The sequence below is a fragment of the Tursiops truncatus genome, chromosome 4 (genome assembly GCF_011762595.2).
Source record: "Tursiops truncatus isolate mTurTru1 chromosome 4, mTurTru1.mat.Y, whole genome shotgun sequence".
Lineage (NCBI taxonomy): Eukaryota > Metazoa > Chordata > Mammalia > Artiodactyla > Delphinidae > Tursiops > Tursiops truncatus.
The window spans coordinates 32,472,444-32,578,639 of record NC_047037.1 but is presented as its reverse complement, the minus strand read 5'-3'; the positions used below and the strand labels follow the sequence as shown (position 1 = coordinate 32,578,639).

Sequence of the window (106,196 nt, the reverse complement as noted above, 5' to 3'; positions counted from 1 at the left end):
AGAAAGATCACGCTCTTGGCCTGCTTGTGACAGAGCACGTATCATGTGAGCTATTTTCCCAGATGTGCTGCTGATTCATAAAGCTCCTTTAAGAACAGCAAAAGCCTCCAACTGCTACGCATTCTCTCCTATGTACCTGTGAGAATGGGAGCAGAGGCAGGCACATGCATGCCTAGCTATTTAAGAGGTCCATTCAACTCTGCCTTAGGCCAACTCTAGCCAAGTATAAATATATACATACCCTGAATTTAACGGCTCTGGAGAAAAGTTTCAGTGCTGTAATACTTCCTTGTAATAATAATCTCAACTTTTTATTAGAACCTGGAGGCTGAGCAGAGTCAGCTGCACTCGTGTTAGGGCTTGGGAGTCTGAGTGAGACACCCATGAAATGAAACAGGGCTATCTAGCTGTTGTGTGTTCAAAGACTTACCAGACACAACCAATCATTCATTATGAACAATATTTTCAATACTGTCATAATATAAAACAAATCCTTTAATTTCTCAGGTGTTTTTAAAAAACCATTTTATACTTAAGCCAGCCTTGAAGACAGGTACAAAATCTACCTGTTTACATTTTTTTACTCAAAACAACTCAAGCACCCATTCTGTGCATGGCACTATTCTAGGTGCAATAAAAGGAATTCCTAACCTTAGAAACAAGATTTCACTTTCTGGAATTGTGTTATCTCCTTTTCCAGAGAGTAAAAATAAATAAGATCGCCACTGTTCACTACTGACCTGTCCCAAACCCACTTCTGGCTCACAGAAATGCTAGGTTCTGCCAAAATTAAGATGTTTCAATGAACTCAGCTCCTACTTCCCCCAAAATAAGAAAGGAGAACTCCTTTTCATTAAAAAAATAAAGAACAATTCTCCATGGAAGGGCAGTTTCTAATAAGTATTTTTCTCTTTTTTTCCCCTCTAGCTTTTCTTTCAGTGTTCCTCCTCCAATATTGCCTTTTCCTGTACAAGGCAAACCGACATCTTTTTCTGTTTTTCTTTTCCTAAGAAAAAGTACTGCATCTTGAAGACAAACCATTCCCAAGACTAGTGATAAATATTAAAACAAACAAACAAAAAACTTTAAAGGTGAATCACCTACATTACCTTGATGAAGTAAAAAAAATAAAAAGCAGTTGCACTAAGGTAGCTATTCCAAATACCTGTGTTTAAACAATTTTAAAAACTGTTTATTTATTTTGTAAGAATGTACCCCTAGTCCAAAGTTAACTATGTTTAAAAAAATTTTTGGCCAAAAAATTTACAAAAACATTTTCAGTTCAACCTAATGAAAGTGATATCTAGAAAATATTTGACATCATTAAGTCTGCCTTAGATAGTTCCGATTCTAAAGCATTCCTAAGGCACGGTGCTCTGGAAGACAAATGTGCTTCTGCGGCGTTGTGTGGCGTATGCGGCATCCGTGACCGGCTGCAAGTGAGCCCTGGCAGGCTCCTTCCTCCTGACGCTGGCGGACTGTGAGAGGAGTCAGACGTAGGCCCCCAGGGCTGCATGGAACTCTGTGAGACACTGGACCAGCTGCTGGAACTTGGGCCTCTCCTCCGGATCTAAGGCCCAGCAACAAGCCATCACAGCAAATCTGCAGAGTGACAAGACCAGAAAATTTGGCTAGTGATGATATAGTACTCCTAACCTTTTGGTCAATATGATACCAGTTATGTTGTCTATCTAAATGTGGGCGTGGAGAGGACGATATATTAAAAAAATCAATCAATATTACTATCTGTTGGCAGAGCTAAAATGAATTATCTGGATGATATCTGTGGATTTCAATTCTGCAACATGTCAAAATATATCAGGAAATAGAGATTGTATATAACTACCTAAAACATAGTCAAAATAATAACCTGTGTTATCCTGTACAGTTGACTCTTAAGCAACACAGGGGTGAGGGGTGCCGACTCTCTGCATAAAAATCTGTGCATAACTTATAGTTTAGCCCTCCGTATCCCCAGTTCCCCCTCATCTGCATATTCAACCAACCATGGACCATGTAGTACTGTAGTATTTATCACTGAAAAAAATCCACACGTAAGTGAACCCACATTGTTCAAGGGTCAACTGTATTTGAGTTCTGAAAGAAAGAACTTGGAAGAAGAGGAACCTTTAACTAAACTGTAAGAATTCTGGATCTACAGTAAAATCTGTGCAAAAGCTGCCACCTTGCCACAGTATAAAAACCTTCAGGGGGGCTTCCCTGGTGGCGCAGTGGTTGCGAGTCCGCCTGCCAATGCAGGGGACACGGGTTTGTGCCCCGGTCCGGGAAGATCCCACATGCCGCGGAGCGGCTGGGCCCGTGAGCCATGGCCGCTGAGCCTGCGCGTCCGGAGCCTGTGCTCCGCAACGGGAGAGGCCACAACAGTGAGAGGCCCGCATACTGCAAAAAAAAAAAAAAAAAAAAAAACCTTCAGGGGATACTGGAACTGAGACTCAATCACCCCTGAACAGCCTCCTGCCCACTCCGATCCCATTATATGGGAAGACTAGCTATGTGATAAAAGCAGGAAACAGGAACTATCCCACTCACCAGACCAGAACATCTTCCTTATACGTATATCAGTTCACACCAGCTGGCAAGGCACAACAGCAATGAGAAAGGCTCTTTATAACTAAGGATGTCCTTAAGGCTCATCCTTAAGAAAGGCTTAAGGCTCCTGTGCAGGTCCTCACTCTACACAGGAAAACTGACAGTGTTCAGTGTTTTCTCACTATGTACATAAGTCTCTTGGATTAGATTAATCACTACAAATATGAGATGCAAAAAGTCCTAATGTCAAATGCTTTAAAAAGAATGAATGAGTCTGGCTGACTTTGTAGTTTCTCTACAGGAGTATAATTCAAGTCCAAAGAGGCATTATTCTCAAAAGGGAAGTCTCTGTACAAGTATGGACACCTGTTCTTTTTCTTTTATCCAAACGTCGTAAATGGAGTGAAATCCATGTCTTCAAGCTCAGAAAAAACTTACAGTTCATCAGGACAGTTGATCGGCTGGGCTATTCGGTAACCGTCTTTCAGGTACGCAGCCATCTCAAACGGGTCGATGTCCACATAGGGTGTTTGGCCCAGAGTCATGAGCTCCCACAGCGTCACTCCAAAGGCCCACTGAGAAGAAGAACGGCAACACCGTGAGGGGATATTTAAAACAGCTGTCAGAGTGCTGCTGCCTGTGGCCAGGAGGGGATATTTAAAACAGCTGTCAGAGTGCTGCTGCCTGTGGCCAGGTAGGGACCAAAAATAGCAGATTGATCAACTTTTTTTGTGTGTGTGGCATGTGGGATCTTAGGCGTGGCATGTGGGATCTTAGTTCCCTGACCAGGGATCGAACCTGCACCCCCTGCATTGGAAGTGTGGAGTCCTAACCACTGGACCACCAGGGAAGTCCCAGCAGATCTATTAACTCTTAATGAAAGCAAAATGTTATTTATAAAAAGAAGTCTACCATACCCAGTTAGATTCTCTTGTTGGACAGAAAGGAACATTTTAATGAATGCATTCTTTAATGTGAATATCATTATTGTATATTCTAAGGTAATTAGAGCCATGGGAAAGAATTATTTTTACTGTTGATTACAAGCCCCACCACCCAAAACTGTTAATTATGTCTAAAATTTTCCTAATATGTAAATGTGTTAAATACCATAGCTGGTCAGCAGAGCTGAAAAGTGGAAAATGCAAATCATGTAAAATATAATGTCATGGATTTTTACTATGTTCAGATAATTTAAATTAACAGATGAAAGTATACTGGAAGAATATCTTCCAACCTTGCTTGGGTAAAACATGAGATTTATTTAAAATCAACATGTAAACTATTGGTAGGAGCAGAAATCATAAGCAGTGGCAACAGTGCTCAGTCATGGTCCAGCCAGGGCTCCTCAGTTTGCCTGTGGCTTCTGGACAGTGTGTGGACGGCAGGAGTATGTCTCCACAAAGCTGCTGCCATGAGGCAGGACAAGACTCAGACTGGGGGCTCCCACTGATCTGCTGCCACGCGTGGGCCTTGAGGTCAGGAGAGCTGAAGGTGGATGAGGAGGAAGATACCTGTGTACCATGCTATCATGTTTATGAATACCTTCAAGTTGTAGACATTTGGTTTTCATTTTTCTTTCTTTTTCTCTTTTAACTTTCACAACGAACCTATGAGAATCACTGGTAGCCCAATTTTACAGATGAGGAAACAGAGAAATAACCTGCCCCAAAAAACACTTTTTATAAGTGAAGGGGGGGAAAAAGGAAAGGGAAAAAGAGGAAAAAAACACAACAGGTCTGTTTATAAAATCTAAGCACAGTGCATCAAATTTTAAGTTATTTTGTTCAATAATAATGAAATACTATTCTAAAGTATACAGATTTTTTAAAGCCTTATATTTGTAAACAATAGTTTTATTTCTTATTATAATCTAGGCAAATAAGGAAACAGTGGAATGATATCTTAGAATATTTTTTAAAACTGTCAATGGAGAATTCTATACTAAGCCAAAATGTACTTGAAAAATGAAGACAAAATACAGTTTTTCAAACAAAAGCTGAGAGACTATGTCACTGGCAGACATACACTTCAAGACACGTTAGAGCAGTTCTTCATGTGGAAAGAAAAAACACCAATGGGAATTTGGATCTATACAAAAAATGAAGAGTGCTAAAAATATATGAACAACAACTAGGTATTTTTTCCTCATTTAAAAATTTCCTTAGGGCTTCCCTGGTGGCGCAGTGGTTGAGAATCTGCCTGCCAATGCAGGGGATGCGGGTTCGAGCCCTGGTGTGGGAAGATCCCACATGCCGCGGAACAACTAGGCCCGTGAGCCACAAGTACTGAGCCTGCGCGTCCGGAGCCTGTGCTCCGCAACAAGAGAGGCCACGATAGTGAGAGGCCCGCGCACCGCGATGAAGAGTGGCCCCCGCTCACCGCAACTGGAGAAAGCCCTCACACAGAAACAAAGACCCAACACAGCCAAAAATAAAATATAAATTAATTAATTAAAAAAAAAATTTCCTTAATAGACTGTTTAAAGCAAAATCCCATGCACTGTGGGGTTTATAATATAAATGGAAGTAAAATGTATGCCCATAATAGCATAAAGGATGGAAGGGGATGAGTGGAAATACTGTATTGGAAGCTGCTTATATTAAACATGAAGTGGCATAATATTCGAAAGTAGAAGGTGTACACTGTAAGCCCTAGAACAGGTTTCCCAACTTCAGCACTAGTGACACTGTGGACTGGATGAGTCTCTGTTGTGAGAGGCTGTCTTGTGCATGGCAGGATGTTTAGTTCAGCAGCATCCCTGGCCTCCACCCACTGGATGCCCCAAGTTGTAATAACTGAAAATGTCTCCAGATATTGCCAAATGCCCCACACCCCCAGGAGGGAGGGTGCAAAACTGCCCCCAGTTGAGAAACCCTAAGCCAGACTGATGAAAGAAAATAAAAAGACACAAATAACCAATACGAGGAAGAAAAGAGGAAACATAATTACAGATCCTACAGACATCAAAAAATATTATAAGCAACTCAACTTTATGCCAATAAATTCAATAACTTAGATGAAATGAACAAATTCCTTGATATTTATGTTACCAAAATAGATACAAGAACAAACAGAAAATCTATACAGCCCAATATTTCTTAGAGAAATTGAATTCAAAATTTAAAATCTTCCCACAAAGAAAACTCTGCATCCAATTTCACTGGATGAATTCTATCAAACTTGAAAGAAAAAAATACAGTATTAGTTTCCTAATACAATGTTAGTTTCCTAGGGCTGCCATAACAAAGTACCACAAACTAGGTGACTGTTTAAACAACAGAATTTGCCTCACAGCTCTGGAGGCTAGAAGTCCAAAATCAGGGTGTTGGCAGGGCTACACTCACTCTGAAACCCACAGGGGAGAATCCTTCCTTGCCTAATCCTACCTTCTGGTGCTTTGCCAGCAATCCTTGGTGTTCCTTGGTTTGCAGCTGTAGTACTTCAATCTCTGCCTCTGTTTTCACACAACATTCTCCCCTTGCATGCCAGTGTCTCTTCTTATAATGATATCAGTCATACTGGATTACGGTCTACCTTAATTATGACTTCATCTTAACATTATATCTCTAATGACCCTGTTTCCAAAGGTCACATTCTGAGGTATAGGGGTTAGAACTTCAACCTATCTTTTGGGGGAACACAATTCAAACCACAGTACAATCCTACACAAACTCTTTCAGAAAACAGGGGAGGATGGAACACTTCTCGACTCATTTTTAGGCCAGCATTATCCTAAATACCAAAACCAAAGCGTTTAGCTTTTTGGAACTTAATATCTTTTTTATTAATTGTTACCATTAAGGTAGAACAACAGCCATCCTTGAGGTCTGTGCTTTGGGAGGAGGGAAGAGACAGGGCTCAGATGCAGACGGATGTATATTTTTAAAATCTTCATAGGTTTAAGGGGAATCTTCTGTTCTGCTTAAAAATGGAAAAACGATTTCAAATTAATAAAAGTTAAAGGAAGGTGCCTGCTGACATACAGGTGTTTGTCTTTAAACTTTATATGAACTTTTAATAATGACAGTAATTAGTCATTGTAACGCTTAATTTTTAAAATAGTGTTCAGGGCGTCCCTGGTGGTGCAGAGGTTAAGAATCCGCCTGCCAATGCAGGGGACACGGGTTCGAGCCCTGGTCCAGGAAGATCCCACGTGACGCAGAGCAACTAAGCATGTGCGCCACAACTACTGAGCCTGCGCTCTAGAGCCTGAGAGCCACAACTACTGAAGCCCACCTGCCTAGAGCCCATTCTCCACAACAAGAGCAGACACTGCAATGAGGAGGCTGCGCACCTCAATAAAGAGTAGCCCCGCTGGCCGCAACTAGAGAAAGCCCGCGTGCAGCAACGAAGAATAAATAAAATCTTTATTTATTTATAAAGCACCAAAAAAATAAATTAATTAAATTAAAAATTTTTAAAAATAAATAAATAAAATAGTGTCCAATTGCCACAGGGAAGGTAGTTCACTACACAGATGGAACAGAGCCCAAAGAAGTGAAGCTAGTTGGAAGGGTGTTCCTACCCCTTATTTACAAGATAAGATGGGTCTGTTCCTATTCACTGATTGCGGTAGCAGCTTCGGGGAAGGAATAATCAATCCAAACTAGATTTTGGAGGAAGAAACAATAAGAACTGGTAAGAAGTGGATACTGCCACTTGATGAGTAACCCCATCCACTGACAAGGGATGTTCTAACAACTTCTGACTGTAAGACTTTCATAGTAATGCTGGTGGTATCTGAGACCTGGAGTGTACACAGGGACCATAACAGTACAAAATATATAAGATGACTTAAAAAAAATACTTCTTTCACATTGTTGTATCCACATTACCACTAAGCACCCATCTAAGTTTCTTATGTTACATACTGCAGCACTAAGAAACACCAAAAAAAGAACAATAAACCCAAAGGGAAAGTTCCAGTTTCATTTCCTTACAAGCCAACAACCAAAAAAAGTGATTAATTACATGTTGGCTCACCAACCCTCTAAAAAAAATCAAGACCAAACAGCACAAGGATAATTTGTGGAAAACTTGCTCTCTAAAGTCTTCTGATAACTGAACCATTTAAAATTTAGACAGACTTATTCTATAATTTCCTCTTGTTTGACGTCTTTGGAAAGGGGGCAATGAGAAGGTCAGCCTGTTTTTTCCAGAGTTTTATAAAACTTTTATAAAAGGCTCTTGCTACATCCATTTAAAGAACATGTAGAGAATAACAGTGTTCTTCTATTCATCTTATTTCTCTTCTCCCAACTTGTGTTATTTTACAGCTTCTTAATATATAGGATACAAAATTTTTTCTTCACTAACAACATATACAGATGTGACTTGTCAAAAAGTATATAATACTCGGGACTACCCTGGTGGTGCAGTGGTTAAGAATCCACCTGCCAATGCAGGGGACACGGGTTCGATCCCTGGTCTGGGAAGATCCCACATGCTGCGGAGCAGCTAAGCCTGTGTACAACTACTGAGCCTGTGCTCTAGAGCCTGCATGCCACAACTACTGAGCCTGTGCACCGAGAGCCCCCCTGCTCTGCAGCAAGAGAAGCCACCACAATGAGAAGCCCGCACACCACAACCAAGAGTAGTCCCCCACTCGCCACAACTACAGAAAGCCCGTGCATGGCAATGAAAGACTCAACGCAGCCAAAAATAAATGAATGAAAAATTTATTTATTTTTTAAAAAGTATATAGATCACAGTGATGTGAGGTGAGAACTCCACCAACCCTAAAAGGTCTCTCCCCTAGAATCTCCAGAAAGGAACATAGCCCCGCTAGTACCTTGGATTTAGCCCAGGAAAAGTCCAAGCTACAGAAAGCCATGTGGATGAAAGTCTCTTGGTGCTCCAGCCAGGAGTCAGGGCTCTGCCTCTGAGGTAGGAGAGCCAACTTCAGGACACTGGTCAACAAGAGACCTCCCAGCTCCACATAATATCAAACGGTGAAAATCTCCCACAGACCTCCATCTTAACACCAGCACCCAGCTTCACTCAACGACCAGCAAGCCACAGTGCTGGACAACCTATGCCAAACAACTAGCAAAACAGGAACACAACCCCACCCATTAGCAGAGAGGCTGCCTAAAATCATAATAAGGCCACAGACACCCCAAAACACACCACCAGACGTGAACCTGCCCACTACAGAGACACGATCCAGCCTCATCCACCACAACACAGGCACTAGTCCCCTACACCAGGAAGCCTACACAACACACTGAACCAACCTTAGCCACTGGAGACAGACATCAAAAACAGCAGGAACTACGAACCTGCAGTCTGCAAAAAGGAGACCCCAAACACAGTAAGATAAGCAAAATGAGAAGACAGAAAAACACACAGCAGATAAAGGAGCAAGATAAAAATGTACCAGACCTAACAAATGAAGAGGAAATAGGCAGTCTACCTGAAAAAGAATTCAGAATAATGATAGTAAGGATGATCCGAAATCTTGGAAATAGAATGGACAAAATGCAAGAAACAGTTAACAAGGACCTAGAAGAAATAAAGATGAAACAAGCAACAATGAACAACACAATAAATGAAATTAAAAGTACTCTAGATGGGATCAATAGCAGAATAACTGAGGCAGAAGAACGGATAAGTGATCTGGAAGATAAAATAGTGGAAATAACTACTGCAGAGCAGAATAAAGAAAAAAGAATGAAAAGAACTGAGGACAGTCTCAGAGACCTCTGGGACAACATTAAACGCACCAACATTCGAATTATAGGGGTTCCAGAAGAAGAAGAGAAAAAGAAAGGGACTGAGAAAATATTTGAAGAGATTATAGTTGAAAACTTCCCTAATATGGGAAAGGAAATAGTTAATCAAGTCCAGGAAGCACAGAGAGTCCCATACAAGATAAATACAAGGAGAAATACACCAAGACACATATTAATCAAACTGTCAAAAATTAAATACAAAGAAAGCATATTAAAAGCAGCAAGGGAAAAACAATGAATAACACACAAGGGAATCCCCATAAGGTTAACAGCTGATCTCTCAGCAGAAATCCTACAATCCAGAAGGGAGTGACAGGACATAGTGAAAGTCATGAAGGAGAAAAACCTGCAGCCAAGACTACTCTACCCAGCAAGGATCTCATTCAGATTTGATGGAGAAGTTAAAACCTTTACAGACAAGCAAAAGCTGAGAGAGTTCAGCACCACCAAACCAGCTTTACAACAAATGCTAAAGGAACTTCTCTAGACAAGAAACACGAGAGAAGGAAAAGACCTATAATAACGAACCCAAAACAATTTAGAAAATGGGAATAGGAACATACATATCGATAATTACCTTAAATGCAAATGGACTAAATGCTCCCACCAAAAGACACAGATTGGCTGAATGGATACAAAAACAAGACCCTTATATATGCTGTCTACAAGAGACCCACTTCAGACCTAGAGACATATACAGACTGAAAGTAAGGGGATGGAAAAAGATATTCCATGCAAATGGAAACCAAAAGAAAGCTGGAGTAGCAATTCTCGTATCAGACAAAATAGACTTTAAAATAAGGACTATTAAAAGAGACAAAGAAGGACACTACATAATGATCAAGGGATCGATCCAAGAAGAAGATATAACAACTGTAAATATTTATGCACCCAACCTAGGAGCACCTCAATACATAAGGCAAATACTAACAGCCATAAAAGGGGAAATTGACAGTAACACATTCATAGTAGGGGACTTAAACACCCCACTTTCACCCATGGACAGATCATCCAAAATGAAAATAAATAAGGAAACACAAGCTTTAAATGATACATTAAAAAAGATGGACTTAATTGATATTTATAGGACACTCCATCCAAAAACAACAGAATACACATTTTTCTCAAGTGTTCATGGAACATTCTCCAGGATAGATCATATCTTGGGTCACATATCAAGCCTTGGTAAATTTAAGAAAATTGAAATTGTATCAAGTATCTTTTCTGACCACAACACCATGAGACTAGATATCAATTACAGGAAAAGATCTGTAAAAAATACAAATACATGGAAGCTAAACAATACACTACTTAATAATGAAGTGATCACTGAAGAAATCAAAGAGGAAATAAAAAAATACCTAGAAACAAATGACAATGGAGACACAATGACCCAAAACCTATGGGATGCAGCAAAAGCAGTTCTAAGGGGGAAGTTTATAGCAATACAAGCCCACCTTAAGAAGCAGGAAACATCTCGAATAAACAACCTAACCTTGCACCTCAAGCAATTAGAGAAAGAAGAACAAAAAACCCCAAAGTTAGCAGAAGGAAAGAAATCATAAAAATCAGATCAGAAATAAATGAAAAAGAAATGAAGGAAACAATAGCAAAGATCAATAAAACTAAAAGCTGGTTCTTTGAGAAGATAAACAAAATAGATAAACCACTAGCCAGACTCATCAAGAAAAAAAGAGAGAAGACTCAAATCAACAGAATTAGAAATGAAAAAGGAGAAGTAACAACTGACACTGCAGAAATACAAAAGATCATGAGAGATTACTACAAGCAACTTTATGCCAATAAAATGGACAATCTGGAAGAAACGGACAAATTCTTAGAAATGCACAACCTGCCAAGACTGAAGCAGGAAGAAATAGAAAATATGAACAGACCAATCACAAGCACTGAAATTGAAACTGTGATTAAAAATCTTCCAACAAACAAAAGCCCAGGACCAGATGGCTTCACAGGCGAATTCTATCAAACATTTAGAGAAGAGCTAACACCTATCCTTCTCAAACTCTTCCAAAATATAGCAGAGGGAGGAACACTCCCAAATTCCTTCTACGAGGCCACCATCACCTTGATACCAAAACCAGACAAGGATGGCACAAAGAAAGAAAACTACAGGCCAATATCACTGATGAACATAGATGCAAAAATCCTCAACAAAATACTAGCAAACAGAATCCAAGAACACATTAAAAGGATCATACACCATGATCAAGTGGGGTTTACTCCAGGAATGCAAGGATTCTTCAATATACGCAAATCTATCAATGTGATAAACATATTAACAAATTGAAGGAGAAAAACCATATGATCATCTCAATAGATGCAGAGAAAGCTTTTGACAAAATTCAACACCCATTTATGATAAAAACCCTGCAGAAAGTAGGCATAGAGGGAACTTTCCTCAACATAATAAAGGCCATATAGGACAAGCCCACAGCAAACATCATCCTCAATGGTGAAAAACTGAAAGCATTTCCACTAAGATCAGGAACAAGACAAGGTTGCCCACTCTCACCACTCTTATTCAACATAGTTTTGGAAGTTTTAGCCACAGCAATCAGAGAAGAAAAGGAAATAAAAGGAATCGAAATTGGAAAAGAAGAAGTAAAGCTGTCACTGTTTGCAGATGACATGATACTATACATAGAGAATCCTAAAGATGCTACCAGAAAACTACTAGAGCTGATCAATGAATTTGGTAAAGTAGCAGGATACAAAATTAATGCACAGAAATCTCTGGCATTCCTATATACTAATGATGAAAAATCTGAAAGTGAAATCAAGAAAACACTCCCATTTACCACTGCAACCAAAAGAATAAAATATCTAGGAATAAACCTACCTAAGGAGACAAAAGACCTGTATGCAGAAAATTATAAGACACTGATGAAATAAATTAAAGATGATACAAATAGATGGAGAGATATACCATGTTCTTGGATAGGAAGAATCAACATTGTGAAAATGACTCTACTACCCAAAGCAATCTATAGATTCAATGCAATCCCTATCAAACTACCACTGGCATTTTTCACAGAACTAGAACAAAAAATTTCGCAATTTGTATGGAAACACAAAAGACCCCGAATAGCCAAAGCAATCTTGAGAACGAAAAAAGGAGCTGGAGGAATCAGGCTCCCTGACTTCAGACTATACTACAAAGCTACAGTAATCAAGACAGTATGGTACTGACACAAAAACAGAAAGATAGATCAATGGAACAGGATACAAAGCCCAGAGATAAACCCACGCACATATGGACACCTTATCTTTGATAAAGGTGGCAGGAATGTACAGTGGAGAAAGGACAGCCTCTTCAATAAGTGGTGCTGGGAAAACTGGACAGGTACATGTAAAAGTATGAGATTAGATCACTCCCTAACACCATACACAAAAATAAGCTCAAAATGGATTAAAGACCTAAATGTAAGGCCAGAAACTATCAAACTCTTAGAGGAAAACATAGGCAGAACACTCTATGACATAAATCACAGAAAGATCCTTTCTGACCCACCTCCTAGAGTAATGGAAATAAAAACAAAAATAAACAAATGGGACCTAATGAAACTTCAAAGCTTTTGCACAGCAAAGGTACCATAAACAAGACCAAAAGACAACCCTCAGAATGGGAGAAAATATTTGCAAATGAAGCAACCGACAAAGGATTAAATCTCCAAAATTTACAAGCAGCTCATGCAGCTCAATAACAAAAAAACAAACAACCCAATCCAAAAATGGGCAGAAGACCTAAATAGACATTTCTCCAAAGAAGATATACAGACTGCCAACAAACACATGAAAGAATGCTCAACATCATTAATCATTAGAGAAATGCAAATCAAAACTACAATGAGATATCATCTCACACCAGTCAGAATGGCCATGATCAAAAAATCTAGAAACAATAAATGTTGGAGAGGGTGTGGAGAAAAGGGAACACTCTTGCACTGCTGGTGGGAATGTGAATTGGTTCAGCCACTATGGAGAACAGTATGGAGGTTCCTTAAAAAACTACAAATAGAACTACCATATGACCCAGCAATCCCACTACTGGGCATATACCCTGAGAAAACCAAAATTCAAAAAGAGTCACGTACCAAAATGTTCATTGCAGCTCTATTTACAATAGCCCGGAGATGGAAACAACCTAAGTGCCCATCATTGGATGAATGGATAAAGAAGATGTGGTACATATATACAATGGAATATTACTCAGCCATAAAAAGAAACGAAATTGAGCTATTTGTAATGAGGTGGATAGACCTAGAGTCTGTCATACAGAGTGAAGTAAGTCAGAAAGAAAAAGACAAATACCGTATGCTAACACATATATATGGAATTTAAGGAAAGAAAATGTCATGAAGAACCTAGGGGTAAGACAGGAATAAAGACGCAGACCTACTGGAGAACGGACTTGAGGTTATGGGGAGGGGGAAGGGTGAGCTGTGACAGGGCGAGAGAGAGTCATGGACATATACACACTAACAAACGTAGTAAGGTAGATAGCCAGTGGGAAGCAGCCGCATGGCACAGGGATATTGGCTCGGTGCTTTGTGACAGCCTGGAGGGGTGGGATAGGGAAGGTGGGAGGGAGGGAGACGCAAGAGGGAAGACATATGGGAACATATGTATATGTATAACTGATTCACTTTGTTATAAAGCAGAAACTAACACACTATTGTAAAACAATTATACCTCAATAAAGATGTTAAAAAAAAGAAATAAAAAAAGGGAAAGAGAAAAAAAAAGTATATAATAATTCTTTTTTACTCTTTGATGTAATATTCACTAATGTTGGGACTATTCAGAGATTTCCATTCTGTTACTTCAGGCTGACCTCAATATATTACATATGATGAAAAAAAATTTTGTTCAATTCTAAATGATCTCATCTGACCATAGCAAAAGCATAATCAAGTGTTTTATGGCTAGGCCTTTCTGTTAACACTGGAAACCTAACATCCCTTTCTCATATATGGAAATAGGTTCAGATGACCAAAGTGGAATTAACTTAATGTGGGACAAGTGCTTTCCAAGCTTGAGTAATAAGAAAAATCACCTGGAGTGTTTGTTAAAGTTACAGATTCCTTAGCCCCATCCTAGTAATTCTGAGGCCTGGAACTCAATATTTTTAAGAGTCCTAGCTGGGTCCTAAGATCCTGCAAACTTAGGAACTAGTCTTAGATGTGTTAGCAGTGGTGGTCAGACAGCAAAGACAGAAGACAGTTTTTATGTATTTTTATTGTAGTATGGCCAACATACAATAAACTGTTCAATTTGATATATTCTCACATATGTACACACCTCTGAAACAACTGCCACAATCAAGATAATGAACATATCACATATCCATCACTTCCCAAAGATTCTTACAGCTCTAATCCCTTCCTCCCAGTCCCCACTATCTCCAAATAACCATTAATCTGCTCTCTGCCACTAACATTAGTTTGCATTTTCTAGAATTTCACATAAATGGAATTATTAAAACTGTACATTTTGTCTAGCTTCTTTCACTCAGAATAACGATTCTGAGATTCATCCATGATATATTGACAGTTCATCCCTTTTCACTGCTGAACAGTAGTTCACTGTATGAATACAGCAGTTTACCCACTTACCTGTTGATGGACATTGAATTATTTCCAGGTTTAGCTACTAAAAATAAGGCTGCTATGAACATCTATGCCCAAGTATTGGTAAGGACATATGCTTTCATTTACCTAGGAGCAAAATGACTGGATATGGTATGTACATGTTTAACGTTTTAAGAAACTGCCACACTGGGAATTGTCCCTGGTGGTCCAGTGGTTAGGAATCTGCTTTCCAATGCAGGGGATGCAGGTTCGATTCCTGGTCAGGGAACACAGGCCATGGGGGAAATAAGCCCACATGCCCCAACTGCTGAGCCCACAGGCCTCAACTAGACAGCCCACACACCACAACTTCAGAGCCCACGTGCTGCAGTGAAGAGCCCTCGTGCCACAACTAGAGAGAAGCCCATGGGCCACAATGAAGATCCTGTGTGCCACAACTAAGACCCAACGCAGCCAAAAATAAATAAATTAAAAAAAATTTATTAAGGATAAAATATCTCATACTTAAAAAAAAAAAGAAAGAAAGAAACTGCAAAACTGTTTTCCGAAGTGTATGTACCATATTACATTACCATCAGCGGTATAAGAGAGCTACCGTTCTTCCATATCCTTGCAAAGACTTCAGTCTTCAATTTTAGCCATAGTAATGGGTGGGGAATGGTATTTTGTTGTGGTTTTAGTTTGCGTTTTCCTAATGATTAATGATGTTAATCATATTTTCATGTGCTTATTTTCCATTTATATATCTTCACTGGTGAAGTGTCTGTTGAAATATTTTGCCCATTTTTATATTGGGTTGCTTTTTTATTACAGCTTTTTTATTTACCCTGCTATCTGAAAGTAGAGCATTCCTATGAAACCTTTTGTAAACAGAAATGCCATAAAGTGAGGCAGCAATTACTTTAGAACACATCTTACTAACACATGCACAATATAAATCGAGATAAATCACAGATGCTCACAAGCACAGTTCAAAGCCATGGTGGCTTGATACTGAGATGCTGAGTGTAGTGTCTGGGGAAGGAGCTTGGTGGGGCCACTCTCACTGCCTGGGGTGCAAGATGCCTCTATAATGGCTGCTACAAAACAAACACTTGAATGCTGTTTTTGCTTTTCACCTTTTTTTTTGTAAAACCAAAAATCTTCTTTCGATTTCTCTTGGTTTGTGAAAACAGGTACTAACATACGTCTTTCGTAAAAGCGAAGTGGCATAAAGCAAACTTTTGAAAAGTGGGGAATACCTGTACTGAATTTTTAGAGTTCTTTATATATTCTGCAAATATGTCCTTTACCAGATATATGACTTGCAAATATATCCTCTGAGTGTGACTTGTCTTCTCATTCTCTTAACACTATTTCAAAAAGTACAAGCTTCAAATTTTGATAAAGTCTAATTTGTTCTTTTACAGATCTTGAGTTGGTGTCTTGTCTAAGAAATCTTTGCTTATGGCAAAGCTCCAAAGATTTTCTTCTATTATTGTCTTCCAGAAGTTTTATAGTTTTAGGTCATGCACTTAGGTCTGTGACTTATTTTGAGTTAATTTTTGTACATGGAGCAAGGTATAAATTGAAGTTCATTTGTTTTGTAGCTGGATATCTAGTTGCTCCAGGACCATTTGTTTAAAAGAGAATCCTTTCTCCATTGACTTGCCTTTGCACTTTTGTTGCAAATTAGTTGTCCATACATATGTGGGTCAAATTTTACATACTCTATTCTGTTCCACTGATCTACCTATCTACCTTAATCCCAATACCACAACTATCTTGATTACTGTAATTTGAAATCAGACCCATAACTTTCTTTTTTCAAAGCTGTTTTGGCTATGGTTCTTTGCCTTTCCATATCAATTTTATCAATCTGTCAACTTCTACAAAAAAATAAAAATTAAAAGCCTGCAAAGATTTTCTTCGGAAATGTGTTGAATCTATAGGTCAACTTGGAGAGAACTAACATCTCAATATTGAGTTTTCTGGCCAACAAACAAGGTACACCACTCCACTTATGTAGGACTTTAATTTCTCTCAACAGTGTTTCATAGCGTTTTCATCATATAGGTCTTTCACAATTTTTGTCATATTTATTCCTAAGAATTTCATATTTTATGATGCTTTTATGTTTTTAAAAAACTTTTAATTTCTGATTTTTATTAGTATGTAGAAATACAACTTACTTTTGTACATTGATCTTATATCCTGTAATCTTTCTAAACTCATTTATTAGTTCTAGTAGCTATTTTGTATATCACATTGGATTTTCTTCATAGACGATCAAGTTGCCCACAAATAAAGAGTTACTTTTTCCTATGCAATATTTTCTTACCTTTTATTTCCTTTTCTTGCCTTAGTGCACTGGCTAGAACCTTGAAAACAATACTGATGAGAGTGGGTGCCCTTGTCTTGTTACTGTTATTAGGTAAAAAGAATTCAGCCTTTTAGCATTAAGTATGATAACAGCTATAGGGTTTTGTTTTTGTTTTTGTAGATGCCCTTTATCAGACTGCTAGGAATTTTTACTAGAAATGAATTTTGGATTTTTTTCTAATACTTTTTCTGCATCTACTGAGATGATCATATGGTTTTTATTTTTTAATATGTAATACAGTAAACTGCACTGCTTGACTTTTCAAATGACTGAAAAAGCTTGTATTCTTGGGATAAAGCCTATGTGGTCATAATATTATTTTTAAATATATTCATGGGTTCTAAACTTCTGTTTAATTTTTGCATCTGTGATCATGAGTGATAATGATCTGTAGATCAGTTTCAAGGTAATGTTGACTTCACAGAATGAGTTAGAAAGTATTCTCTCCTCAACTTTCTGAAACTGTATAGAATTTTTATTATTTCTTCCTTAAATGTTTGAAGGCATTCGGCAGTGCCCTAGAGTTTAATCTAGGCCTAAAATTTTCTTTTGGGGCAGGTTTTTAACTAAATATTAAATTTTGGGGGAATTACCTGGCAGTCCAGTGGTTAGGACTCCACACTCTCACTGCTGAGGGCCTGGCTTTAATCCCTGGTTGGGGAACTAAGATCCCACAAGCCACGCAGCAAGGCCAAGAAAACACAAAAATTCAATTTTTATATGGCTATTCAGATTATCTACTCCTTGAGTGAGCTTTGAAAATTCTTATCTTCCAAAGAATTTGTCCATTTCACCTGTGTCTAAATTTATTGGGAAAAAGTTCATAATATTCTCTTACTATTAATACCTGTGAGAATCTTTAATGATATCACCTCTCTCATTCATTATATCGTTAATTTGCAACTTCTTTTTTTCCTGATTAGTCTGGCAAAAGATTCATCATTAATGATATTCTCAGAGTTAAGCACTGGTTTCACTTGATTTTTCTCCACTGTTTTTTTCTGTTTCATATTTCACTGACTTCCATCTAATCTTTATTATTTCCTTTCACCTACTTACTTGGGAGTTAAACTGCTCTTCTTCTAGTTTGTTAAGGTGAAAACTAAGGTCACTAATTTGAGACTTTTCTTCTTTTCTAATATTGATGTTTAATAGTATACATGTCGCCCTTGAGCAGCATCCCCCAAATTTTGAAATGTGTCTTTACTTTCATTCAATTCTAAGTACTTTATAATTTCCCTTTTGATTACTTCCTTGACACATGGGTTACTTGAATGTGTATTATTTAGTTTCTAAATATTTGAGGATTTTCTAGATTCCTTTTTGTTGTTGTTGTTTTAATTTATTTTTATTTTTGAGTGCATTGGGTCTTTGCTGCTGCTCGCGGGCTTTCTCTAGTTGTGGTGAGTGGGGGCTACTCTTCATGGCGGTGCGCGGACTTCTCGCTGTGGTGGCTTCTCTTGTTGCAGAGCACGGGCTTCAGTAGTTGTGGCTCATGGGCTCTAGAGCACAGGCTCAGTAGTTGTGGCACACGGGCTTAGTTGCTCCGTGGCATGTGGGATCTTCCCGGACCAGAGATTGAACCTGTGTCCCCTGCATTGGCAGGCGGATTCTTAACCACTATGCCAGCAGGGAAGTCCTAGATTCCTATTTTTGATTTCTAATTTAATTCCACTGTGTTCACAAAACCCTACTTTGTGTGAATTAAATCCTTTTAAATTTATTGACTTGATCATGATCCAGAATGTGGTCTACCTTAGTAAATATTCCATGTGAACCTGCAGATATGCATTCTGCTGTTGTTGAATGGTGTGTTCTATAACTGTTAACTAGATCAAGTTGGTTGGTACTGTCATTGAAATCTATATCCTTACTGATTTGCTGTCTATTTTACCAATTACTACACAAGGCACATAAAAATATGTTCAATTATCTTTTTAAACGATTTAAGTAATGAGAAAAAAAACCTGTATACATTTACCCATGCAGTTACCATTTCTGGTATTCTCCGTTCCTTCGTCAGACCCGTATTTCCATCTGGCTGGTTCCTAAAGGACTTCCTTTAACATTTCTTATAGTGCGCATCTGCTAGTTATGAATTCTTTCAGCTTTTCTATTTCTGGAAAAGTCTTTATTTCCCCTTCAGTTTTTGAAAGATATTTTATCTGGATATAAAATTCTACATAAGTTTTTTCTTACAGTAGATGTTCAAGATGTTTAAAGATGTTGCTTCACTGTCTTCTCCCTTGCATGGCTTCCAGTGAGAAATTTTCCTGGTTCCTCTGTATATTAACATTCTTTTTTTTATGGCTGCTTTTAAGATTTTCTCTTTATCGCTAGTTTTGCGCAATTTGATTATAATGTGTAACGCATTAGTTTCTTCGTGCTTATTTTGTTTGGGGTTTGTTGAGCTCTTAGATCTGTGGATTTATAGTTTTAATCAAATTTGGAAACATTTCAGTTATTTCTTCATTATTCTTTTAGTCCCCCACTGCCCTGCATCTCCAATGCATGCTTTTGTGGACCCCGATTACAACTATATTCAGCAACTGAAGTTGTCCCATAGGTCAATGAGAGATCCTTCTTCAAGAATTTTCTGTACCTTCTCTCTCCCATCTCTTGCTTTATTCCCATCTCAGACAAGAGGTATACCTCCTCCTATGCCAAACTATACCTTTACATGGGCTTCTGAGCCCGTTCACCTATCATCTCTTGGACCTCCCCTCCAATAATCACAAGTCCATCTCTTTCTCCCCATTGCTTCCCTGCCTAAAAGCCACACCAAACAAACCCAGTAAAATAAAACACAACATTAACACAATAAAACCTCTCTTGATCCTGCCAACCCATCAAGCTACAATCCTTCTACTCCTTTTCATAGCTAAACTTCTTCAAAGTGTAATCTATTTATTGTCTCCACTTTCTCACCTCCCACAGAGCCCTTAACAACCATATCCATCTTTAATGATTTACTAAACCTGCCTGTTCAAAAGCCCTCAAAGATTTCCTCATCCTTTCTGACTACTGCAGATATGTTTAGAGACTAGACTCTCCTTGAAACTATTTCCTTCCTTGGTTTCTAAGACACAGCATTCTCTGGATTCTCTTCTTACCTTTCTGTTTGATTCATTGTTCATCTTTCCTTTCTCACTAACTAAAGTAAATATTCCCTACATTTTCTCTTGGCTTTCTTCTCTCTTTATATTCGCCACCTCTGAGCTCAACAAACTCTCTTGTTTATTCTATCACACACTTTTACGAAGCTGATGTACAATTTCTAATATCCTGCTTCTATGTCTGTCCAGAATTCCAGACCTACATTCCACCCATCAGTATCCTGAACTTAACATGCCCCATAGCAAATCAATCATGTTTTCCCCTCAAACCAGACAGTCTACCTGTTGTCCTCAATTGTGTTGCATCTTTACAGTGCAAAGATTGCACTTACATTTTCAGAAACATGGGCCCTGGGCACAAAAGCAGAGTAGGTATCTATGCAATATATCTAATACTTAAGAGGGAGACCTTAGGCCACAAATGTCAATTAATAAATCATTTACTCATAAATAACAACTGTAGTCAAAAGAACACATGGGATCTCTGAATTGAAGTCTGTAGGAGTGAGACAAGGAGAAAAATGAGGATTCAACATGGAAACAGAGGGTAGAAGAGGACAGTGTGAGGCCCTCCAAGATTCTTTTACACAGTCACGTACACAGCTCTCTAAGGATAAGATTAACACTGCTACGTGCACACACACACACACACACACACACAACTTTAATTCTGTAAATATGGAAAACCTTCTAAAGGAAAATAATTAAGTCAGAGTTCCCCACTGCCTGTTCTGGGAAAAATGACTTGTGCCAGAAAATATAAGGCAGCGTGTGATAGGTGCCATTATTAGGTAGATAAAGAATTCTTTATGGGTGTCATTAAGTAGATACAATTCTCTGGGATCCAAAGATGATCAAATTAAATGGCACAGAAGCACCTGGCGAGTTTGGACTCAGCAGGAATTTCGGATTGGCTTAAATGCAGAATATAAAGAAACGTACAGTAGAAAATATAAAACTGAAACATGAAGATAAGGAACAGAAGTTCTGAAAACCAAGGCGAAGGAGTTTGGATTTCTCTTTACCAATTCCTTTAACTAAGAGTTCACTCTGAAGATCAAAATATCATAGAGTAACATTCCAAGCAGTGGAAGCTTGAGTTTAATCGACTTTCATTAACATTAACTAAACAATTTTCACAAGTTTCCAAAACTAACACTATGCCGTACTCGAGGTACAGGCTTTATTAGTATATACCCCTTTCTGAATATCCAATTTTTGAAGCTATACTATTCTACGAATTTTCATTTTTCAGACACGTATTTTCCAGGCCTTTCCAATAACCACAGTGGAAATATGTATCTATAGAATTATGCTACTTTAAAAAAGCTTTACTGGATGCACAGTGGTGGGCCAAGCCCCTGGCACACTGAGTGGAGTCAAGGGCCAGGGGCCAGGATCCAATTAATAAATTCACACAAGTGACCTTTAAAGGGTTCTTTTTAACAATTCTTCAGTGTAAACTATCACCTAAAAATCTTAATAATCCTTTATACTTATCACTGTGGCTAATACTTTTCTATTCCAGCTAAACAAATGTACCCAAGTGTACAATGACTATATAGAAAGTGCATTTTGACTGCATCAGGTATCGAATTTAGTACATGCCTGCTAACTCAACTTCAAAAATCTGCAAACTTTAGGCACAGAGTGTCCTACGTGACTGAAAAGAGACCAAATCTGTCCTAGGATCTAATACTGGATGCCTACCAAGCCATCACACATATCTGCTATATATGGTACTTTCCTCCACTGTATCAGATGCTTAGACATTGCTCTATCAGAACACTGGGGCTATTTGAAGGGGATATTAAATAGAATGATAAGGACAAGGCAGGAAAGGAAAGGAAGGGTATGTTCACAAGATCTCTTAAGGAAAATATCTATTCTCAAGGAGAGCCAAATACAGAAAATAAATTGAGTGCAACTACTTGATCACAAGACAGGAACTGTTCACTCTGAAAATATATTAACTGTTCCTAAAGTAAATCCATTTATTCCGCATTCCCAGGAAATATTAGGACTATTTCATAAAACTAAACAATATTTTCTTAATGTTAATAAAATTAAACTTTAAATCTTTATTTCCTAAAGTAATGTCTGAATGATTTTTTCACCTCTCCAGCTTTTTTCTAATGTCTTTTAATCAATTCATCTTAACATGAATATTTAAATAGTAAGTCTAAGATTGTTGATGTGTAAAATGTGCAACCATAATGGAAACAAATTAAATAATGGGACTCTAAGTATTATTCTAAAATTAATAATGAAGAAATGGAATAAAATAGAAAGTTTTCTATTCTTTTAAAAGTAATAAGCATTCTCTGAAAACTATAGCTCTCTCTGATACCACAGTAGTTCAGAAGACCACTCTTCATGGGCATATTATGAATGTGAGTTTCTCCTGCACAAGTCTTTTCAGGGTTGTGGCAGTGACTTTCCATGGCACTGGGCAAAGAGGAGCAATAAGAAGCACTCTGCAGCAAACAGAGTATCTGCATAACTACGGATTTCTCTCCTTCTTCTGGAGATAATCTCTAATGTTCACAAAAGAAATGTCAAGGAACACACTTTCATATGCCACGCACCCTAAAAACTGTTTGAATGCCTTAAAGGATCTCCTCATTGCCATAAACCACACTGATAAGACTAACATGGAAATCATTTCCTTGACTTGTTTTTGTCCCAAGAAAATGCTTTGTAAACACAATGTAATACCATAAAGGCAAGAAAACCACCAAGAAAAAACTCTTAATTGTGTATTCCTGATTGCATTCAGTCTCTTAATAGAAGGTAGCCTCTTACAGAATTATGTTAGCTACTATAACTAGCTAAATAATTCAAAGAAGACATAAATCAAGAAATCTATTTTCAAATAAAGGAAAAGGAAGTCACCAAAAAAGATCTATGGCAGTACCACATCTGATGAAAGCAGAGTAAAAACAATATCCAGAAATTCTTAATAATGGCTATGATGATGTCATATCTTAGAATAATATTAGAGATTTATAACTAGTCAAATCTGGTTGTGCATATTTCCTAAGTTCAACAGTTAAAAGCTGATATTAACATTATAACAATCTTGACATAGTAAAATATTGAATCCTTCCAGTAAAAACTGTTAAAACACAACCCAGAAATGCAATGTATTATTTTTAAGACAGAAAACATTAATGTATTTCCAAATAAATCAGGGAGAATTTTTAACTATAAAGGAATGCAAAAATGTTAAGGGTCTTTTAAGGGCAGAGAAAATTTCCCTCCAAGGCAGTAATATCATTTGTTAGATGCTACATTAATAGCTAAAATATGTATTTTACATGTGTAGATATTCTGGGGGGAATGGGGTTACATTACTTATTTTGCATTTGACTCTGAATGAAGTTTTATAGCCCGAAAGTACAATATTAAATGTAACTTTTTAAAACCCCAATTTAATCCATAAAGGAAAAGTAGAAGCACAGCATAACGATTATGTATACACAATTCAATACAAATGTTAAAAAGCAATTTAACGTGTGCTTCAACACAAGAATTCAAAAAATACTCAATCCCACAAAACAGAAAGGCAGGATTTTTACACTAAATAGCCCCATCACAGTCATAGGAAACAGAACAGTATTCCCATTCCTTTCAATCTCAATTATCCAAGGCAAAAGATATTTAGGGGAAAAATACATTTTAAAGGAAATGAATTTATAAGAATCTAAAGAAGAAAAATCTGAACATTTTAGGAGTTGACCATGTTAAACGTAAATCAATGTGGGTATTCTCACCATCACATTCTAAGTACAGCTCAGAAGAACTTGGGTCACACAGACACTTCAAGTAAGTTTATGCCGAGACATGCTAAAAGTGGTGATGATTTTAAAGTAATTCTCCTGTTAAGGCAAGTTCTTACACAAAATATGTGAACTGTTGCAAAATTTGTAAAATATCATAATTGTAAGAATAACTAATTCTAAGTATGATTTTGAAATATTTGCTTAACCAAGCCATATATCCTCTATATGGAATTTACCAGCTAATACAGCACAGTGTACCCAGCTGAAGAGATGCAGATCACATTGCTTAGAAATGTATTATTAACTATAGTCTCATTAGTTGAAGTGTATCATCTAATTTTCACTCTGGAGTTCCTGTGAAATATGTGATCATAAGTGTTATAAAAAATAATTCCTAAAAAAAATTTCCTATTACTGCTTAAATATACAATGGAATACTTATATAGAAATAAGCAAATACATTAGGTTAAGCATGCATATTTTGGGGGCTTCCACTGTGCAAGCTAACAGTACTACTGGCCATCTTGCATACCCCTCTGAAATATTACTTATCAATATTCCTTTTTCTAAGAGAATAATCAAACAATTCCCAATCTCCTTGAATTTACATGGCATCTTTGTATTATAGACTGCCATCTAAGAAACATCTTCTATTTCCTGCCCATTAGACTAGTTTTGGGTTCACCACAACTGCCACCTCATTTCTGTTAAGGCAACTGTGCTATATTTCAATGAGTAATAAAACCATAAAATTTTAAAATCAACCATTAAAAAGAATATTAACATCCCAAAGAGATGAGTGAATTAATCTTTTAAATCAAATATGGAATGATATTTTCAAAGAAGATGTGAGGAAAATTTCTTCTACTTTTCTGCATTCAAAAATGTTCAGATGCAGGCTTTTCTACTAAAGGGGTGGATTTGAAAACCATGTAGCTCTAATTCAACTGATATTATGTTTTTGAACTATGTTCTAAAACCAAAGTTAAACTCAATTTTTTTCCTCATGAAAATGGCTTTGCTTAATGTAGAAACTGGTAAAGAATCCCACCTACAATTCAGAACTTCTGAATAAAGATTTGGCAACCTGAAAAACAAGCATCTGAGTATAACTGGTCCTTACTGTCATTCAATACAGCAGCTGTTTGCTAGCCTAAATCAAGCTCTGTTTTCCTTTTTTTTAAACATCATTTGAGAAAAATAAACATCAAAAACAAAAAAAGCAACCCCTCCTTCCCCCCAAAAGAAGTCCAGGTTCTCTTTAAATAACTATGAGAACTATGTAAGTTGCTTGGCGTATTTGTATTGCTTTACTTGGAATTTTAACTTCTTGACATTAATGTTAGAGAAATTTTATTTTATTATCACAGCTCTGGAAGAACAGACTAGGCCTAGTTTCCCACTGCTATACAAGCTGAACCCTCAGGGCTCTGTGTCTAAGAATCAGGATTTATTCCTCCCACCTCCACCCATTCTCCAAAAGGCCCCATGACTCTGGCTGGGAAAGACTGTGGCAACAAGTTTCCATCCACTATTAACTTTTGCAGCTGCTCCATGAAGCAGAAAACATCCTTCGCATCATCACTCATATCTATTCTGCCCATCTCACAAGCGGCAGATAAGCTTTTCTTTTTTCTTTTCAGAGAGTAGTTGATTTTAAATTAAGTTAAAACAAAGTATTTTGAAGATATGCATAATGAAAGACCTTCACTTACATGAAAAAAGGTTAAAAACTATATATGTAACTTGCTCATTCACATCAAGTGAGCACATTTCATCAAAACACGTGGTATGCAGAAAGGCACAATATATCAAATAGCTAACCTAGCTCCTGAAAAAGAAAAAAAAAAATAAATTAAAAGACTATAGGGCTTCCCTGGTGGCGCAGTGGTTGAGAGTCCGCCTGCTGATGCAGGGGACACGGGTTCGTGCCCCAGTCCGGGAGGATCCCACATGCCGCAGAGCGGCTGCGCCCGTGGGCCATGGCCACTAAGCCTGCACGTCCGGAGCCTGTTGCTCCACAACGGGAGAGCCCACAACAGTAAGAGGCCCGCGTACCGCAAAAAAAAAGACTATAATAACAAGAGAGGGTTCCTCCCTTAACAAATCATTTCAAGGATTTTAAATTGGAAGATTAGTTTTTCAATAAGGAAATCTTAGGTAATTTCAATTACTGAGTATAGTGGATTGAATGGTGGCCCCAAAGATATGTCTACATTCTAATCCCCGAAACCTATAGATATTACCTTATATGACAAAAGATGTGATTAAGTTAAGGACCTTGAGAGTAGAAACATATCCTGGATTATGAGATAAATCCTAAATGCAATCATATGTATCACTGTAAGAGAGAGGTAGAGGGAGTTTCGAGAGACAGACACATGGAGGATAAGGTGGTATGAACATGGAGCAGAGAGATGCAGCCACAAGCCAAGGAGTGCCAAGAGCCACCAGAAGCTGGGAGAGGCAAGGATGGTTTCTCCCTTAAGGTCTCTGGAGGGAGCACGGCCCTGCCTACACCCTGATTTCAAACATGTGGCTTCCAGAATTCAACTGTGAGAGAATGAGCCTCTGCTGTTTTACCACCAAGGTTGCTGCAATCTGTTACAGCAGCCACAGGACACTAATACACTGAGGGAAATTGGTATTAAAAGAGTAGTCCTTAACCCACACAAAGTTAGTAAAAGGGAAACCCTATATTATAAATAAAATATATCACTGAGACACAAGATATAATGATATGGTAAGCCCAATTTTTATAGCTGAAACTTTGAAGCAAATTACTCTAAAATTTTACATGTAACACTAACAGATATTGAGTGATACAGGGGGACCTTATAAGCAGAAGTTTTACCTAATCTCTAAATATTCAGCTATAATAATAAAGTGCATTAAGCAAGAGATAGGGAAATAAATTAATTTTCCAAATCAAACTAAAAAGTGGCAGAAATTAAAAACAATTAAAATGCCTACAAAATACACACGAGTAACTGTGGCTTCTGAAACTATACATCACTAAGTTGAAAGGATCCCACTATATGATCTGCTTGAATAGACAGAACCACCCAGAAACTGACAAAAAGGAAGAGAGTGACATCTGGGGAACTGTAAGTTACACAGGCCATAAAACTTGGAAGAGGTCATTTGAAAAAAAGAAAACAATAAATCTTTACTATCTGACAGCCACCTGGTCATTCTGAGACTTAAAAAACCTAACTTCAGGGCTTCCCTGGCAGCGCAGTGGTTGAGAGTCTGCCTGCCTATGCAGGGGACACGGGTTCGTGCCCCGGTCCGGGAAGATCCCACATGCCGCGGAGCGGCTGGGCCCGTGACCCATGGCCGCTGAGCCTGCGCATCCGGAGCCTGTGCTCCGCAATAGGAGAGGCCACAACAGTGAGAGGCCCGTGTACTGCAAAAAAAAAAAAAAAAAAAAAAACCTAACTTCAATATCATCACCTTTAAAACTGGGATAGTGTCTACCTATCTCATTACACACAGTGATGGGCCATGGTTTGGGTCACAGCTTATCTCCACAAACTAGCTGACAGTTAGAAAGCTAACTATACTTGCTTTCTGAATAAAAAACTTCGGGGAACAGTTATCATATTAAAAAAATTGAAAAACGTTTTCAAAGCATTTGGAGCCTCCTCCATTCTGCTGATATCTGGGGGTCCCAGTACTTACCACATCACTAGCACTGGAGAATTCGTTATTAACCAGACTTTCAAGAGCCATCCACCGAACCGGCCTGTTTTCGTTGTCTCCCAGACAATGATAGTCCATAGGGAACAAGTCTCTGGAGAGGGCATTGTCTGTGATCTTAACTTGAAGTGTGTCATCAATGCTGAAAAGTAGATATGAACATCAAATACAATTGAATACTGAAAAAATATGGACCACAATCACTCATAAATACAACACAGTTCCCACTGTGACTCCTGGAGAGAACCCAAATTCAGGGAACACTAAATATCAAATGACAGTGACAAGCTCATGGCACCTACACACAGTTCCTAGCAGCCAGGTCTTTGTGGATGACTTCCCTTCTGGCCAGATAGCTCATTCCACAGGCAATCTGAATAGCCATGTGGACCAGGTCTTGTTGAGAAATTGCCTGTGGTAACAGAAAATGACAATGTCTGCAGTTAGCACAAAAACTTTGATGGTAGTTATTTTATTCCACAATCTTACTCCATCCCAAAATACACCTACACACTAAGTTTTAAAAAGCTACTTCTTGACCAAGAACATGTTCCCATAGCTTCCTATACTTATACCTACTACAGTCCTTATCATTCTGTACTGTAATTTACCATTTACTTCACTCTCATCTGTTAGGTGTATCTCCCCAACATCCAGCATATACAGTAGCAGCTAAATAAACATCTGTTCAATGAATGCTGAATTCTAAGGGTAATATTTCAAATGTTTATTATTCAATAACTTGTTCTTTTCTTTTACAATATTAAGCTTTTATTAGGAGGTTATCCCCCGGAGACCATTTTCAAACTAATGCTAGTTTACAGCTCTCTCTGATGTGCTCCTCTAGAGCTAATGTGCCAGGACTGTAGGTTGAGGAATGAAATTCTTCTCCAGGTGATGCTGGTGGGCTATGGCTGCCAACCACTTGCTGGAAACCCTGGCTACCAAATTATCACCGACAATCTACACCTCCAGCTACCACCAGCTTTTTTTTTGTTTTTTTTTTTTGTACAACATGGACCAAATGGCTCTGTAAGGTCTATATCCATTCCTAGAAGGGAGATCTGGTACAAGTACCTTCAAAGAGTTATAAGGAAAATGACTGAGATGGTGTCACAGAGGGTTTGAGGTGATTATGAATAATACACAATGGTTATACATGGAAAACCTTCAGCATCAGCAGAGTGTAAGCCTCAAGACAGGAATCACAAACCATCTCTCTCTAAATCAATAGGTTAGCAATATCTTCTGGTTCAACCTTGAGTTTCTTTTTACAGACTTCTAAACAGTTTATATACAAGAATGTTAACATCTACCTTCAAAGATATTAGAAGCTACTGGTAAATAATTGGTATGTGGGCAAATATTTCTCACCTGTGGATTATTGGCCTCTACTAATTTGCACTGCCGTAAAAACAATTTAAGATTCCCCCAATTCATGTAAGGCAATATCACCATGGGCTTTTCTCCTTCTTCTATACAGACATGGGTAATAGGAAGAAGATTTCTATAAAATAATAAAAAATCAGGAGAAACACAAGTGAAATCTGAAACTTCAGGGGGTTATTTTTAACAAAAAGTAATAAAATAAAGATAACCTAAAACAAAACAAGAAAATCTCAAACTTACTTAAAAACATATAACCATTAAAAATGTAAAATTATAAATGCTCTTTTAGACTGGACTTTAATGTTTTCCACATACCCACTTTCTTGATAGGGAAAAATTATAAACTCAGAAGTTGTTTCCTGTGGACTACATTCTCTTAAGACACACTCTAGCCACACTAAATCTCTACTCTAAAGGGTAATCAAAGGGACCTAAAAAATGAGTTGACCATGAGCATATGATAACAGCTGATTTGGTTCATTATCACGCTTAAAAAAGAAAAAAAAAAAGGGGGCCCCAACGCAAGTCTGCAGAAAAGAATATGATAATCAAGAGCTTGAAACTGTCACAAAAAGCCAAGAAGTTCTTAGCAGGTCACATGGGATTTCTAAATCCTAAATTTACCATTTACTGTCTGTGTGACCATCTCTCTTGGCCTTAGTTTCCATACCTCTAACATGGGGATCCCACCAGCCATACAATGTTGCGGTGATATACAAATAAGGCCAAGCATGCAGTAAAAAAAAATCTTGTTCCTTTTAAAATCTCCATGGCACACATACTTTCATCCTATTGCCTAATGACACCTCTTCCATTGGTACCTGGAAATAACTGTTAATTTTTCCCAAGGCTATGTAACTTTTTACATAATTACCTCATTTCCCCCACTAAGCTGAAAATTCCTAGATGGCAAAAACTAAAGTGAACTCCTTTTTTACACCCAATGCTTTGTATTCTGTGCCACAGAAATAAGCATTTAATAAATATTTGGTAAGTAACACCAAACAACAAGCTGAAAAACATTCCTCCTCCTTAACTTGGAAAATTCTGCCTCTAAGGATATTAATAAGGAAATATTATTAAACATATGAAAACTATATGAACAAGGATAGTTAATGCAGTCTTAATAGTAAAAGCTGCAAACAACAAGACTGTCCAAAAGTAAGGAAGTACAGCCAAATAATAGGATGGTATATAACAATTAAATAGTCACAAAGGGATGTTACAAGAATATGAGTAAAAGCTTACTTATAGGAAAGCAAGATACAAAATTCACATATGCTTGCAGGATAATTACAAGTATGGGGGCAAATACAACTCTGCACAGAAGTATGCCAAGAGTTGTTGTTTTTGAGTTGCGAGACTTTAGATCATTTCTACCTTGCTTTTCTGTATTTCCTAAATTGTCTCAATTGAGTATGTATCTCTTTTAAAACCACAGTCACACGATTCTGGCCTAACAGTGCAGAAGTGAAAGCTGTGGGGCACCCCTCCTGCTGTGCAGGAGTTACTAACAGGGAAAGCACTGACCCTGAGGAGCCGGGAAAATGAGGACTCAGAGGTCAGTAAACCTGTATGCGGCAACTTCTCTGTAAGGCTTCTGCTTGCCTTACAGCCCAAGAGTGGCAGTGATGATTAGTCCCACTTTACAGGCGAGGGAATCCATGAAGGTGGTAAGGGGTGAGGTAATTTGCCAAGGACAAACAGCCAGCACATAGTGGAAAAAATTCAAATCTTCATCTGATTCTAAAAACCTTATGTTTTCCACTGGATCACTGGACATTCCCTCCCAGGGCAGCAAGACAGAGTCTCTTTTCACACCGAGACCCACACATACTAAAATGACTACAGCAGGAGGATGGAGGGAGGGGGAACTGGAGGAAGGCAGTCAAAGGTACAAACTTCCAATTATAAATAAGTACTAGGGATGTACTGTACAACCTGACAACTATAGCTAACACTGCTGTGTGATATACAGGACAGTGGGTAAGAGAGTAAATCCTAAGAGCTCTCATCACAAGGAGAAAATTTTCTTTCTTCTTTCTTTCCCTTTTATTGTATCTATATGAGAACATGGATGTTAGCTGAACCTACTATGGTAATCATTTCACAATATATGTAAATCAAATCATCATGCTGTATGTTTTAAACTTATACACTGAGGTATGTCAATTATTTCTCAATAAAAGTGGGAAAAAATGACTACAGCAGGTGTGCACTCAGGTTTAACTGCCTACCATGATTTCAGGAGTAATATGAAGAGCTGCCCAATCTCTTTAACCCTCCCAAAATTATTTCTCTGCACCTTTCCTCATGACTGAAATTCACTGAGCAAAGTTAAAGGAATCTGACCCAAACACAGGAAGTTTGCTGGATGAGATCAAATCACTTATTCTATCACCAGAGGATTAAAAGCCCTCCGGGAGAAGTAACAAGCTGCATGAAAATATTTCAAAGAATAAATGGCTGCTCTTCATTCTGCCCAGTTTATAAAGGAAAGGAAGATAAAGAGGAAGATATGGGATCCATAAGAAGAGCAGATGAGGCAGAAGCAGGTGCTATAGAGGAAAGGCAGGTTCTGCAGGGACTTGAGGCAAGAACTGGTCCAGTTCTCAGTCTTGCCGAGCGTGCCTGCAGAGTGAGAGCCATGAGGCATTCAGCAAAGTGCCCATCATCAGGCACCCTTGGGCCAATGGAGAGTCAAACTACAAGCAGAAATAGCTTGAGTACTTTTTATAAAGCATGTCTGATGAAATTTAAATAGATCAACAGCTATCTTTTATTTATACAGCTATTTTAACTTATAATAAAAATTATTCTAAAAAATTCCAGTGGAAAAAGGAATGAAAAGAAAGAATTTCAAGATGCTTTAAAATATTTCAACACTTTAAAACTCTTAATCACGGAATGTTAAAACAGGAAGTAAACATGATGAATTACATACCAAAACTAGTTTTTTAAAAAAGGTAAAATCAGAAACTAGGTGTCATTTCTTGCTGAGTGTATTGAGTTTGCTTGATAAATTCTATAATATGATCACTGAAGATCATTATTTCTTTTTTAATTTTTTTTGCAGTACGCGCGCGCCTCTCACTGTTGTGGCCTCTCCCGTTGCGGAGCACAGGCTCCGGACGCTCAGGCTCAATGGCCATGGGTCACGGGACGAGCTGCTCCGCGGCATGTGGGATCTTCCCGGACCGGGGCACAAACCTGTGTCCCCTGCATCGGCAGGCGGACTCCCAACCACTGCGCCACCAGGTAAGCCCATTATTTCATTTTTAACCCTCATGCCTAGCAGTGTTCCAAGTGCAAAATGGGCACTTAATGAATGAGAACGTATGCATACACAGAGCCATGAACAGTCTAGACATCAGGGGTCAAAAGAAATGTGTTATAGGCCCTAGTCCCCTTAAAAATGAAATAAATTGCTACAGTGAGTAGAAAGAACCATACACTTTCTACACATTGATAATGTGTTTTGCTCATTAAAAACCAGGAGTCCTGGTATCACTTTATGATGAGGAAGAACAATTAACCAGGATCAAACCATAACTTGCCTTTAGAAGACATTCCCTAATCACTGAACGTACAGTAACAAATAACCCTAATTCAGTATAAGTCATCCCATTCCACCACCTAAGTGTATCCTGGGGCTACTAATTCATCCTAGTTGGATGCTGGAAAATCCTATAGCTTAAAGCTGCCTAAGAAAATGCTGCAACTGCTTGCTCTGAACATTTTTCAGCCAAAGCACCTTTGGGCTACTGTGGATATAAAACTGCTTCTTGAGAAAATCCTGGCTTTGTCTATATCCCTGCCACCCACTTCTGTGCTGATGTGGTACAGACCTTTAATCAAGGTAAGAATACTAGCTAAGTACGTAAGTACTAGGTTAACATTACATACTAGTATTAAACACTCTGGTTCTTCCCGCTAGGGTCAGCATAATAAATCAAGTACTCCAAACATTGTCAAAAAGGACATTCCCAATTGATCATTACCCAGTTCTTGCTTTGTTACTCAGAGGAAACAAAATGTGTGTGTGTGTTTTTTTTTTTAGAAAATATAGTCTAAAGGGTCAGTTATCTATCCATTCCTCTGCAAATGACTTCTATTCTTGGAATGAATCAGTGAATCAGGTCAATGGAAGGTAACATTCTTAAATCACATGACTTTAACCCTTCAAAAGGACATCTTTAGTCCCTCATTACTGTGTGGTCAATTTTTTTCAAAGGTCTCTGGCTTTTTTATTTTCAATGAAACTAAAAAGTATATCTGTTCATTATCTTAATCAATGTCCCAAGTGTATGATAAAGCTAATGACATCTGTCCCAGAATGTGAAACCAGAAAAAGTTTTCTCCCCAAGAAACATGTACATTTCCTTCCCTTCTGATACTGAGATGTATCAAACTTTGTTTCCTTCAGCCTTGCTTGCCCAGAAGCTAAGAGTTGTTTTATGTTCAATCACAGTAAAAATAATTGTCTCCTTAATGTTGGCTTATTTGTCTTCTTTTCCACCATCACAATGCCAAAAAACTCAAGTTCATTTTCATTACCATTTTATTGATCTTACTATAGCTGCCTTCTTTTTAGGTTCTCAAATTCTTTTGACTATGAACCAAAGTATAAATAAAATTCAAAAATAAAACTCTGCACAGTCATCTTATTTTTTGGCAGAACTCAAGTAACTGCTCAAAGTACACAGAAATTACAATGCATAATGCCTTTTGCACACATCACTTTCTTTTTTTTCCAGAAGTCCATAAATATCTTCCAACAATGATGGTCACCATTCCATTTTTTAAACATATGTGATCAAATTTTCAGTAGGCACACAAATTAAGCTGACTCTGTATAGTGCTTTAAAACAACAACAACAAAAACCTTGCCCAAATATTGATACTGTACATTGTGATACTATAATTATGCCCTTTTTGGCTCAGAAGATAGAATCTCTTATTATAGCTCTGTGAAAAGGACTGATATAAAGCTTTTAAAAAAAGTTCTTCATATACAGAACTGTAAGTATTTTTTAAAAATCATACTGCAAACTAATGATAAGAGACTGGTTAAATAAAATGTGGTGCATCCATTCAATCAACTACTATGTAGTCTTTTTAAATGTGGATGTGAATTTATAGTTACTTACATGAAAAGTTAGATACATTGTTTTGCCATATATCAAGAAGTGTGTTAACCTTGTTAAAGATAATGGTATTGTGATTATATAGAAAAATGTCCTCAACTTTTTGGAAAATGCATGCTGGAAATGCATTGAAAGTGCTAAGATATCCAATTTAGTTTAAAATATTTCCACACTTGCAAATATCTATCTATATCTAACTAAATAGTTGATAGATACATAAACATGCACAGCAAAAATGGCAAATGTTAACCACCAATGTATTCAGGAGGTGGGCTTACTGGTGTTTATTATTCTTTTCTTTGGTACTCTACATGTTCAACATTTCATAACAAATATTTTTTAGCATATGTATATCATTATCCTACTTTTTAAAGGGAAAGATGCACATAAATATAAACTCTTTCCTGAAAGCTCAGCTATAATTATCCAGATGTGGGCTTACATACTCTTCTTTATATTTTACTGTGTTTTAAAATTTTGTGCAATGAGCATGCATTTCACTTTTATATTCAGGAAAAAAACAAATTAAGCTATTCCAGAAATGCTTTCTATTAACAGCACATTACAACATTCTTAAAAATGTAGCATACAATGCTACCATGCTTAACACAATGCTGGGTGGCTTCTCCTCTCACCTGTGATGAAGACCTCGTAGCTTACAACTTTCAGTGAGCATCATTGTCACCTGAATTTCAGAAGCTTGATCTACATAAAGAAAAAGACACTGTCATATATAGTATGATAATATTATACATACGACATCAATATTTTCTGGTATTAGTAAGTAACTATCTCTAACTGTATGGTAAATTTCATCAAAAGTTACAGGCAAATCTAAATAGGTCTAGCCTAAAATTCTATTGTAGTAGGTAGAGTCTCATTGACAAGGTCAACATTTACAGATGCCATTAAGGATAAGTTTGACTACGTAAAAATCAGAAACTAAGTAAGGTTCCAGAAACAAAGCAGACAAAGTAATAACAGACTGGAAAAATATCTGTAACACATAAGGCATATAAAGGGCTGATTTCGTCTTTTCCCCCCCTTCTTTAAAGAACTCACACGATAAGAAAAAATCTGAAAAAGAGGCAAAGGATATAAACATATAGTTTACTAAAAAAACAACACAAATGACCAACAAAATTAAAAAAACAACTTTCTGCTTCATTCCTCAGTAAAGAAATGCAAATTAAACAAGGAGATGCCATTTTCCTCATCAGATTGGAAGAGACAAAAAAGTCAGCTACCTGTCAGTTTGGGCAAGAGTGTGAGGAAACAGGCTCATCCACAGTATCTTGGGTAGGTGGGGGAAACAACAGCTAACAAAATTTTTAATACCTTTTACCATCATCAATCCCACTGCTAAGAGTCTACTCATAAAAGCTCATCTATATATAACGTAACAAGAATACTGTTCAATTATAACAACAAAAAAACTCAAAACAACCAAAGACCAAAGTGCCCATCACAGAGAACTAGTTAAATTAGCACGTAAGAATAATATGCAGCTACCTTAAGAAAAAAAAGTCAGATTTACATGTACTGACAGAGGAAAATCTGCAAGACATATTAAATTTTAAAAGCAAGATGAAAAACTGTGTTTGTGCGATCAGTTATATTTCAAAATCAAATTTATTTGGAAAATTAGATATATTTGGCTGTGTTTTTCTTCTTACTCACAGAGGGAATCATAGGAAATTGTTTACGGTGGTTACTTTTAGAGATGCGAGAATTTACATTTTGCACCTTTCTGTCCTGTTTAAATTTTCTAACCTTACAAACATAGAATTAGAAAAAAGTGACCACAGGAGTTCTGACTGGAGATTGTGGTGCATTTTATTGTTTGCTTCTTCTTACCTCTATGTGGTTAAACAAACAAAAAGAACTACTATTATATTGGTAGAAAAAGATTTAATTTTCATATAATAGCCCAAATTAGCATGATTATTCCATTTTATTTTTAGCTTCTGAACTCATGGTTTTTGGTCCAGGTAACAAACAGAACTAAAATTGGCTTTTAGTTCAATGTTTTTGAAATAAAACATGATAATGCAATTTACCAATATCTTTAGTGTGCACCTTCAAAAGAATTTGAAGCCATTAAATATTTGCACAAATCTACAAGCATGCCTTCTCTTATAGGGACCACTATTTTAATAAGTATAGAAGATTTTCTCCCCTGTCTGAAAAGAACATTTCCATTAAGTGAATAGTATATTTTCATTATAAAATTGAAAATGAGTTTTAATTTTTTTAATGGTTTTTAAATATCAAAAACAAAATTAACAGTATACCCTTAAAAATACTTTCAAAGAAGCCAATAATAGATTTGTATGCCAACAATTTAAAAAATAGTAATAATAATTTATAGATCTTCTGATCAATGCAGTACGAGGGAGAAGAAGATAGAAAGATGGGCAAAGCCAAGATCCACCTCCCAGCCCTACCTAGTAAAATGCTAAACCAACAGAAAAATCCAGACCTCTAAACTCAGGCACCATGATTATACACTCAATCCTTAAAAGTGGAGCTGTCAAAGCTGAGAAATAGTCAATTTCATTTACTTCCAAGACTAACCCGTGGAATCACTCCCTCTCTCATTACGTGATATTAGTGTTCCCTTTCCAGACCGCTTCACTTAGTTAAAACTTTTGTAGGAATACAAAATGGGTAGACAAAAAGCCAAGGACTTGGAATACTTGCTACTTCTTTGAAAAAGCACTTTACCTCAATGTCTGCTGAAATAAACTCTAGTTGTTTAAAAACTGCTTAAAATTTAGGAACATTTAGTAAATGGCAGAATATGCCTTTTTACTCTTTCTGTAATCTAAATAAGTGTTAATAAAATTATGGCCAGAACTATTTGGGGACTGGAAGGATTTTTTTTTTTTTTTTTTTTTTTTTTTTTTGCGGTACGCAGGCCTCTCACTGCTGTGGCCTCTCCCGTTGCAGAGCACAGGCTCTGGACGCAGAGGCTCAGTGGCCATGGCTCACGGGCCCAGCTGCTCCACGGCACGTGGGATCTTCCCGGACCGGGGCACGAACCCGCGTCCCCTGCATCGGCAGGCGGACTCTCAACCACTGCGCCACCAGGGAAGCCCTGGAAGGATCTTTTTAGAACTGAAAACTAGTAATAGTTGGAGGTCTGTACCCATTTGGTAAGAGTTTACCTTCTTGTCAACTGGTACAGAGATCCAAGTAAAATGAAAGGTAATTTCAGGATGTGTCATTTTTTGCATAATTTTTTAAGTTTTTAACTTTGATAAGCATGTTCTATTAAGCCAGGGACACTTGAGCTGGATAATGAGCTAAGGAAACTTTGGAGAAAAAATAATTTTATACATTTAGTAAGAAAAAATCATTTTCCTGGATACCTTACCCAGTCTGGTCCTAGTCTTATAATTTTAAATACTGAAAGGTCTATCTTTAAGATGTATACGTTTGAAAAGAATACTATACAATAATTTATATTCTAAAAGTTACAAGAACAAAATGATTTTTACAAAACCCTACTTATTTCTAATTTGTAAAAAATTAGAAGCTATAAAAGAAAACAAGAACTTAATACAAATAACCTCAAATTAATTCATTTATTTCATGGAATTCAATTTCACAATATTCACTGTGTGAAATTCAGATTCCTAATTTCAATCTCTGGAAATTTATATTGGGATATCCGTTAAGTCTCTGTGAAAAATGATAACTTTTAAGAAGCCAAACTCCAATTTCCTGCTTATGCCTAAAGGCAAAGGTAGGGACTTCCCTAGTGGTGCAGTGGTTAAGACTCCACGCTCCCAATGCAGGGGGCCCGGGTTCGATTCCCATCAGGGAACTAGATCCCACATGCATGCCACAACTAAGAGTTCACATGCTGTAACTTAGAGTTCACATGCCGCAACTGAGGAGGTGGCGAGCTGCAACTAAGGAGCAGGTGAGCCACAACTAAGGAGCCCACCTGCTGCAACTAAGACCTGGTGCAACCAAATAAATAAATAAAATAAATATAAAAATAAATAAGTTAAAAAATAAAGGTAAAGTAACTGATCTTTTAAAAAATTTTTGCATTTTTAGCTCTACTTCTAATTGTATAGCATGTAACAAAGCATACATATTTGTGAAAGAACTTTGTCAACTCTATGTAGCTTCAATTAAAAAATAACATTCCAAAAGAATAAATCTCAAAGACACTCAATCATGTGGAGTTATCTAACAATTTTAAAGCAAATACCGTGGTCAGTACACTTCCTCTGTGTTTCCCACGCAAATCATGACCACATCTTGGCTAAGGACTCACTATGCTTTCTCTTGTTTCCGTCTAGCTCAGAGAGAACATTATAATTACAGTGGTAAGACAGAGAAACAAGCAAGTGACTACAATTCAAAGGTACATGGAAAGAGAAATCTTATCTTGTGAAACAGTCCCAGTATCTGCATTGTGTTTTCTTATCACTATTATTTCCTTTCCCCCCATTTCCAATCCTAAATCAACCCAATTCTATACAGAAACCTCTTTTGTTAATTCAACATTCCTTCAGAACAAATTAATAATATCCCGGTTCTAAATTATCCATAGAATATTTACAAACCCCAGAAGAAATATTAGAATTAAGGGGGAATGTTTCCTTTAAAAAATGGAGAAACTGTAACAAAAGGCAGACATTATTAAACTTAGGGCTCAAATTTTACATCTACCAAGAGTAATATGTAAAGTATCCTTCAAAACTAGTCAGAAAACCTAGTGGGACCAAACCTAAAATTCAATCTTTAGAAGTGTTTTGGGGTTAGGAGAAGTGAATGAATAAATTCATTTCATTAACTGTTAACTTACTTAACAGTAAGTTAAACCATCTGTTTAGAAAGAAGAAAGTGTGTGTTTATAGCATCCTTAAACAAGCAATTTTGCTAAATTAAAAGAAATCAAATTCCAAAGTTTTTTTGTTAGATTAGTACAACCCAACTTTTTAGAAACAATAAACACAAACCTTTCATGCTTCCTAAGAATTCCTTTAACTAAATTTAGAAACATAAGTTCTTATAAATTAACTTTGTGAGCTTCACAAAATTGTCACCTCCTACTCATAAAACTGAATTTAATTTTGCCCTCAATTTCTGCATTTGGAATGCTAAATTTGTTTTTCCAAAATTAATAACTCGTTATTTCAACTTACATCAGACACTGTCAGACATTAAGCACTCTTTAAATTACATTTTCTCTCTTAAAATGAGCAAATAGACTTACCTAAGAATTATTGAAGCTTTTACAAAGCTTAAATATACAAATCAGTTATAAATCATTAAAATTCTAATATTATAAAAGGACTTGCTAATTTACCAGTATTAGGCAATAAGCCATATAAAAACATTCTAGTATATGTTGATAGGGAATCTCTAACTGAAAATTTTATATAAATCAGTAAGTGAAATCAGTAAGTGAAAAATTAAGCATCACATTTCTCCAAAAGGAGAATATGTGAAAATAGGTATTCTGTTCATGAAAATATAAACTATCACTACCTTTTAGAAAACAATCTGGCAACAACTATCAATATTTTAAATGTAAATACCTCGTGGGGCAGCAATTCCAACTACAGCTATACCTGCAAAACTCTACCAAGAAATAATACACACACACAGCAAAAAAAAAGGGAGGAGAGGGAGTGAGAGAAAGGCAAATAGCACCTATTCACATAAGGTTCAGTGGGTCTGGGGGTCATTTTTTTTCTTTATAAGTCCTCAGTATTGGGGGTGGAGGGGTGCTGAGATGGAGGGAAAACTACTATCAATGTTTTTTAAGAAGGAAAAACCAAAGAATTTTAACCTAGGAAAAACATAATATTAGATATAGCAAAAATGAAGTCAAGTGGATGCAGTTTATTTAGAAGCCTGAGTAATATCTAATAAATATATAATGTCTTAATTTATTAGCTTCTATGTTCTATACCTTAATGAAAACAACACAAATCTCCTATAAGTTTAGATTGTATGAGCTAAATTAACATGGACTGATTAATGATTAAGGTCTGGCACACACTGAAAATCTGAAACAATTTTGCTGACATAAGCCACCTTAGACAGAAAAGCAGTATGGAAACGGAATGGGATAAAATCCTACCTTTAACTGTTTTTACAAATGCTTGTTTTTCCTTATTTGGATCTTTTTCATCTACTAAAATCCCATGGAAAATACGCCCAAAAGTACCTAAAAGGAAAAATAATTATTGAGATCATATGATAACGTTCATAAAACTATAAGTACAAAACTTTCTGGCACAATACAACTTAAACGTAACAAGGGAAAATGTGATCAACATTACTCCAGCCCTAGCATAAAAAGACTCAAATCTTTGTTTTTTAATGACTGTTAAAGGCTCTTTTTAACTACAAAATATCTTAACTTGCCTTTTGAAATACCAAATTTAAACTATATATGAGAATTCATTCTGAAATATCCTAAATAAACTAATGATATAGACAGGAGCACTGGAGCTCAGTAATGGGGTATCCGTAGAGACATTTATGAGTTTCTAGGCTTAGCCTCAGAGCAACGACAAAGGAGAAAAATGGACTCTCCTCATACATTCAAAAACACCAAAAAAATCTGCTTCCATTAATTACTATTTGCCACTGGAGACAGTTCAAGCCCCTCCCTTGGCTGTGACTGACCTACAAGTATCTCAACCAAACAGATGAATTCAGAATGACTCACATGCATCCAAAACATTCCAAACTGAGTTATGGAAGGGGGGAAAAAGTAATTCTCTATTTAACAACTTGAGGAGCTCAATAAAGTATTTTATTATTAATTTCTGTCTTCTTCTTTCAGCATTCTCCCCAATCAATACCTTGAAACTCAAAAAAGAAAGCAAGGACCAGCAAGAGGGGGAAGGGCAGGGTCCTATCTCTCAAACACCTATCATGTGTTAGTTCATTTAATGAACATCAGTTCATCTAATCTTCATAACTGTCTAAGAGTAGACAACGGAGTCCAAATTTAGAGAAGAGGAAACTGGACATGGAAAACAGGAAATGATTTCCCCAAGGTCACATAGGTAATAAATTGTGGGACTGGGATTGGAAGTTGGGCATAACTCCAATCCCCATGCATGTGCCTTCTGCTAGAACCCATACACTTTCCATCACAGAGAGAATTACTTAGAATGCTTCAAAGAGTCCTGCTAGGTAGTGATCACCTTCAGACAAGAACTAAACAGAAAATATACTTTAAAGGTGACAAACACTAATAATCATGCCTTAATATACTTGAAAATCAACAATTGCACCAAAGCTGTCCATATTAAGGCAAATTGAAAATCTAAAGAAAGGGAAAATAAAAATCAGTGTTATAGAGGAAACAAATTGTGCACTGCTTTCTAGCCTTAAACTCAAAATGAGATGAAATTCTTAAATTCTGAAACAAAAAAATTTTTATACTACTAACATTTCTTCCTTGAAAACCTGATTTTGAGATAATAGATACCTTCTTGGAGTACATCTTTTAGAGTTATCCTCTCCCTGGATATTGCGATATCCTTCACCTTAGCTTTGGCCTCCAAAAGAGTGACACTTCTCAGGTCATTCTTCTCTATCCGCAAGGTAGGATAACCTGAGGAGCCAACAAAGCCAAACCAAGAAATATAAATACCCTTATTATGGCATCAGGGTCAACTAGTTCAGTTAGAACCTCAGGACTCAAGTCACAGGAATGAATGAATGTAAGAATCATAAATGGAAAAAGGCACACACATGAACAGGGAGAATTACTTATGAAGGCCATACTAAATTTTAAAGAAACACTTTCCCACCTATCCCAAAATCTTAAAATGCAGAATTAAAACAAGAAACACTAAAAATAATATTATATTACCACCACTTCAACTGCTTTTCAGCCAAATGAAACAAGCTTTGATTCATGGAATTTAATGTAATCCCTCATATGGACTGCTTTTCTCTCCAAAGATTTTCTAATACAGTCTCCTAACAAAAAAAAAAACCTTTTCAAATGAAGACATGTTTGTAAAAATATCTTTTCTAAAAAAACATATAATTGATTTAATCATTCTGGCATCCATACAGCCTAGTCATACCACTGTGAGATTCATATTTGTTTTTCGGTTCCCTAATTCCCATTCATTCTTAATATGATGATGGCAAAACAAAATTTCTGGCCATCAATTAAAATTCTCATTGCACAAAAAAAAAGTCAGAATAAAAGTTAGTGTTAGCAAGCAGAAATTGGAATGGTATCCCCATTGGAATAGTATTTTGGGGAAGAAAAATCCGTAAAGAATGGGTGGACTTGGACAACGGTCATCAGTGGCTGCTAGAAGAACTACATGAAAGGCTTTGGAAACCTTTATAATGGATGGATTAGGCTGACAGAACTTGATTCCACTGATCAGCACTTTGACCATGATATGTCTAGGTGTGTGTGCATATGTGAGCATTTATGAGTGCATTTATGAGTGTTTAATCCTTCCTGGAGTTCTCTGAGTTTCTTGCATCTGTGGACTGTTGTGTTTTGTTATTTTGGAAAACTCTTGGCTATTTTGTCTTCAAGTAATTTTTCCGCTCCTTTCTCCTTTTATTTATAGACAAATATATTTCCATTGGGTTTTCTTAAAAGCACTATTTGTTTTTATCATACATAAGAAATGAAGTATCTATCTCCTTAAGGTAATGTCTACAAAACAAACTTCTTATTGGTGGTAAATAAAAAAATTTGTCAACAAATAAATGTATTTCCACTGACTTTTTAAAATGCATTTTGCTTTTAGCATATATAATAAATTACTATCTACCTCTTTAAGGTTATATGCACCATCAAGAATTGACTCTAATGAGCAAATCTTGACAGATAGACATTAAAAGCAATGATGTGTTTCTTATAAATAGTTTGGACTACTCTCACATCTATCATTATATTTCCTGAGGAACTTATGTCTTTCTTTCCTTGGTGGAGATGTTAACTGCTGTTATGATTTCTCTTAGATTTCTTTTAAGCTAGAGTGCCCCCTCCTTCCCTTTCGTTTTTCTTGCCACATCTTATTAAAGAAACTGCGTCAATTATCCTGGAGAATGTCCAGCATCTGCCTCTTCTAGTGTCATCTAACTTGTTTCCCTATCCCTGTATTTCTTGTAAACTGCAAGTCAGTTTTACAGCCTTGATTAGATCCAGGTTAACTCTTGGAGGGGGAGGGGAGACAAGAATACTCCATCTGGGAGCACAAAATACTAGCTGTCCTACTTTTAATGATGCTAAGTTTCAGTAGTGGATTCAGGCAGTGAAACTCTGATCCCTCAAATGGTAAAGTTCCCTACTTCCCTTTGTTTGTATAGTTTAAAATACTAACGAACTTTTCCTGAATCAAATATTTTATTAGGGGATGCAAGTATGATTTTCTAATTCTACCATTCCTTCCACATTTATTAGCTGGGATTTTTCTGTAAAAAAACATTTTCCTTCATAAACCAGCACTATCTGGTTACTGTGAAATAGTTCAGGTAGCCAGTTGTCAGAGTAAGGCATAATAATGTCTTAGTTAACTTGGTGCCTTAGTTAACTCCCATAATGACTGATTTTTCTAAAAAGTATCATTACGAACTTGTGGATTTTTACACATTTTTACATTTCACATTTACATCACTTCATCAATCCACTGCAGTCATTATTCTTTCTGATGCTCAATGGTCCCATTTTGGGGAGCTCTTGTCTTTAGTAGCTTCCTGGATTTTTGGCTCAGCAAATGTCCCAGGTTTATCTTACACATTCCCGACCCAGTCCTGGAATCATCCGTTTCTCCAAAGAATCCTGGTACTTCTTAATGAGAAACAGTACTGAAAGACCACAAGAGGGCACTGGGTGAAGAACAGATACTCCTTAATTTTAGTTTGCTAGAGAGTAAATGTCAGCCCAGGGGAGATAATAGTTAATTGCCTACAAGAACCTCATTAATCAATGGCACCATTGAGTTGAGCCCTGACTTGTAGTCCACTGTCTATCCTGATGATTGTGTAGTTTCTTATTTGTATGGTGACTGAGTCCTCATTATGTCTAAATTATACTCTAAGAATGATTATTTTCCCCCAAACATCTACATGTTACAGTATAAAAACTTTCATCAAAATCCTTTTCAAAAAAAGGAAATCAGACCCCATTCTCAACTCTAATGGCAACTAGTTTCCCATCATGATCAGAAGACAATGTAACGTCCTAACCACAGCCCATGAGACCATCAAATAATTCATTAAAATCCAAGTCTCTGCCTTCATAGAGATCAGTGGCTTATTCTATCTAACTACCTGAAAATCCTCCTTCTGAATTTGTATAGAGATGGTTCAGCAGCCCTCTTAATATAATCTATAGAAACCTCCCCAAAACTAATTCTAGCCATTAAACCTAAAATTTTAATACTCCAATTTTGGAATGTTTCATTCAATGCTCTAGAAAGCAAAAGTTAAAGCCTAATTCTGTACATGTTAGATACTATGTACACAGCATGGCACACGTAACTAACCACACAGGACCAAGGAAAGACAGAACATAGACAATTTTAGTAAACCATCTTTAGAATTAAATTAACTCTTACTGGTGATAGGAGTTGCATTGTTGGGTGTGTCGGCTCTCAGATACTGAGTCGTCTGGGTAGATGGCTGAGACAGCCCTTGGGAACTACTGCTGGCACTGATGCTGCAAACAATTTTTAAGAGAGAAATACTTGGCAAGTCAGCTTCAATGAGAAATTTCCTTTTTCCATACATACAAAATGCATGTAGCCATTATAACCAGCTTAAAACCCTAACGGAGATCACAATAACGCATGGATCTCTATCACAAATGTTCCATATTGAAATTTTAATCTGCCTCATAACGTAGAGCTCTATTTTTTCCTTCCTTTCTATCTCCACAACCACCAGGCAAGTTCATCATATCATAGTCATTCACAAATGTGGTATTCCTCAGACACCATAGATAGCAGTCCTGAGCCTCACAAAATGTTATGCTAGGGAACCATCTCTTAGGAAAAGAGCTCATGCCGCTCAATTAGATTGCTTTTAAGAAAAGGAGCATAAAGACAGGCCTCTTTTAATGATGGTCCAAAATTAAATGGCCTACAGATGATGGAGTATGAAAGCAAATCAAACGTGCCAACGTGCTCAAAGCTTGGGAAGGGAGTTCCTACCTGGTTCAAATCTGTTTAATCATATACATTTTGCTGCTTCTACTTCCCCAATTCCACCTTTTTAGAATTTACAGAACTTATTAGAAATCTCTAGCACGTGAAGCATTCTATTATGCCATATTCTTTAAGTAATGAGGAGACCCAGAAAATGGTAGGCTCAAATAAATGTGAACCCCATACTCAAGATTACTACAGATTAATGTCCTTTTGTCTTGTCAGTGGACGACGACCTTATCCCAGGGTCACCCTTGCACACATTCCAATTTCACTGCCTCAGCCCTTGTATTTTTGCAGCAGTGGAGAAGTGAAGCATAGAAATTCAGCATGAAGAGTGAAATCACAGGCAGGATGTCATCCCCTCAGGAGGAAGGTCTACTTTCCATGCCTCCCTTAGCTATAGAATCGGCAGAGTCCCATAAGAGGCTCCCAAATTTCCTAAATATGAAAATTGTTTAAATCACCACACTCCACAAAATAGTTCTGTATTTTCATAACCTAATGATTTAAAAAACACATAATGATAAAAAGCTGCTACTCAAAAATTGATCTATATAGGTCTACACATATAGTGGGTATGGGACAGTACAGTGAAGAGACGTAGAGCATAACCTTGAAATCAAAACTGCCAGCACCACCATTTATTAACTAGCTGTATGACCTTAGGCAAAATGCTTCTGGAGCCTCAAATTCCTCGTGGATAAAATAACCATAATACTACCTCCTGAAAAGGTTGCTAAAAGGATTACATGAAAAATATAATCCTTTTAGGGCAATGCCCTGCCCTCAAACATACACTTACAAGTTATTATTACTAATTATGCATATTATTACCAATATTATACATCCTTAATTCCTGGAACCACCAGGCACCTGTTTTTGGAGTTCTGAGTACATACTACTCAAAGACCACGTCGGAAATCAAATCTGTTAAAAGTCCAGGATTCAATAATGGGGAGAGGAGAGAAGCATCATCATCCCCAAAGAGGGGGGAAGTAATAGAATACAATTTACTTACCCATAAAATGGGACTAAGAAAACCTACCTCCCAGGATTTTTGTGAGGCTCAAGTTGTATAATGTATGTGAAAGTATAATTCAAATATTACCTGCAACCAATGTACAGGTTGAATAAATATGCACAGACCCCAAATTATTTACTATTGTGTTTCTCTTCAGCAGCTCAACAGTAGGTGGCACTCTTGTACCACCTCAGAATTCCTGAAAAGCCTGGGCATACAAAGATGTTATGCGCTCATCCATACTTAGTGGTCCCTACAATAAGCACAGCACTAATATTAAGCGATCAGAACACACCTTTGAAAGCCCAGACTTACTGTTATGAGAGAAGCACGGAGCAGTTGGGGATCGACCCCTGATACCTATTAAATTCAATATCTACATAGCTACATCACATGAGGTAAAAAATGAAATAAAAATGTACACTTGCTAGCACTTAATAGTTTAACACCAGTCTAAATAAATTATCTCATTTGACTTTCATAAGCAAGTAAGCTTAGTTATGAAGACATTAACCTTGCTTTAGCGTTGAAGTTAGAACTTAGGGCAAAGATCATCATTTTCCTTCAGAGCGCTTATTATGATTTATATTTCTCTATTTTTCTGTGTAATTCATTTATGTAATTATTCATTCAAAAACTATCTACTACGTGTATACTAGATGCTAGATACTGTGCCAGGTGCTGGGGATACAGCAGTGAACATAAGAAACAAAGATCCCTACCCTCATGAAGCCTACATTCTAGCAGGGATTTTTGGTTTAATATCTATCTTGCCCAAGCAGACTGTAAACTCCACGAGGGCAGGAAAAGTACCTATTTGTTCACTCCTCCCTTCCCAGCACTTAAGCCAGGGCCTGGCACAAGAGGCCTCAAGTGGGCCCAACTCTTAGTGAGAGCGCAATTAACACTTACTGAATCAATCAATCCATAAACAGAGAAAAACACCCTTCCTTGGAATAGAAAGCTATAAACCACACAGAAGAGTTGCTGCTGACATGAGCTATTGATATATACTGAAAGAGGGAAAGAATTATTGCTCTAACAGAATGGTTTCCTGTCTCTCTCTACTCATTCCTCATTCAACAAATTCTTCATGCAACATTCATTCAGTGATACCTGTTAGACACTGAATAAGGGGAATACAGAAATGAATAGGGGGAAATAAAAGGGACCCTGTCACCAGTAATGGCAAGGGTGATGGGGCAATGCAGATAATGGAAAATGAAGATATTGCCAAATAACAAGTTCATGTATCCCACAAAGGAGTGAACTCTCCTATAGTTGCAAGCTAACAGGGAAAGACTACAGTATAGACAGGGTACAGATCAATCCCTCTGTGGAAGGACTTTACAAAAGCTCTGCATCTCCAGAATACACTCATCTGGCACAACACAGAGACTGAGAAGATGAGCTTATAGTGTCAGGAGAGGGAAAGTCACACACTTGGGCTCCAACTGCCCCTGGCATGAGCACACCTCAGGCAGTTTTATTCTCTGCCTCTAAATAAGCTCTGTGTATAAGAGGACTCTGGCTCCTGAGTGTCAGGAATGGAAGAACTCTGTACCATCCCTGTGCAAGCAATTCCATGGAGCCATGGGTCCCATCAAACCTCACAGGGCTGCTGTGAGGATTAAGAGGATTAATGGATGTAAAAGCACATGGAACAGTGCCTGGCATATAACAAGTGATTTATACAATTACAGTACTGAGTTATTACAATACAGCTATTACAACAATAATGAGTCCCTTCTGTTGCTCGGCCCTGGTCCTAGAAGTGCAACCCTGAAAAAGTTATTTAATCTCTTCCAGCCTGTTTCTTTATCTTTAAAACAAGGACAGTACCATACCCATAAGTGGCTGTGAGTGTCAAATAAGATAATACATGTAAAGTGCTTGGTACAGTACTGGTAAATAGCACTCAATGAAATGGTAGCCATTGTTAACTCAGTGGCCCCAGCACAGAGGGAAGAAGCAGTGTCTCTTAAATGCTATTAGATCACTGGATGGGAACTTTCTAGTCACCACTATTAGCTTGCCTGGCATGTAATAAATAACAGCTAGTAGAACAGGAAAGAGATGAAGAAGAAATTAGTCCATCACTACCAACACACTGCAACTTTCTGAAAAGAAAAATCATAATAATGGCAATTACTATATGCCAGGCTTGTTCTAAGAGTTTACACTTTTATTTCACTAAAACTTCCCAACATGCCTACAAAGTATGTGCCATGATCATCTCTGCTTTAGAGATGAGGAAAACTGAGACATAAAGCAGCTACAAAACTTCCTCTGTCTGGGCCTGTAGCACAGACAGAATTCAGAGACGTGCTGGCTCCAGTCCATGCTCTTAACCACTAGGCTGTACTCTGAAAACAAGTGATGATGAAAGCTGCTTCTATTCAGTCAATGTCTGGGAACATCTGCCTGAAAACTAGAGAACTGGAACACCAATTCATGGGTGGTAACAAATTATTTCAGCAGCAAAGGTATAAGCCCCATGGATTCTGAAGTTCTTGCACAACTCTGATCTCTGTGGGTTCAGAGCCCCCCCCCCCCACCGCCCACAAGCAAGCATTCAAGGAGAATGTGTTTATCAAGACAGACCACTAAATGCCATGCCTTCCAGTGACCTCTAACTCTGCCATATCCTCTCTAAGTCCCATCAAAATGTTCCTGTTACTTCACTTCCCCCTCAGTACTTTCTCTACAAAACCTGATTATAAGTAACACAACCATATATACAAAACATACTCTGAAACACCCCACCCGTGAATTTCCCTTCTCACTCTGACCTCCTCCCTCTTCTTTCTCTACTCAGATAAAGAAAGGGTAACAGAGGGGACAGAGAGTAGTTAGGGGCAGGAATTAATCCAACCAGGATCCCCATCCCCTTGTGCTTTTGTTTCTGCCACACATATGCTTACCCGCTGTACGTATGGCACCATGTAGGACTGGGAAGTCAGCAGTAAGATACACTGCTCCCTAACTGGGAAAAGCTTACATTCCAGCAGGAGAGACAAGTACACAAAAACTGATTTTAGAAGGAAAAAGTAAAATAATTGCTACCAAAAAGAGAGAGAGACAGAGAAACGGAGAGGGAAGGAGAGAGAGACAAAGAGAGGAGGGAGAAATTGATGGTTGGGAGGCTTAAAAAAGAGTTCATAGAAGAGACGGCAATGGAGTTGAAATGTTAAGAATGGTTTGAACCAGTGGAAAATGCAGGGAGCCCTGTGGGCAAAGGAAAGCATGAACAAAAGTCCTGGAGGGCAAAGTGTAGGGCAAAAGTGAGGAAAAAATAATCATTTAACTGGAGCGTGAAGTTAAGGATGAGAGACAAGGCAGGCTCATCTCCAGACTGTAAAGGAGGGTGCCTTGAAAGCCAAGTCATGAAGCTGAGAATGTCTTCAGTCAGCAACTGGGAATCACTGAGGAGGGAAACGAGAACTGTGCACTAGGAAAATAAACCTGTCTATGATTCCATCTTTACCTCTCACCCTATCCTGGCTATAACGTCTTCCTGGTCATCTTGACTCACCCAGGCTGGGACGGGCACTTGTTTTATTCCCACACTATAATACACATACCACAATCATCAAATTTACAAACTTTTATAATGTGGGTTAATGTCAAAGATTAAATACTTGAAGCCATGAAGTATATCATTACTTTTTTTTTATTCCTAGCACTTAGCATAACATCTAATCCAGTGTATCTCAAAGCCTACACATTAGACTCATCCAGAAAGCTCTAAGAAAAATACTGACGCTCAAACACCACCCTAGACCAATGACATCAGAATTTCTGGAAGGGGGTACCTAAGTTCTGATGTATTTTAAAAGCTTACCCATGACTCTAATGTGTGACCACGTTGAGAACTAATGATTTAAATCATAGCAGGTTCTCAATAAATGTTAATAAATTGGATGGATGGATGGATGGATAGAAGGATGGATAGTGATGGAGGGACAAACTAGGAGGAAGAAACAGGGCTATTTCAAAAAGGTACTAAGAGTCTAGAAGAGAGTCATGTCAAAGGGGATAGGGAAAAAATTGATCTCTACTACTTCTCCACCAACTAATAAATTAATTTCTGACTTCACAGATTTTTAAAAATAAAATTAGAGAAACACAAAGACAGTATTTTTTCAAGTATTTTTTCCCTTGGCTAGGGAAAGCCTCCCATCCTTCTTCCTCTGCACCACTGTGCACCAGTGGGCATGGGCGTGTGTGGGCTCCCATGTAAATGCAAACAACTGCTTTTATTTTTTTCCTTTCCCAAAATATATACGATACCTGTCATCCAGTTCAATCCTTTTCATACTATGAAGGTGCAAAACAGCTAATATTATTGCTACAAGAAATATTACTGCACAGCAAACCCCTACGCTGATATAAAATACACGTGTAGAAGTGGTTGGAGCTGCATGTACAGGATCATCTGAAATAAAAATGAACAGCACATTAAGCTTTTTAAACAAATACCATCAATGGCTTTGTGACCTAATATACACAATGAGTACCCTGTTCTTTGTAAAAGATTTTCATTTCATGTGTCCATTCTTTGATAAGATCAGTTACCAATAGCATGTTGATGTAAATTCACACAATTTAAAAAGTGTTTTTGTTGTAGTAAAAGAGGGATTTTAAATAGAACTTTTGGTTAATGAGTAAAATTTACAAGTGGTATACATATAATAAAACATCTATAGAAGTGCTGTCCAATAGGGGAATGCTCTATGGGGTGCATTCCAATACAGCAGCCACTGGCCACCTGTGGCTATTAAGCACTTGAAATGTAGCTAGTACAATGGAAGAACTGAAGTTTTAATTTTATTTCATTTCAATTAATTTAATGTTAAACAGCCACACGTGGCTAGTAATTACCATACTGGACAGCAAGCTCTACAGACCCTTCCTCAACAGTGACACCTGGTATGGAGAGATCAGACATCTTTGTTGCCGATGACCACTAACTCACAGGGGGAGGGATATACAGTAGAGCGACCCACAGGTAAAACAAACAAACAAACCTTTCATCTTTTTCACTTTTGAGAGTAACAGAAATTATTTTGCTTATCTGTTTTTAAAGATAAAAGCAGGAAAACAAGACTATACTCATGAAATAAAATAACAGTCACCTTAATACTATTCAAAAAGAAAGAAAGCCTCAGCAATAGGGGAAATCATTCAAAGACACAGAGACACGTGTATATACATACACACAGAAACAACTGAGAAAGAGACACAGAAACAAAGATCCGCATGATAAGAGCAAGCAGAATGGAAGACAGAGAAATAGAAACAGAACTGGTGTAACTGGAGATTCATGTAAGTTTTGATGAGTACTCACATCAGAATTCTAGTGAAGAATTTGGATTTTATCCTAAATGATATAGGAAGTCACTGCAAGGCTTCAACCAAAGGAATGATACACATGATCATACTTGAAAATAAAAGAAACAAAGATGACTCTGCATGCTGTATAAAGAATACTGTGGGGAGGAGCAAAAGCAGAAGCAGGAACAAATCAGGTTACTACAGCAGTCCAAGAAAGAGAGAGCAGTGGCTTGGACAAGAGTGTTATGGTGAAGGTGAGAAGTTCACGGATTGGGAAGCAGAGTCAACAGAGTTTGCTAATGGATTGAACCGGGGTAGAAAGAAAAAGAGGAAGCAAAGCTTTGGCTTAAAGAATTGGGTGGATAAGGTACCTTTACAAGCAGAAAAAAGAAGCAGGTTGGGGAAACAGAGAATCAAGAGTTTTGTTTTGTCCAAGAGTACCTAGTACACATCTACATGGAGATGTCAAATTGACAGAAATACAAATGTGGAGTTATGGGGATAGGTCAGGACAAAAGATAAAAGTCATAGCTTTCAAAAATTTAAAAATAAGATTGCTTTCTAAAAGTTAAACTTTGAATCAACAAATAATAAACCAGAACAGATCAATGCAGAGAGACCGAATGGCTTCTAGGGCAGCTAGACTTGACAGTAGCCTGAATGAAGGTATGACTTTCCTTAAGAATGCCACAGGCCGTTCAACCTTGAAGCGGTGGGAAAGGAAGGTCCCAAAGGCTGATGTTGGCAGTATCCATCTCAGCACACTCCAAGGCAGAGGTGAGGGTACCGCTCTGCTGGGCAGGTCCCCAAATGCGCCCCGCCTGACTACCTCCAAATTCCAAGGCTTGTGTATGCACTGTTCCCATTCCCTCACTTTGACATTTCACCTGCCACCACCTAGTCACCCTTCAGGTCTCAGACGAGATGCCACCCTCCTCAGGAAGCTCACCCTCATTCCCAGAGGAGGTTACTTGCCCCTCTCCTCAGGATTTCCAAAGCCCCTTGTGCTGGCCTCGTCACAGCCTGCCACAAGATACTGTTGTCACTGGTACTGCAACTCCATTTCCTCTGCTACATTAGAAACCCATGGGGGCTTATAGAGTCTGCTTTGTTCAGTTTAATCCTCTGCCTCAATCATACCACCTGGCACATCATAGCCTCTCAGTAAACGTTAGATGGATGAATACACAGAAAGGGAGCGGAGGAGAGAGGGAGCAACGAAGAGGCAGACAGAGACCAAGGATACGCAATACTGTATTCTGCTTGTCAGAAATAATAACCCTACTAGCATAAAAGAAACAGATAAAATCATCAGAATTTTACAAGTGAAGTTGGAGAGCAGCAATATTTTAAAAAATAGTTTTATTTTCTTCTCAAAGACAAATCCAAATGAAATATTTCTAAAAGGCAGACAAATCTCATATTATTTTACCTTCAAAAATGGTCTACTTTGAGACAACCAGATGCTTTGTGTCTCCTGAGGCGATAAAAAAGATAAAATAGGAAGCACATACTACCATCTATGAATTATTCTAGCCAAAAGAGTTGGTTCTCAACCTAACGAAGTACAAAATCTAACTACCAGTTTAGAAGAGAGAAAAACATGTTAAATGACACCACAAAAATGCAGATGTGGAAAATTCTATGAGACAAATGACTCAATTTCTTCAACAAATAAATGACATTGAAGGGAAGGGGGTGGTTTCTGATTAATATAAAATACATGTCAACCAAATACAGTGTGTGTAGGCTTCATTTGGATCCTGATTCAGGGAAAAAACTATACAAAGACAATTTTGAGACAATCAGGTTAATTTGAACATGGACTAGCTATCAGAAGATATTAAGGAGTTAATTTTGTTACATGTGATAAATCAAATACAAGTGAATAGGTGTTGGGTGATTGTGGCTTTTTTGATGGCCTTTTAAAAAGTTACCTACCCTGAAACATTTATGGGGTGAAATGATATGATGCCTAGGATGTGCTTTAAAGTACTACTCTATCCTTCCCCACCCACGCACCCAACTGAAAAAGGAGGAAGGAATCAACGGTACAGGACTGGCAAATGTTGATCATTACTGAAGCAGGGTGATGGTCACATGGGGGTTCATCAAAACATTCTCTTGACTTCTGCATACTTGAAATTCCCTCCCCCGATTTTGTTTTAGTTTACTTCCATAAAAAGAAATCTAGTAACATTTTAAGATACTGCTATTAAATTCAGGAAGAGTAAGAGTTAATAATGTATTCATGTCAGAAAAGGAAAAAGAAGTCTAAGTTATACTACCTTACACAACCATTATCAAAAAATAAAAATCTCCTTCAAGTTTCTCCTCTGTAGGTTTAAACAATGTGGATATTTAAGCCTGTATTTTCACCTGGATGAAACTAGCTGAGGGTTACCCAGGCCATGAATTAGATTTTCTATCCTTCTGTTAAACAGATGAAGATCTTACACATATTTCACGTTCGTACTTTAATTATGACCATTTGAAATGATGATATAAATTCTTGCTTATAAAAGTTTTTTAGATCACATGAAATATGTATGAATTTTGCTTTACAAAATTTTCAATATTCTAATAGTTTCATCTGAACATACCAATCTACAAAACATCAGTGAAATAAGCAGCATGGCGTCATTTAATCTTTTGACAAACTGGAAACCACAAAACATCCAAGCTACACAAAACCATGTTCATTTGCAATCCATCATTTTTCATCCCTAATGATGGAAAAAGATAATACAGTAACACTTACAAATAGTTCTGCTAGTGTTTTTGTCCAAGGATGAAGTTTTTACTTCTTCAAGTTCTGAATTAAAAAGGAGATAAAAGATGCTTTAGAAATTCTTTCTTTTCCATGAAAATCCTTAAATACCAAATTATATTTTCTGAATTTTTTCTCACATAGCTTTATGTTCTAACAGAAGTCCCTGAACTAAGTAACAAGGTATTTGTTGCAAGATAATAAACATATAGGTAGCTAGTGGGAAGAAGCTGCATAGCGCAGGGAGACCAGATCAGTGCTTTGTGACCACCTAGAGAGGTGGGATAGGGAGGGTGGGAGGGAGATGCAAGAGGGAGGGGATATGGGGATATATGTATACATACAGCTGATTCAGCTTGTTATACATCAGAAACTAACACAACATTGTAAAGCAATTATACTCCAATAAAGATGTTAAAAAATATATATATAATAAATGCTACATTACTATTCTGATAATCATCACTGTATTCATCAATCAATAGTCTATGCCTATATTAGCCAATGGGTATTACTTACAGATAGATGCTCAATGAAAAAGGGTTTTTGTGGTCAAGAAGTCTGGGGAAAGCTACATACTATAACCTCTGTGGAGGTTCACAGTGCACATTAGCAGAGTGCAAAGGCTCTGAGGAGTCTGAGAGTAACAAAACCTGTCTGATCCAATAATTTACACCCTCATAAAGGAACATTTTCTTCCCAGTAACACCCATTAACATATACAGTACATGTATGTTTTCTGTGGCAGACAGTTTTCAAAATGTAGTAAGCTGGAAAATCATATAAATATATTAGGATCACATATTAAACAGTCATGAATGTAAACTGGATGATTAGGGTGGCCAGAAGTATGACCACCAAATAAAAAGGGTGGTACTATATTAAACTTAAGTCTAAAACAGAATAGAAAATTACATCAACTGTTAATTTTCATGTACATATTAAAGAAAATGGAGAAGGTATGGGATTATTCTGAATATCGGCTAATCATTAACCTTAGTGGGCTCCACAGATCCCATCACACTTGACCAACATTCTGCCTTTAAGCACTAACAGCTGAAGCGCCGTGGTACAGGCAGCGCCACCTCCCTAGGGGCCAGGAACCACCTATTCTGCATTCCTCACTGACTGCCTGTGCACGCTTAGGTGACCACTCCAGGTCCCAGTCTCCTCATATTATATAACGACTAGGTTGAACTAGTGTCTCTGAAGTCTTCTTTGGCTTTAAAATTACATGAAGGTATAACTGGATATGTAAGAACTGACAAATGTATCAAAACACCAAAGCTAACATGGGACTAACTTTTCATTTTAAAAATGTCCATTCTGACGAGATCACGCATCCAGGGTGGTGTGGCCATAGACTAAAAATGTCCATTCTGCATAAAGAAGTGCTGAAAATACATGTGCATGCGCACACACACACACACACACACACACACACACACATACACACACGCACACACACACCACACACATAATGGAACACCATTTAGCCATAAAAAATAAGGAACTCCTGCCATTTGCAACAACATGCATAGACTTTGAGGGTCTTATACTAAGTGAAATAAGTCAGACAGAGAAAGACTATGAGATATTCTATGATCTCACTTATATGTATATAGAATCTAAAGAATCAATTTTTTTTTTAATCGTAAGAAAAGAGATCAGATTTGTTATTATCAGAGGCAGGAGGGAGGAGGAACTGGAGGAGGTAGTCAAAAGGTACAAACTTCCAGTTATAAGATAAACACTAGGGATATAACGTACAGCACGGTGTACTTTATATGTTATTTAACACAATATGTTAACTGTATGATATATGTGAGAGTTGTTAAGAAAGTAAATCCTAAGAGGTCTCATCACAAGGAAAAAATTTTTTTATTTTTTTGCTCTCTCTTTCTATTGTATCCATATGAAATGATGGATGCTAAGTAAATTTACTGTGATAATCATTTCACAATGTATGTAAATCAAACCATTATGCTGTACACCTTAAACTTATACAGTGATGTATGTTAATTATATCTCAATAAAACTGGGAAAAATATACATGGAGAGTAACTGTTTACTTTATATTTACTCTAATTAAAAGATTAAATTAGAGCTTAAAAAATGCCCATTCTAATGCAGTACAGCTTTTTTACTGGCATGTTATCTGGACATTACCCATTATAACTCATGTGCTGGCCTCAGGCGTTCTCATAACACTCAGCACTAACTTTGACTAGGAAATGTGTTAAGAGACAGTTTGCCAAAGAAGCCAAAGAAGCAAGAGCACGGGTTTGCAACCCAGCTCCACCACTTAGCTGTCCGGCCTTGGCAAGTTGGTTGGATTCTCTGAGCCTCAGCTTGCTCCTCAGAAAATGGAGATAATGAGAGAACCTACTGCCTAGGGCTGCTATAAGCATTAAATGGGTTTAATGTGTGTAAAGCACTTGGAACACAGTAAGCACTCAGCAAGTTTAGAGGGGTTTTCTTTAGCTTTTTTTTTTTCCTATCTTAGATACTAACCAGCTCTACCAATGTGACTTTGTAAATTCAGGTCACTTTAATCTCTCTGGAACTTAAAGTGAGTGGGTTGGACTAGATAACCTTTAAGGAGAATTCTAAAATTCTTTGATCTATGACCTAGCATGCTGAAGCTCTTTCATATCCACTGTAATTTCCTGAGCAACAGATTATTCAAAACCAAAAACTACCAACATGTATTAAGTACCCACATATGGTATTCTAAGTTTCAGGTGATTAGCTTCAATTAATCTAAAATCAACCAACCAACCAATCTCTTGAAACAGGTTATTATGCCACTTTACAGATGAAAAAAACTGAGACTTAGGTTAAGAAACCTGTTCCAATTATCCTGTCAAGAGCAGAGCTGTAATTCTAACGCAGGTCTTTCTGGCCCCAGGGCAATTCTTCTACATAATGGTAATTCATAAAGGAAACATAGTTAACACCCCATTACTCAGGGGTATCTATCAAAATTACCTGATTTCTTTACCTCTTCAGCCACTAGTGCTATTTCACATTCCTAAAGGAAAACGTCCTTAGCAATTCTGATCAAAATTTTGAGAAAGCAGGAAGTAAGTGGGGCCTGAATGAGATTCCTGGCTACAAGCTATCTAGGTGATTATTTTGGAATTTCATCAGTTAGTGCTCTCTTTTCTCACTTGCAACTATAATCAAGATTTGATCACAAATCTGTAAAAAGATGACAAAATCTATTTTTGACCTTCTCACATCTATATAAAACACATACTTTGGTAAATAAATTCCTTACTTTTGTAGCACATTTTCCTTCGCTTAAAATTTAAGACTGTAAAGTTTTTTGAAGAATTTACTGTCAAGTTGAGCTGCATTAGTATCATAACCTCAGAATCTACTTTGCCAGTACAGGAAAGCTCGACCCGAAACACTGTTTAAAAAAGAAAAAATATTTTAATTTTCTAAAAATCAACATTAATGCCCATTGAATAATTTAGAATTTTTTTTCAATAAAACTACAAATAATACATTTACATAACATACTAAGCAGAAACTTTCAGAGAACTTATCTTTAGACTACACGGCTTTGGACATTAAGTACTTCATTCATTACAGATATAAAAGTTAGCATTAAAGAACAAACCAAGACATAAAGGAAGAGAATTATTTTCAAATTTGCTCATGATTTTTAATATATCAATTTGTCTCATAAGTTCTCTTATTATAATAAAGCTACAGAATCATAAGGCAAACCCTACTACCTCATCAGTCACAATCAACAGTAATAACAAAAATTACTTGATAAAAAAGGAAAGACAATTCACCACCAAAATGCAATTATGTATTATTCTTAATGAAGAGATTAAAAATAAACCTGTAAATGAAACTGATAAATTCTCAACTATGAACTAAAAAGAAAAAAAAAACCTTTCTAATCAGAAACTGGCTTTTAATCAATTAATGTAAGCAAGGGGATTAACAGACTTTGGTGCACTTTTTTTTTTTTTTTCAATCTTTCAGTTTAAGACTCTTTTTCTACAAATTTAGAATACATCATTCTACCATCTACATCAGCATATGAACAATATGGGCATTTTTAAATTTCTTTACTGGCCCATAAATATTAACCAGCCTTCCCATGTTTTCTTAAAGCTTGGATTAATGAATGTCACTAATAACAGTGAGTAAGACTGTCAAAAAATTTCCATAACACTGGGGCTTATACTGTCAAGTTTAAAAATTTTTCGTTTTCTTTAAATCTCACATCTTCAGAAGCCTCTCTCAAAAGGCTGGCTCAAAAGTAGTTAAATTGGTGTAAATATAACACTTAAATGATTTACTCAGACATGTCCTGAGTGCCTATCCTGTTCCAGATGTTATGCTAGGCACCCAGGGTAGATAGCTGAAAAAGACAGCTCCTGCCCTCAGGGTGGCACAGGCTAGAGGGAGAAAGAAAGAATTACAAGATAATGTGATCAGTTCAAAACAGCTAAATACAGAAGAGTTAACAAATGGAGGGAGAGGAGGCAGGAAAAGGAGAGTACAGATTTTGAGTCTTGCAGAATATTTAGTATGAATAGAAATTCACAAGCAGGAAAGATGAAAAAATGGTTCCAAATACAGAGACAAGCTTGTGCAAAGGCATGGCTCTGAGAACTACATGTAGCATGGCACTGCTGGAACACTGGGGCAAATGCAGCAATAAGGTTTAGACAGGCAGGCAGGGGCAGATGTAAACACAGCACACTGGCTGGGGAGTGTGCAATGTACTCAGCTGACTGGGGTGGGGGCACTGAGGGGCTTGATATCACATGGTCAGAAGTGAGTGTTCGGCAGTTATCAGGGCTGCAGTGTGGGAACTAACGGAAGAGAAACAAGACCAGACAAAGGGACCCAGCTGTGGGCCAACAATGCATATAAGGAGATAGAGAAGAGCTGAGTGCAGACAGTTCTGGAAGGGTTGGAAAAGAGGAAATGGTTTAAACAAGTCCAAATAACCCCTATTTAAAAAAATTACTTTTCAAAGTACTTATGCGTCTGATACCTACGTGTGTGCGTAGAATACTACATTATCAGTAGTTTAACTGTTCTTTGAGAGTACATGGGACACAGTTAAAAACAGTATGTTAAACTCTGTCACTGAGACTCACCTGATAAAGTGCGTGGAACTTCCCCCTGAGCAGAAATGTTGACCTGGGGCATGTCCATAGCCACAAAATTGTCTACTTGGAATCCCAGCTTATATTCAACCTGTAAAATGGAGAAATAAACACACTGGATCCATCATAACAGAAAAGGCACCAACAGCTTGACCTCACTGATTTAGGTCATTAACTAATGAATGCATGAGCCTTTCGTAAGAACAAATAATCTAGCTATTTTTTAAAAAGTCCAAATTGTCAGAAACAGTGCTAGGAATGTTCCTTTTGTTTTAAACAGTTGGAAGAAACCAAGCCAGGGAAGTTGAATATATGCAAAGTAGCTAGAGTGGGAATCCAGCTCAGCTGCGTCTGATTCTAAGACTTTTCCCCACCAGACTGCATTGCCTCTTACATGACCCATTAGATTACTGTCTTGGGGTGTGTTTATTTTTTTCTTCCAGTTTTATTGAGATATAATTGACATATATCACTATATAAGTTTAAAACGGTTACAGCATAATGATTTGACTTACATACATAATGAAATGCTTATCACCATAAGTTTAGGGAACATCTATCATCTCATATAGATACAAAATTAAAGAAATAGAAAAAAATTTTTCCTTGTGATAAGAACTCTTAGAATTTACTCTCTTAACAATGTTCATATATAACATACAGCATTGTTAATTCTATTTATAAGGTTGTACATTATATCCCTAGCACTTACTTATCTTATAACTGGAAGTTTGTAGTACCTTTTCATTGCCTTCATCCAATTCCCCCTGCCCACCTCCTCTGGTAACCACAAATCTGATCTCTTTTTCTATGTGTTTCTTTGTATGTTTGTTTGTTTTTGAAGTATAAGTGACCTACAACGCTATATTAGTTCCATTTATGCAACAGTGATTTTTCTATACATTTCAAAATGATCACCAAAATAAGTCTAGTTACAATACATCACCACAAACATATTGTTTAGTTATTGACTATACTGCCCACACTGTAAATTTCATATCCTTGACTCTTATTTTGCAACTGGAAGTCTGCACCTCTTAATCTCCCTCATCTATCTCTTTCGTCCCCCTCTACCCTAACTCCTCTGGTAACCATCTGCTTGTTCTCTGTATTTATGACTCAGTTTCTGTCTTGTTATGTTTGTGCATTTGTTCCTAGGAATTTTCAATTGGATAAAAATTCAATCCAGTAAGCCACCCTCTATTTCATGCTCAGAACAGTACCCCCACCCTCCTGTACAATCTGCCATCTAGGATTCAGAAATTCTGCTGAGGACTACAGCCACTGACAGAGAAGCGCTGGAGAGGCAGATAGATATGAAGAGCCAAGGGGCTGAGATGTATAATTTACAGACCATGACTAGTCACCAATGACTTCTCTATTTGATAAAAGCCAAGCTCTGAGGGCCTGCATATGACTGGGATGAAGGTCTATTCTACAGACCCACTCACCTCACAAGCAGATTCCAAGGTACAAATTTCTCATAGAATATCTAAGCCACATTCTCTAGTCCAGCTTTCACCACTGAGAAAGTTTATGTTTGGATGCCCATCTAACCTCTGGATCTATTTCTCAAGTGATTCAGAATCAGGAAAGGAAGAGGGGTGACTAGGAAGATGTCCTGGGAACACCAATATTCTCTATCAATACCTGGCCTACACAGGTGGCTCAATAGAACCAATCAGCATCAATCAATAAATATATCCTGTTGCTAGAGAGATGTTCATGAAAGAAAGAGTTCAAAGTGCAAAGCAATAGGTGAAATTCAGAATGGCTGCCGCCTTCAAGACCTTCAGTGAGGCCTTATATTTCACACTACTCTTTGTCCTGCCCTTGGGGACTCAATAAGAATGGTACCCCTCTCCCATTCAGTGGTCACAAGAGCTTTTTGGTGGAGGCTGGGACTGGCAGAAGCCAAAGGGCAGTGGGTTAGGAAAACAGTAGTAGAAAAGAGGTCCAAGAAACCGTTCTTCAAGAAACTTAACTAGGAAGAATGTAATCAGGTAATGGTGGGGAGCAGGGCTGGGGATGGGTGGTGGGGTAGATTTCAAAGCCCTTCTTTCTTCTTTTTTCAATGGAAGATACTCAAACATGTTTATATGCTAATGAAAAAAAGCCAACAAAAAAAGACTTAACAAAGAGGAAACGGAAAGAGTAATCTTCCAGATTATAAAAGAAAGGATGGACACCTGAGTATTAACTGGGTCAGGAGGTGTTTAAACCATGGATAAGAAGGGCTCAATCCAATGACTGTAACTCCCCCTCTGGGTTTCTCTTTTCACACACTACTTGAAAGTCCCAGAACGCTGTAGGGAGTATGCAAATATTAAAGTATTGCTTTACAGTTAAGATAGGTATACAAACAATTGTTGAAGGCTGTATTCGGTAAGTGCCACGTTCACAACAAAGGGAATGTTCTTGCTGCTGCACATCAGTGACTTAGTGGCACCTTGGCTAGAAGTGTTCCCTCTCATCTTAGCAGGCCAAAATACCATCACTGCCACTAGGGGGTGAGAGAGAGCTGCAGCCCAGAAAGTCTGGGCCCAGAATGGGCAGGCTTTCCCAGCAACGCTCATTGACTAACATTAAGAGAATGCATTGACTATATCCCTATATCCATGCTACCTCTAAACAGGGCAATACATGAAGGGCAAGTGCATGAAAAAAAAATTAAGCACAGTCAGCAAGAACTGGATTAGAACCATGAGACTGTGTGACCATTAGGTAAATTACTAACTTTTCCGAGTTTCAGTTTTTATAAAATGAGGCTAGTATAACCATGTTATGAGGATCAAATAAAATAATTAAGATGACACACCTGTCAGTCTGGCACAGGTCCCCTTTAATAAACGCAGATCCCAGTGGCATCAGCAATCATTCCAGAGTAGCTACCCTAGGCCCTGCTGCACTTCTCCGTAAGCACCAGCCTACTGACCCCAGAGATTCTGACACAAGCTTTCCTATGCCCTGCCAAGAACAATACTGCTGCCCTTCTGTTTTGTCCCCCATCTTGGGAACGCCACTATTCTAAACAGCCTCCCATACTCTCAGCCTCTTCACAAGTGTCTTCCCCACCTTCTCCCCCAGACTGGCTTTCCTAACCCTCAACCCTCAGGGCCTAGACAGTAGGGTCAGCTTTCTTTCAGAATCATTAGGTCCTACACACCCCTTCCTCATGCAAAACCCCCTATACTCTGAATCTCCCAACTTCTACTCATAACGGCTATTTCTCACGCCAACATCATCAGTGACACACAGGGACTCTGCAGAGGCCTGGGCGCTTGGCTCACTCTGTCTCCTGCCATCTTCCTGATGGCTTCAATATTAACATTCAGTATTCCTATGTACTGAAGAATTGCCCCATAACCAAAACAAATGCAAAAATCCCACTCTATCAAAGATCCCATCATAACATCTGATTCCTATAAAACCGGTTCTTTGTCTCCAACACTCTGATTCAACCAACATTTATGAAGCACATTTGTAAGCCAAGGGCTATGCTCATAGTTGGGATGCAATAGCCAGTAAAGCTATTTCCATCCTCTCCAGCCTAGCTAGTGACCTGGTTTCACTTTCCCACAGACTGTGCCCCAAAGAAGACTAGTTACCGACACAGTCGTATTGCCATCAGGACTCTGACCACCTCTTACTCTACTTCTGCTGCCCAGCACTGCTGGGGGAAATCACACCTGGAAGAGAAAGTTGCTACGACACAAAGATGATCCCCAGCTTCAGGGTAGGCCGTTAATTCTGCTCAGCAATCCCTTCCCCACTCACCCCTCTCTCCCTAGTCTTCTCACTCCAAATCTCACAGGATCCACAGCTTCACCACCTGCTGCCCTCCCCACTTCCCTTCTCTCGGACAATGCTCTTGTCCCCTGCGGCTGGCACACAGGAACCCCCTTTCTGCCTTTCTTTTCAGCTCCAGGCAGATCTGTTTAGAACACTCAACCTTTGCGCACCAGTCCCAAGGAGAGATCTGTTCTCCTCTCCAAATGATAAACCCTTCTCTCCTAGTATACTAGTTCTAGCCCACTTCACCACTGATGGGATTTTGTATCATCAACTCATCTCTCTCACTCTCCTATATCTTCATTTTCTCCCATATGCCCAATTACCTACTAGACATATCTACCTAATAATCTTACAGCTCTCAAATGTGGCAGATTCAAAACCAAACTTATTATGCTTCCCCACACTTGCTGTCTCCTTTATTCTAGGTCTCAGTTATTGCAAGCAGAGGCACAGCTAGTCAGGGACCAGAACCCCTGGGGCAGCAGATAAAGCCAGCGGCAAACAGGGTCAAAGGCCTTATCTGCAGTGCTAAGGGCGGGAACAAGACTAGCTCTGGAGAGTCTCAGTGCAGCCACGGGTTGGGGGCGGAGAAGGGCAGGAGGGAGAGAAGTAAGCTTGTGAGTGGAGCTGGGTAGAGTCAGGGGCATGGAGAGAGGTGGTGAACGGGCTGAGTAAGATTTCTGAAAAGCCCAAGAGCTTTGGCCAAGAGCAGCCTGGAACACTAAGAAGTGTGAAAGCATCATGCCTGTCCTTTGCTTCCTCCCTTTTTGATGCTCTCTGCCTAAACGTGAAAGGCATTCCAAAGCAGTTCTCTTCTCCCTCTGGAACCTTCAGAATATAAAATTTTAAATTGCAGTTTCTGGGGTTAGAAACTGCCCATTATTAAAGGCCAGTTTTTTCCTATTTTGGCATGTATCGCTCTATATCGAATCTCACTTGCCAATGATCCTTTGAAGAAACAGATCTGCTCTAAAGCTAACATTTATAATCTACTGGAACAAAGGAAATCTGAACAGCAGTTGTTTATCAGAAAAAAGAATGAGCCAAAATACTTCAGAAAAGAAACTAGAGAAAATATAAATATTTGAATAAGCTAAGAAATAAACATTTTTGGTAATCTTCCCTTACTTGGAAACAAATGGCAATTGCAAAGAGGCAGCTGCTGAGTAAAGCCACTTCCTTTTGGAACACAGTACAGATTTAAAGTGAATACACTTGCCTACAGCCAAATAGGCTTTTAATTCCTCTGAAATTACCAGAAGTGCTGCATTTCTCATAGAAACCCCACTCTGCAGGCGATACAGCAGGCTGAGCCCCAGGGCTGCTGTAGGAACTCTGGACAAGTTCCCTGCAGACCCTCCTGACAATGATGAATTCCTGAAACCAGATATCAGCTATGGGATGGGAGTGAGTGGGGATTGTATTCTGCTACATTTTGGTATATTTTTGCCTTTCAGCTATCTAAAATATCTACTGACACTTAACAGATGCAGTTGCATGTTTTTTTCTGGATATTGGAGAATGTTCTGGAATACAGAAGAAACTAATTATTTCTTAAAGCCACCAGTAGTCTTTTTTTTTTTTTCTTTTTGAGTGTGTGGCCTTGTGAAAGACAAGCAACACCAGAGTTCTCATCCCATCTGGAAATGCAATTAACCCATCACATTTACCAACCACTCACTAAGGCAGTGTGACACAATGTCATGAATAAGACACAGCTCCAGTCTCTGAGAAGACCACAACCTGTTTGGCAAGATAAAACAGAATCACGTATACACTGGAGAACACTATTATCAAAAGCTCTGATGTGTTAAAACTAACGTTAAAATATCTACAATGTGAAGTGAAATACCAAGAAGCCTGGAGATCTCTGGAAGCAAATACCTCATCTTCTGGCAATTCTTAAAAAGCAAGAACTACAAAGTGCTGGAGCCTGGGAGCCATGGCCTTCCTTCTGAAAGTTCCTGATTGCATCCCAGAGCCAACATGATCAGGTGAAGAACTCTCCAACATGTCTCTCCTAGCCCCTTGCATGATTTTCCCATTTCAAAAAAATACACACACACACACCTAGATGCTTATCTATGCACAGACTATCTTTAGAAGGGGAGACTAGAATCAGGTAACAGTGGTTGCCAATGGAAGGGGAACTGGGTGGCTAGATTGCTTGGGGATGGTACTAGGAAGGTGTAGGGGATTTATTTTTCACTGTATACCCCTATGCCTTTTGCATTTTGTACCATATGCATAAATGAAATACTCAAAAGATTAACTTTTAGGGCTTCCCTGGTGGCGCAGTGGTTGAGTCTGCCTGCCGATGCAGGGGACACGGGTTAGTGCCCCGGTCCGGGAAGATCCCACATGCCGCGAGCGGCTGCGCCCGTGAGCCATGGCCGCTGAGACTGCGCATCCGGAGCCTGTGCTCCACAACGGGAGAGGCCACAACAGTGAGAGGCCCGCGTACGGCAAAAACAAAAACAAAAAAAAGATTAACTTTTAAAATAGACAAACTTCAATTAAACAACCGTGCTAGAATCACCGAAGAGATTATGACCTAAAACTGGAATTAGGAGCTGCAATGGAAGCCGAACCTAAATTAGATTTAACGTACACACGTTCCTTAGTTTTTTACTATAAAACATTTTAAGATATAACATGATTAGCACTTTCCTCTAAATTCTTACACCTGCTACAGATGAACTGTGAGATAAGTTTAGCTATATATTCAAACTATGAATTCCATTCATTTTTCCAAATTTACAACTTTATTCAGAGTGAAATATCTGGAAAATCCCAGGTGTGCAACTAGTTTGTCAACTAGCTTGTCAAGTGTACCCAACCTATGTTTTCACATTTCTAGATACAGGAATCCACCACTCCTAAAGCAGCACATTCTAACTTTGAAAAGCTCTAACTGTTCAGAAGTTCCCCATTTGTCGAGCTGTGCCCTGTGGCTTCTACCTGTGCATCTCTTCCATAGTCAGTTAAGGAATACCTGTAACTAACTACCAGGTGCTACACCAGGCACAAGGGACACAGAAAAGGACAAAAGAGGTTCCTACCCTTAACATGCTCAGCACCTTGGAAGGAGACAGACAAGAAAATCAACTACTAAAATATTCTTAGAGTATGATAAGGGCTATGAGGGAGGAAAGAGAAGGTCACTGTGGGTACAGAAAAGGGCACCTGACATAGATGAAACAGAGGTGACACCAAGTGTAAGTTTTGAGATAAAAAGAGTTAATGAGGTAGAGAATGAGGAAAGGGCATTTCTAGCAGAGCAAACAGCAGCAATGTAACAGGGTACAGGGCATTCCAGAAATTGCCAGACCCCTCCCCCCAAAAAATGGCAGTAAACAATTAGCAGGAGGGCAGGCAGAAAAAGAAAAGGCAGGGATGAGATCATGAAGGCTCCCTAAGAAATAGAACTTTATTCTGATGGCAACCGAGAGCCCTAGGACAGCTTTGCGGGGGGTACAGCAAGAGGTCAGTCCAGAGGCAAGACCAGTTAGAAGACTATTTCTGTATCTAGTTAAGAAACAATGAAAGCCCAAACTAAGGATGAGGCATTAGTTTCGAGAGAGACAGGAAACGAATTTAAGGTGTAATTATGAGCGAGAATAATCTGGACTGGGAAGGTAAAGGAGGAGTCTAGGATCCCTTCTAGGCTTCTGGCCTCGACGTGTAAATAAATGTGATGGCCTCCAACAAGTCAGGGAGCTTCTGCCTTACGAGGACTATCATACCAGCAAGAGCAGTCCAAATGTGCATTAATGATGGTATTTAATACCCGCCACAGAAGTAGTTTAGAAATGATGCTCTGCAAGATAATGTGAAGAACATGAAAGTACAAAAGAGCTATACCAAGGCTCCTGCTAATCCAAAATGTACCCACGCCAACACTGCTTCCCGTTCAAACATATATATTCATCTGAGCCCCTTCTTCTATCTGCTCTCCTCCACTCCAATTTCCTCCTTGTGACAGGCTCCTAAAACTCCTCAGGCACCCACTATCAGCAGTCAGACCCCTGAAACTCACTCCAAATGAAAAAAAAAAAAATTAGTGTATATTTTTAAAAATGAATGAAAATAGAATGTTTAATTCTGTTCAATTCTAACTGCCACATCCCACACTGCCTTTTTATTCATAAGTCACTACTCATGCACTTGCCCAGAAAATATTCTCATGGTATATCAGCATTTTTTTCCCCAAGTGGGCCCAGAAACAATCACATCCTATTCAAAGTCAGCAGCTTACCCAGAATAGAATCTCTACTATTTCATTAGATTTTTCACTATTTTAAAATATATGTATTTTTTGTTTTCGTATTCATCAACATTAAAGATAGGAAAAGTAACAAAGGAGTAACCATCAATTTTTTGAAGAATATAAAAAGCTTCTCTGCCTGAAAGATTCACAGAAACGATGGATCTCAGAGTTGCAAAGGAACTTAAATTTTAAGACTGCCACTCCACAATGTTTAAATTCCTTCTACAGCACTACCACCAAATGGCTACCCAGTGCAGATCACCTCTTCCAGTGAGAGGAAACAATCACACTGGCTAAAAGTGAAACCTAGTTCTAAACACAGGTGCAAAAATTAGTGGTTGAAAGTGTGTTGCGTTATGGGATTTTAATATATAATTTCAAATTATTTCCCCACGATTACCTGTTCATTATAAAGGAGAGAACTTTACAGTGGAGAAACCTGGTGAACTGTGTGATCACAGTTAACATCAACAGTAAGGGGACAAATTGACATCGTGTGCACTGTGGAGGACAGCAATGCTGTAGTGTTACCACCAAGGAGACATTCCGGAATCTAACCGTAAGGAAACCTCAGACAACTCAAAATAAGGGACAGTCCACTAGCCTGTATGTTCCTAAATGTCAAAGTCAAGAAACACAAAGAAAGGCCACAGGAGAAAAAAGGGCTATAAAGAACATGATTGGGATAACTGATGAAATGAGTTCTGTAGATTAGATAATAGTATTGTTTTAATATTAAGTTCCTAACCCTGTTCTTAGAAAATATACACTGATATATTTAGGAGTAAAGGGACACAATGCATGCAATTCACTTGCACACAGTTCAACGGAAAAAAGTATGTGTGCATGAGTGTGGGGAGAATGAGCGAATGAATGATAAAGTAAGTAAATGGAGCAAACCAGTAACAATTAGTGAACCTGGGTAAAGGATACTCTTTGAGAATTCTTTGTACTGTTCTTATAATTTTCTCTATGTTTGAAATTATATCAAAATTAAAAGTTACCCGCCCCAAATAATAATGTCACACAATGTTATATAAGAATACTGAAAAATGTGATAGCTGTTTCATTGAAGAGTCCAGGTGTCTACCCATTCAAACTAACAGACCTTAGATTAAAATGTCTCAGGTGAACCTTTTCTGAATTACCTATATGATTTATGCTGGCACTTCAGTATATCCAAGTTACCATCTACCATATGTTCTTAGTTCACATGAAATTTCTCTCTCTGTTTTTGTAGATTTCACCCTAAAGAGATCTATCCACTCCTAAAAGAACACCCCCCTATTTGGATACCCCAAGGCAATAATGTTGGACAGTTGAGGTGCTCTAGACAGCAAGGCACATATGCTTTACCCAGGATCCAAGCTAATTCAACTTTAATCACAGCATTCCTGCAGCTACATTTTAATGCATGTATGTGTATGTGTGTACGTTTCTCTAATGTACATGTGAGTATATATAATAATGTGGATATATGCATATTTATATAATCATTTTTACTTATCTGACTGGCAAACAAATATACTTAAATATTTAGCATTAAATGGTGAACTGAAAGAAGCACTCTTATTCACTTTGTAAGGAATGTTGGCTTATTGGTACCACCTTAAGAGAGGGAAGGGAGAACGAATTTGGCAATATCAATCAAAATTTTAATCGTGCACAGTCTCTGACCCAGTCATTTCACTTCCTGGTCACAACGTACTACTCAGAAATAATGCCAAAAGTACACAAAAATTTCTTAACAAATTAAGATGTTCTTAATGTATACATACATACTCATAAACATTCACACACATACATATTTTTTGTTTCTATATTCATCAATAATAAAGTTAGAAACAGCAACAAAAGATGAACTACCAATTGTTTTTACCATGGATTTTGCCTGCCAAATGAAGTGAAGAAACTATTTGTAATAGTGAAAGGAAATATTGTTTGAAACAGTAAAATGCTATTAAAAGTCCATGCATCGGGCTTCCCTGGTGGCGCAGTGGTTGAGAGTCTGCCTGCCGATGCAGGGGACATGGGTTTGTGCCCCGGTCCGGAAAGATCCCACATGCCGCAGAACAGCTGGGCCCGTGAGCCATGGCCACTGAGCCTGTGTGTCGGAGCCTGTGCTCCGCAACGGGAGAGGCCACAACAGTGAGAGGCCCGCGTACCGCAAAAAAAAAAAAAAAAAATCCATGCATCAATGAGGCACTTAACAAATAACAATACATCGTACATCCATATGATATCATATTATAAAGCCATTAAAGAGACTGCGTTAAATCTGAAAGTAGAGAAATGGAAAGATGCCAAGACATAGTATCAGGTAGGGGGGAAACACTGAACAACACATGTGTTAGAAAATCCCCTTTTTGTTTAAAAAGGAAAAAGAAATGAGCTTTGAAGTATACCAAATTATAAACAATGATTACTTCTTGGTACAGAGGTACAAAGTCTTAACAGTTCTTAAAACAATTCTATAATATTTGAATTTTCCCAATAACTATTATTGTTTTCTAAGTAGATAAAAAAAGATCTATATTAAAGTGATCAAACTTAAATGACCTGCAACAAATATAAGGACAAATACCACTTTATAATAATTTTAAAATAAACTGTACAGTAGGTATTCTTATTTGTTTTTAGTAGCAAAAACTATTTTTATTTCCCAAATAAAACCCTACTCAGAAGCTTATATATAATGGTGCCAGAAGAAACTGAAGTTGATCGGGGGAGGTGGGCTCTACATTCAGCCTCTCACTCTCTGACCTAAGAGAAAACTTATCATGTTAGAGAAGCCCAGACAGTCAGAAGAAATGTGAAGAATTCAGCAACAAGCAAACCAGGCAAGAGGTTCGTCACAGTTACACACAGGTGCTTACGTCTGCTGTACCTGACTTTTACCACTTCTCCATAAATGGGAGAACTATATCCAATACCTCAAACATGTCTGAAACACCTAACTTACAAATTCCCCCACCCCTCACTCATATCACTTCATCATAACAGTAACAGCATAGTCATTAACAGGTCCAGCTGTCCCCTCTTCAAGCTAGAGCTACATCCCTATTTGAAAAGCTTGAAAAGATGTAAGTGTTCTGCCATAAGCTAGTCACATAAATGATGATTACCTTCATTTTCAAGGATTTGAGAAAGTCTAGAGGACTAGGCTCAAGATTTAAAATAGAAATCTGAAAAGATCCAGTACTGCTACAGCCCACCACCCACTGATCCCCTTGTATGGTTGGCAGCCCATTCCTCAGATACAGTCCTTGCCTCAGCCTCTGGGCCTGGGTGGTCCTGTCTTGGCATCTTTGGTTGACCGCTCTCTTACCTTGGACTTTGCATGCCAAGTGAAGTGCAGGAAATTTGTCTCGCTGGGTACTAACAGGTTAAAGGATAGGGCGTAGTGACTAATAAGATCATTTCTCACATAATAAAGTTCTGCATCAAGACCTAGAAAAAAAATAGGGAAAAAAATTAAACGCCCATAATACCCTCAAAAGCATTAACCATCAGTATTTCAAATACTGATTATTATAAAAATAACACTGATGTACAAATGCACATCACAAACATATCCCACATGTGCTGCCTTACAAAGTAGGAAGAACACAGGATTTCATCATCACCAACAAGGATTAAGAAACTGAGACTCAGGACAATTAAGTGGTCCTCCAGCTAAGCACAGGGGTGCTGGAGCCACAACTCTGGGAGCCACGCTGTCTTCCGAGAACCACCAATGTGATACACTTCCTTTTGGAAACAGACCTTCTCAGAGAAATGCCTACAAACAAAAGCCCCTTAACCCCACAAAACTGATGAGGATTTAGGAAGAGAGATGGGCACCTGGGTGAAAATATTAATGTGAACCAAGGCCTCAAGACCCCAGCCAGAGATGACCTCGGCTTCTGTCAGTACGACGCACTGGCTGCTTGGACGGCATGTTACCAAGGTACACTCACACCACTGCCACACAGACATACGTCCTCTTCCCAATCTGAACTACAAGGTGGAGAACACCATACTTCTCGTATTCTTGGGACAGTCCTCTGCACAAAGCAGATGCTCAGTAAACACTTGTTAGACAAGTTAGAACTGCAGATAAAAAGAGAAATAATCGAGATGCCTGAGAAATGTTGGAGATTTCAAACCTCACTCATTGCCATATCACTTTCTTGCCCAAGGTCACATCCAACCTCAAACACACATCACATTTCTCAATTTTGTGATACCCCTTCTTAAAATAAAAATTTTAAAGGCAAAATTTAATCACCATCTTGAATGGAAAACCAGTAATTATTGTGAAAAAATACAAGGTAACCAAAAAAAAAATAATAAATCAATTAAAAGGAAAACAAAACGTTACTAAATACTAAATACTGTGGCCTACACCAAGGCAGTGAGCCTGAGCCCAGCTCATTGTTTACAAAAAGGGAGGAAGGGGATAATAGCAAGTGTTTGAGAGAGGTAAAGAATCAGAGGTTTTCTCTATGATAACCCAAAAGAACTTTAAGAATGAAAGCAGGGAGTAAGTTCTCTCAATTGATTTACTGTTATTAAAAGTTGTGACCAGGTGTCCCTCTAGTAATGCATGACACATATTCCACACATAGGAGGGAAAAAGGTACAGGGGAGGCCAACTGAAATGAAAATTTCATACTTACTGAGCCTTACACCATGAGTCTAAAACACCTTGTGGTATACAAAGAGGTCAAGGTGAGGCTCTCACACCTCCTAAGATACAGATAGAGAAATGAATAACACTGCTATAGGCATTTCTCCTGTAAAATTAGTTTTCTCATTTCTGAACTGAATCTAATACAATCATTAATTCAGAAATGAGATTTGAGGCTTACATAGGGGAAAGTTGCTGCACTGGTTGAGCAGCGCTGCTTTATTGATCCTATAGAGGAAACCAAATGCAATGAGAGAAAGTTAGAGGTCTTCTGCAAAAGGCTCTCCCTGCCAGCAGAACAGGAAGTGCTAGCAAACAATTGGGGAGGGAGGACTGGTAGGGCTGGAGAAAGGAGGGTAGGGGAAAGAAAGTAAGAAGGTGGGAGAGAGGTAGGAGGGAAATGCAACAAGAAAGCTGGGTACAAAGAAGGCCATCAGCAAACACAATAACTGTAAATAGCTTAAATTTTGCTTGTTTTTAAATATTTTTTTTACTCTAGTCTAGATTGATGCTGTTCATAAGAGATATACAATACCTAGAACAAAATTTTAAAATATATGCCAGGTTAAAAGGGGGAGAAAAACAAAGAAGTAAATATGGCAATACTGACATGAGACAAATTAGAACTTAAGGTAGAAAGACTTTATATTAATAAATTCATTAATTAATATGAATTTATTAGTAAGAAAAAGTTCATATTCATAAAAACATAAGATATAGTAGTACAACTAACAAACGAGCTTCAAATATAGAAAGCCAAAAAAAAAAATCAAGAAGAAATAAATCCACAATCATAGTTGGAAACTAACATCCTTCAGAAAACAAAAGATCAAAACAGATAAAAATTTAGTGTGGACATATAATTTGAACAATGTAATTATGGGACATGAAACAAGGGAGGTTAATCATGAATTAGACCCATTACACTTTTTTTTTTTTTTTCTTTTTGCGGTATGCGGGCCTCTCACTGTTGTGGCCTCTCCCCTTGCGGAGCACAGGCTCCGGACGCGCAGGCCCAGCCGCCATGGCTCACGGGCCCAGCCGCTCCGCGGCATGTGGGATCCTCCCGGACCAGGGCACGAACCCATGTCCCCTGCATCGGCAGGCGGACTCTCAACCACTGCGCCACCATGGAAGCCCCCATTACACATTTTACAAAATGGATTCTAACTTGAAATAATGCAGGCTACCTTCTCTGATAAATACCACAATATAGAAATTAACCATAAGGATAAAGTCAAAAGATGATTACTTGAAAAGATTAGTAGGGACTTCCCTGGTGGTCAAGTGGTTAAGAGTACGACGCGGACTTCCAATGCAGGAGACTCGGGTTTGATCCCTGGCTGGGGAACTAAGATCCCACACACTGCACGGTAACTAAGCCCACGCCCAACAACTACAGAGCCCGTGTTCCCCAACTGCAGAGCCCACGTGCTCTGGAGCCCATGAGCCACAACTAGAGAGAAGCCGGCACACCGCAACGAAGAGGCTGCGCACCGCAACAAAGGATCCCGCATGCCACAACTGAGACCTGACGCAGCCATAAATAAATAAATAAATAGATAGATAAATAAATAAGAAAAAAAGGAGACACAGACTAACAATATTTAGGAAGAGGCAACGTTACTACAAGTCCTATAGATGTTAAAAAAAGAATATTATGAACAACCTAATGACAATTTCAGTAATTTAGATAAGATAAAAAAAATCCTTGAATTTACCAAAACTGACAAGAAGAAATTAAAAATCCAAATAATTAAAAATCTTCCCTCAAAGCTCCAGGTCCAGATGAATTCTACCAAAACATTTAAGGAAGATATACTACCAATCTTGCACAAACTCTTTCAGAAAACAGTCAAAGAACTTCCTAACTCATTTTATGTTACACTGATATTAAAACCTGACTAAAACATCGTAAGAAAATTAGACTGACTTCCCTCGTGAACATAGACACATTCTCTATCAAACATTAGCAAACTGAGTCCAGCAATATAGAAAAAGGTTAATATATCATGACCAAGTGTTTATAAAAGGTAAACCTTTAAAAATCAATATAATTAAACACATTAATGAATAAAAGGCAAAAACCCAGATCATCTCAATAGATGCAGAAAATGCATTTGGTAATTCAAAGCCTAATAATGATTAAAAAAAACTGGGCAAACTAGGAAGAGAAGTAAATCTTCTCAGTCTGGTAAAGAGTATCTACAAAAACACTATAGCTAACATCATACTCAATGGTGAATTTAAATTCTTATTTCTAAGATCAGAAACAAGACAAGGATGTCCACTTCCAACACTTCTATTCAACCTTGCGCTGGAGGTCATAGCCAATTTATAAGACAAAAAGTATAAAAGTTAGAGAGGATGAACTATAGCTCATTATTCACAGATGATAGGATTACATGTGCAGAGAAAACACTATGAAATCTATTATTAATAAAATACTACTAAAACCAATTCATGAATTTAGCAAAGCCTCAGAATACAAGGCCAATATTCAAAAAATTACTTGTATCTCTATATACTAGCAACAATTGGAAAATAAAATTTAAAAATCAATACCATAACATAAAAGAAAACAGTATCTAGAAATAATTCTAACTAAAGATAAGACCTCTTTACTTGGAAACTACAGAACATGACAGAAAAATTAGAGATGACCTAAGTAAGTGGAGAGACACCATTCTCTTAGATAAGCCTCAACACTGTTAAGATGTCAAGTTTCTTAAATTGATCTATAGCTTTAAAGTAATCCTAATCAAAATCCTAACAGATTTTCTGAAGAAACAAATTAACTCTAAAATGAAATTTAAATGCCAAAATAATCTTGAAGAAAAAAGAAAAAGACAACGTTGGAAGACTCACACTACCTCATAGGTAATGTAAGGATTCCAATTATCATCCTATTTCACAACAGGATGAAGAACTAGAGTAATCAAGACAGTGTGGTATTGGTATAAGGATAGATATATCAATGGAACAAAACAGAATCCAAAACTAAACCCACAAGGGTCAATGGAATTTCAACAAAGGCACAATGGCAATTCAAATAAAGTGATGCTAAACCAAATGGATAAAGGTATGGGGGGAAAAATCTTGAGCCCTATCTTACATATCACATATTACAAAACCTGATCTGAAATTGATTACAGACCTAAATGTAAAGGCTAAAACTATAAAGCTTCTAGAAGAAAATGATTATTTTCACAACCTGGGTTAAGCAAAGATTTCTTGGACTGGCCACATAAACCACGAGAGAAAAAATTGATGAATTGGTCATCATTAAAATTAAAAACTTCTGCTCCTTAAAAGATATTAAGAAAATGAAATTCAAGTCACAAACTGGGAGAAAATATTCACAACTCATACACCTAAAAGGACTTGTTTCTAGAATAAAGATCTCTTATGAACCAAAACTAAAAAGACAACCCAATTAAATAAAATAGGCAAAAGATGTGAACATACATTTTGTAAGAAAAGATATGTAAATAGACAATGAGCATATGAAAAGGTGCTAAACATTATTAGTTATCAGCGAAATACAAACTAAAACCACAACGAGATACCATTTCCACTCACAAGAATGACTAAATGTTGGCAAGGATGTGGAGCAACTGCAACTCTCATACATTGCTGGGAAGGTAAAAATGTTCAACTACTTTGGAAAACAGGCAGTTTCTTATAAAGTTAAGCATATGCCTACTCAGACCCAGTAATTCCACTCCTAGGTAATTATCCAAAAGAAATAAGAACATATGATTCCACAAAAAAACTCGTATGTGAACATTGATAACACTTTTATTCAGAATAGCCAAAACTGGAAACAACACAAATGTCCATCAGCAGATGAATGAATAACCAATTGAGTATATTCATACAATGGAATACTACTCAGCAATGAAAATAAACTGTTGAGACTCTGTAACAAAAGGGATGAATCTCACAGACAATATGAGTCAAAGAAGCTGTACACAGAGTACATCCTATATGATTCCATTTATATAACGTTCTAGAGCAGGCAAAATTAATCTGTGGTGACAGAAATCAGATTAGTGTGGTTGCTTGGGAGGGGGTTGGGAGGGAGATTGGTGAACTGATTACAAAGGGAACCTCCTAGGGTGATGGAAATGTTCTGCATCTAATGGGGGCGGTGGTTACATAGGTGTATGCATTTTTCAAAACTCGACCAACTGTATCTGCATGTTTCATTGTATGTAAAGTTTACCTAAATTATTTTAAAGAGTCAACAAGTTTTTACCTCTCTTTTCCAGTCTTAAAAAGCTTGCATACCACAGAATGTTACTATCACCAACATAAAAAGTTTCAGAAAAAAAGAATTAATCTTAAGTGATCAACAACTTCCAAATTTAAATTTCAAACATCATTCACAGGGAAATGAATTGTTCCTAATAAATAACAGTTATAAGGTTATTACTGGTAATAACAACGATGTGTAAATATTTAAATTTTCCAGACACAGTTCAAAGTGTCAAGAACATCTAGGAGTTCTGTAAATTCAACTCCACATAAAACTCCTTCCCAGTATCTTAGCTACCTCATTCACTGAGGATTCTGGAACCAGTTTATGAAATTTCTACACACCCTTATCCTGTGACTTATTATGGCAGACTCCCAACGTACCTGAGACCAACCCACTCTCAACCCAACCTTCAATGATCCTTTTATTCCTCAACTCCAACAACCTTCATCCATACCAAAGCAACCCATTTCTATGGACAGTGACAATATATAAATTGCTCTACCTCCAAAATCTTACACTGTAATTATCTCAATAGTTAGTAGCTCCTCAGCTCCTTCCCTTTATTGTTACAACAGCTGTTCTGTGGGCTCATAATATCGCCAGTGTTCATAATCCTCTTGTTTTTCCCATTTGATTATAGCAATTATTTCCTTATTTTCTTCTTACTGGCCTCAACGCCAATTACTGCAATTACTTTCTTACCAGTACCCTCAACTTTCTCCCACAGCCTATATCAAGACATGCATACCCTACCCTGAAAACAGCCAATCTTGAACTTGACTTGACACCCCTACTCCGTGTCTTCTCTGGTGCTATAACTGAATGCTGCATAATCCTGAATGAAGTCATTCCCACAAATGAGTCACTACAAAACCATGACTTCTATGCTCAACAAATAAAGTAATATACATAAGCTGTTGAAAGTTTGGAGCCCTGTGATCCATATCTTAATGACCACCAAAATAAACTGAAAATTTTTAACTCACTACCCTAGATTGAGGTATTGAAACAGTAATACAACTGTTAAACAGAGTTGCTGTTTCCTGACTAGATTTTGAAAGCAATTTATTTTGAAATAGCCATTCTTTTTTTTTTTTTTTTTTTTTCTTGCGGTACGCGGGCCTCTCACCACTGTGCCACCATGGAAGCCCTGAAATAGCTATTCTTTATTAACTCAGGTAGTTATTCCTAGTTTGGAAGGGTTTGAATTTCTTCAAAGAAGCCATTTTAATGGTTCAAATTTAATGGTTCAAATTTTCACCTATCAAATTAGCAAATACAGTCTGTTCTGTCATAAGACAGGTTCCTGAACACCAATTAGCTTATAAGTGGTTAGTAAATAAAATAACAATACCAGTACAACACAGAAATTGTGTCAGTTTACATTTGAATTTTCCCAGGCAAGGGGGACTGGAATAGCAGGTAAAGAATTATAACTTTCAGTGGAAAAGGAAAAGACCCTTACTCAATTCAGCTACCACCAGGCAGGAGCCCTCTCAGCCCTATTTTAAGAAAACTAAAAATAAGCACCTGCACGCAGGGCTCTCTCCTCAGAGGAGCACCACCAGTCTCTGCATGGTTCCTGGACCTAGGAAGATGCACTTTCTCTTGTGTCCAACTCTATGGCAGCCCCAATGGCTTAGAAAGCTGCTCTCATCTGCACTATCTCAAAAACATGCAAGCCAGCGATTTCCACCCTATTATGTTTTAACATCTTTAATTCTCCTCTGAAGCAGCCTCAGCCACCCTAAGTGGTTTGACCAGGCTGTCCAAGTTATCTCATAAGGTACCAATTATGCTTTTGTTAGTAATTGGTTTGAAAACTGCAGAGGTCTTGAATGGTTTGCCCTTAACCTTATTCTTCCCATAAGTCCTGTTATTTTCAGTGACTTGGAAACCTTAAAGGTTTTTTTTTTTAATGTATTTGATGTTGTAACAGAAATGCTTATGTTCTTTAAATACAATACTGAATGTTAGGCAGTGTGCGGCAAGCAAGCAATTTGTGAACATATATCAATATTTTATAAATATTTATATTCTGACCCACTAAGTCCAATTTGAAAAATTCATCCTAAGGAAGCCAAATATAGATCCAAATGTTTATGTATAAAGATATTAATCAAAATAAAATTTAAAATTGAAGAAAAGTAACAATATAAACTACCAGCAACAGAGCAGTAATCAATAAACTATAATATATCCATAACAGAGAACAATAGTTTTCAACAATTTCTCTTTCTTTGGAGGAGAGAGGTGGTACTCTAAGCCATTACACGCCTTCAGTCAAATCTCTCCTGTTCATCCATGTGACATATTGAGCTTCCCCTTTGAAGACAGGTTTTAATGACTAAAAAAACACTGAAAAAGACTATGAAGCCATGAACAGGACTGTTACAAATAAATTTTAATGAATTGAGTTTTGCTTAGAATGTTACATTAAATAAGAACAGGCAAGATACAAACTATATACAGCAAAATTTTAATAATGTCTGGCATCTATAATAGTTCCCTTGCATAAAATAGGTGTTCAATAAATATTTGTCTGGTGAATTAAATGTACATGTATATGCAACCCTCAGTGTTCACAGCAGCACTATTTACAACAGCCAAGACGTGGAAGCAACCTAAATGTTCATAAACAGATGAATGGATAAAGAAGATGTGGTATATATATACAATGGAATATTACTCAGCCATAAAAAAGAATGAAATAATGCCATTTGCAGCAACATGGATGGACCCAGAGATTATCATATTAAGTGAAGTAAGCCAGACAAAGACAAATATCATATGATATCACTCATATGTGATACAAATGAACTTATTTACAAAACAAATAGACTCAGACATAGAAAACAAACTTATGGTTACCAAAGGGGATGGGGGGTGGAGATAAATTAAGAATTTGGGATTAACATATACATACTACTACATATAAGATAAATAAACAACAAGGACCTATTGTATAGCATAGCAAACTACATTCAATATCTTGTACTAACCTATAATGGAAAAAGAATCTGAAAAAGAATACATATACATTCAGAATATATATTCAGTTATATATATAACTGAATCACTTTGCTATACACCTGAAACCAACACAACATTGTAAATTAACTATACTTCAATTTATAAAAAGGTTAAAAAAAAAGAGGACCTGCATTAAAAAAAAAACCCTGTACAGGTATACGTACAATGTGTGTGTTCCATTTCTCAAAAAAGAAAGGAAATACCAAAAAATATGAAGTGATTGATTATAAATGGTGGCTTATGGGTTATGCTTTTATTCTTTTCTTAAATTTCCTATGAAAGTTAAGTTAAACTGGGAAAAATAAAAATTAGTTTTCAAAAACATGTTTAAAGAAATATGCATACAGCTACAGCAATGCACTGAACAAAAACCCAATTACTGCCTAGAGTAATCCATGAAGGCCAGTAAAAGCTAGAGAAAGCCCTCAAACAACAAATTTCAATTTTAAAAAATCACATTGGTAAAGATAATATCTTTGATATATCAAGATTAACACTAGTAATAATAATTTACTAACGACTAAAACACCTTCCTTCAACTTTCCCTTAAAATACCCAACCAAAAGGCAAAATCTGGCAAAGCACTACGAACTGAAAAGCTCACAGTGAAAAGTTCAAAGCTCAGAAAGAACTTCACCATGCAACAGTGACAATGGGGCTGAAAGGAGAAGAAAATCCCTGGACTACGCATGCTCACTGTCTGAATAAGGATAACATGGGAAATCCTGAAGACGACAGAGAAGGCAACAAAGCTATAGGTTTCAGGGAAATCAGAAGCGGGCCAAGAATTACATTCCCAGACAAATTCTCATCATATGTGAAGACAACAGATTCTAAAAAAATACACCGATTATATATCCTTCCCCAAAAAAGCTACTCCAAAACATACCGAAAGGTTAATAACACTTTTATTTCTAACGTGAGGTAATCATTTTACACTGAGGTTTACATAATACATAATAATTCAAGTATAATCATCATGAATATAACTCTAAATGAAATGTAAGGAGTCCAAAAAATTCCCCAAATATTAGAAATGCAAAGAGAACCCAATATAAGTACAATCTTCCCAAAATAATAGAAATATGAAGAGAACCCAATGTAAGTATAATCATGGTACAAAACTATCAGTCTGATCTTAGCATGTTGATACGTGTATCTCCATCCATAATTAATACGGCTGAGTGGACATGCAGACACACCAAGACCGTACTCTAAAGGAAATTCAATTCTTTCAAAGCATCAATAAGAGATTTAGAAAAAGTGATCAGCTATAATGAAAAGCACAGTCAATTTCATAAAGTAGAAAATGTATAGGCCACAATCTGACCACAGGTAAGAAGACAGAGAGTGAGGGAAAACATAACATAATAGATTGTGAAGTACCATCTATATCAAAGAGTTACCCATGTTCTAAGATTTCAACTATATAAAGAAAAATAAGAACATGGAAAAAAATACTGGAAAGATATTTACCAAAGACTGCCAAATGCACGGTTAAATAACATATACTTTTCTTCTTCTTTATGGTCCTGTACACTTTCCAAATGGCCCATCAGTATGTTTTTACTCTGATAATCAGGAAATAAAATTAATAAAATAAAAAGAATTTTAAACAAATTGATTTTTAGAAAAAGATGAAATCTGTAGAGACTATCATACATTTATTTCTGAATGTAATCTTTTTTCTTTCCTTCCCCATCACGCTCAAAACAATTTTTAAGTAAAAGTGAAAGACAATGAAGACAGAATCTAGATAATCTACTTCTTTCTAATTGCTTCTAATTATTAGTGTTTCAAATATGACAGTAACAATTAAACGCAATCTCAAAGCAGGGGTAGTAGACAGCAAGGCTTATCCATTGTCTGGGAGTGGTGTGGTAGCCTCTACAGAGAAGCGGGCAGCGAGGAATGGTTAGAGAGGCAATGAGGGAAACAGTTTATTCAGTGATGCTATATTGAGCCAGCTGGGCACAAGACAGGAAAAGGGTAACTCTTTAAGAGACCAGGAAACAGAGCCTGGTAGAGGGGAGTGACTGAAAAAGTAGGTTGGGGTGTCCTGATCAGAACAAGGAAGTTCCAAGGGCTGAGAAAAGGACCAAGTCCAAAGTGTCCATTTCAATGAGTGCCTTATTTAGAAAAGAGACCTGAGAACCAGGACACCAGCATGGTCAAAGGAGTAACAGCTGAGAAAAAAAAAAAAATCACAGTAGATTTTAATATCCTTTGGGATAAAGGGAGGGAAATAATGAAAGCAAGTCAGGGTATAGTCACTGAGGATCATCTTGCAACTGAGTGGCTGCAACAACTCTAATGGGTCAAAGGTCATACAAGTATCAATAAACCTCAATGATATCAAAACAGACGAGGATGCGGAGTCAGTGTCCTGGGGCAAAACAATCAAAAATCAAAGTAAGAAAGAAAGGATATAATGCATGATAAAAGCTGGTCCCTTAATAAACAATCCAAAAAGGAAATTAAGAAAACAACTCCATTTATAATAGCACGCAAAAGAATAAAATACCTAACAATAACTTTAAACAAGGAGATAAAAGGTTTATCCGCTGAAAACTACAAAACATTGCTAAAATTAAGGAAGACCTAAATAAATGGAAAGACATCCCATCTTCATGGATTGGAAGACTCACTATTACTAATGTTAAGGTCAAAATACTACCCAAATGGATATATCAGTGCAATCCCTATCAAAATTCTAACCCCTTTTTTTGCAGAAATGGAAAGGCAGATTCTCAAATTAATATGGAATTGCAAGTGGCCTCCAACAGCCTAAACAGTCTTGAAAAAGAACATAGTTGAGTCACACTTTCCAATTTCAAAACTTACCACAAAGCCACAGAAACCAAAACAGTGTGGTACTGGCATAGTGATAGACAGCTAAATTGACGAAATAGAACTGAGAGTGCACAAATAAGCCTATATATTCCTAGCCAACTGATTTTTTAAAAATAATTATTTATTTATTTATTTGGCTGCGCTGGGTTTTAGTTGTGGCACACAGGATCTTCAGTTGCGGCATCTTTAGTTGAGCCGTGTGGGATCTTTTTTTTTTTTTTTAGTTGCGGCACCTTTAGTTGAGCCGTGTGGGATCTTTTTTTTTTTTTTTTTTTTTTTTTTGCGGCATGTGGATTCTAGTTGTGGCATGAAGGATCTAGCTCCCTGACCAGGGATTGAACCCCTGCATTGGAAGCGTGGAGCCTTAACCACTGGACCACCAGGCAAGTCCCTAGCCGACTGATTTCTGACAAGAGCGCCAAGACCACTTAATGGGGAAAGAACAGCCTCTTCAACAAATGGTGCTGGGACAACTGGATATCCACATGCAAAAAGAATGAAAATTAGACCCCTACCTCACACCATATACAAAAACTAATTCAAAATATAACAACATAAATATAAGACCTAAAACTATAAAACTCTTAGAAGAAAACAGGGATAAATTTTCATGACCTTGGATTTAGCAATGGATCCTTAGATATGTCACTAAAAGCAAGAGCAACAGAAGAAAACTAGATAAACTGGACTTCATAAAATTAGAACACTCCCTAACACCATACACAAAAATAAACTCAAAATGGATTAAAGACCTAAATGTAAGACCAGACACTGTAAAACTCTTAAAGGAAAGCATAGGAAGAACACTCTGTGACATAAATCACAGCAAGATCCTTTTTGACCCACCTCCTAGAGAAATGGAAATGAAAACAAAAGTAAACAAATGGGACCTAATGAAACTTAAAAGCTTTTGCACAGCAAAGGAAAACATAAACAAGACGAAAAGACAACCTTCAGAATGGGAGAAAATATTTGCAAACAAAGCAACTGACAAGGGATTAATCTCCAAAATTTACAAGCAGCTCATGCAGCTCAATATCAAAAAAACAAACAACCCAATCCAAAAATGGGCAGAAGAACTAAACAGACATTTCTCCACAGAAGATATACAGATTGCCAACAAACACATGAAAGGATGCTCAACATCACTAATCATTAGAGAAATGCAAATCTACAATGAGGTATCACCTCACACCAGTCAGAATGGCCATCATCAAAAAATCTACAAACAATAAATGCTGAAGAGGGTATGGAGAAAAGGGAACCCTCTTACACTGTTGGTGGGAATGTAAATTGATACAGCCACTATAGAGAACAGTATGGAGGTTCCTTAAAAAACTAAAAATAGAACTACCATATGCCCCAGCAATCCCACTACTCGGCATATACCCTGAGAAAACCATAATTCAAAGAGTCATGTACAACAATGTTCATTGCAGCTCTATTTACAATAGCCAGGACATGGAAGCAACCTCAGTATCCATCGACAGATGAATGGATAAAGAACATGTGGCACATATATACAATGGAATATTACTCAGCCATAAAAAGAAACGAAATTGAGTTATTTGTAGTGAGGTGGATGGACCTAGAGTCTGTCATACAGAGTGAAGTAAGTCAGAAAGAGAAAAACAAATACCACATGCTAACACACATATATGGAATCTAAAAAACAAAAAAGAAAATGGTTATGAAGAACCTAGGGGCTGGACAGGAATAAAGACGCAGACCTACTAGAATGGACTTGAGGACATGGGGAGGGGGAAGGGTAAGCTGGGACAAAGTGAGAGCGTGGCATGGACATATATACACTACCAAATGTAAAACAGATAGCTACTGGGAAGCAGCCACATAGCACAGGGAGATCAGCTTGGTGCTTTGTGACCACCTAGAGGGGTGGAATAGGGAGGGTGGGAGGGAGGGAGACGCAAGAGGGAAGAGAGATGGTGATATATGTATATGTATAGATGATTCACTTTGTTTTAAAGCAGAAACTAACACACCATTGTAAAGCAATTATACTCCAATAAAGATGTTAAAAAATTTTTAAAAACCCTGCATATTGAAAGTCATTATCAAGGTGAAGACAACCTAGAAAATGGAGGAAAATATTGCAAGTTATGTATTTGATAAGGGTCTAGTATCCACAATATATAAAGAACTCTTACAACTCAACAGAAAGACAATTTAAAAATGGGCAAGGGACTTGAAAAGACATTTCTCCAAAGAAGACACACAAATAACCAACAAACACATGAACACCAGCAGTCATAAGGGAAATACAAACCAAAACCACAATGAGGTAAAACTTTATACTTACTAGGATAGCATTAATTAAAAAACAAACAAACAAGCAGAAAACAGCAAGTGTTAGCAAGGACATGGAAAAATTGGAACTTCTGTACATTGCTGGTGGGACTGCAAAACGGCTCAGCCACTGTAAGAAAGTTTGGTGGTTCCTCAAAAAGTTAAACATGGAATTACCACATGACCCACAATTCCACTCCTAGGTATATATCCAAAACTGAAAACAGGTACTCAAGTACTTAACACACATGTTCATAGAAGCATTATTCACAATAGTAAAGATGTGAAAACAGCCCAAATGTCCATCAACAGATGAATGAAGAAACAAACTGTGGTATATACATAGAAATGGAATACTATTCAGTCACAAAAAGGAGTGAAGTATTGATACATGCTACAATGTGAATGAACCCCCAAAACATTATGCTAAATAAAAGAAGCCGATAGAAAAGGTCTCATATTGTATTAGTCCATTTATATAAAATATCCAGGATAGATAAATCCACAGAAATAGAAAACAAATTGGTGGTTGCCAGAGGCTGGGGGAAGAGGGAGGTGAGAAAAAACTGCTTAACGGGTGAGGAGTTTTACTCTGGAGCAATGGAAATATTTTGGAACTACACAGGGTTGGTGGTCGCACAACATGGTATATGTACTCAATGTCACTGAATAATTTGTTCACTTTACAATGGTTAATTTTATGTCATGTGAATTTCACCCAATAAGTTATTATTTTTAAAGAAGAAAAGAAAAAAAGCTGACCCCTGCCCAATGAATGGGGAGGCAGTGTACTAAAACTGACTTCCAGTGACTAGAAAGTATTATGAGGAAAATATCACTCACAAGAAGAAAGCAGGTTTCAGTTAAGCTGAAGAGATAAAGCAGCAGTATGAAAGAGTCAGAGGAGACCTCAAAACAAAACTGGAGCTCTACAAGATAAAACTGAAAGTCCCAGCAGAACAGAGGACAGAGCTGGGGAACTAGAGTGGGTGGAAGGTAGAAAGGGGCTCTGCGGGAAAGCAGGCAGGAACAAGGGCGAACAGCCCTGGATTGAAGAGGTAGCATTTTGTTATTAGAATGTATAGAGGTTTTCTCTTCGAACCTAAGATGAAAAACATTTCAGTTCTTCGCCTATAATAATCAGACTTAAATTTCTCACTGCCAATTCCAGCAAAGTAGGAATGTTACTCTATTGTTAGAAAATATGACATTTATTCATAAGTTATTTTTAAACAACCCAAATTCCAAGCTGAGAATCCAAAGTTATTTCTGCAAAACTCTCAACAGCCATCAAGGAATATTCATTTTCCTCTAAACAATATTTAAAAAAGCTCAAGCCTAATTCAAGGCCTGTGTTCTATATGACCTGGCCTGTGTAGCTCAAGTTCAAATAACACAATAGTTTAAAAATTATTCTAAATGATTTTAAAAGTTAACTATTGGATTCCTAAGGCCACAACAATGGTCAATTAGTGTCAATGACCAAACCACCTCCCTTTAAAAAAGAGCCACCTTACAGCACAAAACAAAATACATTCCAGGAGCTGTTCACACGTCTGTCTTCCCCACTACCTTGCACCTCACAAGCAAGGCTGGGGTCTTAGGTTATTTGTAGGTACTCAAATGTTAGATGCATGAATGGCTAGCTGTAGATAAAAATCAACTACATCAAAGATAAACTTTAAGGGAAATGATGTTTTAAAGAAAACATCAGGAATCAGTTAAGGTAGAAAAACAAGTGATGTAGAAACAGAACTATAGCAGAGTTTTTGCTAATGAGCAGCTGAGTGACCTTTGGCAATCAATTATTTAACCACCTTCACCAGGCATCAATTTTCTCAACTATAAAATAAGGGAGTTAAACCAGATAAAGTTAAAGTCCCTCCTCAGCCCCAAAATTCTATTATTCTATGATATCATCCATGGTTTCCAAATGTCAGCCAAAACTCTATTATTCTATGATATCATCAATGGTTTCCAAATGCTAGTCAAAGCTTAAGTTAAAAATTTACTTAGTCAAAATAATCTTCTAGGTTCTGAGGACAGTGTGGTATACAAGCCAGAGGAAAAAAGCCAAAATCACTTACTACGTATGAAACCAGTAAATACTCTGTATTTTAATCAATGCTGAAATTAAATAAATACAGAGCTCTTACTTCAAATTTTCCTGGTTTATGGAAACTAACAAACTGAAATAAATACAATAAAGTAACAATTTGTCCATCAAAATCTCATAAACCTAGCTATAGTCGAATTATACCTAGAAAATTAGCTGAGACCTAATATTTAACTACATCATAAGAAGGGAATTTACAAATGTTAGACTATAGGAAAGGGGCATCCTATCTTCATAATTAAAAATGAAAAAGCACATAAATCTTCAATCCCCATAGCTGTTTAAACGATATTCTTGTAGATTAAATGAGATGTTTCATGTGATCTCTGCCCATTCAGATTTTCCTCCTACATTTCTCCTGCAACCATAAATGTCTGGATAGAAGTGGGCTGAGAGTACACATGTACACACAGAGAGTATAAAAAGAATTAAAGTGAGCTTTTAAGAGAAAGAAGACATCAACAATGGAAGACAAAGTAAACATGCCCCTTCCCTCCACCCGCTTCCTACAGGCTGCCTCCTCATCCCATGCCTAAAACTGGCCTCCTCAAAGGAAAGGCAAGAGGTCCATCCTTTGTTCCCTAAGAAGTGGCTAGGGGGTCAGCACCAAGAAAGGGAACCTCCTGATCCTCTCAAAGAAAAGCCAGCATCTGCAATCACTGAGCACCTTTCCTCACTCTGCCACTTTAGGAAGAGTACATGATGTGTGATCAAAATCAACAGCTCACTTAAAACAATCCACTGGAATGGTTATTAGTTGCCACTGCTTTAACAGATCAGGCTCCAGGATACAACTATTCCAGTACCAAGCATCTCCCCTCCCGTGTCTTCCATTTCAGTACATAACTTTGACTGTAATTCAGTGATCCCTGAAAATGGAAACCCAAAGCTCTCCATCACAAATGCTGTGCTCAGGTTTGCCTCTCTAGTACCTGTGATGATATGACCTTTGAGAGAAGTTGTGTGGAATCAAAGGGAGAGTGTGGTCACTTTTTTTTCTCTTCACGAGTATTGTCACTTTTGATTTCAAATGGATGACTCAAATAATACCATCACCTTCCCCATCTGAAAATACTACAGCAGATGGGTAAGAAATTATAAAGAGGGCTGACACTAAAACACAGGATCAGGGAACAAGATTTCACATCCAATTAATATAGCTGTCATCTTAAAAAAAAAATCCATAAAAGAATTCCCCCAAAGATGTGATTTGTACCACAACTGCAGAGATGTTAAAGGTGCTCCCCAATTCCTATGTAAGAATAGTAACAAAAACGTAACCCATAATCTCTAGCACTATAACATAAAATATGAAGCATGCCCTGCCATAGCGTGAGAATGTTCTAGTATCTGGTAAAATGATACTCTGGAAACTAATTTATCATTGGTTCCTGCACTATTTAAAGAAGAAAATGATCTCACCAAGCTCATGCATGCATTGCAAGTACAGCTCTAGAGTAGACATGGAGTAATTTACTCACAGTTTGACATAACCACCATTCAATTTCTTTCATAGCCAACTCCTAATAGGAGCACACACTCTCAGTCAGCCGTGGAGGCCATTAGTAACTTAGAGTTGGCTATTATGGCCAGGGGCTCAAAGCACAATGGAGAACTCACAAACATCGTTTCTCCCTCCCAGCAACTCCAAGTGCTAACTTGGAGTCAGGTTCCAAAGCTACCTGAATTCTTTTCTAAGGCAAGTCACTTAGCTCTCCACTAGAAGTTAGTGTCATGAGACCAGGGATCTATATCTGCTTTATTCACCAAAACATGTCAAGCCCCTAAAATAAGGCCTATTGTACATTCAATAAGTAATTGCTCAGCGAGTGATAAATGTTGCTACCCAAGGCAATCAACCAGGTGATGTCTAAGTGACCTCTCTTTCTAACATTCTATGATTTGAGTTTTTATCCAAAAACATACAAATCCCCCACCAATAACTAAAATAAATTATTTTGAGGATTATGTAGCATTTTCATATACATTATGGCAATATGATAACAGACATCCTGCTATACATCTCATATATGAGGAAATCAACACTCAGAAACATTAATTACTTGCCTACCCACATATAACAGAAGGAGGAGATGGACTTAAAACTCAAATATGCAGATTCCAAATCCAATATTTTCTCACACCATGTTAGCTAGTATAAACCCACATTTGTGCACATGTGCACGCATGCGTAGGTATACAACCTTAGTGCTTTTTCTTGAAATTAGACTAAATTCTCTCCTTTAACAAATAATCTAAGGAGTTAAACAACTTTAGAAAGGATGCAAACAATCAAAAAGATAATCCTTGGCCATTTCCACTTATGGACAAGATAGAATAACAGGACAAGATTAACCCTCTCATCTGAAATTATCAAAAAACAGACAAAGTATATGAGAGTTCAGAAAGACAAAGACAGCTAGAGTACATAGGACAAAGTACCAGAGAACAGAGAGTTACACAGAGAGAGAATTTCCAAGATCTGCAGAGGGTTGCCCCTCGAGCCTTCAGCTGAGTACTGATCATGCATAAGGAAGCCACACAAGGGCAGAGAAAAAATAAAAGGTTAACAGTGCATAGCACTTCATACATTTTGGAATATCACCTATTCCCACCAGCCAGACTGGAAAACCTCATGAGTCACAGGTCAATGAAGAAAGTACACGGAAGGGTCTTGACTCAGTAGTGGGGAATAATTGGACCTACACTGAGCACTGCTCCTGTCTTATCTAACAAGTCTTAAAAGCAAGACCTGAAAAGATCAAACTGCTTCCAAGTAACTTATCTGGTCCCAGAACAAAATGTAAGAATAATTACAGGAATACAAAAATATCCAGCACCCAACAGGGTAAAATTCATAATGTCTGCCATCTAGTCAAAAACTACCAGGCATGTAAAAAAGCAAAGTAAGTAGATAGACAGACAGATGACAGATCAACTGAAACCAACCCAGAACTGGCAGATGTTAGAATCAGCAGACATTAAAACAACTATTGTAACTGTACCCCACAAAAAGTTAAGTAGAGACATGGAAGATATAAAAAGACCCAAATCAAATTTCTAGAGATGAAAACTACAATGTACGAGATGAAAAAATACACTGGCTAGGATTAACAGCAGGTTAGCATTTCAGAAGGAAAGATTAGAAATTGTTTTCTGGTTTTTAATTATTTTTCCGGAATCTCTCTTGAATATTTTACATCCTTCAACTGTAGTGTGGACCAGCAGTCTGCTGAGAGACAGCTATGTGCGAAGCCATGAGGTAGCCTTAATCAGTAGGGAAACTATAGAACATGATGGGTACAGTGATACAGATGTGTTTGTACATGGTATAGAGCTATGGAAGCCAAGATGGGGGGCACCTTACCCAGAGGGGGGGTTCAGGGGACAGAGACTTGGGAAAATCAGGCAACTTCAAAGGAAATAAGCTATTAAAACTAATTTATTTAAACTTACATTCATAAGTTCAGGCCAATCCCCTTTTGGATAATAACTTAGCGGGCAATGGGAAATGATCAAGAGAATGATGACCCCAGTAAGGCACAAGATAGTGAATCCAAAAAAAACAAAAAGAAAATATGATTCATTCATTTATTCATTCACTGAACTTTTACTGAATATCCTACTATATGCCAGGTACTGATTTAGGTGCTGGGCATACAGAGTGGAACAATATAAAAGGTCTCTACTCAAACAGAATTAGCCTTCCTACAGAGCGAGATGGAAACAACAAAAGTATCAGGTACTTTAAAGAAAACAGGATGGGGGCTTCCCTGGTGGCACAGTGGTTTAGAATCCGCCTGCCAATGCAGGGGACATGGGTTCAAGGCCTGGTCCGGGAAGATCTCACATGCCGCGGAGCAACTAAGCCCATGCACCACGACTACTGAGCCTGCACTCTAGAGCCCACGAGCCATAACTACTGAGCCTGTGTGCCACAACTACTGAAGCCCGTGTGCCTAGAGCCCGTGCTCTGAAACAAGAGAAGCCACCTCAATGATAAGCCTGCGCACCGCAACGAAGAGTAGCCCCTGCTCACCACAACTAGAGAAAGGCCGCACGCAACAACGAAGACCAATGTAGCCACAAATTAATTAATTAAAAAAAAAAAAGGAAAAGAAAACAGGGTGACAGAACAGAGTGGCACTGAGGGTCAACCCTAGGAAGGCAAGGCTCTCTGAGGAAGTAACATTAAGCTAAGATCTAGAAGACTCTAGCCATGTAAAGATCTAGGAAAAGTACATAAGGCAGAGCAACCATCGAATGCAGACCCTAGGGTGAAAAAAGCTTGGCACCAAAGGAACTAAACGGTGGTATGGTGGGGAGCAGGGACAAGGGAAGAAACAGGTGGCAGGCAAGAGTCTCTACATAAACATTCATTTAGAAATCAGGAAGATCTAAGCCTAGATATTTGGTATTTCTGAATTACTATTAATTTCTTAGGTGTGATAATAGTTATTACAAAATTTTAAAGAATTCCTATCTTTTAGAGATACATATCAAAAAATTTTTTACAAAATTTTATGTCTGAGTTTGCTTCAAAATAATCCAAGCAGAAGATGAGGGGGAGTAGGACAAGGGAGCAGATTGGGGAGTGGAGAAGTATAGACCAAACAGAACTGGCCATGAGCTGATAATTGTTGAAGCAGGATGATGGATACACAGAGGTTCATTATACTATTCTGTCTACTTTTGAATGTTTGAAATTTTACATAATAAATACATTTTTAAAAGCAAACATTTAAAATATAAGGAAAGGTATTAATAAATATAAATGCCCCCCTTCACAGGGGACTTCTTAGGGCTGCAAAATTATTCTATATGATACTATACTGGATGCATTTGTCAAAACCCATATAACTACAACAGAATAAACCTTAATGTATGCAAATTTTTTTTTTTTAATTCAGGCGGCAGGGGGAGTTGGATGAAGGTAATCAAAGAGTACAAACTTTCAGTTATAAGATAAATAAGTACTAGGGATATAATGTACATGATAAAGATAATTAACACTGCTGTATGTTATATATGAACACTGTTAAGAGAGGAAATCTAAGAGTTCTCATCACAAGGAATGAAATTTTTTTTCTCTTTAATATTTTATCTATATGAGATGATGGTGTTCACTAAACCTACTGTGGTTAATTATTTCATGATGTATGTAAGTCAAATCATTATGCTGGACACCTTAAACTTACACAGTGCTTTATGTCAATTAAATCTCAATAAAACTAGAAGGAAAGAAAATCACGTAGGCGGTCAAAGAATCCTAGGATGAAATATAGAATGTTAATAGATGCCCCCTTCCAGAACCAGCTTTTGAGGGATTCAGGTGTACCCATAAGCTTTCATCAGGGGGCCCTGTAAGGTCCTCAAAGTCTAAGAACCCCCATCACAGTGTGCAAAACTTAATATGTGTGGGATCCACACCCTTGTCTAGGAAAAGGCCCTAAGGCTTTCACAAAATAAGGTTGAGAACCACTGATATTTCTCTTGCCAGCAACTTCCTAGCTGAAAAGTGAGTTGCCATTGCTCTTAAACCTAATGGTAATATCTCACTGCCATCATTTGCCTACCCTGCAAGGACATTACTACACAGCCATTACCACAAGTAAATAATTTACCACCAGTGAATTTTACAACTCTGAAAGAAAGTCGTGACAGGTACCCAAAAAAAAGGAAAGGTGGCAAATTATGTCTGTCTCCTTCACAGTATCACCTTATTGGGACTTCCCTAGTGGCGCGGTGGTTAAGAATCCTCCTGCCAATGCAGGGGACACGGGTTTGAGCCCTGGGCCGGGACGATCCCACATGCCACGGAGCAACTAAGCCCATGCGCCAAACTACTGAGCCTGCTCTCTACAGCACGCGAGCCACAACTACTGAGCCCACGTGCCACAACTACTGAAGCCTGCGCACCTAAAGCCCATGCTCTGCAACAAGAGAAGCCACCACAATGAGAAGCCTGCGCACCATAATGAAGAGTAGCCCCCGCTCGCCACAACTAGAGAAAGCCCGCGTTCAGCAACAAAGACCCAACGTGGCCAAAAATAAATAAATAAATTTATTATTTTTTTAAAATCACCTTGTTAAAATACTATATTTCATTTAATCTAAAATGCACCATTATTTTTTGTGCCACTAAGATGCCACTAAGAAAGAAAAAGAGCTGTCAATTAACTGATGATTCACCATTGATTGTGAAATGGTTCCAATTTCAGAGATGTTCAAATGTGAAAAAGCCGTACATCTTACAATTCATGCAACATGCCATTCAAAAATCTCACTGGCTGGGCCCCATCTCAGATCTCCTAAACAAATTGCTCAGAGTAGGTATAGGAATCTGTACTTTGTTTAAGCCCCTCAGATGATCTAGTTAGATAAAGACTGAACTGTTAACTTTCAGAGGCAGCAGAGTAGAGAAGGCATGCACTTTAGAGTCATATAGCCCTAGACATCTCTGTGACCTCCAGCAAATTCTGTAATTTCCCAGAGCCTCAGCTTTATCTATAGATAAATGCCAATGCCATCTACTTCCAGTGGTTGATAAAATAAAATATGTGAAATAGTTGACACAGAGCAAGACATTTATATAAGAACATGTTCATTATTTATGAACAAGACACAACATATCTGTCTTATGAACAAGAATGGGACCTATTAAATTACTTTTCAGAAATATTCTACCATTCAGCACTGTCACTTGCTGGGCATAGTTAAGTAAAATCAATTAATAAGTGTTTATTACTTAATTCAGCAATACACACTTTTGTTCTGGCACACCACATTTTTAGAGGTCCTACATAAATGAAAGCTCCTTAATAATATCTTGATTAGAAAACATTGTACTTGATGTACAATAACACAAAAAAGCACACTTTTAAGCATAATATAATTTCAGAGTAGCTAATGGCTCTACTTCATGTCAAGTTTTTGTTTTGTTTTGTTTTAGTATGTATAGCTGGCAAGTTTTTTCAGAACACTGGCATAACTGTGTTAAAACCCCACAAGTAATGCTGTGGAACTTCTCAATTTGTGATGCTCAAAAAAATACCCACGTTTCATTTGTTTCTAAAATGATCCTTAAAATCCAAACAGTGTTCCAGGCAGCACCTTCAGAACTGACTAGTCAACTCAGGATATGACTCATAGGGGACAGGTTAGCCATAACTGGACAGAGTTCTCCCACATGTGTAGCACGAAGAAGGAAAAAAAAACCTCAAAACCCACAATTGCACAATGTCTCAGTCTTGTTCTCCCAGTGAAGAACACATGGATTCAAATTAATGCTGCATCAATGCCACCAACCCTACCCAAATGCCCAGGATTAAGAGTGTGCTGCAAGGTGCTAACCCACCTCCACCAGCACCCACCTCCTCAAAGTCTGGGCAGTGGCAGGATATGCCAGACACCAGCAGAGAGGACACCCTCACTGCCCTCCCCCAAACACTTGCCCTGAGGTTGAAGAGGAAGAGAGGTGCTGGGAGGAGAGGAACAAGTGGCTCATCTCATCTTTCTTTTTCCTCAACCATTTCCCAAAAAGAGTCCTTCAGTTCAGCTGCCCAAATGTGAAACTCAGATTCCTCTGTGACTCCTCCCTCTTCTTTAGCCCTGAGGTGTCCTCCACTAAGTCTTCGCCAAACTCCCAGAAAATTCCTCACAAATCCATCCCACTCCCCCTCAACTGTCCTAGTTGATTCCTCTTACCAGCACAAGGCTGACTCTGTCCCATTTCCCAGATCCAGCTTTTCAGTCTTCAAGCCACCCTTTTCACTGGGGCCGAAGCTGTCTTTTCTAGAACCCAGTCCTATCTGTATACTCTCCTTTCCTAAGTTCAACAGTTCCTCATTACCTATAAAATAAACTTCAAATTCCTAACCTAACTGCAACCTACCTCCCAGCTTTATATTCTGCCACTCCCTGGTTTTGCCAAATTTTCTCACCTTAGCCTACTCCTTGAATTCACACAAATTTGCTTCCATACAGCTATGGATTTGTTCGTGCCATTTTCTCTGCCTGACATGAAATGCTCCTCTTTTCTGTCTTTCAAGTTCATCCTTCAAGATGAGGCTCAAATGTCTCCTTTCCTGGAACACATTCCTGAAAGCCCCTAAGCCTCTCCACTCCCCCTCCTTCTACAGTCAAAAGTAATCATTCCCACAAAAACTTGTATCAATCAGCAGTATAACTCTTATCTCAGTGTTATAGTTGTAGATACAACTGTTAGTCTCCCCTACGAAATTTTGAGTTCTTCAAGAAAAGGAATTCAGTAATTTTGAATTGCCATTTTCTACCACAATATATGGTACTTGGTTGGGCTTCAAAAATTTTTACTGGACTGATTTGGGGAGCAATGATCTCAACTAGTATTGAACTGATTTTAAAAAAGATGTGAACAACACTTAACTCTTTCAGAGGATATTTATTTTAACGGAGAGGCAAGTTATCCAAAGTGAATTTCTAATTGGTATGAGGCGGAGTCTATTCTCAGAAGTCCCCCTGACTCCTACAGATTCCCTATCACCACCATCACCGCTGCCATGACCAGTTTATATCATAACCCCCACCCATCAGCATCTTATTCCCACACCCCCTAGTACTGCCCCAGCCACAGACTGATTTCACCAGCTCTGGACTTCCAGGGAACTCAGCTATTAGAATTATCAAGTAGATAGAGAACAGGAGAGAATGCAGATAATAATCAAGACCACAGATGAGCACATGTGGCAGCAGGCTTGCCGATTCTAGTCCTTAAGCATTTTGGTTAATCACAGCTCCTCCAGAGCTGACAAAGAGGCAATATGGATTCCAGACTGAGTCAAGACCTGGCCCTCTATTCACTGCCCAAAGGGCCCCAGATCAGTCTTCATCAGTAAAATGGAGAAATGGATGCCTACACTGCAGCCTAAGCAGGGCCTGGGGACACAGGGATGCCACATAAAACGTCTGAGGCTTTTGGAGTCTCTATACCGATGGACTTCTATCAAGACTGCATGCCCTACTACCAAGGAATGAGCTAGTTACATACTTCCTGCACATCTGTTTCCTCATCTATGTTATGGAAGTAACAATACACACCCAAAACAGGGATTACCTTTGTACCTGACACAGGCAAGATTGCCACACGTCAGCAGCATTCTAAATTCAAGTGTCAACCATTTCTGTGACCACCACCACTACTCTTCCTAATACTGTTAGTACCAAAAAACTACACATCACCAGCTCTTCAATAGTCAAAGCCCAACCATTTACACACTGTAGAATGACCACTTGCCTTTACCCCCATCCTCCTAGGAATCCTCTAAAATGACAGTAATGAAATCACAAAGACATTAAACCACAAACACAGAAAGGGAAAGAAGACAATGCAACATATATTTCAACAAACTTTTGCAAGATGGAAAGCAGTTGAAGGAGTGGTCACTGCCTCTCAGAACCTCTGGAGGGACTCAGCCCTGGATGCAACAAGGGCCACCAAAGGCTGGCTTGAGGCTCTGGCCTGTCAAAGGGGGAGCCTCTGATGAGGGGCATTCAAAGCAGTTGGGCCCCCAGGTCCAGCAAGAGACCCAAAGTTTTTCTGAAAAAACTGAACCACAGAGGCTGGTGTACCACCAAGCACACCAGAGGCAGCAGACTGCAGGTGTCTTCTCTGCAGACACTGATCAGTCCCAAAGAAGCTGTGAAGGTGCTGATATGTGTGTGTGCGGGGGGGCTCCCAATGAAATGTTCACCCACATTCCAAGGGAGGCCAATAGACCACCCACCTACCCACCCACAAGCTTGCCCTCCCCTAATCAACTTTTCAGCATCTCACTCTTAATTACAGACAGCCAAGGATCAACAGATACTATCTAAATGAACAGAAAAAGAACTCTGAAATGAACAGGCACATTGGAGGAAGCAGAAGAAATATTTTAAAAATGTTAAACATACAGAAAAAATTAAAAACAACAAACACATGCCTCAAAGATAAGTGAAGATAATACATCCATAAAATTAGAATAAAATGAAATGGAAATGGAAACAGAAAACAAAGAGTTCTAAAATTTAAAATCATCATTAAAATTTTAAAAATAAAAGAGCTTGGAAGACAAAATTAAGAAAATTTCCCCCTCTTCCCACCTCCAAACATAGAGATATAAATAAGAGGCAACATACGTTGAGTATCTGAAGATCAATTCCAGAAGATTCAATAACCAAACCAATAGATATCTCAGAAACAAACAAAACAAGTGATGGGTAGGAAATTATCAGAAGTAACAGACATTTTTGAAAACTGAAGGATATGAGTCTCTTGATTGAAAGGGCTCACTAAGACTAGAGGGACCACAAACAGAAGGAAGGACCCACACCTGAAGCTGATAAAATTACAGAATTTTTTTAAAGACAAAGACCCTAAGCTCAAAAAACAGAAAACAAACAAACAACAACAACCAAACAAAAAAAAAAAAAAGAAAAAAACACACAAGGAAAAAAAGGAATCAGAATGATTTTGGATTTTTCATCAGAAACCCTTAAAGCCAGAAAACTGTAAAAATGCCACCAAAAATCGGGAAAATATTTTTTTTTCTGTCTAATATTCTAAATTCAGCCAAATCACCTATAAAGCATGAGGATAGGATAGACACCTTCAGACATATAAGGCTTCAAATTATTTACCTCCCATGCAACCCTTCTCAGTAAGCTACTGAGGATATACTTTAGCAAAATGAAGCAAACAAAGAAAAAGGAAGACAGAAGATCCAGGAAACAGAGGCTCCAAGACAGGAGAGAAGGGTACAGTATGTGCAGGAAAAATAATCCCACTGTCCAGATTGGAAGAAGAGGATGGAATGCTCCAAAGCAGGGAGTCTCTAAGTGAAAGTGATAGATGATTTGATGTGTTACCTGGAAAAAAAATATCAAAAGGCATTTAACAAATTTCTTGGAGTGTATGAGAGATTGTAGCCATAGATACAGAAAAGACTCAAAAAGTTTATAGTTTATTTGCTCCAGGAAAAACAATAACATACAGGAGAAGAAAACATAACCATGGGTCACTATTTAACTCACAAGTGAGTTTATATATGTGTGTGTGTGTGTACGTACATGTACATGTATACATATAATAATGTATAATAAAAATTTACAATATAAATATATACACAATAATCTAAATACAGACTGCTGCTTTTACTAAAAATGATGTAACTATATTGGGGGGTTTGGGCAAGAGAAGAGGACAACTGCTCAGTTATGATACTAGGAAGTGAAATGCTTATTCTACATTGATTTCAAAATATGAAAAGTAAAAAAAACAGGGGAAAAAAAAAAAAAGAGCTAGCTTGGGATAGTAGCTTCCACTAGAAAGTAGGGCCCGGAGGATAAAAAGGCCAAAGGCAGAAGACTGCTGTTTTTTCATTTGAGGTCTTTTAGCACTATTTGATTTCTTTTTTTAACTATGTGCATATATGAATTGGATTAAAACAACTTATTCTCATGTCAAGAACAATCAGTTCAATTTATAAAGATGTCACTACCAACTTTATTTATAAGTTTCATACTTGGAATTGCAAATTAATTGTCTTACAAATATTATAAAGTGATGGTTAGTTTCCCAAGTCAGCTTTCAGAAGGCATTTAACCCATAATGATACAAAAACATGGTACAAAGTATTTCAAGTAGTCTTAAACACCATAAGCATAAGAGTTCCTGTGGGAAACTGCATTCTGAGAAATCAGTATGCCTGGTATACATCTCAGCCCCACCCAATTGTTCTTCCCCAGCCAGGGGCAGCTAAAAAATAAAGTCAGAATAGATGAGGAAGATGGAAGGAAGGAGAGGACCTGGATCTGGCAGGATGGAGAGTCAAGAGACCCACTGTAACAGGTCAACTCTGTTTGCATTAGAGAAAATACTACTGAAGGTTCCCCTTGTCCCAGAGGTGGACCAAGGTTGATCAGTGAGGAAATCCTCCCTCCCCTCTTCCCAACAGCTCACTCCTGGGCACAAACTGGATGCTCATCAATCAGGTAACAAATACATCATTTCAAGTATTAATTAGCAATGACTCCTTTTCCACCATGCCATAATCAAACTCCTATATAAATATCTTTATTTCATTCAATGAAATTTGAAACTTTTTGTGGCCTATGTCAACACTATGTTTGATTATTTTTAAAAAAAGATTATTAAATGTGTGACCTTGAGCAAGTTCAAGTCTCACTTTCCTCATCTCTAAAAGAGGAATAATGATATCCACCTCACTGGGTCACAAGAAAATTAGAGGAAATAATGTGTATAAAACATGTAGGAGGAAGTATATGGCAGGCACTCAATCAATGTCAGCCTCTGGTTGTGCCATGTCCCCTACCTCAATTGGTTTCTTATATGTAAACAAAGTCACAAATTATATACACGCTTTTAACCAAAAAACCTTTACAAAACCATGCATAATACATTAATATTTTTAAAATTAATGTTATGAGTCAATTTATAAGCATTCATTATTTTTCCTAAACCTTAGTCTTGTTTCAAGTACTAATCCAATTTGCTGTTTTAACTTAGCTAAATTAAATTCAGCTAATTCCACCAGACTAAAAAGAGGATTATAGACTGGCAGGACATTACAAAAACACAGCATTCTTTGGTTAAAGGGGACAAACCCGTATATGTAACAATGTCTAAACAGCCTGCTTAAAAGCAGTTCCATTTTAACACTGAGTGGACTTCAGCAGACCTCAAGAAAGTCTTATAACAAAAAAAATTGAATAAAATGACAGCTAATGGATGCTTAAAAGAATAATTTTCCCCCTCAAACACTTAGACGCACCACAAATCTGAGATGAAATAAAAATGAAAAAAAAATGTGGTTTTCTGGCCCATAATACACAAAAGAAAGTGAATGTATAGCTATCTGCAACTACCAAAGACTTCCCATTTGGGGCCATTTCTATCAGAACTTCCTCTAAGGGGTCATTTCCAGAATCCACAAAGTCACATTTTTCTAATTAATTCCCCAATGACAAAGCTAATTAGGTAGCACAGAACCACCAACTGACCCAAAGCCAAGTTCTCCTTTTCTTACAAGGTATTCTAAGTAGAAGAGTGGCCCAGAAATTCAGAATCAGTCCAAACTCCAACACAAGAACCAAAAAGGTACTGAAAAAGCTAAAAGGTCGGCTACCTGGAGATTCATTCACTGTTGTAAAATACGCTTATCGGTCCCAAGATTTGGAGACTGTCACGAACATGTAGTGCCCTTATAACCAATCTCTGTCTCTCATTTAAAAACAAAACAAAACAAAAAACTACGATAACCAGAAAGTATGAGCACCGTAGTGTGGCCTCTACTGGGGCATCAAAACCACAGCAGATTTAACCTAAATAAAACGTGGATTTCGAGTATCCAAAATCCAGGGCCCTAGAGTGACACGTTGAGGAAAGCTCAAAGAAACTTGGAGCGGCAGGGAAGAAGAGTCTGCCTCTAGGGAATAAGGCGAAAGGCTAAAGAGGCTGTAAGCAGGCTGGAACGGGGTAGATCGCCGGGGGCCGAGGGGTCCCCGGGTCTTTCCGCGACGTGCGGGGGAGGCCGGAAGGCTGGCCCAGGGCGGGGGCCGGGCAGGGACCACACCTCCCGGCCAGCAAGGCAGGCAAAGGCCGGGGCCCAGAGGCGACCCGGGGCGCTGGGGCCTGCCCGCCCGCGGTCCAGGTCGCGCGGACTGGGCCGCCGGCGGCCGGAAGCACCGGGGCCCGACCCTACCTGCCCACCCCGGCGCAGGCGGCCCCACTCACCGATAAGCCGGCGCACCTCATCCTCGCTCAGGTAGAGGCTTACGCTGGGCCCGGCGGACGCGGGAGGCAGCGCCGGCGGCCTCGGGGCAGGGGCGGCGGCGGCGCCTGGTGCGAGCAGCAGCGGCAGCAGCGCGAGCAGGAGCAGCAGCGGCGGCGGCGGGGCCCTCAGGCCGCGGGTCCACGGGAGGCGGCCCCGGCCCGGCGGCCCCGGCCGCGCCGTCCTGCGCATGGCCACCGCCGCCGCCGCCGAGGAGAAGCGTGGGCCGCCCGCCGCGCCGCCGCCGCCCACCCCCGGCCCCGAGCCCCTCACAGCCCCGAGCCGGGGGCGGCCGCCCAGCTCATCGCGCCGCCGGCCCGTGGCACCCTGCCGCCGCTTCAGACCGCCGGAGCGCGCCGCCGCCGCCGCCGCCTCCTCGGCCGCATCTTCCGCTGCGGGAGGCGGGCCGCGGTGGCGCGCGTGCGCGCGCCGCCGCCGCCTCGAGAGCGCGCACGCACGCACCGCCTCCTCCGTGCGGGCCCGAGCCCGGCGAGTAGCGCTTTGGGTTTCCAGGTTCTCTGAAGGCGAGGGGCTCCCCGGTCACCCTGTAAAGGAGCTCGTCCCCGCCCCACGTTGTCACCAACCTGATGTTTGCTTGTCTATTGTTTGTACCACACACACCCCCGCCCGGGATGGAGGGTCCAGGCAGGCAGGCCCGGGCAGCGCCTGCAGCCGAGTAGGCTTCCAGATTCAGGGAAATGCTTGGATGCGGCCGCTCTGATGGCAAAAGAGAAACATGCTTTTTATTTGGAGAGAAAAAGAGAAAATACCTTTTATCCTACCAACGGAGGTCAACATTAACATTTCTGTGTCTGTTTTGATGGATATATACTGTATACTTTTACTTTCCAAGAAGATCTTGTTGAGCAAACTTTAACCTTATTCCTCCTACACATTACAAATTTTTATTTTTTATAATCGTTTTGCGTCTCTATAATCAACCTGAATTTGGGGCTGTCAACCCGTGGTCCATGCTGGACTTTGACAGCTCCCCCCCGCATATGAAGTTGTGTGCAAAAGTGTGTGTCTGCCTCTCAGTGTGTGCTGTGTGTGGGCTTGAGCACACACAGAGAAGTGATATGTACATCTCCTCATTTGTTTCAGGGAGTCCTTGTCCCTGAAAGACGTTAAGAATCACGGATACACCTCGTCTCTTTTAAAGGCCGACCAGCGAGCTGGTGCACCTCGTGACGTATTTATTGATGAGTCGCGGTCAAACCTGCTCCAGGTGCTGCCTCTCTTCGTGAGGTTTCCAAGCATCCCGGCCAGGCCTGGGTCACCTAGCCCCTGTGGGCAGCCTAGACCCTGCCCTGACCCTATGCCTCCCACCAGGCCTGTGCCTCTGGGAACAGCTGCTCCCGGGCCAGGCCCAGCTTCAGTGCACAGTTGCTGCAAGAGCAGTGAGGCCCTGGGAGGCTGCTATTTTTATCCTCTGGGGTGGGTGGCGGAAGAGCCGGGCTGATGAGGCGGGAAGTCCTGGAACTTGATTTTCTCCTTCTCTACTGAGAGGGATGGATTGAGTTTAGAGATAAACCAGCCTTGATTTGTCAAGCCTCAACTCCCCAGCACAGAATACTGTGCCCATCATTCTACAGGAGGAGGATGAGAAGAGGGTGAGGGCTGAGGAAAAGTGCTCCACCTGAGAACGATAAAGCCACAAAGGTCAGCAAAAATACTTCTCTTGGGGCAGCCACTGCTACTTATTAGGGGACCAGGGCTCTGTCAAGAAGGGCTTGGGGGGCTTCCCTGGTGGCGCAGTGGTTGAGAGTCCGCCTGCCGATTCAGGGGACGCGGGTTCGTGCCCCGGTCCGGGAGGATCCCACATGCCGCGGAGCGGCTGGGCCCGTGAGCCATGGCCGCTGAGCCTGCGCGTCCGGAGCCTGTGCTCCACAACGGGAGAGGCCACAACAGTGAGAGGCCCGCGTACCGCAAAAAAAAAAAAAAAAAAAAAGGGCTTGGGGCTAGTAATGTGCTGTGTGAACAGGCTCTCAATTCAGACAGTAGGAGTTTTTTTAAAGGATGGCATCTTCCCGGCATTTTTTAAAATGACTCACAGTCCCCCTGTAAGGAAGCCCCTGTCTTTAAGGCAATCTCCTCTTATCAGTGACTTCTTGAGGGAGAGTGTGGTGTCAGCAGAGCACGGAGCTGTCTGGCAGTCAGGCCTGGCTGGGCTCTGGTACTTGTTAGTGGTGTGACCTTGGGAAAATTACTTAAACTCTCTGAGCCTCTGGTTTCCTCATTTATAAAATAAGGGGGATAATGCCAGATTCACAGGGCTTTTACAGGATTTAATTGGAGAAGATGTCAGTAAAACACCTAGGCAGACACAGGAATGGGTGGGTGTCACATCCATTGTTGTTGTTATTATAATTAACCTCTTCCCTCTAATGACCACTTCCTGGAAATTTCATCACCAGTTATCTCCAACCATTCAGACCAGGGATCCTCAAGACCTTCATTCCAGGTAGCACCATGCCTGGCCCAGAGCCAAGCTCAAGACATTAATGCCAGGCATCACGGTTGGCCCAGGGATGCAGGGGTGACTAAAGAGCTTCCTTGAGGAGGTATGATAAACATCAATTGCACATTTTCATCAGTGCTAGGAAGAAAAAGCTAGTGGTTGTCAATGTTCCCAGACCAGCCATAGTATCACCTGGGAACATGCAAAAATGCTAATTCCTAGGCCCCGCCCCAGACTAACAGCAGTAACAACTTCAAGGGGTAGCAGCACACAGAAGTGGTATGCACATTGCATCCCTTGTTCTAAGGAGTCCCTGTCCCCCAAAGAGTATCACAGGCCCTCCAAGTGATGCCGGCCACTCTGTCAAGAAAATCTCAGCTCTACCATCTCTCTTTTGGACTCAGTTGCTGCTTCCCTGACCCCCTGCTTTCCCCTTATTCCTTTAGTCTGTTCTCAACACAGCAGCCAGAGCCATCCTGTTAAACCTTAGCTGGATCAAGTCACTCCCTGCCTCTTAGGCTGCCAATGTCTCCCTAATTCATCTAGAATAAAAGGCAAAGTCCTTACAAGATGTCAAGGTAGTTCTCATTCTTCACCTTCCTCCCTTCGTGTCCAATCTAGTCTTCTTCTACTCTCCCCCTACTCACTTAGCTCCAGCCACAGTGGCTTCCTTGCTGTACTTCCAATGCATCAGACACGATCCTACCTCAGGGCCTTTGCACTGCTGTTCCCTGTACCTGGAATGCTCTTCCTTCTGACATCCACATGGCTTCATCCTTCACCTGTTCAAATCTACACTCAAATGTTAACTTCTGAAGAAGATTAAAATTTTGACTTCCCAACACTTTAACTCCCCAGAGGGGGAACCAGTTCCCAGTCTCTCCTATCTCTGCAGGGTACTTGGTCTCACACAACACCCAACCAATCTCTGAAGAAGGAGTCCCCTCTCCCTCCTGGGTCGGGGTGTGGGTGGCAACTTTTGAAATTTCCCAATAAGCCTCAGTGTGAAAATGCTGGGAAGCCCTGACTTCAGCCTTCTGAGGTTTCTTTGCCTGGAGGAAATGAAGGCCACAGTCGTCATCCTGCTCCACCCACTGCCCCCGCTCTTGGTTTTGCTTGTCACTGTGGTTGACCTTACTCTCCTCCAGGAGACAAATTTCAGGCCCAGAAACTACCATCATCAGGACTTGTTTCACTGCTCCTAAAAAAGGCCAGCCTTGGGCTTCCCTGGTGGAGCAGTGGTTGAGAGTCCGCCTGCTGATGCAGGGGACATGGGTTCGTGCCCCAGTCTGGGAGGATCCCACATGCCGCGGAGTGGGTGGGCCCGTGAGCCATGGCCGCTGAGCCTGGGCGTCCGGAGCCTGTGCTCCGCAACAGGAGAGGCCACAACAGTGAGAGGCCCGCATACCGCAAAAAAAAAAAAGGCCAGTCTTGGGATTGAGATGCAGCAGGGTGGGTGGGTGGAAGCACTGGGCCGTCGGGGTCCAGCGGGGAAGGGGTGAGACATCCTGGTTAAGGGAAATGACTCGGGTGTTCATGCGTGGAGTCTTATGCCCACTCAGAGCCTGGCTCACTCATGTCCACAAGGATAGACGCCCAGTTCACAGAGCCCTGAGAGCAACTCCCAACCCAGACTGCACTCACTCAGCTAGGGGAGGGATCTAGAAAGGGGTGGCTCTAAGTTCTGAAAACACCCCCTTCCTTTGCAAGTGGCGGTTGGGAACACTGCTCTGTGTACTACGGAGCAGTTTACTTTTTAAACCTTCTCCCTCCACTTGCAGTGTGAATGAGTCAAGCAGCACCATAGTCCTGGAAGAAAATATGAACATCCTCTTTGACACAAGTCATCATCTCTCTCCACCACCTCCCAGATTCACGTATGTTCTTATAGCCCTTTCTCTAGACATTTACCTACACGTATCACATACATGCAACTGTATGTGTGTGGTTTCTTTCAGTTTTACAGAAATGGGTAATTGTTGACACGATTTGTTTTTTCCCTGATCAAAATGAATTGAGGCCTTGAGGATGCTTGCATGACAGGACACACAGAGGCATTTTGGTTGGGATGGACAGTGCTAGATTTCACAGTTCTGGTGATGGACCACTCATCCTTTTATGTGCATCTCTGTGCACGTACGTAGATATTCAGAAGGGCAGATTCTCAGAAGTGAAGTGCTGAGTTAAAGGGAGTTAACTTTTAATGTTGATGGATTCCACTGAATCGCCCTCCGAAAGACTTTACCAATGTACCCTTCCACCAGTGGCATAAATGAAAGAGACAAGGTAATATATCAGGGTTTTTTCATTTTGCTTTTGACAGTCTGGTGAAAGAAAAAATAACTCTTTAATCTGGGTTTCCCTCATTACCAGTGAGGTTGAGCAACTTCTTGTAGGTATTTATTGCCCATTCAATGTACAGCTTTTGCCTGTTTTTCTAGTGAATGGTTCGCCTTTTTTCTTGATTTGTAGATATTTTCTTTTACTGTATCCCTTGTCATTTAACTTTGCTTATGATGTCCTTTACTTAATTTAAATTTTGGATTTTCATTTTAGATAAATCTCACAATCTATTCCTTTACGGCTTCTGCATTTTGTGTCTTGCTTAAGAAAAACTCCACAATTAATATTTTTTGTGTTTTTATAATGCTTTTGTACCTTTAAAACAATTAGCCCCTTCATCCATCTGGAATTTATGTTTATATATGGCATATGACACAATTTTATTTTTCCATATGGGGAGCCATTTTTCCCAAATGCTA

At 38.6% G+C, this 106,196-nt stretch overlaps 1 protein-coding gene across 4 annotated transcripts; it reads right to left on the bottom strand.

Annotated features, from left to right (window-relative positions):
- Window positions 1-1,166: 1,166 nt before the first annotated feature.
- On the bottom strand, window positions 1,167-101,316 carry RYK (receptor like tyrosine kinase). Of its 4 annotated transcripts, none has more exons than XM_033855371.2 (15): window positions 100,937-101,309; window positions 71,246-71,367; window positions 59,844-59,943; window positions 57,989-58,123; window positions 54,697-54,750; window positions 50,892-51,036; window positions 44,987-45,087; window positions 41,878-42,012; window positions 40,513-40,599; window positions 35,036-35,105; window positions 29,239-29,371; window positions 28,167-28,276; window positions 27,847-28,006; window positions 2,989-3,125; window positions 1,167-1,602 (listed from the first exon to the last, which is right to left on the bottom strand). In XM_033855371.2, exons 1-15 carry the CDS (start codon window positions 101,163-101,165, stop codon window positions 1,491-1,493), a joined length of 1,830 nt encoding a protein of 609 aa, XP_033711262.1. In that variant the 5' UTR covers window positions 101,166-101,309; the 3' UTR covers window positions 1,167-1,490. The 4 variants fall into 4 exon arrangements, with proteins under 4 accessions (XP_033711262.1, XP_033711263.1, XP_073659905.1 ...); XM_033855372.2 differs by having other exon boundaries at window positions 41,878-42,003; XM_073803804.1 differs by lacking the exon at window positions 71,246-71,367 and having other exon boundaries at window positions 100,937-101,101.
- Window positions 101,317-106,196: the final 4,880 nt, after the last annotated feature.

Bases quoted from the DNA above. Each gene is read 5' to 3' on its own strand.
- RYK (XM_033855371.2), bottom strand. From the start codon at position 101,165: ATGCGCAGGACGGCGCGGCCGGGGCCGCCGGGCCGGGGCCGCCTCCCG. The intron at 54,751-57,988 runs GTAAGGAATTTA...TTTTTAATTCAG, and splicing joins AAGGAAAATGTGCTACAAAA to AACTTGAAGAAGTAAAAACT. The intron at 42,013-44,986 runs GTAAGAGTTAAT...TTGGCTTTGTTG, and splicing joins CAATGCAACTCCTATCACCA to GCTCCTCAGGTTATCCTACC.